Below are 144,179 nucleotides of genomic sequence, written 5' to 3' on the forward strand. Positions count from 1 at the left end.
GCATGACAGAGGTCGATATCACGATTAATCTCCACGATACGATTATCGTGAGTGTTTTTTATCACGATAAACGATAATATCGCGTATGGTCCCATCCCTAAATTTGACACAGTGATCTACCTCCCCCCCCCCCCCCCCATCCATCCATCCATCCATTATGTATGACTGCTAATGGCTGGAGCCTTGCCACATCCACACTTGTATTGATTAGGCCTTTCTTACCTCAAACCCAATCATACTACGGTATACTGGTGTCTGTCTGGAGGATGAGGCTAAAGGCCCATTCCCACTGGGCCAGATAACAGATTAAAAAATCATTTTCTCCAGATATTTTTTCCATTCAAAGTGGATGGTAGATACAGATAAAAAGAATATCTGCCACAGATAAAATAAATATCTGTGGTAGATATTTATTTTCATCTGTGTCTACCTTCCACTTTGAATGGAAAACATATCTGGAGAAAAATATTTTTGTATCTGTTATCTGGCCCAGTGGGAAATTTGGGAATGGGCCTCAACTCTGGCCTTCACTTCACAGCATTGGTGGAAAAATATTACTGTTTTATGTGGAAGGAGGGCATTGGAGCAAACTGGGACTGTTTAAGGCCTTGTTCATCTACTACAGGGTGCAGGCAAATAAAGTTTCCATGTCAATACATCTTCGTCAGCTCATGACCTGACGAAGATTGTATATGGCTTCCTTCAGACAATGCAGTGTTGTGTGTGTGTGTGTGTGTGTGTGTGTGTGTGTGTGTGTGTGTGTGTGTGTGTGCGTGCGTGCGTGCGTGCGTGCGCCTCTATGGGGAAAACACAGAGCCGCCAGATATAAACTCTTTATTTCATCACATCGCTTACATTTTCTTCCAAGCTTGAGAAGTTAACAGATGAGAGACCGGCATAGGACCTTTACTTTATGGATAGAATGTTCACAGAAGGTGAGAAGTGTTCGTGAACGGCGGAGCTTCCCCCCCAGTCGGGCGATTCTGGTTGAGGACAGTGAGGAACCTCATCTCGGAGCTGCATAGCAGAGGAAGAGGTTCTGAAAGGAGCTAGCTTGTCGCTGACGCTGAAATGGAACTATGAAATGCAAATGCAGATAGGGTGAGAAGTTCAGTCACCTGAGAGAGACTTGGAGTAGAACCGCTGCTCCTACACTTAGCTTAGGTGGTTGGGGCATCTAGTACGGATGCCCCCCGAGCGCCTTCCTAGGAAGGTCCTCGATGCGCGTCCCACTGGGAGGAGACCCCGTGGCAGACCAAAGACCAGATGGAGGGATTATATCTCCAAACTGGCTTGGGAACGCCTCGGTATACTCCCTGAGGGAGTGGAGGAAGTTGCTCGGGATAAGGAAATCTGGAGGTCTCAGTTGGAATTGTTACCCCCGCGACCCGACTCCGGATAAACGGTTGAAGATGGATGGATGGATGGAAATACAACTTGATTCAGACACTCAAGATTCTCATGAATAATTATTCGACAGCAACAAGTTAAACATAGAAATAGTGTTTTACATTTTTTATTATTATTGAAGCACAATTGATTACTACTGGATGTGGGATAACGTGGGTACATGGGTAGTGGGTACTGTATATCCATCCCGGGAGCACGGGACCCCCTAAGGGATGGTGGGTGCCAAGGTTCAGGCCTCGTCAGTTTGGCAGTGGTCCAAAAAACGTTAAACAACGATCAATCACATAACACAAAATCCTAACTCGCTTTCATCCACTCAATACGATATCAGTCCAACTTTGTTACATAGAAAACATCGTTTCTAAAATGTTCACGACGCGTTGCATCGCGGCACGCTGCGAGCTTGGAGATCGGATATTTTGTGCTATTCGTCGCACAAAGAATTATAAAGGGCTTTAGGCTTTAGGTTAACTTTTTTCCGACAAGGTTAACTTGTCGGAAAAACAAGTGTGTGTGTGTGTGTGTGTGTGTGTGTGCTTGGTGAGTCTCAGATTTTGTCAGAAGTAAGGGGGGGGAAGAGAGGTCTTCAAACAAAAGAAAAAAACACACACATTTGGTAACGAGTAACCACTGATTTGGACTAATGGGTGGTGAGTTTTGGGGTGGGGGGGGGGGGGGGGGGTGGACCATGGTGGGACCTCCTCCACCATGAGGACAACGTGTGGTGGTCCCTGGAAAGTCTCTGCATGTCTGGGAAGTCACTGCGGCCCCCGTTTCCACCGGGGGGTCGAACCGGTTCCACCTGATGAGCCTTTCCACTGAGAATGAACCGGGTACGTATTTAACAGGTTGGAAGATGCAGGTGCCATTTAAACAATGGCAAAGGCAAGCAAAAAAAATCACCATAAAAAAAAAAAAGAAAGAAAAGAAAAGGGAAACTGTTGTAACTGCCATTGAGCTGTCCCCCCGTTTAATGTGACACATTGACAGGTACAGAAACACACAAAGAGATAGCCCTAAATGGCCATTACAGGTGTGTAACTCTGAGCAAGCAACCAGGGCAGAACTTGGGACTCCTAATAAGCCATAGTGTCGCAGTAAATGAGTATTGTCGTATTGTGTAATATATTCTGAAGAAAACCCAGAGATTTGACATCCAGTAACCTCGCCTCACCAGGCTTTCTGGGAGAAAACCTGGTCTTCGTTTACAAGACAGGTTGTTTGATCCGGTCTAGACCGGATGGTATCCTACGTCATTCTGTAGTCAAAACGGACTACACTTTGGCAGGAAACACCAAACCGTAAACAGTTTCAACCCAGTTAGCGCATGCGCATGTTTCCTGCCAAAGTGTAGTCCTTTGTGACTACAGAATGACGTAGGATGCCATCCCTTCTAGACCGGATCAAAAGTCCGAAATTGGAAGCCAGCCCAGGCTAGCCATCCAGTAATTGGGTCTTATGATCAAGATAAGAACATTTATAAAGGTGTTTAAAAAAAGAAAATCATAAACCTTCCATGGACAAGACCAGTCTTTGCCACGGACACATTAAGTCCATATATGGACATATTGATGACCCCTAACCATTCAGCCACGCCTCCTCTCCCCAGTTACCACGGTTCTGCTTCAAACTGGCGGGAAACGGGGGGGTGGCGGTTCCCGGGAAAAAGCACCTCAAGGTTCCAAAGAATCTAGAAGGGAACCACAGTTCTTTAGGTGGAGAAGGGGCCTCAGTGTGTGTGTGTGTGTGTGTGTGTGTGTGTGTGTGTGTGTGTGTGTGTGTGTGTGTGTGTGGGTGGGTGGAGGGGGTTCTCAGGGTTAACTGGGTCCTCCACCTTCCTCCTCCTGCTTCATCCTCTTCCTCAGCTGCTCAGCGATGTCGGCCAGAGGGTTGGCGGTGGACGCCAGGCTCCTGGCCGCCTCGCCGAAACGGCTGCTCTCCGACTCTCTGGGAAGAAAAACATTAGATAGAGATACTCTAGTATCTATAGACCTATATGTTGTTTTTTGTGACCGTACACACACACGGACACACACGTCATGTGGTCTATGACGTCAAATATCTGTGGTGTCAGTCATCTCCATATGTGGTAAAATATGGCCACGTTTTGGCCACAGAAATCCTTCTCTTCTGGGGGTCCCTGGCACAAAACAGCCAGCCAAATATATACATAATTTGGGGGGTCCTTGGGACCTTCTTCATTATTTATTTATCAAGTTCCACCACGACAGTACAAAGGCAGGGCCCTTGGCCAATGAGGTGCAATTGGGTGTGGAGTGGTGTTAGCTGGAGTATTGGTCGAGCTTCACATGACAGTTAGCACGCTGCAGAATATAGACACGTTGGCAACCACACTTGCAAATGAGGTGCCAATGAGCCAACGGGTAGATCTTTATGCCCATACATGGTGTTACATTACATGCGAGCCCACACTGTTTCATAGGAACAGTATTTCTAGTTATACAAGGTATTTATTTGTAGAATGAGCCTCAGGTCTTAGGCACCAAGGTTGGGGCAAGAGGTAACTGGCAACACTGGCAGGAGAGCCAGTAAGGGCAATGCGCGTGACATTATCATCATACCTGTGAGTCTGTGACATCATCATCATACCAGGAAGTTATGCAGGTATGTCTACTGAGTGATAAAAACTACTTTCTGGCCTTGACAGCCCATACATCCTAACAAAAGAGTCCTGTCTGATTGCATTAAACAACATTAAACTCACTTTGCCACTCGATTTCGATTCACTTTATGCATGCACATACCCTCTTCTATAGTGTATTTATGGCTAAAGTGGGAGAAGAAAAGGGGAAACATAATTGGCTAATCTAAATAAATACAATAAAAAATGCATCAGATTTTACTATGGGATGAGTGTTTCAAAAGATCTGAGCTGGTCCAAATTAATTCTGAAATCTCTATTTCTTGTCGTGAAACAGAAAAAGGCCAAGTGAAGTGAAAATATGGGTTAGTACATATGAATGTGGTGTCTATATTCATAAAGATGCTTTGAAATTGAGGCTGCAGAAAAATGTGATCTAAAGAAGAAAAAATATATATAAATATATTTTTTCCATTTGTCTCCCACATTTAGTCATTATGCCAATTGATTCCTTCCCACACACACATCACCGGCTTCCCTTCCCTTCCCTGAACACGGGCTAATAGCGTTCATACAGTACATAGATGCTCAATAAAGCCATTTGGTGGATTTGTACAACCTCCGCGATGGTGGGCAGCTACTTTACCACTGCTCCACCCGTGATCTAAATAAGGTCGACCGTGACAATCAAATCCTTTCGGAGTCCATTTGTACGCTCCCAGAGTGGAATATTATATTAATATTTATGGTGTGTGTGACGTGGTGAGGATGAAGGAGTAATATCTTACATGAACTTGAATAAAGAGCTGAATATCTTACATGAACTTGAATAAAGAGGAGAATATCTTACACAAACTTGAATAAAGAGGAGAATATCTTACATGAACTTGAATAAAGAGCTGAATATCTTACATGAACTTGAATAAAGAGGAGAATATCTACATGAACTTGAATAAAGAGGAGAATATCTTACACAAACTTGAATAAAGAGGAGAATATCTTACATGAACTTGCGTTTCTGAGGCTGCTTCATCAGGCTGAAGTCTGTGGGCTCTGGCTTCTTCTTCACCGGCCTGGAGGAGATACAGAGAGAGAGTTATATATACCTGTACATGAACATATCGTTGTTGTTGGCTACTAGAAACCTCTTATCTCCATATTCTAACTGTTTGTGTGTTTTCATAAATTAACTCCCTGCCTGATCCTACCAATGAATGCCAAAGGACATTGAGGAACCCAAGTTAAAGGGTTCCATCACATTTGGAACCTTTTCCAGAACCGTGTTTTATCACCCTGTCAGAGCTGGTTCTGTGGACTTCACTTCACGTCTGCTATGCAATTACAACATCAGTGGTTCTCTTTCCAGGCCCTCCAGATGAGCAGTGGTTGCCACAGGGGCTCCCGCTAGGATCAGCAGCGATCGCGCCACGGTGAGACACAAACACACTTGTTCAGTGAGTAAACGCCACAAAGTATTTCACAAAGATGAACACAATCCATCTCTCGCCGCCCGCGTGCGCCGCGGACAACCGAGCACGCCCTCAGGGATTTCACGGGATCGCGCCCTCTCACCTCGCCGCCCCCCAAAACTTCTCTGCGCGGCCAAAATAGCTGCTCGCCTCTCATTGAAAATGAATTAGTAGGAGGCGGTGACCGTGTATCATCTGGAACCCCCTTAACTCTGTCAGAGTGCAACATGTACACTCTCAGCATCATTTACACATAGAATGAGTTTCATTGTCCCACCACTCGAATGTGCGGTGTGGTCTAGCTGCCTTTATTATAACTTCTAAATGCCTCTACTTGTGAGTGTGTGTGTGTGTGTGTGTGTGTGTGTGTGTGTGTGTGTGTGTGTGTGTGTGTGTGTGTGTGTTTGTGTCTCTGTGGGTGTCTGACAAATTAAGAACCATTGTACACCAGACGCAGAACGCCAGTTGAACCCAGAATTTTGTGCAAACAATTCTAGAGTTCAGTCTAGGACGAGTGGATTGTTGTCCTGGGGTTTTAGATTTTAGCAATTATGCAGTTGCCAACGCACCATTTTTTTCTTCAGAAAACTGTTTGGATTTAAGAACAGTGGATTTCAAAGTGGGGTCTGGGGACAATTTTTGAAAATGTTTCGAAACTTTCTCAACATGGAAGCGATTGTTGAAAATGATGAAAAAAGAATTGCCATTCATTAACTCAAATAACTGAAATCAGGCCATTACGTAATAACTGTGAGAGTTCTATATGGGTCCTCACCTATGCTTCACTGTGGGACAGAGACATTTCTGTGGACGGTTTGAAAATGAGCAGCGCACACATCCAGCACGTTAGCTTTACACGAAGAGAAAAGCTGCCGTTTCCATTATAGCATTCCATTAACCCATTTAGAACGGGTACGTGTTATTGCGTTTCATTTTATACTTTAGCTATTAAAAAATAGCAGATATACAAGCTCGCAGCGCGGCACCGAGTGCCGCGCTGCGAGCTTGTAGATCTGCAATTTTTGAAAAATCTTGAAAATTTGAGCAATTCTTTGAATATTTTGACATGATTCTCTATAAGTGTCTTCTGAATCCTTTGAAGGCTTTTTGAGAAAGACATGTTTCTATGTCGGCGGTGCTTAAACCTTTTCATGTGAAGGACCCCCAAAACGATATGTCCCCCCCCCCATCTAAAAATATGGTATCAGGGACAAATATTTGAGTTACAAATGTTCGCTTTAAAAAATATATATATACTGTATATATATTCAAAGATTTGCACAAATCTTCATGATTTTTCAAAAATAGCTATTTTTCAATAGTCAAAGCATTCAATAATTCTAGGCCTAAATGAGTTAAAAAATATATATACTGTGTATTATGTTAGCCTGGGGTCCCTATCGATGATGTCATTGTTAGGCAGATTTCTGAACTGCCCCCCCCCCCCCCCCCCCCCCCCCCCCTCCCCCGCCCCAGAGAAACACTCCCGCCTCATAACGAGCATGAAGACCAATTATAAGCTCAATTATAAGCTCCAATATGTCAGTTATACTGTACACTCACTGTACCATTACATTCAGAGGGCTTAAGTGGTTATACACTTACTGTCAGTAATATTCCCATTGTGTGCGTGTGTGCGTGTGCGGCTGTGCGCGCTGTGCGTGTGTGTTTGTGTGTGCGTGTACAGCCCAGGGACATCAAGGCGTCGTAGCCACGCTTCATTCCGCTGTGACAGTGTGTCCTGTGCTTCTAGCGGCTCTCATAAAGGATTCTACATTACTGCTCTGATGGAAACCAAGGATTCTACATTACTGCTCTGATGGAAACCAAGGATTCTACATTACTGCTCTGATGGAAACCAAGGATTCTACATTACTGCTCTGATGGAAACCAAGGCGTGAAGACGGTGAAAAGTTTGAAATAAAATCATAACATTATTAAATCCACAGCCTGTTTTGTCCATTCATTCAGGCTGATGATTTTCATCGCGCTGAAAAATCTAACCCGGTTCAAACATTTGGCATTTGATTGAATTGTGCCCAAATCTTTAATCGCAATTATTCTTTAACAAATTGGGGTCCGTGGCCTATCAAACTGAGGGTCCAAAAGAAAAAAACAACAACAAACAAACAAAATAAAACAGTTCTGGACCAGCTGAAAACATAACACTTCATATTTCATAAATGGTTTTCTGTTTTGTATGTGTCTATGGAGTTAACATTACTCTAATAGACCCCTAACATTACTCTAATAGACCTCCAGTCAAAAGGCCCAATTGAAATATACAGATGTAATGACACCACCATTTTCCCCATCCAACAACACTGTGAGTGTGGCTAACCCACCATGACAACCAGTTATACTTATTTAACTGGTGGGTGTGGCCACATAAAAAAAAAAAAAAAAAAAAAAAAAACGTTTTTGAAAAAAGTATTTATACACACCTGATGATTATGTAAAAACATCACGGCACAATGTCTTTAAGAAACGGGGCCAGACTTACAGTTTGTTGTTGTGGTTAAAAGAAACAGGGCCAGACTTACAGTTTGTTCTTGCGGTTTAAAAGAAACGGACCAGACTTACAGTTTGTTCTTGCGGTTCTTGCGTCTGGAGGTGGAGGCTGTGGGGGTGGAGGGGGACAGCAGCTGGGACAGCTCCGGCAGGGCCTCGGCCAGGGGCTTCATGTCCCCCACCACAGGCATGGTCCTCCTGCGAGCCTCCGCTACCTGCTCCTCCCTGGCCTGCTTGATGGAGCTGATCTCTGCAGGAGAGGACAGATGGACGGGCAGACAGACAGAGGGACAGGATACCAGTCAGGGAGGGCAGGGTTACCGGCAGCACCGCACCTGTGGAACGGCCTTCCATACCCTGGACAGGCCTGTATTTGTTTGTACTGTTGGCAATATCCTGTAAAAGGACAACTTTGTTTTTTTTACAAGTTATTCATATTTTAGAACAAAGAAAAAAATTGTTAAAATATTTTCATTTACTTCGTTCAATCTTTTTAGCATGTTTAGGGATTTTGATTTCAGCGGGTGTGATAAAAGGCTAAATATGTCTTTTTAGATACAATACGCCAGTTATTTCTTTATTACTATTTAGAGTAACACTACTAGTCCGCATATATATCTGACCATGAAAATGTGCGGCGCATCTCGGCAAAGGGCTTATTGTGTGTAAAAAGACATATTTAGCCACTTGTACGCATGCCCCCAACCACTGAAATCAACATAATTATAATCTCTAAAACGATAGAAAGCAGTAAATGAAAACATTTTAACACTCATCTTTTATTTCCCTTAATTACAATCTAAAATATGAACCCTTCTTGTAAAAAGAAAATATTTATTTTTACATTTGGTGATTAGTGTAGAACTCCAAAAAGGATGGATGGCATTATTTTCTGAAAGTATAATACAATTTTTTTTTTTAAATTATATAAATTGTACTGTAATTATAATTAATATTACAGTACATCACAGTCAAGCCTGAGACATACGTTTGTTGTGTCGCACACGGAAAATAGCTGATCTTATTTATTTATTTACTCTTTTCTTTTATAAATAATATATGGATTTTAATAAATACAAAACTCGTCTGTATCTATACATGTGTGTTCTGCTCCTGTGTATGGGGACGCTAGCGTTCCTATTCTGGGGCGAACAACATCTGGCAAAAATAGAGCAGGCGTACAACCTCTTGTAGATACACTATGTTATTTCCAGTGAAGATATTTTAGTGTAGAGGGAATATCTAATGTTCTACACTTGCTACAAATCGCTATAAAACCTGTACTTCCAGTCATTTTGGGGCAGAAGTTCAAAGATAACATTAAAGGCCCATTCCCACTGGGCCAGATAACAGATAAAAAAAATCTCTTTCTCCAGATATTTTTCCATTCAAAGTGGATGGTAGATACAGATAAAAAAATATCTACCACAGATATTTGCCACAGATACTTTCATCTGTGGCCCCCAAAATGACTTTTTTTTCTATTGATTAGTCACGCCATGGAGACTAGAGTTCAATAATATTTTTTGGTTTTTGTCACATTCCTAAGACAAAAATTTGATTCGAGTAAATTTACCCCCATTGATTCCGGATGGGGACCCGTTTCGAAACGGGTCACCATCCGGAATGAATGGGGGTAAATGTATTGTTATCACATTTTTGTCTTAGGAATGCGACAAAAAACAAAAAATATTATTGAACTCTAGTCTCCATGGCGTGACTAATCAATAGAAAAAAAGTCATTTTGGGGGTGAACTACTCCTTTAAACAAATGTTTAAATGTTTTATTTGTGTACCATTTTACACCGAGGTGCCAACTCTTCCTTAGTGCCCACTCTTTTGTATACTCAGTAAAAAATGTAAAAACATTTTTAACATGGAAACGATTATGACAATTATGCAAAAAATAACTATAATGATTGTGATCAGGTGATTATGTAATAATAATTATGACAGGTCTAGGTAGAACTCAACTTTTCACGTTTAACTCTCAAATACCTGGAACGTGCCCGAGTCGCGTTAGATTTGAACAACTTTAACCATTATTTTATGCTTTAACTTTAGAAAAATAGCAGATCTACAAGCTCGCAGCACGGCACCGACAAGCTCACAGCTTGTAGATCTGCTATTTTTGAAAAATCGTGAAAATGAGTGCAAGTCTTTGAATATCTTTGACCCGATCTTTTCACCCGACTTCTAAATCCTTCCTCTAAATCATGCTGTTCTCAAACCTTTTCATGTCAAGGACCCCCAAAATTACAGGTATTTGGCCGCGGACGCCCCCCCCCCAACCCCCATCTCAAAATATGTTGTTCCCGGGACCACCCAGAAGTAAATATTTAGTTACAAATGTTCGCTTTTAAGTAGATAATATTCAAAGACTTGCAAAAAAAAAAATCATGATTTTTCAAAAATAGCAGATCTACAAGCTCGCAGCGCAGCACTCGGTGCCGCGCTGTGAGCTTGTATATCTGCTATTTTTCAATAGTTAAAGCAGTCAATAATCCTAGGCCCTAAATGGGTTAATGACGGTGACCTTCTGGTTAGCAGACGACCTCTCTAACAACTAAGTTATGTCCACCAATCCCTTTAATCACATTTTAATTAAATGATTAGAACGTGATAAATCCAAAAAAGTGTTCCATGATTGAATGCTTTTGGAATTTAACAGAAAACTACAATTTAATTAAAATAACACAAATGTAAGTATTTTAATTATCCTTCCAACAATGGTGCCAATCAAAAAGAAAGAAAATGTAAATAATTGTTGATCAGGTCCCGATACTTTCTTATTTATTTTATTTAATTGTTGGTCAGGTCCCGATACTTTATTTATTTTATTTTGTTTTATTCATTTTTGCCTATAACGATAGAAAAAGGGAATAGAAAAGGGAATAATATTTGACATCTCTCTCTCTCTCTCTCTCTATATATATATATATATATATATATATATATAGTAATAATTGTGTAGTAATGACATATCCTTATTATTCATGCACCAGTAACGAGCTCGTTGTCCCACATCCACAGCCTCCTCCAGTCCACACCCATTCCTGGAATAATGTTTAATAATCATAATGATAACACCAACCATAAACAGATAAATAAGGAATAATGTTTAATAATCATAATGATAACACCAACCATAAACAGATAAATAAGCCCATCTTCTCCTGGTCCTCCTGCTAATAAAGCTCCAGCGCATGGAGGAGAAGGGGTAGGGTTTCAGACAGAGCCTGCACAGCGCGGACGGCAGGCCATTAGCGCCTAATTATACACGCACACACAGAGGATGCGTTTAGTGTTACCCAGGAATTGATTGGCTCAGCACAGAGATAGAGTTACTGATCACTATTATAGCAGGATGATGGTGGGGGGGGGGGGGGGACTTGTCAGTGTTGCCAGATTTTGTGAGAGTTTGTGGAGTCTGAAGAGGTGATTACGGCGGAAGATTGGAAGTGAGTCCATCCATCTTCAACCGCTTATCCGGAATCGGTTCGCGGGGGTAACAGTTCCAACTGAGACTTCCAGAGTTCCTTATCCTGAGCAACTTCCTCCACTCCCTCAGGGAGTGTACCGAGGCTTTGCCAAGCCAGTGTGGAGATATAGTCCTTCCTTCCATCTGGTCTTTGGTCTGCCACGGGGTCTCCTCCCTGGGACCGCATCGAGGACCTTCCTAGGAAGGCGCTCGGGAGGCATCCGTACTAGATGCCCCAACCACCTAAGCTGACTCCTTTCCAAGTGAAGGAGCAGCGGTTCTCTCTCTCGGGTGACTGAACTTCTCACCCTATCTCTAAGGGAGATACCAGCCACCCCTCTGAGAAAATCTTATTTCGGCCGCTTGTACCCGCGAGTGCCGCAACCTTATACTTTCGGTCATGACCCACACTTCATGACCATAGGTGAGAGTAGGAACGAAGATTGCTCGGAAGTGAGTCTCCAAATCTATACATAGGCCGTCGTGAGCTTAAACCTGTATACTGTTAAAAATAGTCAATCTGCAAGCTCACAACTCAAACAGATCTTGAAATAAAAACGGGGGCTCCCTGGCACACAACCTTTTCAGGTGGGGGTTATAACAAGACATGGCAACACTGGTGGGGGGGGGGGGGGGGGGTGTAACTGCTGAACTTTATTTCATGGCTACAGTCATCCTCTTTGGTGCAGGGCGTGTCCTGCGGCAAAAATATCCACAAGCTGGAAGAGTGTGAGCTTGTGGATGGCATATCGTCTGATAAAAACCTTTCCTTTTACTTATAAACATTGTCCATTTTCACTACCTTTGTGTGACACTCTTGCATAGGACAATAGTTTACAAAATAAAATAAAAACATTTCTGCCTGATAGCTAGGGCTGTCACAATTATTACATGATCGTTTAATCGCAATTATTTGACATAATTCGTCATAATCGCTTACTTTACTTTATTTTCAAACATTTGAAAAAGTACTGGAAATAGACGATCTACTATTTCCACTATGGGCTATTTACACTATCAATGTTCTTAAGTATAAAGTCGTCAAATATGTCACTCATGTCTTTGTATATTTAGGTTATGAGTCATATCTGCCATGTGCAACTTCAAAGCCTACAAGCCAAACAGAAATGTAATTGTGGAAAAGAAAAAAGTAAAATGTAATTAGTCATAATGGTGACAGCCCTACTGACAGCATGGACATCGTGGACAGTATAAAGGGTATAAACCATCATGGACAGGTTGGACACTCACTGTTGAGCCAGCGCTCTCTCCTCTCCTTCATCTTCTCCTTCTTTGACTTGACTTTCTTCTCTTCCACGCCTGAGGAGGAGAAGAGAACACACATTTAATGACAAGTTATTCATACGTTGGAAGGAACACAAGGATGAGAATTAGGGATGTATTTTCACTATAAGACAGAAACAGAAGCAGAGAGTGACCACCACTGAGGTTGAGAATGAGACGCACTTTCTATGAAAATGTGACAAATATAAAAACATAAGAGCAGAATACTTTAAGACATTTGAGCTGTTAATTCCAAACTTCAGTTCTAGATGACAATGACAAACAACACATTCTACTAGGAGAGGAACCTGCAGCACATTTAGCTGCACAATATGTGACTGCATGTCACAAACTGAGGGACACTTAAAGGGGAAGACCACCCATTTTCAATATTGAACTATGTAATTAATGCACCTTAGAGGAGTTGTGGAAATTAAAAAAAAGTTCCCCCTCTTCTGTGTTGCCTAGAACTGGAGGATATATTTTGGGATTTATATTGTAAAGTACAATGTGTGATGTCATCAAGTTGTAATTTGCAATACAAACCCCAAAATCAAACCTCCAGTTCTAGGCAACACAGAAGAGGGGGAACTTTTTTTTTAATTTCCACACAACTCCTCTAAGGTATATTAATGACATAGTTCAATACTGAAAATGGGTGGTCTTCCCCTTTAAGCAAACAATACACTCATGTGACTATCTTGACACACACAGTTAAATTCTGATGACAGTATATTGTATTTTATTTCTTATGTTCGATATTGTTTGTTTTCTTATTGTTTGTTTTGTTATTATTGCACTTGATGCTTTGGTATTATTGTAATTGTTACAGTCATGCCAATAAAGCTATTTTTGAATTGAATTGAATTGAGTGACAGAGAGACAGAGGGGTTGGGGTGTACTGCTGCACATACATGGTATCTGGGGGTCCAGTTATCCATGTTCCACTCCTGTGGGGAAAACATCCTGGGCAGAGACGGAAAAACTATCTTTTTTTCCTCCCCGACTTTTTCTTTTAATGTTATTTTATCAGCGCAGCCACCTTGAGCTGCCCTGTGTTCAGGACAACCTCAGGGACCCAGGGGTGTGTGTGTGTGTGTGTGTGTGTGTGTGTGTGTGTGTAGGTGTGTGCGTGTGTGTGTGTGCTAATATAATGGTGAGAAAGAGAGCTGACAAAAAGCGGTGGAAAAGAAAATTCTGATGGAGTGAAAACAGCCGTGAGAATGAAGTGAGAGAGACAGAGATGAAAGAAAGAAAAATAGAGAGATGTGGAAGAGGTGTGTGTGTGTGTGTGTGTGTGTGTGTGTGTGTGTGTGTGTGTGTGTGTGTGTGTGTGTGTGTGTGTGTGTGTGTGTGTGTGTGTGCCCTACGGATGGAACGATATAAAAATGTCATATCACGATTATTGTGACAAAAGAAATCGCAATTTACGATATTATCGTGGTAATCAAAATCCAATTATCCTGGTACGGAACATTTGCCAAAACATAGCCGATCTACAAGCTCACAACGCGTCGCGAGCTTGTAGATCGGCTATTTTTTTGCTAAGACATTTGATAGAGTGAAAAAAAGACTGTATTAAGTACGTATATTATAAGTACCGTTTACCTATTATAGAGGGTTTAAGTGGTACCAGATATGCAGCTCTGCAAATAAAAGGTGAATTGATCCCAGTGCATGACGGAGGACGTTATCACCATAAATTAAATCTCCACGATACGATTATCATGAGTGGTTTTTATCGCGATGAACGATAATATCACATATCGTCCCATCCCTATAGTGTGTGTGTGTGTGGTGGGTGCTCAGTGCTTCGCAAAGTGGAGTCCGGGGACCCCCAGGGGTCCTTGGGAGGGTTCCTGGGGGTCCCCAGGAGAAGTCTATTCATTTATATACGTTGGCTAGTCAAAAAAAAAAAAAATAGTAGATATACAAGCTCACAGTGAATCACGTTGTGCCGCGCTGTGAGCTTGTAGATCTGCTATTATGTGCAGCCATGGTTCCCATCCTGCAGGGTCAGCGAGCGCTGTGATTGGCCGGTGACGCCACAAGGTCATGAGGTCATAGGACAGACAGATGTTTCCCCGCGCAGACACACGCAGACACACACACACACACACACACACACACACACACACACACACACACACTTCCACCAGCTTAAAAAAACAATATACACACACCGGCATCTAATGAAAATACACCTCGAACACACCCACCCACCAGCTTCTAAAAAAACACACACACACCACACACACACCACACACCACGCACACGCACACACACACACACACACACACACCTCAATGACGTGTGTAAATCTTTTTTTAACCTTTTTTTCATCTCTTTCTGCATTTATTGATAGAATACGGTAGTCTGACAGGAAATGTGATGTGAGGTTGTGATGTTGTGAGCTTGTAGATCTGCTATTTTCACTAGTTGGGAGTGCCGGGGAGACATTACATTTCTATGAGCTTGTAGATCTGCCATTTTGAGAATTTTATTTATTTGGAAAATGTGTGCAAATCTTTGAATATATTTCAAATTGTATTTACATTTTTAAAACAAACATTTTGAACTCAGCTCTTTGCTTCTGGGGGTCCCTGGAACAAAATGACACAGATGCTTTCCCAGTTGTAATGGGCTAATATAAACGTATACGTGAAGGTATGAATTAAGTTATTTATGTATTTATTTACAACATTAATACTATTTTGTCTTGGTTACAAAACGTTTCCTTTTTTTTTGCTGTCATGTAATCCTGCACTCCATTTTATTTTTTCATGATTCCTTATTGATCTGACATGACCTTATTAGTCGTCTGTCCGTCACTCTGAAGGAACGCTGGGACGTGATCGATCTGTGGCGACACGCCGCGCGGATAGAGTTCAAAGGTCACTGCGATGCCGTCACAATAACTGTGACCGCTGTCATTTCATACCGTGGTCCAGGCACATGCACACAATATAGACATCAAAGGGGGCTTGAGCCCCTGCCCTTTTATCCGTCTGTAAAAAGTGCCCTCTCCAGACTATGAATGCAGTTTTTACTACATGGTGAAAGAAATGCAAATGCCCCTCTTTCCATGCCATACCTGAAGGCAGCATTCAAGAGAATTGCCTTGTCTAAACTCTCCTGAATTTGAATGCAGCATCTTATGTTGAAAGAATTGCAATCTAGAAATCCATGCCGGTACGCCACATTTTAGACAAATTGTCTCGTCTTTTATGCAAATACATAAACATTCCGGGGTCCTTGAAATGATTTATTTTTTCTCGCCACCAGCATCGACCGGTGGCGACATGCCGCGCAGATGGAGTTCAAAGGTCAAAGCCAGCACACAGGTCTATTTTACGCTGGGATGAAAAACAGTCTTTTAAGTCCATATTTAAAAAAAAATGTATATAGATATTTTTGATTTACCAGACTGTAAACCACAAACTAGATTTTAATCTGTTAAATTGTTTGTACGGACATACTGTTGTTCCACAAACTGTTGGACATTTTCTACAGTATATGAGTTAAGCAAAAATGGTTGTTGTAAATGTGCTATATACTGTATATAAAGTTTGATTTGATTAAATGAACACCACCCGATGATATATACTGTACCATTGTCCTACATGAGCCTGGTTTCCTGTACATCATAAGCAGGTGTGTTAGTTCTGCCTAATGTAATCAGTTAAATATCTTGCTGTGGAAAGGGGGGTCAGAGTAAGTACAGGTCCTTCAGTCAGAGTAAGTACAGGTCCTAAAGGAACAGTTTTAGGTCATGAGGATGTCATGTTATGGCTAAAGCTAGCACAGTGCTGTAGGCCTGCAGCACAGCGATTCTTTTTTATTATTTTTTTATGACTGTTGTGTTCTGTGTTTTCTGGCATCTTGACCAGGAACATGTTGTTGTAATGTTGTACCACTGGCACTTTGGCTGAAATAAATGTCAGAAAGATTGACTGACTTTATTTGGCTGCATTGATTTGAAGTATTATGATTCAACTTTTAATGTTTTATAATTGTTTATAATTGTTTTAAAATGTTTCAATATAAAAAAGCTGTAATTTTTGGGGGGAAAAAACGCAATAATCATGATTCGAATCGCAAATCGCAGGAAAACGCAATAATCGTGATATAATCGAATCGTCACCCTATGAATCGAAATCGAATCGAATCGGGAGGTAAGTGAATCGTCACAGGCCTAGCTGTGATCCCCAAAATAATCATGTTTTAACTGGGGACTCGGCACCCTGATGAGCACTAAGAGTTGAGGAATTTTGTATAACACGGTTCTATTGTGAAAATAGCAGATCTACATGCTCGTTGCGAGGCGTTGTGAGCATGTAGATCGTCTATTTTCTCAATTTCTGCCTCTAATATTTGACAAATGTTTAATTTGTCATTTCAGATGTATTAACAAAGTCAATAACCAAAGACAATGCATGGCTATTTTTTCCAGGACCTTCCAGGATCCTTGATCAATTCTAAAACTTTTCCAGTACTGGAAAAATATTTTTGTAATTTCAAAATATTTCCAGGAATTTCATGACCGTGGGAACCCTGATCGTCATAATGGTGACGGCCCTCGCTGGGACGGGCGTTATCTGTAGTGGAGGATCGGCCAGGCGGGCATGCATGCCGTAACGCAGCGCAGCGGGCAGAGAAGCCTCTGGGCTTGCATGGCAGCGGGTGTCTTTTATCTTTCATCTCTGCCACCGCAGCGCCACACAACAAATGTGTTAGAGCTGCTGTTTGAGCACAGAGAACAGGAGCTGATAGGCATCTGTAAAACCATGAGGATCACTGCTGACTGACTGACTGAGGAGGAAGAGGGAAACACGATCACCCAGGGGTGGGGTGGGTGGGATGGGTGGGGGTCAGTGGATCTATATGTTGGAGGATGGGGTGGATGGGAGTGGGTGGGGGTGGGTGGGTGGGGGTGGATGTGGGTGGATGGGAGTGTGGAGGCTTGCCTGTCTTTCGCACGTCGCTTCAAGTAGAATCGACCCTTTTGGCATTATTCGGACGAATATTTTCTGTGGCCGAATATTCGGTGCATCCCTGTCTGATCTAGATTGTTTTCACAGAGGCAAGAAGTGCCTCTGTGAGTGTGATGAATATTATTTTCTTCCCATTTTATTCATTTTCCTCTCTCTCGGCTCTCGCCCGTGTTTCATGTGTGCTTTGTGAGTGTTTTGGGTGTGCTGAAGGGACCACTGTTCCTCTGTGAGTGTGGTCATTTCTTTCCATTTCATAAATTTCCTTCTCTCTAGTTTGGAAGAATTCTGAACGGGGAGGCAAGGGTGGAGCAGAGGTCGTTCTACTTGAACCGACGCGTGTTGAGAGGCGGGTGGGGGTGTGGGGAGGTGGGTGGAGGTGGGTGGGGGGGGGGCACTCCCACCGGGAGCATCGTCTTCCCAGCGTTGTGGTGAAATGGAGAGCCGTGATTACAGGACGGACCCCCACCCCTCACCCACCCCTCACCCACCGGACCCCCACCCCTCACCCACTGGACCCCCACCCCGACTATAGCATCCTGTAAGGCTGTTTGAGCCTCTCTGCTTTCACTTGTCTTATCTTTTGGGGGGGGGGGGGGGATTGGTAGTGTGCACTTCTGGAGGGGTGAGATAGTTTGGAGGAGAGAGACACAGAGACAGGGGTCCCTGGACCACACTTTAGAACCATTGCTACTAAGATACTTTTCAGGTGAAGCTCGTTGGCGCTCGTTAATGAATTTTCCTTTTGGTCCTAAAAAACGTAGCTTATCAATGAATCGATTAATCGCTAAGGTGAATAAATCGATAATTTGCATCCCTAGTGCGTGCAAATACATACCACTGCTGTCATCATTCCATTCGGGGGAATTATTATTATTATTATTATATTTTTGTGTTGTCAATGCGACGCAATAACACTTCAAAGCAAAAAGAAAAACCCTTCAAAGCTCTGAGTTATTTCTTTCCTGCGATACAAGAATCTGAGCATGACAGGATTGAATCACAGGAAAACGGTGAGCAAGTCTTTGAATATTTCAAATCCTTCTAAGGTTTTTTGAAAAACATATGTTTCTATGTCAGTGGTGCTCACACTTTTGTCATGTGAAGGACCCCCAAAATGATATGTATTTGGCCACAGACCCCCCATCTCAAAATATTTAGTTCCAGGGACCCCCCAGAAGCAAAATTTGAGTTACAAATGTTCGCTTAAAAAAATACATGTATTCAGAAATTTGCACACATTTCCAAAAAAAAGCAGATCTACAAGCACTCAGTGCCGCGCTGTGAGCTTGTAGATCTGCTATTTTTCAATAGCTAAAGTATAATACAATAAAGGCCCCTCCACCTTGGGCCCTGGTAACTCATTCCCACTTTTCCCCCCCTTGTGACACCCCAGACGGTGAGGGTTGGAGTGGAGCGGAGAGATGAGAACCAAGGCTCACACCAGAGCAGGGCAGCAGCCATCGCTTATTTTCTTTGCCGATTATTCTACAGATTGGTATTATTTTCATATTTGTTTCATTAATCGAATAATCAAGAGATGACATTTTTTTACATCAACAAATGGACTTGGAAAATGTCAGATCTTTTTATAAACTACTGAACTGATTAGTCTGATTAAGAACATAAGTCCTACATGATCATTCACTGTGTCGTGATGCCATGTGCTGACAGCAAGCAGATCTGCAATACTTTTTCTATTGTATATAAAATAAAAAAATAAAATAAAACATTTGTATACAAATAGTACATGTAGGGCTGTCACAATTATTACATAATCGTCTAATTACAATTATTTGACATAATCGCGATTATTTTTCATAAAAAGTTTCCATGTTGAAAATGTGTCATATATATTTTTTTAATAAAACATAGTAGAAATAGCAGATCTACAAGCTCAGTGAGCTTGTAGATCTGCTATTTCCACTATCAATGTTCTTTTTTTAAGTATAAAGTTGTCAAATATGTAAGTAATTTATTTTTTATATTTAGGTTATGTGTCATATCTACCATGTGCAACTTCAAAACCTACAAGCCAAACAGGAATGTAATTGTCAACGACAGAAACACAATTAAATCGTTAATCGCAATTATTTGAGTGACAATTAATCGGCATGTAAAATGTCATAATCGTGACAGCCCTAAGTACATACTTAAATTGAGTATGTTTGTACTGATTGCAATCTATTAGTAGGATTAACTGACACAGCCTTACTGTACATCAGAGGATGTATTTTACCGTGAACTCTTACATCTCTGTTTGCATTCTGACCCTGTAGACATTCAGGCCTATTCTCTCAGAAGAGATTTGGTGCGGAGAGAATAGAGGAGGGGTCCAAGCAAAGACTCCTGGGGGACCCCCATCAAATCGAATGTGAGAGCAGAGTTGCAGGGTCAGTGAAATAAAAGCCAGGCTGGCAGGCCGTCTGTGGGGAGGTGACCCCTGAGGTCAACGCTGACACGTGGGCCGGGGTCCCCAGGGTCTGGTAGTGAAAGAATACTTCATTAGACAAGAGTAGGCAGGGGCGTCACAAGGGGGAGGGGGGGAGTGGGACTGAGTTACTAGGGCCCAAGGAGGTGGAGGGGCCTTCATTATTTTATACTTTAGCTATTGAAAAATAGCAGATATACAAGCTCACAGCGCGGCACCGAGTGCAGTAGATCTGCTATTTTTGAAAAGTCGTGAAACTGTGTGCAAATCTTTGAATATATGTATTTCTTAAGCGAACGTTTGTAACTCAAATTTTGCTTCTGGTGGGTCCCAGGAACTAAATATTTTGAGATGGGGGTCCGTGGCCAAATACATATCATTTTGGGGGTCCTTCGCATGAAAAGGTTTGAGCACCACTGACATAGAAACATAGGTTTTTCAAAAAACCTCAGAAGGATTTGAAATACTTGCACACATTTTCAAGATTTTTCAAAAAATAGCAAATCTACAAGCTTGCAGCGCAGCACCGCAAGCTTGTATGTCTGCTATTTTTCAATAGTTAAAGCACAAAATAATGCATAATAATGTGTTCCCGGTCTAAATGGGTTAAACCCCCTCCTCCCCCTATGAAGAACATTCATGGGGGGCCCGCAGTGAATCCTAACCTTGTACCCAGGGCCCAGAATGTGGTGTGACACCCCTGCTTGTAGTAAATACTTCATTAGACTGCAGAACGGGGCTCTTTTGTCACAAGGCTGTGGGACAGATGTGTGTGACAACGGGCCGTCCCACTGTAGAATACCTAGAGCAGACCCCCCCCAAATGCACTGTAGAATACCTAGAGCAGACCCCCCCAAATGCACTGTAGAATACCTAGAGCAGACCCCCCCAAATGCACTGTAGAATACCTAGAGCAGACCCCCCCCAAATGAACTGGAGACCCCCACCCTGACAAGCACTCGGAATTGTAGGCATTACATTTAATGTGACTATAGGTTCCACAGATAAATATTGTGAAAATAGCAGATCTACATGCTCACAACGCCTCGCACTGCGAGGCGTTGTGAGCATGTAGATCTTCTATTTTCGAAGCAACCAGCGGTGAACAGGCTGCATCCACCCTGTACACACTTATACTGCCTGGTGGTTTGGTTAACGATGAGTGAGGAAAACAAATACATTAAGCTAATCATCTGGGGACCCCTGACCTAGACAGATGCTGCCCACTAAAGAGACAAGACGTTTACCCACCGCGTTTATGGGCAGAGAGGAACTAGGCCTGTCACAATGACTACATCATTATTTCACATAATCACAATCATGTTGTCACAATCGTCATAATCATTTCCACGTTGAAAAATGTATATTTTCAAACATTTTCAAAAATAGTGGTAGATCGGCTATTTCCACTATCAATGTTCTTTTTAAAGTATAAAGTTGTCAAATATGTCAGTAATTTCTTTGTATATCCAGGTTATGTGTCATATCTGCCATGTGCAACTTCAAAGCCTACAAGCCACAACACAAATGTAATTGTCAACGACCAAAAAACACAATTAAATCGCTAATCGCAATTATTTGAGTGACAATTAATCGTCATGTAAAATGTCATAATCGTGACAGCCCTAAGAGCAACACTCCTGCATTACTCAGATCAACATTGGCGGCAGAGCATGTGAGCGGAGCGGGCAGCGGAGCTGGATCCGAGCGGGCGCTCTTTAACGTAGCGAGGAGTGGATTTATAAAAAGCTAGAAGTGAACGGGGAGCGAGGGCCGCGGTATTACATCACTGTTTACGGGCGGTATGGCGGTAACTCCCCAAAAAAGTTGTTAAAAAAATAAAAATAAAATACATTACAAATATAAAACTATAATAATTGCGGTTATGAACTCCACACCGTTACACAACCACGATCTATGACAGTATTCTTGTGATTATTGTTGCACCCGGCCTTTCTTGCCAAAAACACACACAAATACTTTAGTACAATATAATCAAGTAACTTCATTAATGTCCACCACTCTGTGTGTGCGTGTCATTTCACTACTCCTTATAAACCCTTACAGCACAATACATACAGTGATGTGGAAATAGATCACATCTCAGCCACATACTGTACTTCCAGACGGACCATCTCTCTCTCTCACGCGATGCGTGCAAAGAGAGAGAGAGGGGGGGCACAGTCAATGCCCTGGGGAGGGGGAGGGGGGCAATCTTCACTCGCCCTCCTCTCCATCGCTCTCTCTCTCTCTCTCTCTCTCTCTCTCTCTCTCTCCCCCTCTCTCTCTGCATGGAATCAAAAGCTCAGAGGCGGAAGATGGACAAGTGTGTGTGTGTGTGTGTGTGTGTGCGTGTGCGTGTGCGTGTGCGTGTGTGTGTGTGTGTGTGTGTGTGTGTTCAAATCAGTATTAATCAGGATTATTTGCATGGCTCAATTTCGATGCATGAACTTTCTTTTTCTCCTTTTATAGTGAAAATAGTAGATTTACAAGCTCAGCTATTTCCCCACGCCACCGTTGTACAATGAAGTGTAATACAGTTAATCAGGGAAATCAATTTAGTTGATTATTAAAATCGTTGATATAAGAAATAATAAAAGGGACCGTCACCCTTCAAGGCAGTCTGCCAGACATGGCAGCCCAACACGGTAGAGTCACCTTGAGTGGCAGTTGGGGCAAAAGCAACAACATCTATTATTCTGTCCCTGTCGGGGTACAGCTCCAAACGCCGGCTCAAGTGAACTTCGCAACGCACCGCCTCTCGACTCGCTCATGGCTCAAGTTAGCTTGAGACGGCGTGTCTAAAACTATACTTTATCGGCAAAATACAGTATGTCCATCTGCTATTTAAGAGAACCACTGTTCTAGATGTTCTGAAAATGTATCTTGCTTTAAAGCTAAAATCCAAAATCACACAGATGCCTTCCTTGTTTAAATTGGTTACTATTCTATTGTTTAGTCAAATAAAACCTAAATAATAAAACCTATTATTTAGGAGGATAATAAAACGTAAAAAGGAGTGTGGCACTCGGTGCCGCCGCGCTGTGAGCTTGTATATCTGCTATTTTTCAATAGCATTAAATAATTCTAGGTCAAAATGGGTTAAGCGTCCCACAAAGCTTGTCCAGTGTGACCCTGGACAGACAAACTGAGACGAATAACAGTCTAAGTCCATATTTCAAGTTTTTTGATTATATATAATATATATTTTTGATTTACCAGACTGTAAACCACAAACTAGTCATTTAATCTGTTAAATTGTTGATGCAATCACCCGTCATTCATTTTGTTCAATTGTCTGTTTTAATGTTATCTGCTCCCTTTGTCTGCTGAATATTGCTTGTACAGACTTAAGCTGGTTGCACACTGCTGCGTTTTTCGTTGCGAAATGCGTTTTTCAGGGCAAGGAGAGAGAGAGAGATAGAGAGAGCAAGGGACCGAGTGGTGCGCGAAACATGCGGCAGTGTGCAAACGTGACTGACATAACGTGAGGTTGATTTTTTTATTTGCGTGCTCCGAAATTCCCTCCGATATTCGGCCCGAAAAACGCAGCAGTGTGCAACCACCGTTAGACTGTTGTTCCACAAACTGTTGGAGATATACATACTGTTTTTCCACTTTCCATAAGTATTATGTCTTATAATTCCTAGTAGTTATGTAGAAAAAAATCGAATTCAACAAAATGAGGGGTGCGTGCATTAAGAATGTAACAGATTTAAAACTTCTAGTTTGTGGTTTACAGTCTGGTAAATAAAAAAATATATATCTATATTCAAAATGTTAAAATATGGACTAGACTGTTTTTCGTCTCAGGTACTCAATTGACCAATGACAGTCAGGACAGGCACGGGACAAACACACAAAGCCAGATGTAGGAACGGTTAGCACCGCTCAAGAAGTAAATATTTCTCACTGAGATGTAGTGGACTAAAAATATACAACATTGGAAATACTCCAGTTCTTTCCTGTTAGAAACACACACACACACACACACACACACACACACACACACACACACACACACACACACACACACACACACACACACACACACACACACACACACACACACACACACACACACACACACACACACACACACACACACACACTACATGGACTTAGTTACTTTACAGCCCTGCTTGTTTGTGTTACACTGTCTGAACCTTGGTACCTTTATGCACAGGTCAAACACACCATCTAGTGGTGAGAAAGGGTAATTCTGGTAAAGATTGAATATACTTTATTCAAGCAGGGTGGGACTAGGGATTCACACCTTGTGATGGCATACTAGTAGAAATAATTCCTCCCCATATTTGGTGCCAAATCTGGAGGGGATGATATCAGTGTGGTTACCTCTGAATCAGAATCAGAGTCAATCTTTATTGTCCCATCACATTACAAGTGTGTGCCATTCTTAGTTGTGTTAAAAGATAAAGAGTTCTCATAGAGGTGGTGTTGTGAAATAGTTTGACAGGTAAGTGCATGGGCACTGGTCCCTTGAGTATGTTGAAAACCAAGCCCAATGCAAGTCACTTTACTAACTAGCTTCATATTCTTACGAAAACTTTAGCCATAAACAACCCGTCTACTTGTAGATCGGCAATTTCCAGGAAAGAAGTTTGGTGTAAAGGGGAAAAAGAGCAGACCAAGTACAGAGCGAAAGGTCAAGTTAGCTAAGTATTGATGGTTTATGTGGTTAAATGTCTGAAGATACAAGTTAACATGAATCCAACACAACAGTGATGACAGCGCTGTCAAACAAGTCTATGAAGCCATCTATGAAAAGGTTTTTCAAACACCACCACAATTGTATACAATATGTACTAGTGGTGGGGGTCCCTGCTTCATCTCTCTCTCAGCTATAAGGGGTCCTTGGCCTGAAACTCCCTGGATTAGGGTGTTGAGATCAAAACCACCAGAAAGAGCTACAAGCCACTGACTGGCCAACACCTGCTGTCAGCCAGCCAGCAACATTAGCCTGAATTAGGGATGGGACGATACGCGATACTATCGTTTATCGTGATAAAAAACACTCACGATAATCGTATCGTGGACTGGAGATTTAATTTATCGTGATATCGTCCTCCCTCATGCACTGGGATCAATTCACCTTTTATTTGCCGAAAAGGTACTTATAATATACAGTAGGTACTTGATACAGTCTTTTTTTCCAGTCTCCATCATGTGAATCGCAATATACTTTTATTCAGATTCCATGTAAAAAGTTGGGTATGAATTTCTGATCGGACTGAATTCATTCTGAATGAATAAGTGTGGGCTTCGGAGCTGGCCGGGTGTATGGAGAAGCGGAACGATTGGAGACTCCGATGGAAGCTCGTCTGAGGACGACCGAGAGATGTAACTGTTGTTACTTTGACTTACATTTATGTTAGATATGTAAATTCCTTCTCCCTAAGATACAGTCTGTCATGAGAGAATATCTGTTCTATAGCCATTATATAGGACAGATCAAACATAACTTTTATACTTGGCGTTTAACCACACCACTGGTGGGGGGAACGGGTGCATCTCTCCACTCTGACATGTCTCCATTCCGACACTAACCCTATCTCTAACCCTAACCCTGAACCTAACCCCTATGGGAGTGTCGCCACTCCGACAATAAGAAGTCAATTTCGGAGTGGCGACATGTCGGAATGGAGAGAGCCTCCCGGGGGGAACACTAACAAAATCACATTATTGTGAGCTTGTAGATCGTCAATTTCTGGCGACCTGGTTGCGAAACGTCAGGTCGCAAGTTACTATGAAAAGCTCCACCCGCTGTCTGTCCATCTGTCCGTCTATCTGTCACATCATGTCACACTTTTGCAAAACACATTTTTGGACACTGCTCCAACAGATTTTGCCCTAAAATCACACAAAGCGGTACACAGTATCTCTAAAGTCATGTCATCAACATGGATCTGTCCCATTTCCCATATTCCCTCCTGATTGGCTACCATTGCCTTCTAAAGTTTGTGTATGAGACCTGACGGTCGCTTATCTCCCGATTTAGGGAGTCTTACTGGTGTACTACTGTAGGCTGAGAAATAATGCACCAAGTACAGCGCAACTCAGGTCCGGTTTACTAAGTATAAGTGGTTAAATAAGTATGATCAAAGCATCCTGTACCACCCCATGACTGGTGTCACCACGGCACCCTAGGGTGCCACGGAGATAGATAGATACCTTTATTATCCCACCTTGAGAAAGCCTGTGTGTTCTATGTTACCTTTGACAGCAGGCAGTGGTGTGACGACGTCTGCTGGTTCTTCTATGGTCAGCGTCTGGACCAGAGCCTCACGGCTGATCTTTGTTCCAGAGAAGATCCCAGATGGGAAGGAGCTCAGCGTCTGTGGGTTCAAGAGAAGGATGAACAACACATTATAAATGTACCCATACAGTACCTTGTTTCCTTACATGACACCCATCCCATTCCGATACTCATAACTTACATATCGGTCGATACAGAGTAATCGTCTGATTGCGACCGTCAGGTCGCGCTTACTATCAAAACCGCCACCAGCTGTCCGTCAGTCAGTTCTGTCTGTCACACGTCACACTTTTGCCCTGCTCATATCTGCGCCACCGTTGCCCCGATTCAAGCCAAATTTTGCATACACACTCCTTGCCTACCAAACCACAATCAATTCTCACATGACCCTCTTCTAGCACCACCATGAGGCCGATTCTTGCAAAACACATTTTTGGACACTGCTCCTAAAACTTTTGCCCTAGAATAACGCAAATCAGTACACAGTATGTCTAGACTCATCTCATCAACATGGATCTGTCCCATTTAGCGCCACCTTCAGGCCGATTTTTTAAACCACATTTTTGTTTATTTGTTTATTGTTAATGTGCACTGTGCAGCTGCAATATTAGTACAATTATAAATAATAATACACTAAGAGTACCGTATTATATTAGTGCAACATCAACTGTCAAAAAGTCAAAATATGACTGTAAATAAAATATCATCAAGTGATAAATGACATCAACGATAGTGATGCCAGCATCTTAGGCAGTATGCTATCCACAGCTTTTTTCAGCACACATTTTCAAAAATAGAGGTACAAGCTTGCAGCTGTGAGCTTGAAGATCTACAGTAGGTGCTTGACACTAAACTGTCCGCTGCTTTAGAAGAAAGATGACAGCATTAAAGTATGTTTCATATTATACTGTCTGAATTATGATCATACTGTACAGTGGTTCTCATCCTTTTCAGGCTGTGACCCCCAAAATAATGACATTTTAACTGTGGACCCCCCCCACTCTGATGAGCACTAAGAGTTGAGGCATTACATTTTGTATACAGTAACACATTTCTATTGTGAAAATAGCAGATCTATATGCTCACAACAGCGTTGTGAGCATGTAGATCTGCTATTTTCAACCAGTGGTCCTTGAGGGGACCACTGGTTGATCACTGGTGGACCACAGGTGGTCCCCAGCTAAATGATAGAGTTGGTAACCAAATGAACCCTTATAGATCTTTAACTCTGTTTGGTTTCATTTTATGCTCTCGAGAGTTAAATTATTGTTAAACAATTAAAATTACTTAAGTTACAAGAACTCTACACAATTAGAGAATGAAGAAGGGTTGTTATTTCGATTGACCTGTTATCTCTCCTATGGCAACAACATCAATACAGCATGGAATTGTGGACAGAATCTCATCCAACTACAACTAAATAGTTATGGGTCCGATAAGCTACATCTCATCAAATGGTGGTCCGTGGCTCACATGAACAATAAATAAAAATTGACCTTTGATATGAAAAGGGTTGAAAACCACTGGAGTTAGTAGACACAGGTTCATTCTCCTTGATGGCCTCATGTCCTGGGGAGTCCCTCCCTAGGACTGGGGGTCCCCAGCCCCCAGCAGCAGCAAGGGGTCAACTGGACATGCATTAGGGCTACGGACCCCCATTTAATGACATTTATATCTCCGAGACCCCAATTTAGATTGTAAAGTCAATGTTAATTTAACTCAGAGAGTGTACAGGTACTAACTGGTCCTTTTGGTTCTCAGAGTTACAGACCTGTAAGGGTCCATTTGGTTCATAACTATCATTTAGCTGGGGACCCCCTGGGGGAAAAAAAACTCCCTCAAGGACCCCTGGCAGGGAGAACCAATGGATCAGCAGTAGACCACTGACTGTACCTGTTTGTTCTCCTTGATGGCTTCATGGTGGCTGTCCTGGGTGGTGGGGGTCCCTGGGACCCCCCAGACTCCAGCAGGGGGTCCCCAGCCCCCAGCAGCAGGGGGTCCGCCGCCCCCAGCAGCAGCAGGGGGTCCCTGTGTCTCCCAGGCAGCTGGTTTCAGATTCACTGTGAGCTTAACAGCGTCCTGGTGCCTCTTCTGTCGCACGTGCTTTATCTTCCCCACCATGTTTATTATTATTATGATAGATGTGTTATTAATATTATTATTAAGTGTTTAGGTGTTGTGTGTATGTGTGTATGAGCAGTGTGTGTGTGTGTGTGTTTATGTGCAGTGTACGCGGCCATCCGTGCACATCGTGTTGACAACAAGCACAGCAGCAGCACCGCTGGTGTTCGCCCTTAACCGGTCCGTGGGAAACGCAGCGTTCCGCAATAAAGGTTCCGGCCCGTCTTCTGTTCATTTACTCCAGAAAATAATGTGATAATTTGTTTTGCATGAAAAACATTCCTTGGGCTAAAATTGTAAGTGACTAGAGGTTCGCGGGCCTTCGGCCCGCTCACATCTAGTTACAAAAAAAAAAAAAAGTTAAAAAAAAAAAAAAAAAATGGGGGGGAACTATTGTGGCGGAACTATTGTGCCGCAGCGCTAGAGATGCGCGGATAGCGGTTTTAGCCGCGGTGGACCGCGGTGATCCGCGGTGCAGTCGGATTTGGATCAATCAAATATAATTATTAATTAATTTCGGATATCCGCGGATGAAATAATGCAGGAAATAAATTATGGCCTAATATATCTATCAATAAAAAGCGAAATCTAGGTATGCGTGTCTGTGTTAGTGTGTGTTATACTTTGTAAAGTAACCATCATTTTTCATGAGGCAATGTGCAGTCCACGATAAAACTAAACAGCTGTGTCCACTTAAACGGCATCACGGCATGCATCGTCGCACTCATCATTACCTCTTGTTGCGCTGCGCTTAAAAGTGAATCTCTCCATAGTCCATATTGTAAAGTACTGTACAGTAGGTAAGTTAAACTTCCCACTAAGTTGTGTTTGTTCCTCTCGCTTTCGCTCTCTCCCTCGCTCTCTCTTTCTCTTGTGTGTCTGACTCTGTCTGCCTGCATGTCTGGTTGGTCTGCATCGACGCACAGCAACGACTCCAAAAAAAAAAAAAAGAAAGAAAAAAAGACGAACGGAGACATTCCGTAGGCTAGATCAATGCATTTCTGTGATCGCACAACTAAGAAAACTAATAGGGAATAGCCTACCAGAAAATAATATTAGCCTAATAATAAGGGTAATAATAATAATAATACTTTTGAAGTTGCGGATGAGGATGGTGCGGATTTATACATTGGATGATATAATTAATGCGGTTGGATAATGGGCGGATAATGAATTTGCGCGGATGGATTCGGATGACTTCAGAAGCCTATTCGCGCATCACTACGCAGCGCACATCTTTCTTGTGTGGATCAGCTGCCTCTGAGATTGAGTGGGCTGGGCGTGGGCAGCGTGGGCTGGGTGGAGCGTAACCGTGACAACAGCTGCGGCTTGTTGTATGGGCTGGTGTAGGGTTACAGATCCATGGGCTGGGCGGACGTTAAGATCCCCTGGACTGGGGGACGTTATAGCCAATTGGAGTGCTGCATTTGGTCTGTTGGTCCTACCAAACAAAAACCGCTGGCTGCATATAGCCAATTGGAGTGCTGCATTTGGTCTGTTGGTCCTACCAAACAAAAACCGCTGGCTGCAGTTCTTAAATGTAATATAAGATGACTCATCACTAAACCATAGTTTTGTGGGGCTGTTTTTAGACAAAGGAATGTTTTTTCATGCCAAACCAATGCTTGCAATGGATTCAGAATAATTTTGGGGGATATTTCTTTCCTTTAATACAGTTTATAGTATAGATGCCTTAATGGTCCACGTCACATTGATATAAACCAGTATGCGCACGCCGGTCGGCACCAAATGAACCCCACCGTTCATAGGATGCAATGGATGGCACTCGTGTTTAAAAATGTATTCCATCAACATCCATCAATATACCACTGCCATTTATAAACATACCATATTAACTGAGAACCAATGTAAATACTATCAATCACTAACAATCTGTCAATTACACCATAATCATGTATAGGTACAAGCTATTCAAAAGAGACAGTCATTATTTTGAACATGAAACACATGACAAATATTTAGAACGTGTATTCGGCAAACAGCCTAGCATCCACAGACGGACCCCCTAGGTGTCGTGGCCCCCTGTTGAAGACCTCTTGTTTAAGTAAAGTTCAGAGTGTCTGCTAAATGCCTAAATCGAAAATTGCATGTAATTGATAAAGATTGTGCAACATATTCCTCACTGACCTCACATCAATGTATTCCAAACTGGACAGGGCTACGGATAGCCTACTTCTGGCAACTGACATGCAGGTTGCAGGAAAAAAATACACAATGCTGCAACACGTTAAATGAAAAACACGTTTATTTGAAAACAGTGGTGGCAAATGAATAATGGGGCCCTCTAACAATAATATAAAACACAGTCTGTGCTATGATGAGCTTACAGTAAACACATGCTATACACAATGGTAACACACTGTACAAAAATAGACAATGCCTTTTACACAAACAGGGAATATTTACAGGCTATACAAACAAAAAAACATGAAACCAGATTAACCGTTCCGTTCTCTATAGGGCGGAGGAGTGGCGGCCATTTTGTGGTGCCACACATAGAAAACCCATTCATTTTTTCCCAGTGATATTTCAGTAAAAAATATTCATACAAAATGTGTTTAAAGCCTGTAACGAAGCCATCCAGGCCCCCGGTGAATCATGACAATAAAACCTTTGGTTATGAGTCATAACAATATATATATTTTAAATAATATATTATATAATATAATATAATATATTTATATAAATATATTTAACTAATTCACTACCAATGACGAGAGTTGACATGCTGTTTTAAAAAGCCCTCTGCAGTCTGTACCAATGGTGAGATTTGACAGATTGACACTAGATATTCAAATATAGTTTTTACACAGAATCAAATGTTTTATGGTTCTGGTTCATCAGGAGCCTGGATGGTTTGGCACCAGGCATAGAAGAATAAAGTCCTGTTGGACACCTGACCTACAGGGTGTGCAAGCAGGGGCGTCACAAGGGGGGGAGGTGGGACTGAGTCACTAGGGCTCAAGGTGGAGGGGCCTTAATTATTTTATACTTTAGCTATTGAAAAATAGCAGATAGGCCTATATACAAGCTCACAGCGCTACACCGAGTGCTGCGCTGCAAGCTTGTATATCTGCTATTGTTGAAACATCGTGAAAATGTGTACAAATCTTTGAATATAGGCCTATGTATTTTTTAAGCGAACATTTGTAACTCAAATTTTGCCCTGGAACTAAATATTTTGAGATGGGGGTCCGTGGTCCTTCACATGAAAAGGTTTGAACACCACAGAATCATAGGTTTTTCAAAAAACCTTAGAAGGATTTGAAATATTCATTTTTCAGAATCTTTCAAAAATAGCAGATCTACAAGCTCACAGCGTGGCACTCGGTGCCGCGCTGTGAGCTTGTAGATCTGCTATTTTTCAATAGTTTAACCCAGGTCCCAGGATTTGGTGCGACACCCCTGTGTGCAAGGTGTGTCGGGACAGTGAAGCTGACGAATAGAGAAATGGAGTCCTGCACACGGTCTTGACGGTGGATGGCAGTGGCTCAGTGGTGGTCTGGTGGAGTTGCTGAGTTAGAACACGGAGTGTGTGCTTAACAAATTATTGATGGAAATATTTTTGGAAATATCTATGGGAAAAAACGATGGGGTTTCTCTCTGTGGAACAACAACAAAATGGCCACCTCTGCTAAGCCCAGGATTGGGAAACCCAGGTCAGACGCGGGAAATGACACTAAGGGCCCTATTGTCATCCATGCTCAACCCTTAACTCCTAAACTACTTTGCCTTTTTTTTTTACTATTTTGAAAAACATTTTTAAATACTTCAAATAGCTGATCTACATTGACGCCACAGTTCAACCCAGTTAAATCACACATAGGGTCAAACTCGTTCTCCTGCTATATACCACCAAAATGTGGAACGCCTTAAGATTGCCCTGAAAAACCACTTACAGGCGCCAGCCGCTTGTAACTGGTAAAAACAAACCTGCCTTACCCTCCCCTGACCCTTCTTTGTAATTATCTACTGTATATATTTTATTTTATTTTGTTTTTATTTCTGACAATATCTACTGCATAGTACTGTGTTCTATCCGTCTGTCATTCAATGTTATATGAGATACTTTAATGGTTTCCTGTGCAAATAAGCAGAAAAGCTTACTAGGATCTGCTTTTAGTTGACCTTGTACCAGTGAACTGTACTGTCATGAAACTGTACCTTTTCCTATGCAAACTTCTAATAAAGTCTTCAATCAATCAATCAAAGACACGTTGTGAGCTTGTAGCTCAGCTATTTAAACTATTTAAAAATGTTTTTCAAGAAAGACAAAGAAGAAGTTTAGAAGTTTAAAATAGGGCCCTAAAAGCCAAACATCTCTTCCACTAGCCTAAAGGGGCATCTCCCTTTGGCCCGGGCAGATACTGTATTAGGCTTTGAGGCTCTGATGCTCTTTGACCGAACCCATCGGCCACCGCCGGGGAGCACAGTAGCAATGTTAACAACCCGGGGTCCCAACCCGGCAAAGCCAAACATCATATCCACTAGCCTCCTCTCTGCTACACAGTGGTTCTGAACCTGGAGGTCGGACATGATTTGAATTGGAACCGAGTCAAACTATAATGCAATGCCTCAACTCCTACAATTCCAAGTGCTTATCAGGTTGGGGGGGTCCCCAGTTCAAATATGATTATCTTTGGGCGGTCCCCAGTTCACAGTTCAAATATGATTATCTTTGGGGGGTCCCCAGTTCACAGTTCAAATATGATTATCTTTGGGCGGTCCCCAGTTCAAATATGATTATCTTTGGGCGGTCCCCAGTTCAAATATGATTATCTTTGGGCGGTCCCCAGTTCAAATATGATTATCTTTGGGCGGTCCCCAGTTCAAATATGATTATCTTTGGGCGGTCCCCAGTTCAAATATGATTATCTTTGGGGGGTCCCCAGTTCACAGTTCAAATATGATTATCTTTGGGCGGTCCCCAGTTCAAATATGATTATCTTTGGGGGGTCCCCAGTTCACAGTTCAAATATGATTATCTTTGGGCGGTCCCCAGTTCAAATATGATTATCTTTGGGCGGTCCCCAGTTCAAATATGATTATCTTTGGGCGGTCCCCAGTTCAAATATGATTATCTTTGGGGGGTCCCCAGTTCACAGTTCAAATATGATTATCTTTGGGCGGTCCCCAGTTCAAATATGATTATCTTTGGGGGGTCCCCAGTTCACAGTTCAAATATGATTATCTTTGGGGGGTCCCCAGTTCACAGTTCAAATATGATTATCTTTGGGCGGTCCCCAGTTCACAGTTCAAATATGATTATTTCTGGGTGGTCCCCAGTTCAAATATGATAATTTTTTGGGGAGGTCGCGGCCTGAAAAGGTTGAGAACCACTACACTAGCAGATGGGATCTATTCTCAGAGACACTTTGGTCATTACAGTGACAATGACAGCGCATCGTGTAGACCAGTGGTTCTCAACCTTTTCAGGCCGCGATCCCCCCAAAATAATCATAATTATTTTAACTGGGGACCCCCCAAAATAATGTGGGGACCCCGACCCACATGTTGAGAAGCACTGGTGTAGCCAAAGGAACAGTTCTTCTGAACAACAGCTGTCCATCCATAATGTGCTAATATGCTGTGTTTATGTAAAATACTGATAGGATATATAGATCTACATAAATCGGTGGCACATTTTCTTTCTTCTTCTTCTCTTAAATAAATAACACAAACCTTTATACCAGCAGGAGGAGGAAGAACTACAACTTAACATGAGCAGCGAAGTTCAAGTATGTCAAGCAGCACACAGGTTTACAGCATGTACAGTATGTAATATGTATGTAATGCATCACCATATGGCAGGGGTTCTCAAACCTTTTTTGACTCAGGTCACCCCTGTAAATAACCTTTTTCATCCACTGCACACCTGAACTACACTGTACATTTCTTTGAATCTTATGTCTTATTACGCTATGTAAATATGTGAATCTTTGCCAAGTCACGGAGGAATATCCATTTCCGGACAATGAAAATAACTTTAAATAGCGTTTAACGTTTAACTCCATATTCTGGGGTGGGACGTTCACCAAAAAAATTGTATATCTACAAGCTCACAACGTGTCACAACGTGACGCGTTGTGAGCTTGTAGATCGGCTATTTAAGGTGAAGAGAGTTGGAAAGATGGAAAAGGAACTCGTCAAGTGACAAGTACAACGCAACTCAGGTCTGTTTTACTACTAAGCATAGGTGGTTCTAAGTGGTTCAGCTGTAGTGAAATGGATGAATTCCAAATGTTATCAAAGTATTCTGAGGCTCCCTATTGACCTGTGTAATGGCACCCTAGGGTGCCACAGCACCCACTATGAGAAACCCCTGCCATATGGGAACCACTCAGGTTTGCGTACACATTATGGTCGACAAGAAAGGAAAAAAAAAACACTCAAATATTTCTATCACACGTTCTTCTAACTACTCTAACAAACATTTGGCTTTGGATTCTTCTCAGCTCTTCTAAGCAAAGAGTCAATACTATTCTGAGGAAGTGTGTCTGTGATTATACTGTAAGTACAAGCTCTGTTTCCTCATTTTATTCTACATTCTAGGGCTGGGAAATTGACCGAAAATACATCGAAATATTTGGAAGCAATAAGGGACTTAAACTCTCTCATGCAGGTCCAATAATCGAGCTTTCAACACAAAACGATTTTAGTATATTTTCTTTTCATAATCGACAAAATCGATTTGTCTGATTAACCACATAAAGGAGTAGTTCACCCCAAAATTATTTACTTTCTTTTTTTATAATTTTTATCCCACGATTGTGTAACCCATGTTTTCACCCAGTGCCAATTGCCTAACCTGTAATTCTGGTTTCTGAAAACTCCACACAGAAAGGCCCTTTTGCCCCCAGCTCCCACAGCATGCATTTGGATCCCCATCCAGAAACAATGGGGGTACATTTAATGTAATCATTTCTTTGTCTTAGGAATGTGTCAAATACAATATCCATGAATTCAAGTGAGTAATCAATATAAAATAATAATAATAAATAAAACATTTTGGAGTGAACTGCTCCTCAAACCCTGTATAAAAAATAGCAAAAGTAGCCCGAAATACAAGCTCACTATGCATTGTGCGCTTGTCGATCTGCTATTTTAACCTTTTCTTTTTTCTTTTTTTTTATCCTCCATTGAAATAATGGTGATATTGATTTCCAGACGTATCGCCACCAGCCCTAAGTACATTCCATGGAACATCCAAATGGGATGTTAGGAGTTGTGTTGTACTTGGTGTGCAGAAGGGATGGGGGAAGTACTAGTGTTAAGGGTTTAGGATGGGGGAAGTACTAGTGTTAAGGGTTTAGGATGGGGGAAGTACTAGTGTTAAGGGTTTAGGATGGGGGAAGTACTAGTGTTAAGGGTTTAGGATGGGGGAAGTACTAGTGTTTAGGGTTTAGGATGGGGGAAGTACCAGTGTTTAGGGTTTAGGATGGGGGAAGTACCAGTGTTTAGGGTTTAGGATGGGGGAAGTACCAGTGTTTAGGGTTTAGGATGGGGGAAGTACCAGTGTTTAGGGTTTAGGATGGGGGAAGTACTAGTGTTAAGGGTTTAGGATGGGGGAGGTACTAGTGTTAAGGGTTTAGGATGGGGGAGGTACTAGTGTTTAGGGTTTAGGATGGGGGAAGTACCAGTGTTTAGGGGAGGTGCTGGATGAGGCCTGGCTAACTCTGTTGCAGCTCAGTGATCTTAATGTGCACGAATATGGAGGAAGGAGCGATGCTGGTCCCGTCTCTGGAGAGGAGGTGAATGTGACGGTACCCTGGGAACACACAGGGACAAGAGGACACATCGCAGTGTTAACTTTTTCAGCAAATTTTGATTTAGTCTTAGTCTTAGTCTTTTGAATAACACAACACTTAGTCTTAGTCCTGTCTTAGTCTTCTGAAATTGGTTAGTTTAGTCTAGTCTTAGTTGACTAAATATCAAAAAAAAAATAGTCTTATTCTTTTGGGATTAGTCTTTGTCTTTTACGATAAGTATTTTAGGCTAAATATAACCACATAACTCTGAACAAGTCATTGTCTTCTACTGCCTGTTACTTGGTCAAAATAAACCATACATAAAATATGTATATGGCTTTAATCTCATTGCAGTTTCATACCAGTGTTAATGTTTACAGCCATTAGTCTTAGACTTAGATTTAGTCTTAGTCTTTTGAATAACATAAATAATAGTCTTAAGCTGGTTGCACACTGCTGCGTTTTTCGTTGCGAAATGCGTTTTTCAGGGCAAGGAGAGAGAGAGAGCAAGGGACCGAGTGGTGCGCGAAACGGGCGGCAGTGTGCAAATGTGACTGACATAACGTGAGGTTGATTTTTTTATCCACGCGCTCCGAAATTCACTCCGATATTCGGCCCGAAAAACGCAGCAGTGTGCAACCACCTTTAGTCTTCTGAAATTGTCTAGTCTTATCGACAAAATATCTAAATCTTGTAGTCTTTTAGTCTTAGTCATAGCCGACAAAATGAACACTGACACATCGTTAGGGTAATTATAGATACTCTGAGAACACACAGTGACAGAAGGAAATTAGGACCCCCAAATGTACATGTAGGCCTATGTGGTCTTAGAGCCGCATTGTGCCAGAGACCCCCAGAAGGGAAGATTTGAAATTTAAAATGATTCAGAATTTTTCAAAAAAGAAAAAAAAAAAAAAAATAGCAGCAGTGGTGTAAAGTAACAAAGTACATTTACTTAAGTACTCTACTTAAGTACACTTTTGTGGTATTTGTACTCTTTACTTGAGTATTTCCAATTTCCAATTCTTTTACTTCTACTCCACTACATCTCAGATCCAAATATTGTACTTTTACTCCACTACAATTATTTGAAAACTTTAGTTACTAGTTACTTTACAGATATCAATTATAATATGATAAAACATACCGTACATGAATCACTTGTAGCCCAATTTTCAGAAAAGTCTAAACACAATAATTATAATAGATATACAGTATTTTGATAGATATACAGTATAGGACTGTGAATTTATTTCTGACCAGAATCTCAGAGAGGTGATGGGACATAAAGAACCTTAAAGAAATATTGTGAAAGGGTGACATCTATTGGTAGAATGATGCCTATTCTAGTGGAGTTTTAAAGATCTGCAAGATATACACTATATACTCACACACACACAGACAGTTTCATTATCCATATACTGTAGAAGGGCTTGGAAATTAGTTTCAAATACAATTTGTGCACAGAGCATTGGGTGCAACGTGAGCCCTCCTTGAAACTGAACTACTGTGGTTAGCAGTTTGACACTCTGCACTAGGAAAGGGGGATGTGCGTAAAATTTCATCACAAATCCATATAAGCATCATTCTTTTATATTTATATTATTTAAAACCGTGGGTCTTCAACAGGGGCTCCGGCACCCCTAGGGGGTCCCCAGGGTTTCTACAGGGGGTCCGCCAAACATTTGTGTGATAGAGAATCTATTTATTTCTTCTTTTTTATTTACATGAACTACTTGAAACCTTGCATCCCTATTCTGGCAGAAACATTTGCCAAAAATAGCAGTTCTACAAGCTTGCATCTCTGCAGAATGAGAGGTCAAGTTTATTAAATATATTGAGGGTTTAATGGTTAAATGTCTGAGAACACAGAACACTGGTGATAGATCTGTGACTGTCAATCAAGTCCATGAATCTGAATCTGTGAAATCTATTAGAATTCACAAGTTTTATACAATATGTTGTGGGTAGGGGTGTAAAGATATAGTAACTGAATCGAAAAATCGATTTTGATTTGCAATGATCTACTATATCGTTTGCAAAAGCAAAATATCGTACAGTTTTGGCTTTGGATTGTATCGTATCGTTTTAAAATGCGGTAATCAGTATCGAATCGTTTTGCAAACGTTACTCCACAGCGCCCCTACAAATCTTGTCAATAGAATTTTCACCTTCCAAGGAAATATTTTATTTTCTGTCCAAAAAGTGTATTACAGACATGAGGAAAGTAGGTTTTCAACTCCCAAAAGCTGTCATTGTTTCGAGACAAGAGTTGCACAGCGCTTCCTGTGGGCGCAAGTGATATACCGCTATAGAGCATCGCAGCGGGAAGTGTTTTACTGGTGCCACTTAAAAATCGTCATTCATTTTCCCCATAGACTTTTACACAAATATTTATAACAATTATGTTAAGCCTAGAACCAAGCCATCCAGGATGGCAGTGAATCATGACCATAAAACCTGTGTTTCTATGAAAAGAAAAAAAAATTTTTTTTTGAAAATGTAGTATTATCAAATAATTGAATATTAAAATATATTTTCACATAGGATCAAAGGTTTTAAGGTCATGATTCACTGCAATCCTGGATGGCTTGGTTCGAGGCTTAACATAATTGTTATAAATATGTTTGTAAAAGTTTATGGGGAAAATGAATGACGATTTTTAAGTGGCACCAGTAAACAACTTCCGCTGCGATGCTCTAAATCACATATGTCAAACTCAAGGCCCGGGGGCCAAATCAGACCCGTGAATGAATTATCTTTGGCCCGCGGGATGATATTTAATTACTATTAGAACTGGCCCTCTGGCATATTGTACGCACCACCACCACAAGGAAGCGTATCGCCTGTGGTCAACTTTCAGTTACCCCTCTCCCCAAAAATGTTTGAACAAAAGTGAACTCTGAAGAGTTGAGGGGTTTTCAAGCCAGGTGGGAGGCAGAGTAGCCTACACTTTCACGGATGTAAAAGGGCAGGTTCAATACGTGCAATCATTTCAATACGTTTTAAATAAACATATTGAACCAGTCTGGCCCTCGACTTGAAACATTTTTTTTTTAATTTTGGCCCACTGTGTATTTGAGTTTGACATCCCTGCTCTAAATGGACCAGAGGTAACAAAACTGGGAGTCCATGATGTGGACCGTCAACCACAGCTAGCCACCATGTACACACCTGTGCAGAGCTCTGGACTGGTCAGGCTCACCCTTACCTTGCTGGATGCAGCTGAAAGGCAGGGTGTACCAGTGATCTCACCTTGCTGGATGCAGCTGAAAGCAGGGGTGGACTGGCATCTGGCATATACCAGACTATACACAAGTGGGCCTGTGGGCCAGTGGTCTCACCTTGTTGTGTACCAGTGGTCTCACCTTGTTGTGTACCAGTAGTCTCACCTTGTTGTGTACCAGTAGTCTCACCTTGTTGTGTACCAGTAGTCTCACCTTGTTGTGTACCAGTGGTCTCACCTTGTTGGATGCAGCTGAAAGGCAGGGTGTACCAGTGGTCTCACCTTGTTGGATGCAGCTGAAAGGCAGGGTGTACCAGTGGTCTCACCTTGTTGGATGCAGCTGAAAGGCAGAGTGTACCAGTGGTCTCACCTTGTTGGATGCAGCTGAAAGGCAGGGTGTACTGGCCCACAAAGTCGTTCTTGGAGGTCTTGTCGTAGTCCTCCACCACAAAGCGCACCAGGGCCAGCTCTGGGGTGTGGATGGTGAAGCGGAGCGTGTCGTACCACACAGGGTTGAATCCTGGGGGGAACGTCGTATCGGCACTCATGAGACAGGGTCAAGCAGAAATCACTGCTAGGGCCAGATAACAGGCCAGATAACAGATAAAAAAAATCTCTTTCTCCAGATACTTTTCCATTCAAGTGGATGGTACGATACAGATAAAAAGAATATCTGTCACAGATATTCTTTTTATCTGTATGTTGTACTGCTTGTAGATCTGACTATTTTCAACAGTGTTTAGTGTAGAGGGAAAAAGAGCAGACCAAGTACACGTTTTCTAAGTATTGAGGGTTTAAGTGGTTAACTGTTTGAAAATACACATGACACATAACATGTAACATAAATCCAACACAACACTACACAATGATGCTGCTGTCAAACAAGTCTATGAGGCTATCTATGAAATCTATGAAAACGTTTAATCTGAAACACAATGTTTTATACAGATACGTATGTACACCGGTAAATAGTCTGCTTTATCGCTCTCTCATAGGGGGTCCTTGGCCTGAAAAATGTTGAAGACCCCTTTTCTAAAGAACATGTACACATCTGCATACTGTAATATGATGCTACCTTTTTTCTGTTTATTATGTACAGTATTTATCTTGTTTTATTTAACTTGTTTCTATCGCTATCTCTCTTCTGCTCTCACTCTACCTCTATCCTCCCAGCAAGCACAGTCAGGACCTGGACCAATCAGTGACATCTGGATTGGGGCCAGATCAAGTCAAACCATGACTAGTCAGATCTGGCCTAGAATATCACCTGATTTCAACCAACATAAATCCTGCCCATGAAAACTGACGCTGTGGATTAATCAGATTGGATCCGATCGAGGCCAGATAAATATCATAACTAAAGGTAGTCAGATATGTCCCAGAATATAACCTTACATGCTCATATTTCAACTAACATCACAAACAATGACAATAATCCTGTAAAAACTAAAAAGTCCATATGACGTCCTGGTAATGACGTCAAGATCATCCCCATATGGGCTGTGATCTGGCCTGGTTCTGAACGTCACCGGAAGATGTTATCATAACATCATCAGAATAACATTAACTAATGGAGCGGGAAGTGTGTGAGTGTGTGTGTGTGTACGTGGTGCGTGTGTGTGTGTGTGCGTGTGTGCGTGTGTGCGTGTGCGTGTGAGTGTGTGTGTGTGTGTGTGTGTCTCTCAGGTACCGTTGTTCTCCACGTATCTGGTCTCCTGCCTGGCCTGGTCCATGGGGACCCCATGGATCTCCACTCTGACCAGGGGGTCCACGATGGAGTCCTCCTTGATGTTCACCTTGGGAAGCTGCTGCCCACTGATCACCTTGGTTGGAACAACATAAACACACACAGCCCAGAGGAAATCATCTTTATTCAATAGAATCTATTCAATAGATTCAATCAAAGATTGCTGTTTATCTTATGGCTCTTTCAGACCACATGAACTATGAGACCTGTAACACGCCATGATACAAATTTCAGTTTCTGAACATGTACAGTACAGATCTTCTTTTTTGTTGTTGCTTTTTCACTGTGTGACAAGTAGTCCTGTCCGGCAAACCTTTGAGATTACTCTATAAAGAATAAAGTTAGAAAAGTACTATAGTCTGGTTACTAGGGCAACCCCACTTATTAGGGTTTTTTATGACCCTTCAGGTGTTTGGTTCAGTAACATGTCATTAGGTCGAACACCCTTTGGATTGACCACCAAACTCTAACCCAAACCATAATCCTAACCTCAGTAAAACTATGCCTAACCCTAACTATAACCCTAAACCTAACCTCAGTAACCGTGACGGGGGTGATTATCTAACCTGCCGACGCTGTTCGACCCAACGGGAGTTCGACCTATGGGGCAGTCCCCGTTTGGTTCTGGTCCTAATGGAAACATAAATACAAAGATCACAGAGCTTCACGGGTCCCGGATAGTTTCAGGTTACGGAGGGTTCTGGGGTTATCCTTTTAGATGAGAGGTCTTCAACAGGGGGTCCGGGACCCTTAGGGGGTCCTCAGAGTTACTACAGCGGGTCCTCCAAATCTTTGTGTCATTAACCAAATTTTGTTATATTAACCACTTGAACCCTAACGTCCATATTCTGAGAACTCAAGCCGAAAATAGGCGATCTACAAGCTCACAACGCCTCGCGCTGCAAGGAGTTGTGAGCTTGTAGATCGACTATTTTCTGCAAAGAGGTTTGGTGTAGAGGGTAGAAAGAGCAGACTAAGTACAGAGTGAAAGGTCAAGTTTATCAAGTATTGACGGTTCAAGTGGTTAAATATCTGAAAACACAAATTAACATGAATCCAAAATACACTGACGATCGTGCTGTCAAGCAATGAAACTATATGGAATCTATGAACAGGTTGTGGTGGTCCCTGCTTCATCTCTCACTCTCTCTCAACTAAGGGGTCCGTGGCCTGAAAACGTTGAAGACCCCTGTTTTAGAGAGTTTACCTGAATGTCCAGAGTGAGGGGTCGGTATCCGTCGCGGCTCTGTACCACCTCGGGGTCGAACCTCCTCTCGACACCCTGCCTCATGAAGTCAGGCTTCAGGACGTAGCCACACCCCCCGTTCTGACTGAACAGCCCGTCGTTCAGGTCCATGCCTTCACCGGCCGTCTGGAAGTTCAGCGCAACTGAGGGCCACACACACACACACGCACGCACGCACGCACGCGCGCACGCACGCACGCACGCACAGACGCACACACACACACACACACACACACACACGCAGGAAGTCAGTGACGCTTGTTTCTTTCCACTTTGAATTAATTACCTTCTTGTTGATCCACAGTCCACACCAGAATTTGAATGCGCGTTCACACCACCAAAGGAGTATAAGCGGATCATGGTCCTTTTAAATGGACCAAACATTCTTGGTGTGAATGCACCCTTACAGTAAGCAAGAAAGAAATAGTAATCTAGGATCACAAACGTATCATCAGCCTAAACAGTATATTAAAAAAAATGCACACTACAGATCCATCTAAATAAATATGAATACTATGTAAAAAAGCATTGCAGATGCCATAGAACTCCAAATCATAACTGACTGCAGAAACTTCCCCCTGGACTGTATCTAGAACATAGTTTCAAGAAATATATGAAAGTTTTAAGAAAATGTACTTTTACACATTAGGCTATTCTAATTTCCTTTTAGATTGATCTGTATAAAAACTACAGGATGCCAGGTCAACAAATGAACCTGGTATCTGTCTACGTAACAAACATGACCTCTGCTATCAGAGCCATGCCCTCCACCCTGTCAGACCTAGACTGGGATCAATTATTTTTCTGATGCAGTCTAGAGAGAATCAACAGATACAGAGATGCTTCGTGATCCCCGGAATAATCCCCCTCAGAAACCATAGGGCATGGGGTATTAATGTAGGGCCTACCACTACAAACACCTACAGCCCTATAGCAAGTACCTTAGCAGCACATTTCATAACTGATGGACAAGGCATGACAGTTAACATCTAGGAAAACACCAAGGCTCTGTTTAAAATTAAAACAAACTAGACAGGTGTGCTCAGTGCAATGCATATCTCCGCCAGGCCTGGGTGGAACTCCTCTCTTCAGCCTGATCAACCATTGCTGACATCCATTTATACATTTAAATTTGAATAATTCACAAAATATGCACAATATGCCAAATGAATTCATGGTAATACCGTAATACACGCACAAACAGACACACACTAAACACACAGACACACACACACAAACAAACAGACACACACATCCAAGGCAAAAACATACAGTTATTTCCCCCCTGGCCACCGGAGACGGCAAACAAACAATGACTTATCCTTTAAAATCTGATTGATTTTTCTTTTCTTCTCAAGGAGCATGCAATTGTAGAACTGCTATTTTCTGGGTTTTTATTTCTGACTTCACAATCCCAGGTTGTATTTTTCCCTCTACACCAAACATATTTGCCGAAAATAGCCGATCAACAAGCTCACCATGCCTTGTTGTGAGCTTGTAGATTGTCTATTTTTGGCAAAGTTGCTCCCCACAGTCAGAGAATAGGGATGCTAGGGTTCAAGTGGTTAATGTAAAAAAGAACATTTCTAATCACACAAAGATTTGGCGGCCCCCCTGTATTAACCCCTAAAGGTCCCGGACCCCCTGTTGAAGACCCCTGGTCTATGGGGTTCTTCTCGGATGGAGATGCACTCACCGATTTGGCAGCCGGTGTTCCACAGCTCCTGGGGGTTGAAGTTGGAGGAGTCGGTGCGGAAGCCACTGGGGTAAACCCTGGTCAGCTGGCGGCAGTTGTGGAGCACAAACTCTGCCCCTGGAGGACAGAGGAGGCATTACACGCTACACAACCACACACGATATAAACATGTTTTGAATAAAACAGTTTTTTTACCGTACTGTTTGGTGCCATTGTACTGGCAGAAAAAAGGAAACGTCCATAATGTTAACTGTTTGATACTGGCAAAAGGGAGATATTAGCTTCTGGGAAGCCTTCGGCAGATTAGGTCTGACTCTGGGCCTGCTCCGTTGTGATTGGATTTCGCTGCCTCCCGAAGTTGTGGGGCACCAATCAGGGCCCAGTATGCTAATATGGGGCAGGTTTATCAACAGAGGGTTTTTTATCTGTCCCTTTGGAAATGCAGGTTCCACACAGAGATTCCAGATGCAGTCTTTAGTTTGCCAGCAAGGCTGCACGTACATTTTGGGTCTGAGCGGCTGCGATCACATGAGCGATCAAATGGTGGTCACAGAATAAAAAATGGACCTTGACATGAAAAGGGTTGAAAACCGTGTGCACACCATCTGTTCAGAGAGACAGAGTTCTAGAGAGTTTGGTTCTACAAACCCACCAGCCTCTTTGAGTTGTTTGTGGGCCTTGTACTCACCTTGCCTGGCTCCAGCCAATAGACCCGCCCACTCTCTGAGTGGACTGCTTCTCTTGGTCTGGAGTTGGCATATGACACGCCTCTTTCTGTCGGTGTCTTGGCGCACCAAACAATGAAATCAATGCAAGACGGAGGAGGGGTGGGTCTAACTTTTGAAAATCAACAGAAACGAGGGGTGGCTCACCAGAGTTCTTAATTGCTCCCTTTGAACTTCAAAAGGGTTCTGAACTGCAGTCATTGATTGAGCCATACAAGTGTCAATAGCTCGTTAGTGATTCTCTATAATCAATGAAACATCAAAGACAATGACCTGTTTGGTGCCTGTCATAGAGGGGAGGGGGAGGGGGGAATGTTTTGTGTACACAAGTCAAACACAACCCCTCCCACCAGATCTCTTGTGATTTTCAATTTCAAATCCCCTCCCCTTTGAAATCTCTTACAATGCCTGGGGACAATGTCAGACTCAAGCTCCAGCGCATAGTCTGAAATCAGGCTACTCACCAGCCTCTTTGAGCTGCTTGCGGGCCTTGTACTCGGTGAAGGAGCAGACCTCGTAGAACTTGTTGTGGATGCGGGAGTGCTTGAAGCTGCTGAAGTGGACACTCTTGCAGTAGACCACGCAGTCCGACAGCTCCTTGGCCAGGCCCTGCTTGGACTTCTGCTGCAGAGAGAGGGAGACACAGCGGCCATGTCAGAGACCCCAGGCCATTCATTCTACAAAGAACCTCTACATCAGGGGTTGTCAAACTTTTTTTGTAAATTCAAAATGGTTCAAGATTTGTTGTTGTTCAAAAATCACACCCAGTGTGAAGTGAGCGGTGCCATTAATTTATAAACTTCATAAAGGCCCATTCCCACTGGGCCAGATAACAGATAAAAAAATCTCTTTCTCCAGATATTTTTCCATTCAAAGTGGATGGTAGATACAGATAAAAAAAGAACTGTCACAGATAAAAAAATAATAATAATCTGTATCTACCAATCCACTTGAATGGAAAAATATCTGGAGAAAGAGATTTGTTTTATCTGTTATCTGGCCCAGTGGGAATGGGCCTTTAAGCCTCCCGTGAGACTTGGCCAGTGTGACCCTGGGCGTACAAACAGACAGATGTGAGCCAATCAGGTGCTCTGAGTCTTGGGACAAACATCAGACAAAGCCAGATGTAGGAGCGATTAGCACCGCTCCAAAATAGCAGATAATACAAGCTTGTTACTTTTGAATAGCCAACACTAAAACCTAGAATGACACAGATGCTTTTCAGGTTTTAATGGGTTTTAATAGACCACAATGTAAACAAGCCCTTGGACTTTTGGCGTTTTTAACTCAATGTTAACTCAAAAATACAATGGATCAATCAAGATGTTTATCCAGCCGAGTGAAAGGGGCTGTGGGGGGCCTTTGAGATCTAGAAAGAAAGTGCTGGTGAGAGATTACAGATCAGTGTTCAAAAGAACTAGGTGTACAAGACAAAGAAGTACACAGTCTGCTGAAGGTAACTGGATAAATGTGGGCACCAAAGTAGAGTGGGCACCTCGTGCTATATTGGACATAAAGTATATATCATTAGAACATGCTTAAACATTCAACAATTCAATTTTAATAATTTTCTACAATTGCTACAAATTGCTACCAACCCTGTATTGGGACATACTGTACACAAGAAATTGAAGGATCAAATTAGCTCTGATAATGACATACTGTACCCTGCATATTCACATCATGTTTACTTTACATTACTTAAGTTAAGAGTTAAGATCTGTTTATTTGACAGGGACCGTGCTCATTAATGGACATGTCAGTTTTCACTTCAATGTAAATGAGCCAGAGTTAGCCCGCCGTGGGCTAATTTTCATCTGTAGTCCCTGGACCCCCATTGGTGGTGATCAACCCCCCCAATCCAACCCTTGATGCTGAGTGCCAAGCAGGGAGGCATCGGGTCCCATTTTTATAGTCTTTGGTATGACCCGGCCGGGGAATTGAACCCCCAACCTCCCAGTCTCAGGGCGGACACTCTAACCACAAGGCCACTGAGCTGGTCAGACAGACAGACAGACAGACAGACAGACAGACAGACAGACAGACAGGATCCCCATTGGTGGTGATCAACCCCCCCAATCCAACCCTTGATGCTGAGTGCCAAGCAGGGAGGCATTGGGTCCCATTTTTATAGTCTTTGGTATGACCCGGCCGGGGAATTGAACCCCCGACCTCCCAGTCTCAGGGCGGACACTCTAACCACAAGGCCACTGAGCTGGTGAGTGATGAATAACTCACCAGCTGGTGAGAGCTGGTGAGTTATTCATCAAAGTAAGTACATTACTTCTAAATGTTTAGTTTTATTGATTTATTGATTTATTTATTGACAAAATAGGCAATTCTACATTGAGGAAATGTGAATTCTGTGAAATGTGAACACTAGGGGGTGGCAATAATTGCCATGGGGTTGAGTCTGCAGTTCTAATTGCAATGGGAAGTTCAGAACGTCTATTATTCATCATAGACAGACGGATGACAGACGGTTTCCTACATGAACTAAGAATGACGTAAATATTGTGGCTCAACTGGGATGTCCCTTGTGTTTATATAATGTGTTCTCCAGACTGGCCTGGGAACGCCTCGGTATACTCCCAGAGGGAGTGGAGGAAGTTGCGCAGGATAAGGAAATCTGGAAGTCTCAGTTGGAACTGTTACCCCCGCGACCCGATTCCGGATAAGCGGTTGAAGATGGATGGATGGATGGATATAATGCCCATCGAACATAAAGCTGGAGCTCAAACATAGACCTAAACACCAGCTTGTCTGAAAGAGCTCCCAGAGACAGAGATAAAGATCTTGTCAAAACAAAGCCATTGGCAGCTGCTGCTGTCCACAGACTAGTGGATTACACTGTGGACAGGGCTGTGTTGTCCTCCTGGACACAGCAGTGTCCACAGAACTGCTGTGTCCTCCTAGCCACAACCTCATGGTCAGCAGACTATCTTCTGATGAAGAGATAGTAAACAACTTTAAATATCTAGGCACTATAATTGACAGCAACCTTAACTTCAGTGACAACACTGACTATATTTTCAAATCCTGTAACCAACGTCTCCACCTTTTACGCAAGCTCAACTCCTTCAGGGTGAGCAAGCACATTATGGAAACGGTTTATAAGAACCTCATAGAGGGAATCTTACCCTTCAACATGGCAATGTGGTACGGTAATCTGAACATACAATGTAGAGGCAAGCTGCAGAGAATAGTAAATCTGGCATCAAAAATCATAGGGAAAAAACAATGGGACTGAGCTACTAGGGCCCAAGGTGGAGGGGCTTTCATTATTTTATACTTCAGCTATTGAAAAATAGCAGATATACAAGCTCACAGCGTGGCACTCTTCTGCTATTTTTGAAAAGTCATGAAAATATGTGCAAATAATCTTTGAATAAACAGGTATTTTTTTTTTTAATACTATTTTTATTTGAGTTTTGGGCATACCAAGGAATAATTTCACAGTTATAAACAACAGAATATAAAAAAGGCAGCGATATGGTACAATGAGTAATATAAGTAGTAATATTAAATAATAATATAAGTACAAATATAACATGAAAGAAAAACAGAAACAAACAAACAGTGACAAACAACATAGCAAACGACAAAACAAAAAACAGAACAGTAAATAAGACACTCTTACTCTCAGTCCTCCAACACGGATCGTGCCCTTTCTGTTATTCCCTCTGTTTCTTTAATCGATAGTGGTCTTAGGCGTGTTATACACGCCACGGATGTATTTCACTTATAAAATGAAACAAAGGGATATGGAATAATAAAACAATAAAAAAAAATGGAAATACTCTAGTCCTTTTTGTCTTTCTCATTCTTCTCCATCCTTTCCACATAGATTTTGATTATTATTATTTTCAATGATTATTATGTTGGGGGGGTCAGCTTACTTTTATTAAAGTGGCTGATGAAAGGTTGCCAAATCTTATAGAATTTGTCTTCACTCCCTCTCAATTCGAACTTTATTTTTTCTAATTGCAGATAATGCATAACATCTTTCATAAGAGCAGTATGTGTCGGTACATACACTTGTTTCCAATTTAACAGTATCAGCCTGCGAGCCAATATATAAACAGGTATTTTTAAGCAAACATTTGTAACTCAAATATTTGCTTCTGGGTAGGGGTCCCTGGAACTAAATATTTTGAGATGGGAAACATAGGTTTTTCAAAAAACCTTATAAGGATTTTAAATATTCAAAGACATCTTCGCGATTTTTCAAAAACAGCAGATCTACAAGCTCACAGCGCGGCACCGAGTGCCGCGCTGTGAGCTTGTATATCTGCTATTTTTCAATAGTTAAAGCATAAAATAATACGTTCCTAGTCTAAATGGGTTAAACCCCCCTACCCCTATGAAGAACATTCATGGGAGGCCCGCAGACAGTGAATCCTTGTACCCATGCAGGGTCCAGGATTTGGTGCGACGACACCCCAGGGTGTCACCAAAGACGACACCCCAGGGTGTCACCAAAGGTGACGGTGTGCTGCTCAGAGGTGTTCAGAGTAGGGATAACCAGATAAAAGATTTATTGAGTACCCGCTATCAATAAGCTTTTAGCTTATCAAGCTTGTTATCGAGCATAGCGGCCCATGATGTCATGTTTAAACAAACAAAAGACAAGAGGCTATCAATAAAGTATTACAGTACTATTCATAATATAAAGCCATTTAACACTTATTGCACACTAATGAATCGTTAGTTGTTTTAATGATATTTGTTACTTTTGTCAATTATCATCTTCATAGATGGTGGTCAGCAATGGGCAAATACAAAAATATATCAGTTATGTTCTGAATTTGTTATCTCATATCTTTCCACAAAACATTAGAAAACGCTCAATAGTGGGTTCGATAAAAGCCCGGCTCAATAAGCAGGACCGATAAGCTGCTCATTATCAATAAAAAATAACGAGCTCCATCTAGTTCAGAGGCTCCGGACAAAACACAGACACCGAAAGGCTTTTCCATGCTCCCCCCCGCCCCCCCCCCCCCCCCTCCTCCCTCCCAGACACAGCCAAAGTCACATAAACCTGTGACAAGGTCACAGCCGAGCTCACGTCACATCTGAACACCTGATGCCTGCCGGCGGGCCGTCCTGTCGGCCTCAACCTGACCGTGTTGACATGCAGCCGTGTGGCGTTTCACGCTCCTCTCGGGTGCCTCTGAATAAACATGCCTCAACACGCCGGCATGTCGCTGCTGATGACGTAGCGTCGCTACAGCCACTACACTCTACATTCTACATACTAGCACAGTGTTTTCCACCTCTTTACACGTCAACGTCCGTTATCTATAGGGATGCAGCCCTAAACAAGGGTAGCTCGATAACCAGATAACACATTTATTGAGTACCCGGTATCAATAAGCTTTGGGCTTATCAAGCTTGTTATTGAGCATAGCGGCCCATGATGTCATGTTTGAACTATCAAGACAAGAGGCCATCAAGAAATTATTACAGTACTATTCATAATATAAAGCCATTTAACACTTATTGCACGCTAATGAATGATTCTTTTAATGATATTTAATGACATTTGTTACTTTTGTCAGTTGTCATCTTCATAGATGGTGGTCAGCCACAAACTCACAGTCACATGATGACTGTGTCACGATGACTGTGTCACACAGTCACAGTCATCGGCTCCTCTCTTTATTAAATATTCAATATTGCCTATAGACAAAGTAAACGTTTTACAAACCTGCTTATTTATGTTTAAATTTAAAAAATACAAACAAGACATTCCCCTTTCTTTTCATAATTTTTTTCAGGTTACTTCTGACATTCACTCTTACCTTACAAGGAATAGAGATGATTTTGAACGACCTCTTTGTCGTACCACGAAACATCAATTATTTATTACATTTAGAGGCCCTCAATTGTGGAGCTCTCTAGATACATCACTTAAGTCATCATTATCTTTGTCAATATTTAAGAAACGTATGAAACAATATCTTATTTCTTTACTGTAATTCCATATGATTTCATCTACTGATGTGTTGTATTACCAAATGTGTTTTTTTGTTTTTGTCTTTTTGTTTTTTGTGGAGTTTCTGTGTTTTTACTTCTTTATTGCACAGCTGCTCTGACATAACTTGTATATTCAATTGTATTTGTTCCTAGTGAACTTGTATTTGTTAAATGAATGACCTTTTTCATTAAGGAAAGGATTCTAAATAAGCCTTTTGGCTTCTTCCTCTCCTTGCACAGTATTTTGTATACTCAATATGAATTGTTCTATATTTTTTTATAATGTGCTAATAAACTAAACTAAACTAAACAACAACTGGCAAATAAAAAAATATACCATTTCTGTTCAGAATTTGTCATCTCATATCTTTCCATGAAATATTAGAAAACGCTCCATAGTGGGCTGGATAAAAGCCTGGCTCAATAAGGTGCTCATTATCAATAAAAATCCCTAGTTATCTATTCGCCATTTGAGCCACGGATGTCCATTTGATTAGACGTAGCCTCTCAGTCCCAAAACTGTGAATATTATGTCATCTTTGCATAATGTTGTCCACAATTCCATGCTGTATTGATGTCGGTACCATAGGATAGATGACATGCCAATAATATGAAGTAACAATTCTTCTACATTTTGTAATTGTGTCAGACTTCTTGTAAATTAAATAATGCAGGTGTTTAATAACAATTTAACTCTTAAGAGCATAACATTAAACCAAATGGACCCATAAGGGTCCATTTGGTTTCATTTTAAACTCTCAAACGTTAATGATCTATAAGGGTCCATTTGCTTACCAACTCTCCATCATTTAGCTGGGGGACCACTGATTGAGAACCACTGTTAAGGTAGATTTATAACACTAGAGTTAGAAGGATTTATAACACTAGAGTTAGAAGGATTTATAACACTAGAGTTAGAAGGATGATGAAGCCTTGAATTCATGGAAATTGTTTTGTTTTTGGCACATTCCTTATGACAATAATTTGATGACCGGCGGAGTTTCTGGTTTAGCAACTCAAAGAGTCTCCTGCTGAGTCTACTATACTGACTGATGACCCGGACAATAGGAGATTAGGAATGCAGCAATTAGGAATGCGATGAAAACTAAATAAATTCGACTACATTGATAGAGTGAGAAATATGTATTTATCACTCTTGTATAGATATTATTCCATTTGTATGTGCTCGTCCATATTAGGTAGCCAACATGTCTATGGAGTATACGTTTGGTTAAAATGTCTGCCTCTGAGGCTGTTATCACCATTGTTTTGGTAGAATCTCTCACAGAAAGCCAGGGGTGTGTAATTGATGGAACATAAGTAGTTTTCTGAGGTAAACTGCTCTTTTAAGGCTACTGGGGAATGTAAGTGCATTCCTAGAAACAAGGACCATATGTCAACAGGATGTCACTTTAGATTTGTCGCAACATACTACATTTCATTGGATCAAAGTAACATGGGTAGTTTCGATGGAGGTATAAGTGCTGCAATCTGTGAACGTCAGATTTTAAACCATTCTAAGATATCAGACGACGCGTCGTCGTCGACGATAAGGGATTCTCAATTCCCATTTCCAGCTTTACTAAACAGATATTACGCTTACTTCCATTCAGTGTGCAGCTTCTGTCTTATTTACCTTTATAAGGTGTTAAATACAACACAGATAAAGCCAGGTCCCACACTGACTGCACTCCTTGTTGAAGAACTATGCTTCATTCTGGGACTTGGCTTAAGACGGTTAAAAGGCTAGTGCTTTTTTTTTTTTTTACATTATCGTAATGTGTCATTGCCAATCGTTGACTCAAAAGACAAACATCAGACGGCACATTCACACTGCTACCGTATGGAAGTATCATAATAGCGAATATGCAGTATTTCTAGTTTAATGCAGCACATGACGGATTACATATAAACGCTCTGTTACGTTTCGCATCATATGCATCACATCCTCTGCTCTAAAGGGCAACACAAAACGGAAAGAAAGGGCGACACATTTGATGATCGGAAGCTTCTCAGATTCACAGGGTCGAGCCAAACAACAACGCGGAAAACGTTTTTGGTCCGTCCTAACGGGCCCGTCTCGGGACTTTGAGTTTGAACACCTGTTTGGTAGCCAGCCATCCAAAGCGTCCGGCTGGTAATCGAGTGCTCACCTTTTGGCCTCAGTGGAAAAGGCCTGGCATGAGGCTCTCTCTCTCTCTCTCTCTCTCTGTGTCTCTCTCTCAGTGGCGTCAGTTCAGCAAAAGCTAGGGTATGGCAAAGATGGTAGTCCTCATGGAAAAGAGGCATTACATTTTGTATAACACGGTTCTATTGTGAAAATAGCAGATCTACATGCTCGCAACGCCTCGCGCTGCGAGGCGTTGTGAGCATGTAGATCGGCTATTTTCACAATGTCTAAAAAAAAAACGAGTTTTGTCAGTTTTTTTACACAGGTTTCTACGTTTTCTTGGGCTGGATATGGCAGCCTGGAATTGTTGTTCAAGTGCAGCTAAACTTGGCATGTTATTAAACGTGCCACATGAATTGCACCTGTGCAGCTGACCTACAGGGAACCTGGGAATTTACCATTTTGTCAAGATGGGGAGAATAAAAGTGTGGAGAATATAATTATTAGACCATTTTGTAAAATTTGCATTTGTAATTGTATTTTACTGTAATTTAACAACATAATAACCAGCGCAGATAGACAAAGAGACATTCATGGATTTATATTTAAAAGTAGCTTTTATTTCCCCCCCCTGGACCCAGGGTATGGCAGCTGCATACCCCTGCCATACCCAATTGACGCCCCTGCTCCCTCTGTCTCTCTCTGTCTCTCTCTCTCCTCATGAAACATACATGGAGGTGGTGATAGAACGCCAGCGAGCAGACATGGGGATGTCAGATGACCTTATCTGCTTACCGCGCCACATGGCATGTGCACACATAGACATCAGAGGGGGCTTGAGCCCCTGCCCTTTTATCCGTCTGTAAAAAAAGTGCCCTTTCCAGACGATAAATGCAGTTTTTACTACGGTGAAAGAAATGCAGATGCCCTCTTTCCATTGCCATACCCTGAAGGCAGCATTCAAGAGAATTGCCTTGTCCAAACTCTCCTGAAATTGAATGCAGCATCTTATGTCATGGAAGAATTACCCTCTCTGTGTAGAAATCCATGCTGTTACGCTACGGCTACATCTCCAGTATTCACTTGATTATGCTTTAGTTCAGTGTTGTTTCACACACCGAAAATAGACCTCCAAGCTCACAACGCGTCGCAGCGTGGCACGTTGTGAGCTTGGAGGTCTGCTATTTTTCGGTGCATCCACCAAAAGGCCCTTTTGGAAATTCCAGCCCCTGCCTCTCTAACATTCTCTGCACGTCCCTGCCGCGCCATACGATAGACACACACACACAGAGAGACAGAAACAGAACGAGAGATGGAGAGAACAACTGACTGGCATGGCATGGATGGCAAAGATGGTAATAGAGAGGCTTACAGACAGACAGACAGACAGACGGACAGACGGAGAGCGATCGTCCTTTTTTCCCCTCTTCTGCGTGTCGTCCTGTGTTTCTCTCTGCCACATGAGAGGCCCAGCGGGTGCAGCAGGGTTAGGGGAGGGCCGCGGGCACAGCCAGGACTCCTGGAACGTGACACCCGATCTGAACGGCGCTAATGGCGGGCAAGAATCAGCTCATTTGCTAAACGCTGAAGTGCCACTTACTGCTCAGCCATCAAAAGCATGAGCTCAGCTCTACTTTAATGACCCCCGCAGAGGGGGGTGGGGGGTGGAGCTATACTGTTGCAGCTATACGTTGTTAATTGCGACAGTCAGGTCGCAGTTACTATCAAAACCTCAACCGGCTGTATGTTTGTCTGTCTGTCAGTCACGCCACACGTCACACTTTTGCCCTACTCATATCTCTGCCACCGTTGCCCCTATCCATGCCAAACTTTGCACACACACTCCTTGGCTGCCAAACCACACCCTCCACCCCTCATTAATCACATGGCCCTCTTCTAGCACCACCATGAGGCTGATTCTTGCAAAACACATTTTTGGACACTGCTACTACAGATTTTGCCCTAAAATCACGCAGAGCGGTACACAGTATCTCTACAGCAGCGCTACTCAACCCGCGGACCGCGGGCCGCATGCAGCCCTTTCCGCATGTCTGTGCGGCCCGTCATGATCATACCATTAAAAATATATATTTTTCTAAGGCTGTCAAAGTCCTTTTAACGCCGTCATTTATTTCAACGCGGTGATATTTGAGCCTCGGTGCACCCCGTAGGTTAGGGATACGACGAGTCAGGAAGAGAATGCAGTCACTGCAGTGTTGTGCACAGAGCACAAGATGCGGAGCTTGTACAACGAGACAGAGACAAATCTGCAGAGATTTTGCAGCAGACAACCACAGTCGGGCTAACTGGAGACTGGTCTGGACGCATGACGGCTGTGTGATATCGCGACCATCATGTTTCAGGCTAATGAAGAAGTAGCCGTTGTCTGTGCTTGTCTCTGTCTCCGCCACTCCGCCGTCATTGAAAAGTAAAGTCAGCAGCGACAGTGCACGCATTCCAACAGATCACAGCAGCCAGGAACTATATGCTTATTATACCACAAATCTCCTCCAACGAGCAGTTGTGTTTAACAAAGCTCAAAGCATCAAACTGTTTTACAAGTACTGTGCAACTGAGGCTGAGTTGAACTGTACTTGAGTTATTTTTTCCATACCAACAACTCTCTTCACCAAAAATAGCCGATCTAAAAGCTCACAACGCATCTTGTGGTGAGCTTGTATATCGGCTATTTTTGGTGAATGTCCCCCAAGATTAGGGATGCTGGGGTGATTGAATAATAAGTATAAACGTCTATTTATTTTAAATCCGTCCTAATGAAAAATGAAAGGGAGCCTTGCACACTCAAAAGTGTGCAAAATCATGTTCTTTATTTATTTATGCCAAAAAACAATTGCTGTCATGAAACGTGACAACCTTAAACGCAAGGAAAGTGACCGAGTCACAGAAGCATCATTCATAGTAGTAGTAAGCCTAATTTGATAAAATGTGATCATTTCATCATTCTATCCATGACAATCTTTTGGTTCAATGAGGTTTGGCCTGGCTTATATAGATTGGAAATGTGGCTGTTTTCTGTATGTTTCCTTAATTATTAGACTTGTCATGAAGTGTTACAAAATCATTGTAGGCCTAAATGTCCAAAATGGGACCGTACTTTTTAGCTTGCGGCCCTTTGACTTTTTTTATTTTGCTGAGTGGCCCCTGAGCCATCTAAAGTTGAGTAGCCCTGCTCTACAGTCATGTCATCAACATGGATCTGTCCCATTTCCCATATTACCTCTTGATGGGGTGGCCGTAGCTGAGTGGTCAGGGAGCCTGCCTGGGGAGCCAGAGCTCCTGGTTGTCGCAGGTACGATTCCCGGTCAGGCAGCAATGCGTCAATGTGTCCCTGAGCAAGACCTTAACCCCCAATTGCTCCCCGAGCGCCGTATATGGCTGCTCACTGCTCCTAGTTGTTATAGGATGGGTAAAATGCAGAGAATAAATTTCACCTATGTGCAAATGTACTGTGACAAACAAGTCCCCAAGGCGTGGGGCCATATTCTTGATTGGCTACCATTGCCTTCTAAAGTCCCGATTAGGGAGATTAGGGGTACCTCTCAAGGGAGATTAGGGGTACCTCTCAAGGGAGATTAGGGGTACCTCTCAAGCTCGGAACGCCAAGGTGTCGTTTTAGTTGTTGCCATGTATCGCTGTTGTCGGGCAGCAATGCCTCTAATCTCCATATTCAAGCTTTCTGTGTTTTCAAACTTTTTTGACTCACCCTGTTAATATAACTTTCTCCTCCACGGCACCACTGAATTACACTGTTATTTCTTAGCAGAATGTAATGCCTCAACTCTTAGTGCTCATCAGGGTGGGGGGGTCCCCAGTTAAAATATGATTATGTTGGGGTTCGCAGCCTGAAAAGGTTGAGGACTACTGCTCTCTAGACTCACCAGTCGGTGCAGTGAGGTGGGGTCCCGGGGCTTGCGGTGGACGCTCCCCCGCTGGACGCTGTCGTCGTCGGTGTCGGGACCCTCGTCGTCGTCGCTGAGCTCGGTGCTCAGAGAGTCGTCCACCGTCCAGTCGATCAGGCTCTCCTCCAGACCACCCAGCTTCTTCCCCTTCAGCAGGATCTTCCCCTTCAGCTCCTGCAGGGGGCGATAGAGAGAGGGGTTTAAAGCCCCCCTCAAACAAATTACTAACTTCCCGTACTTGTACTGTATGTCCACCCACTGTCCATCCAGCTTGGCTATGGGACAGTGACCATTATGATACCATAATAGGCTTTGGGGCACAAGTGCTAATAAACAGCGCACATTTGGGAACATTGAATATGGTCAATGTCCATGTGCAGTTTCAGATCAATTGGTCAACCCACCGAGGATAAAATGGATGAAGACGGACGGACCGGACCAATAGTGTTGTTAGTGTGGTTGACCAACAGGGCAACACATCATAGTCCTGGGGAAAATGTATTTATTACTAGGGTAACTTTAGTGATATGGAATCAATAGGGAATCAATGGGAGTGGGAATCAATAGGGAATCAATGGGAGTGGGAATCAATAGGGAATCAATGGGAGTGGGAATCAATGGGAGTGGGAATCAATAGGGAATCAATGTGAGTGGGAATCAAAGGGGAATCAATGGGAGTGGGAATCAATAGGGAATCAATGGGAGTGGGAATCAGTAGGGAATCAATGGGAGTGGGAATCAATAGGGAATCAATGGGAGTGGGAATCAATAGGGAATCAATGGGAGTGGGAATCAATAGGGAATCAATGGGAGTGGGAATCAATAGGGAATCAATGGGAGTGGGAATCAATAGGGAATCAAAGGGGAATCAATGGGAGTGGGAATCAGTAGGGAATCAATGGGAGTGGGAATCAATAGGGAATCAATGGGAGTGGGAATCAAAGGGGAATCAATGGGAGTGGGAATCAAAGGGGAATCAATGGGAGTGGGAATCAAAGGGGAATCAATGGGAGTGGGAATCAATAGGGGATCAATGGGAGTGGGAATCAAAGGGGAATCAATGGGAGTGGGAATCAAAGGGAATCAATGGGAGTGGGAATCAATGGGAGTGGGAATCAATAGGGAATCAATGGGAGTGGGAATCAATAGGGAATCAATGGGAGTGGGAATCAATAGGGAATCAATGGGAGTGGGAATCAATAGGGAATCAATGGGAGTGGGAATCAATAGGGAATCAATGGGAGTGGGAATAATAGGGAATCAATTGGTGGAGCTTCACATGACAGTCAGCTTACTGTAGAATATAGTCAGCAACCACACTCGCAATTTTACATTGCATCTTTCTATTTCATGTTATAGTATATGACAAATGATGAAATATATCTTGCTGCGTGTACAGACAGGGATTTTATGTAGCATGTCTTAATTGCATCTGGTGTCCTTGTTTTAGGAAAAAAAATGTTTTTCTTTTTAAATGTGTTGAAGATAGGCTATAGATGTTCTTATTCTTTCACCATTTATACAACATTGATTAAACTCTGCACCACATTGTGCTTTAGCTGTCTCTGTGTCTTCTAAACTGCTCCGTAACCCTTCACTCCTGTAGCTCCTAGCGTAACTTCAATATCATTAGATCTACAGTATGTGAATAAACTTGATCTCCTCTTTACATACAGCACGCCTGTCTGTCATATTCTCTGGGCGCGGCAGCAGTGGAACAATATTGTGCTTGTTTAATAATTCAGGGATGGCAGTGCTGCGTGAACACACGGATCATATGACTCAGGGTCTCTCTCTCTCTGTCTCTGGCAGGCCGTGGGGAGAAAGTGAAGGTATCCTCCGGGCTCTGCTCTGCCATGCCCCCCCTCCTCCCCCCTCCCCTCCAACACCCCAGGGACCTGGCGGAAGATAGGAGACGTCCATCATGCTTGGTTGAACGGGGTCCCTCCCATGCATCATTCATTCATTCATTCATTCAGCTCCGCACAGTCCCTGGGTGTTTTTAAATCCTTATTGAAAACCCATCTCTTTTCCTTGGCTTTTAATACTGTTTAAACATGTATGCCATGTACACTTTGTTTTCCAGTTCACCTTGATATGTTGCTTTGCTTTGTTTTCTTTTGCCTTGTTGTTTTTTTAATCTGTTTATTATTTTATCTTTGTTCTTGTTCAGCACTTTGGTTTCGATTTTGGTCGTTTTAAAATGTGCTATATAAATAAAGCTTGATTTGATATAAATAAAGCTTGATTTGATTCATTCATTCATTCATTCATTTATTCATTCATTGTGGGCCGTCTGTCTTTTTGCAACCTTAACTTTCTTGACGACCTCTTCTTTGTGTAAAGCTAGCTCTCTGGTTACCTATACCAGTGGTTCTCAACCTGTGGGTCGAGACCCCCCCTCAAATTATTTCTATATGGTCTATATTTCTATGTCAGTGGTGATCAAAGCGTTTCATGTGAAGGACCCCCAGAATGATATGTATTTGGCCACGGATCCCAATCTCAAAATATTTAGTTCCAGGGACCCCCCCAGAGGCAAAATTTGAGTTACATCAACAAGCTCTGAGCTTGTATATCTGCTATATTTTTCAATAGCTAAAGTATAAAATAATGAAGGCCCCTCCACCTTGGGCCCTGGTAACTCAGTCCCACTCCCCCGGACGCCCCACATCCATCCATCCAGACAGCCTCTCTCACCTCAGGCGAGGGCAGGCCGATGGGGGGCTTCCCGTCCAGGGTGCTCCGGAGCAGCTTGTCTCCCAGGATGGTGGTGAGGTGTCTGGCCATGACCCTCTGCTGCTCCACCCCGCAGTGGTTCTCCATGGACAGGATGACCGGGTACTCTGACACCTGACACACACAGGAGGACAGTGCACACATCACACATCAAAGTGCACACATCAGACACCTGTAAAAAAGTGTCCTCTCCAGACCATGAATGCAGTTTTTACTATAGAGACACACGGGTGCCTACAAATTCACGCCCACAATTGAGACAGAGGCCCCACTTCGGGTCAGGAAGAACGGTGCACTGCAGCTGCCAATGCAATCCCAATGAGAGGCATCGTGAAATAACATAATTTCAGTGGTTGACTACTGAGGCCGTAGTGATTTCTTTTGTGTTCTAATAATAAAGTGTCCCATGAGTTTAATTTGGCCTTTTTAAAGTGGCATATCTGTCATATTGATACACTAACAACAATATACTTGAATATACTTCATCAGTTAGTCAAAAGTGCTAGCATTGGAAATCTTAAAGGGGAAGACCACCCATTTTCAGTATTGAACTATGTAATTAATATACCTTAGAGGAGTTGTGTGGAAATAAATAAAAAAGTTCCCCCTCTTCTGTGTTGCCTAGAACTGGAGGATTGATTTTGGGGTTTGTATTGCAAATTACAACTTGATGACATCACACATTGTACTTTACAATACAAACCCCAAAATCAATCCTCCAGTTCTAGGCAACACAGAAGAGGGGGAACTTTTTTTTATTTCCACACAACTCCTCTAAGGTATATTAATGACATAGTTAAATATTGAAAATGGGTGGTCTTCCCCTTTAAGTTTAAGTGGTCGCATGGTACACATATCGTGGACGTATTTTTCCATACCCAGATAAGCTTGTCTCTGGTGTATAATTAGGCTATTTATGTTTAGAAAATTATCGCATCTCGCTTCCAAAAGGAGTCGAAGTAGTTGTAGTTGAAAAAGTCGGGATCTTCAAAGTCGGCGCTCATAAACTCACAGCAGTAAAGACAGTGATGTCACTCTCTACCGTATCCCCTCTTTTCTGTTAACATTATGGGTAACCCATTCAAGTGACAAATTAAATGTGACACACTTGATGTATTTAGAAAACAAGAAGATATGTTGACAAAGCCGGTCCATACATCTGGAAACATATTTTTATTTAAATCAATATTGTCTTCAGTTTGTGTAGGATTATTTTAACTCACTTAGCGCCGAGCGAGCCAGATTTCAATATGAATCTGCGCTTATAACGCCAGGAAATAGCTATATTGAATCCCCAAAATCACATTACATAACCAGGTACACGTGCCTGTGAATGCCACAAGATGACCACTAGAGTGAGCCATAGCCCATAGACTTTCCATGGTCCCATGTTAAGTCAGAATAAAAAACGAGGTTCAGGACATAACAGGATGGTACAATGACATGCTCTCCATTGATATTCAATGGACAGGCCGCGGGCCGCCATTTGAGCTCAATACTGCTCAATTCGTGCTTGATCGTCTCAAACCACCATTGGTATGGGCATCGGAACGTATATAGATGCCACACAGAAAGTTTCCGAATCAAAATCCGACCTAGTGAAGCTACGTGAGGGTCGGATGGTTTGCATTGAGCCTAGCGGCTAACAGAGGCCTACGTAAACAGGAAGCTATGGCTTAAAGGTGACGTCATAATCGTATCCTTTTTTTTCACGGTTTTCATCTGTATGCTAGTCGAAGGTAAGCTAACCGTTCCGCTCCGTCTATCAACCCAAATTAAAAGCTTAAACAATGCTTTTATATAAAAGTCGCTCCGAGTCGCTCGGCACTAAACGCCATCATTAGTTAGTCGCCCCGAAAGTCGCTCGGCGCTAAGTGAGTTTTAGGCTAACCACAGTTGAATTGCAATGACTTTCTATGGGCTGGCTTGCAGTACACCGTTCTCCCTTACCCGAAGTGGGGCCGCTGTCTCAATTGTGGGCGTGAATTTGTAGGAGCCCGTGTCTCTATAGGGTGTGCCAAATGTAGTTCTAAGAGCGGCCATTTCTTGGGTAAACACAGCCTTACACAGGTGTTCTGATTAGACTATAGCATTAGTTCTATGCAATCAAACAATTGAAACACCTGTGTTTTGACCCAAGAAATGGCCGCTTAGGACTACAATGACGTAGCCGCTGGCACACACTATAGCGAAAGAAATGCAAATGCCCTCTTTCCATGCCATACCTGAAGGCAGCATTCAAGAGAATTCATTGCCTTGTCCAAACTCTCCTGAACTTGAATGCAGCGTCTTAGTTGAAATAATTGCCCTCTCTGTGTAGAAATCCATGCCGTTACACCACATCTCCATGTATTGCCTTTTTTATGCTTAGTTTAGTGTGGTATCAAGTACCGAAAATAGCCGACCTCCAAGCTATTGCTATTTTCAATATTTTCACCAAAAGGCCCTTTTAGAAATGTCAGCCCCTGCCTCACTAACATGCTGTGCATGCCCCTGTCCTGACACACATGGGAGGACAGGCTGTTGGTGAAGGGGAGGCAGCGCAGGGTAACCCAACACTGGAGCTGCTACCATCACAGCCCGAGGAGCAGGGGAAACCAACACTAGAGCAGCTACGATCACAGCCTGAGGAGCAGGGGAAAGCCAACACCGTCCCCAATGCTCCGCATCCCTGGGTTCCACTCGGCCGTGGAAGAAGTATGCTCCGCTCCTGGCTCTTTGTACTTGAGTAAAAGTAACAACGCGGCACGTTTTTACAGATGCGATTAAAGGACTCCTACCGACTCCTACAGACTCCTACTGACTCCTACTGACTCTGTTTTCTCACACCATGTAGGCCTTCCCACAGAATGTCCGGGTACGAAGATGTCACGGCTAGTTCCACGCCAGCCAGCCAGCCAGCCAGCCTGACTGACTGACTGACTGACAGACAGACAGACAGACAGACAGACAGACAGACAGACAGGACGAAGGGGGTTTCGTGAGGCCACAGACACGTCGTGCGAACACGGCGGTGAGCCCTGACATGCCCGTTGGAGCTGGCAGACGCTCCGTTTGGCACGGAGCTCTGGGAAGGATCCATGGTGAGGGCACTCAGCGGGGCCACGCTTTCAGATGGATGTCAAAGCGGGTAACCACTCTGTTAGCCCGCCCGGCCATTCGGCAATTAATATTTGCTGTCCGTTCGCCTGGAGTTTTCGTCATTTTGCACTAAAATATTTAGTTATTGGGAAAAGCGGGACAACTCCCGAACGGCCGGTTAATTCCCGGCCGGTCCAGGCTGGCCATTAGGAAAAAAATCAAAATAAAATGTCGGCCTTCGTTCCATTTTGGGGGCTGGGCGGCCAACAAAGTAAATCGTCACTGTTGGGCAGAAACCTTGTATTTCCAAGTTTCAAATTTGTAATTTTTTTCGCAAAGCAAAGCCCTGCTTCATCATACAAGGCCGTCGCACAAAAGTAGTGAAAACAGCCGATCTACAAGCGTGTGCTTGTAGATCGGCTGTTTTCACTAGTTTAAATCGTTTTTAAAATGATAAATACAAAACAAACGGTTTTGGACATACAAGGTTTCCACCCGACAATGACGAAATATAACTCATGTACAGTAATTGGCCCACTGGCTTGTCACTTGTCATGATCTGAAATGGCAAATCTTTGAGTAGCAGCAGCGCTATAGAGAGAGATCTCTCTCTATAGCGCTGCAATGAGGGCCTCTCCAACTCTTTTTCCTGGGCTGAATCAGGGGCCCAGCACATCCCTGATAATAAATCAATCAATCAATCAATCGATCAATCAATCAATCAATCAATCAATCAATCAATCAATCACTACGGTACCTTGAAGGCGTAGTTCCCCAGGGCGGTGACCACATCCTTGAAGAGGATCTTGGAGGTGAAGGTGTGTCCGTGGTAAACGATGGGCTCTCCGTTGGGCCCGTCCCAGCAGTCCACCTCCACACAGCGGCAGCCTCGCTTCAGGGCCCTGTGGGACGCCACAACGGGACGGACGGACGGACACAAACGTCAGTGGTGGAGACAAGTACTCAAATGTTTTACTTAACTCTCAAATACCATGGAATGCGCCCGAGTCGTGTTATATTTTAACCACTTTAACCATTATTTTATGCTTTAACTTTAGAAAAATAGCAGATATACAAGCTCACAGCGCGGCACCGAGTGCCGCGCTGCGAGCTTGTAGATCTGCTATTTTTGAAAAATCGTGAAAATGAGTGCAAGTCTTTGAATATCTTTGACCCGATCTTTGATCCGACTTCTAAATCCTTCCTCTAAATCAGTGGTTCTCAAACTTTTTCATGTCAAGGACCCCCAAAATTAGGACCCCCATTCAAAATATGTTGTTCCAGGGACCCCCCAGAAGCAAATATTTGAGTTACAAATGTTCGCTTTTAAATAGATATATTCAAAGACTTGCAAATATTTGGTTTAAAAAACAATACTAATATGAAATTTTCCTTAACACATCATCATCCTAATTTGACTTTGTCTCAATTCCAAACAATCCATAGATGTATATGGTCAAATAAACAGTGCACTTAGAGATGAAGCATCTGGCAAGAGAAAGTGCTGTCCTGTCCAGAAACGATTTTCTGTAAAAACAGTCAAAACGCCCATAGCTCTTTCAATGTTTAATGTGATATAGCAAAGCACAAATGCAAAAACATTTACCATATGGATCATATGAATTGCTTGGAATTGAGACAAAGTCAATGTATGATGAGGATTTTTTTTAAGTTACAATTTATATTAGTATTGTTTTTTAAACCAAATATCTCCCGGGTCAAAATGACCCACAAACCGAATTAAGGTGAAGTGAATTCGAACCGAACTTAAGGGTTAAATAGCCCGGTATATTGATCAGCGGACTGCCACGTCGGTGTGTGGCGTACAGTATGGGTCTTGCGTAATCGTGTAGTAATAAGCATCCGCATGCGTCCACATATCACAGTGTGAAACCTCTTGAGTATATCTGCCTGAACCAACCTCGCAGGCTACTTATCATTTCTGTAATAACAATCAAAATTGACAAGGTAACTAGTATAGTTTCCAAATATTTTTTTGAGTAAAAGTACAATATTTGCCTCTGAGATGTAGTGGAGTAGAAGTAAAAGTACTGATAATTGGAAATACTCCAGTAAAGGAGAGTACCTCACAACTGTCTGTACTTAAAGGAGTAGTTCACCACTTTTCAACCTGTCTTCATATAATAGGTCCTCACTAATGTTCATGATAAAATATCACAATTTTTTCTACTCAGTCCAAGTCTCCTAGGAGAGCTGTGGGAAGTTCAGAATCCATCGTCTTGTGACATCATCATTTTCCCCAAAAGAAATTAATCAATATTTTTGAAAAAAATATATATTTAGATTTTTATTATCGCGAGAACAATGGCTTCCACTTTAAAATTGCAACTTTTCAGGAATAGAAAGCCTGCAGTTTCTATAAAACTGGATTGGCAATCGATGATGTCACAAGACGATGGGTTTCTGACCTGCCCACAGCCCTCCTCTGAGGAAAAAAAGAAGAAGCTATTTTTGAGTGAGGACCAATTATATGAACATAGGTTGAAAAGTGGTGGAGTGCCCCTTTAAGTACTGTACCAAAGTAAATGTACTTAATTACTTTCCAGCCCTGCACATGGTGTTCACTCACTTCTGGACAGGTCTTATGGGATTAACACAGGATTTACTCTTCATTACGTTAAAGGGTGGCAGCAGTAAAGTGATATTGTTTTTGTTAAAGTAACTATTAAATACCTCCATATTTCTGATGGTAATGATTGTTGGAGGCATGCATATGCACACATAGACATCAAAGGGGGCTTGAACCCCTGCCCTTTTATCCGTCTGTCAAAAGTGCCTTCTCCAGACCATGAATGTAGTTTTTACTACATGGTGAAAGAAATGCAAATGCCCCCTCTTTCCATGCCATACCTGAAGGCAGCATTCAACAGAATTGCCTTGTCCAAACTCTGCTGAACTTGAATGCAGCATCTTGAAAGAATTGCCCTCTCTGTGCAGAAATCCATGCCGTTACGCCACATCTCCAGAATTGACTTGATTATGCTTAGTTTAGTGTGGAATCAAGCACCGGAAATAGCCAACGTCCAAGCTCAAAACGCATCACAGCGCGACGCGTTGCGAGCTTGGAGGTCGGCTATTTTCGAAATCTTCACCAAAACGCCCGTTTAGAGATTTCAGCCCCTGCCTCTCTAACATTCTCTGCACGTCCCTGGTTGGAAGTGATGACAAGCTGTCAAAATATTGGAACTAGAACACTATAAAATGGAAGCTGATGATGGCTTTGCTCTCTCCTGATTAGAGAGAGAGGGAGACCAACGTTACTGAACAAACACGCAATAGCAACGATTACCATCGGACTATAGAACTTTCACTTTACTTTAAGCCAGGGCTCTTCAATGTTTTCAGGCAAAGGACCCCCTTTAGGAACTACAGTAGACTGCACTTAAACCTCTCCAACTGATCCAAAATGCCGCAGCACGTCTTCAACCAGCCTAAGTTCTCACATGTCTCCCCCCTTCTCCGCTCCCCCACTGGCTCCCGGTTGCGGCCCGCACTGAATACAAAACACTGATGCTGACCTTAAAAGCAGCCAAAGGTATGGCTCCTCCATACCTCCAAAACCTGATCAACCCCTACACCCCCACCCGTTCACTTAGATCAGCCAACACAGGGATGCTGACAGAACCCTCGCTAAAAACCCCAGGACAACGATCCAGTTTATTCCCCCAAACTGTGGAATAAACTTCCTGTCGCACTTAGAACAACGGACTCACTCGCTAGCTTTCGCCGTGGACTGACGACTCACCTTTTCAGACTCCACCTAAACCCATAGCACTACTGAAACACTCAATGACCATACATGAAGCTAGTTAGCATTTTTTTTATTTTTTTTTTAGAATCCTTTTTTTCTTTTCTTTACTGATTATATTGTTTTTTAGATTGATATTCATAAGCATTTGTTATATTGTCGTTGATGTTCTGACATGTTATCTTGTTTATTATAGTGAAATGGCCCGCGGGCCGCCTATTGGGGAACCCTGGCCTAAAGTGTAAACTGTAACCTACTTGATGTACCCCTCCACACTGCTGTGCCCCCTCAGCTGGTCCTCCATCAGGTAGGGATAGGGTTTAGGGTTTAGGAACTACAGTAGACCTACTTGATGTACCCCTCCACACTGCTGTGCCCCCTCAGCTGGTCCTCCATCAGGTAGGGATAGGGTTTAGGGTTTAGGAACTACAGTAGACCTACTTGATGTACCCCTCCACACTGCTGTGCCCCCTCAGCTGGTCCTCCATCAGGTAGGGATAGGGTTTAGGCTTAGGGTTTAGGAACTACAGTAGACCTACTTGATGTATCCCTCCACACTGCTGTGCCCTCTCAGCTGGTCCTCCATCAGGTAGGGATAGGGTTTAGGGTTTAGGAACTACAGTAGACATACTTGATGTAGGGTTTAGGGTTTAGGAACTACAGTAGACCTACTTGATGTATCCCTCCACACTGCTGTGCCCCCTCAGCTGGTCCTCCATCAGGTAGGTGTTGTGTGAGGAGGAGATGAAGTAGTCGCAGAGCGGCCTCGTCATGTCCTGGAAGACGCCGCTCCGCCGCCGGTCGAACACCGAGCCGTCCGCCGAGCCGAGGTACATCAGGAAGCCGTCGAACGTCATGGCGCTCAGGAGCTTGGCTGGACGGGGGGGGGAGAGCAGGGTTGTTTTAGACAGCACATTTTGGTTTAGTTTAAGTCATAGTCTTTTGAATAAAATGTCATATTGTTTTAGTCATAGTCTTTTGAATAAAATGTCATATTGTTTTAGTCATAGTCTTTTGAATAAAATGTCATTTAGTTTTAGTCATAGTCTTTTGAATAGAATGTCATTTAGTTTTAGTCATAGTCTTTTGAATAGAATGTCATTTAGTTTTAGTCATAGTCTTTTGAATAAAATGTCATTTAGTTTTAGTCATAGTCTTTTGAATAAAATGTAATTTGGTTTTAGTCATAGTCTTTTGAATAAAATGTCATTTAGTTTTAGTCATAATTTAGTCAACTAAAAAGATTTATCCGGGGCGCCTGATGGAGGGGAAAGGAACTGGTTGGAATAACGTGTTCCTTCCACACACTACGTCCATCCCGGGGAAAATCCCCCCTGTCAGGGAAAAGAAACAACTTGGACTCCTCATGCATTGAAGGAAGCATGAGGTCAGTCCGTTGTCTCCCCAGGCGCGGCAGAGGGAGAGCAGAGCCCAGGATTACATAGGCAATTGGCACTGGGTGAAAAATGGTTTGCAAAATTGTGGGATAAAAATTATAATAAAAAAAAAACTAAAAAGATTTATCTACAGTTGATTACGTCGATTAAAATGTATTTTTGGCAGTGCCTTGATGGCATCATAGTGACTGATTTTACACTTGCGTCGCGCTGCGACGCGTTGTGAGCTTGTAGATCGGCTATTTTCAGCACACAACACCTGAGAGCAACCAAACATAAAATGACTTTCTCCTCCACTAGTCCCTCCCTAACATTTTAGTTTATTTTGTTGACGAAATTGTCAATATATTTAGTCTTGGTTATAGTCATCACAGCTTAGTTTTTATTTTGTTTTCGTCAGTGAAAAAAACGCAGCCGACAACATTTTTCGTCATAGCTTTAGTCGACAAAATCAACACTGCGAGAGATGACTGGTTTAAACAACATTAAGAAGCAAGCTCAAATAAGCAACAACACTTTAGAAACAAGCCCAAAAAACCCTGCAACCACCAATGTTTACAAGCGACTTTAGATTAAAAATAAATAAAAATACGCTCAAAAGTTGCGTATAATACGTGGACATGGCAACACTGCCCCTCCACCTGTGTGGGCTGTGAGGGTATCATACTGTAACCGAGCCCCCAAATAACTGTCAAAATACTACGATTTTATTGATAATATGACATTAAAATAAAATAAAATAAACATCGAATTTATTTTTCTTTAAAACTGGAGGTCTTTTCTTTTGATAAATGTTTGCCAGCACGAATGCTTTCGCCATTTCCAAGTGCAGGTCCTGAACCAGTGAGGGATGAGAACCACTGACGTAGAACAGTGGTACCCAACCTCCCTCACATGATTTAAGACCATTTTAATGTAAACAAGAAAAATCACACCCAATGTGAAGTGAGCGGTGGTCATGCTTGCATAACGTCTTCAGACTAGGATTTGAGTCTAGGATGTACAGGCTATGCTACACACACACGTATTGCTATGGCAAAACGCTGGGGAAAAAGGCTACAGACATACGACATATGACATCACTACACAAACATGATGCTACGTACACACATTTTGCTATGGCAAAACACTGAGGAAAAAGGCTACAGACACACGCACAGCCACTCTATGGAGCAGTTTACCACCGCTCAAAAAGAAAAGGAAGAAAGAAAGAAAAGGAAGAAAGAAAGAAAGAAAGAAAGAAAGAAAGAAAGAAAGAAAGAAAGAAAGAAAGGAAAAAGACCATTACTACATCAAAAGTGACCCACAAACTATCCTATTAAAAACTGGTCAAACAGAGGTATAGAATAAGGAGAGTCTGAAGATTACGGCGGAGGATTGGTGGTGAGTCTGTGGTTGTAACTGCAATGCAACTGTTCATTCCACAGTTCTGGAGCAGTTTGGGGGGAAAACCCCTATAGATTAGGAGGAGGATAAGAAAGATGAATGAAGTGGGTCCGGGTAGGGCAGAGGTCTTGAACGTTTTCAGGCCAAGGACCCCTTAGTTGGGAGAGAGATGAAGCAAGGACCCCCACTACCTTTTCATATATTCCATAATAGTTTCATTGTTTGGCAGCACAATCATCAGTGTATTTTGCATTCATGTCAATTTGTGTTTTCAGATATTTAACCACTTGAACTGTCAATACTTCACCTTTCACTCTGTACTTAGTCTGCTCTTTTTCCCCTCTACACCAAACCTCTTTGCCGACAATAGCCGATCTACAAGCTCGTTGTGAGCTTGTAGATCAGCTATTTTTGGCTTAAGTTCTCAGAATATGGACGCTAGGGTTCAAGTGGTTAATATAAACAAGGAGGAAAAAGGTTTATGACACAAAGATTTGGAGGACCCCCTGTAGTAACTCTGAGGACCCCCTGTTGAAGACCCCTGGGGTAGGGGGTTGGGTGGAACCCCTTACTCGTCCTCGATGTGCTCGGAGATGCCGGCGGCGACCAGTGCGTCGCGGTACCGAGACAGCACGCTGTGGATGCTCTTCACGAAGCCCTTGGACAGCGGGAAGAGGGGGAACCCGGCGTCTGGGTAGCCGCTGCGCTCGGGGAGGACACTCTGGTGAGACCCCAGACTCCTCCGCTTCTCGGCGGACTCGTGGAGCTCCAACCAGACCTCGAGGCGGCGAGCGAAGCGCCAGCCGCTCGCCAAGAAGTGCTCCCGGATCTCCCGGCCGAAGACCTGCACGGGGGAGTGCAGGAGCCGGGTCATGGACTGGACCATCTTGATCAGGGCCATCTCGTTGTAGCAGCGGCTGTTCTCCTGGCCCTCCTGCAGGCCGCGGTTGCTGTCGAAGCCCGGCTCGTTGTAGTAGGGCTCGCTGACCAGGATCAGGCCCTGGATGGAGACCAGAACCTGCATGAGGTTGGACCTGCTGGTCCATCTCTCGGTACCCTTGCCCGTCCAGGTGCCCAGCAGGCTGACGCAGACCTTGCCGTCGTCGTAGAGGTTGGGGTTGAGGGCGCCGCTGCACTGGGACAGGTAGTGGAACCTGGGCGGCTCGGCGGGGTAGGCCTGGTCCAGCTGGATGTCGAACAGGAACAGGCCGTCCTCGTAGGGCGTGCGGCTGGGACCTTTGATCAGCGCCGAGAACATGTCCATGCGGTCCTCGAAGGTCTTCACCACGATGCCGTCGGGCAGAGAGCCGGCCAGCATGGCCGTCTCCTTCCTCACGGTGCCGAAGAACTTCTTGGGCTCCGCAGGCTGGAACTCGGTCTTCTTAAAGGTGTGCGTGTCCGGTGCCCGCTCTAGCACAGAGAAGGCCTCGCCTTTTGCACCGGCGTTGACTCCTGGTTCCGCCCCGCTCTGCTGGCACATCGGCACCGGCGTTTCACCGGGCCACCGGGGACCACCGATCGGTGTCTGGGGTTCGGGCTGGGGTTGATCCTCCCCGGCTCTCTCAGCGGTCTCCATCCTCTCCTCTGAGGAGGCCACACAGTCCAGTGTCTTCCTAAGGTTCTCCCGGAGTTCCACGTCGTCCACGGGGAACTTCTCCTCTGTCGTTTTATCTGGCACGGCGGGCACCACCACGTCGGCGGCGGTCGCGGGTTCAATGGGGGCAGGTGAGGTTGCCAGTCCGCCGGAAAACAGTTCCTCCATCGTTGTCATTATCCACTCCTCGGCGAACGGGCTGCTGCAGGTCTCCTCAGTGGAGTCTGAGTCCGTGGAGTCTGACTCTACAGAGTCATAGTCAGACTCCACCAGGTCAGACTCTACGCTGTCCAGGTGCTGCAGGTGCTGCGGGAGGACGAGGGAGGTGGAGCCGTCGACCCACATCACCTCCACTTTGCTGCTCACGTCCACCCTGGTCACCTGACCCACCGAGGTCTCGTTGGCGTCGCTCGGTCCGCTCTCAGAGTTCCATATTCTGACGACGATGTCGTTGGTGCGGAAGTGTAAGTCCGGGTGCTCCGCGATGTCGTAAACGCTCACGTCCTCCTCCTCCTCCTCCTCGCCGATTGACTCCAAACCGTCACTGGAGGAGTTGAGTTTGAGCCACCTGACGGAGCAGGTCCTGCCTTTGTGATCGCCGGACTGGATCACCCCGTACACCGCCGGGTCTCGGGAGGCGTGAGGTCGCTTGTCGACGACAAAGTTCCCCGGGAAGAAGTCGTGGCTGTCGTGTCGCAGGACGGGGACGAGGTTGTTGGATCGGACGGCCTTCTCCACCCGACCGTCCTTCCACGCCACGTCCGCCGATGTCTTAGTGGACACCACATGCACCGTCACCCTGTCTCCAGGCCTGAACTCACGGAACAGTTTGGTCCCCTTCTTCTCGTGCTTCCTCTTCAGGCTACGGATGGACAGAGGGCTGCTCCTCTTGCGGTCGCTTGCCGGAACGCCGCTCTCAGAGGAGGCTGTGGAGCCGGAATTCTGGGAATCGTGAAGGGTGGATTCCACTGGACCGTCGGTATTGTTGTCGTTGGGATCCTCCATCGGTGCCGATTCAAAGGCCGCCTCTAGTTCCTCTGCAGGGAGCTGCTTGTCACCATGTGCGTCAGCGTTCTCCGTCGTCTTTTCCCCCGAATCCTCCTTGAACGTCGTCCTCTTCGTCTTCTTGGCCACTGGGTCTTCGGGCAACACAGGAGCACCGTCGGGTCCTCGGCAGGGGATGCGCGCGGCGTCTCCCTTGGCGGGGAACACGTAGAGCGCCCTCTGTCCCAGCTGCCTCCTCTGGGCGTGGTTGTAGAACCCCAGCCGCCTCACCCTGCCGATGCTCTCCTGCGTTAGGGTGGAGGGAGGAGGCTCCACGCTGGCGTCCGAACCTCCGGGGGAGAAGCTCTTGGTGATCCACGTCACCTTCAGCTCCACCGGCCTGACCTCCTCCACCACCGCCCTCAACTTGCACTTCTTGCCGAGGACGGGCTTGACCCCCGACAGCCACTGCGCCGCGGAGAAGGCCTTGGCGGGTCCCACCAGGACCTGACCCGGGTAGAAGTCCACCTCCTCGAAGAGCGCGCCCCCCGAGTCGCCCGAGGCGCGGGGATAGACGTCGTGCAGCGACGCGTCGGCGTCCTCCACGCTCATGGAGCACCTGGCTCCGTTGGACATCTTGAGGACGACGTGATTGGTCAGGTCGTACACCGAGCCCAGCCAGGAGTCGCAGGCCACGTAGTCGCCGTACTTGAAGGCGCACACGTGCTGGAGGTCTTTGCTGCCCACCGGGCGGAGCACACAGTCGGTGCCCATGAGTTTCACCGCGTACTCCACGTCGGTGTTGGTCACGACGCCGACGGAATTCATCCGTCGCACGACTTCGCCAACGCCTACAGGTCGGTCCTCGAGGTTCAGCTTGGTCTCTTTGACGACGTCTTGTTTTGCTCTGTCGGGGTACCACTGGACGCGCACAAAGCCCTTACCGAGGGGTCGGCTCTTGAGGCCGTAGTTGTGATACGGAGGAGAGTCGCCGCGGTTGCCACCCCCTCCATCTCCCCCTCCATCTCCCCCTCCACCATCTCCCTTTCCTTCTACTCCTCCTTCTCCCTTGCCGTGGTCGAGCTCCGAGTCGGAAAAAAGGTCGTCGTCCGAAAGGCAGAAATAGTCTTCGTCGCCGTGGACCATTCGCACGACGCCCAACCGGACGGACCCGTGGTGCCGCCCAGAGACCAGGTCGTTGTTGAAAAGCAGCCGCTGAGAGGGACCGCCTGCCGGCGGGGAGAGCGCCGCGGGCCGAGGTTTGGATCCCGCGAGAGTCGCCGCCACCGCCGAGGTGGAGTGGGCTGCTGCTCCTGCCGTGATATGGGCTTCTACGGGCTCCGCCATGCTTATCGCTGCGTCTGTCGTCCGGAAAGCGGAGCTGTTATTGTTAGTAACAGCCCAGTGTCCGATCAAACTGCTGGGATGCTGGTCTGGAGCCACGTGTATCTCAATATTTGGACAAGTCCGACGTTGTCGACATGACGTCAGTGCTTGGAAGGCCAGTCTCGGGTCGTATGGGGCTATATTTGGGTGAAACCTTTTTCCTCGATTATTACGATTAATGAACAAAAGAATCTACAAGCTGAGCTTGTAGAACAGCTATTTTCACTATTTCTGCACGCCACTATTGCACAACTATAGTATAGTATGAAGTATAATTTACTATATAACGCAGGGCTTTGGTTTGACTTGATTTGAAATGTATATTCGAATAACAATATGACAAATGAAAAATACAATAATTGTTTTGGTGATCATTAGAATGTCCAGAACATGTAATTATTGTGAAAGATGTCCCCCAAATGTAAATTAGATTTATGATTTATGATTTATGGCTATAAAACCTTACAAAAATATAATAAGAAACTTTACAAAAATTTTTTGCAAGTAGAAATTAATCCGGGGCTTACAGGGCTAGTTACAATCTAAAATATGAACCCTTGAAAACCAAAGTCGTCCTTTTGTAATAGCGTCTCACCGGTGTCTGAAGGCTCGTAGAGCTGGATGAGCGTCTTGGCGTAGTGCTGGACGTCGGCCCCTCCCCCCTCCAGCTGCTCTCCGCTCAGGAAGTCCTCCAGGTCTCGGTGGCTGAGCTTCTGTCCGTCTCCAGAGTAGTCCTGGAAGACCCGCAGAGCGTCCTCGCGCTGCGTCAGCATCTTGTAGAACAGCACAAACTCATCGTCCTCCAGCGTCCCCGACTGGGACTTGTCTGCCATCTGGTGGGGGGACGGGGGGACAACCGAGGGGACAAGGGTTACAGACAAGTTATTATCTGTCATCTACGCCAGTGGTCAGGGACGTGCTGGCCATTGGGAAAAGCGGGTCAACTCCCGAACGGCCGGTTCATTCCTGGCCGGTCCAGGGCGGCTATTAGGAAAAAAATAAAAATAAAATGTCGGCCTTCGTACAATTTTGGGGGCTGTGCGGCCAGCAAAGTAAATCGTCACTGTCGGGCAGAAACCTTGTATTTCCAAGTTTCAAATGTGTAGATTTTTTCGCAAAGCAAAGCCCTGCTTCATCATACAAGGCCGTCGCACAAAAGTAGTGAAAACAGCAGATCTACAAGCACACAACGCCTCGCGGTGCGAGGCGTTGTGTGCTTGTAGATCAGCTGTTTTCACTAGTTTAAATACATTTTTAAATGATGCATTTTTAAATGATGAATACAAAACAAACGGTTTTGGACATACAAGGTTTCCACCCAACAACGACGAAATATAACTCATGTAATTGACCCACTGGCTTGTCACTTGTCATGATCTGAAATGGCAAATCTTTGAGTAGCAGCAGCGCTATAGAGAGGGATCTCTCTCTATAGCGCGCAATGAGGGCCTCTCCAACTCTTTTTCCCGGGCTGAATCAGGGGCCCAGCACGTCCCTGCCAATGGTTCACAAACCTTTTTAGCTTGCGACCCAAAAGAGAAATTTGATGTGTCCCCGCGACCCAAACTATAGTGAAAACAGCAGATCTACACGTTGTTTCATCAACACCTTTATTTATACTAGAAGTACAGTGCTTCCCTTTAGCTGTTCATTTTCTGTTTAGATGTTAGTGCTCGCATAGCAGGAGTGCAGGGGGCTAAGCTAGCGAAACTGTTCATATCTACTGTAGAGTCATACTTGGATTATTTGAGATGACATTTACGTGAACGGATCGCGCACGCGAAATGCACGGGGATAAGATGCGTTGGCCGAAACCGCCACTCTAAGCCAATGCAAATGGAGGAATTTCGGGGGGGACTGTGGTGAGTATACAACGGGGATCGCGTGATGGTAATGGGGGATGAAGACCATGTGATATTGCGGTGAAGGTCTTTTAAAATGAATGCGGTTCAGATCATAATATAATAATAGAAATTTCACGGCTAATCTACCAACAATCATTCTATTTCGGCTAGCAAAGTGTTAAAGGTACGGTGGTAAGGATCAATCCTTTGAACCTGCCAAGAGATGGCAGGGAGGACAGTTTTAAGGATTTTTGAAGTAAGTTCCAGGTTGTTGGGCCACTGATGGAGAAAGCTGCCTCACCCAGTTCACAGTTTCACTACTTATGAAACATTTGTGTTCAAATTCATGACATTTCTTAAAATTTTCTTTGATTTCTTCATGAAATTACTGAGAAAAAAAAAGTTAGTTTTTTAATTCATGAAATGTGTTTTGTGTGTGCTTTGTGCGCTGAAGCAATCATTGCGCCTCTGTGAGCATGGTGTTATTTTCTGCTATAGGGACTCACGGTGAACAGGCGGTGCGCGTGGTGCTCGTTCATGTCCACGTTCATCATCTTCAGCAGGTCCCGCACCTCTTTGAAGTTCATCCTGCCGTCGTTGTTCTTGTCCGCCTTCTTGAACCAGTCCCCAATCCACCTGGGATACGTCACTTAAGGACGGATCCATTGACACGTTGATACAGTTCACACCACCAGCAAAAGGATAAAAAATAAATAAAAAAATAAAAAACGCAAGAAAGCAAAATTGTTTGTTGCGGTCCGGGGCCAAATATGTATTCATTCCGGTGTGCTTTACATGATGTTCAACTTTGAGATACAAGATACACTACACCACTAAGATACGCATACATGTACCTGTCAAAATACTTTAAAAACATTAAGGATGTCCACAATTGCAACACCAGAGGCAGCGCCACAGATCACGTTCAACCCAAACTCAACTCAAACTCGTTCTTCTGCTATACAACCACAATCTGGAACGCCTTACCGAAGGCCTTAAAGGAGTGTAAATCCCCAGCATCCTTTAAAATCGCCCTGAAAAACCACTTACGGGCGGCAGCCGCTCGTAACTGGTAAAAACAAACCTAGCCCAGCCTTACTCTCCCCGACCCGTCTTTGCATATATCTACTGTATATATTTTTTGCACTGTTATTTATGTATTAATTATTTTTTTCTGACAATATCTACTGCATAGTTCTGTGTTCTATCCGTCTGTCTTTCAATGTTATATGAGATACTTCAATGGTTTCCTGTGCAAATAAGCAGAAACGCTTACTAGGATCTCCTTTTAGTTGACCTTGTACCAGTGAACTGTACAGTCATGAAACTGTACCTTTTCCTATGCAAACTGACAATAAAGTCTTCAATCAATCAATGAGTCTCGCGGGTGTGTGTGTGTATGTGTGTGTGTATGTGTGTGTGTGTGTGTGTGTGTGTGTGTGTGTGTGTGTGCGTCAGGGACGTGCTGGCCATTGGGAAAAGCGGGCCAACTCCCAAACGGCCGGTAAAAATAAAATGTCGGCCTTCGTTCCATTTCGGGGGCTGGGCGGCCAAGAAAGTAAATCGTCAATGTCGGGCAGAAACCTTGTATTTCCAAGTTTAAAATGTGCAAATCTTTTCGCAAAGCAAAGCCCTGCTTCATCATACAAGGCCGTCGCACAAAAGTAGTGAAAACAGCAGATCTACAAGCACACAACGCCTCGCGGTGCGAGGCGTTGTGTGCTTGTAGATCAGCTGTTTTCACTAGTTTAATTCATTTTTTAAATGATAAATACAAAACTAACGGTTTTGGACATACAGGGTTTCCACCCGACAACGACGAAATATAACTCATGTAATTGGCCCACTGGCTTGTCACTTGTCACGATCTGAAACGGCAAATCTTTTTGCAGTAGCAGCAGCGCTATAGAGAGAGATCTCTCTCTCTCTATAGCGCTGCAATGAGGGCCTCTCCAACTCTTTTTCCCGGGCTGAATCAGGGGCCCAGCACGTCCCTGGTGCGCGTGCTTGCGTCTGTGTGTGTAAAAGGATACTGGTCCAGTTTCTCCCACTCGTCCATGTTCTCCAGGTTGTAGATGAGCTTCCTCATGCCCTGGATCCAGGACTGGGCCTCCTCGGGAGACTCAGCCACCAGGTCCAGGTTCCCGCGGCGGCCGCGGAACACCAGCGTGAAGCAGCGCGACGCCGGGAACTCATCAGCGATGCTCAGCAGCACCTCTGATTGGTGGCCCTCGCGTACCGCCTCCACCTCGCTGACCGAGACTGGACACGCACGCACGCACACACACACACACACACACACACACACACACACACACACACACACACACACACACACACACACACACACACACACTAACATTTCATTTTTTGCACATTTACTGCACCCGTAGGTCGCAGTTTACTATCAGAATCGTCACAGCTTGTAAGTAGACGTCCGTCCGTCCGTCCGTCCGTCCGTCCGGATGTGTACACTTTTTTACGGTCTATGGGTTTGTTGCTCTGACATCATGCTCTGGCTTCACTGTGATGTCACACTAACAGAATCCCTTTTATGCCCATAGATGGAGTTCCCTGATGTCATCAATATTAAAGGACAACTTTAGTTTTTTACAACAAGGTTTCATATTTTAGATTTTAATTAAAGTATATATAAAAGATGAGTGTTAAATTGATTTAATTTACTTCTTTCTATTGTTTTAGAGATTCTTATTTCAGTGGTTGGGGGCATGCGTACAAGTGGCTAAATATGTCATTTTACACAGAATAAGCCCATTCCCAAGATACAATGCAACCTTTCATGGTTGGATGTGACTTATGGGGGCTAGAAGTGTTACTGTAATTAGCAATAAAGAAACTGCTGTCTTATTGTGTCTAAAAAAAACATATTTAGCCACTTGTACGCATGCCCCCATGCGTACGCATGCCCCACATTTTAGCACGGTAAACGCGATAAAACAATAGAACGAAGCTAATGGAAACATTTTCACACTCACTTTTTCTTTTCTCTAATTACAATCTAAAATATGAACCCTTGTTGTAAAAAAAACAAAGTTGTCCTTTAAGCACAATATCTAACAGGACTTCAAATGGGGATGCCCATATATGGAGGCCACATGGGCCACATATCACACTAACAGAATCCATATATGGCCAAGACAGATGGCCAAGACAGCCCATATCTGTGTGGCTGGTTCTACAGACAGTCTCCATGTATGGGTATAAAAGCGTATGATGTCAGATGTCATAGACGTCATAGGACTTTCACTCAGCGAATAACTGAGTAAGCATGTTTGGGCTTTCACAGCATATCTCCATATACAGTACATGGATCTCCATATGTACCAGGGGTCTCCATATATGGGTAACTGGTCCGATAAACATCACTGGCCAGATGGCCAAGACAAGGCGCAACCTCGCATGTTGTCTTACTAGTAAAATAGAAACTATGTCGTCTTACAGACACTAGACACTAGATATACTGTTCTAGATAAACTAGAAATACTGTTCCTACGAAACAGTGTGGGCTCGCATGGAACACCATGTATGGGCATAAAGACCTATCCAACGGGCACTCCAACATGGAACACCATGTATGGGCATAAAGACCTATCCAACGGGCACTCCAACATGGAACACCATGTATGGGCATAAAGACCTATCCAACGGGCACTCCAACATGGAACACCATGTATGGGCATAAAGACCTGCCCAACGGGCACTCCAACAATACTTCTGAGACTCCTACATTCACACGAACAAGGCTTTCAGCCCACAAATATTTACTATATAAAGATTTGGGAGAACATACTACAAAAAGTTTTATGTGGGTGTCCGGTGTTGTAGTAATTTATATCAGGTCGCACTTGTTGGAGACGTGGCGTAACGGCATGGATTTCTACACAGAGAGGGCGATTCTTTCAACATAAGATGCTGCATTCAAGTTCAGGAGCGTTTGGACAAGGCAATTCTCTTGAATGCTGCCTTCGGTATGGCATGGAAAGAGGGCGTTTGCATGTCTGGAGAAGACACTTTGCCTGATGTGGAGTGGGCGTAGGATTCAAACCCCTATGCTTACATGTAGAGTGAGTGTTGCGTTCAGTGCTTACATGTAGAGTGAGTGTTGCATTCAGTGCTTACATGTAGAGTGAGTGTTGCGTTCAGTGCTTACATGTAGAGTGAGTGTTGCATTCACACTACAGTGCTTACATGTAGAGTGAGTGTTGCATTCACACTACAGTGCTTACATGTAGAGTGAGTGTTGCATTCAGTGCTTACATGTAGAGTGAGTGTTGCATTCAGTGCTTACATGTAGAGTGAGTGTTGCGTTCAGTGCTTACATGTAGAGTGAGTGTTGCATTCAGTGCTTACATGTAGAGTGAGTGTTGCGTTCAGTGCTTACATGTAGAGTGAGTGTTGCATTCAGTGCTTACATGTAGAGTGAGTGTTGCATTCAGTGCTTACATGTAGAGTGAGTGTTGCATTCAGTGCTTACATGTAGAGTGAGTGTTGCATTCAGTGCTTACATGTAGAGTGAGTGTTGCATTCAGTGCTTACATGTAGAGTGAGTGTTGCATTCAGTGCTTACATGTAGAGTGAGTGTTGCATTCACACCACAGTGCTTACATGTAGAGTGAGTGTTGCATTCAGTGCTTACATGTAGAGTGAGTGTTGCATTCAGTGCTTACATGTAGAGTGAGTGTTGCATTCAGTGCTTACATGTAGAGTGAGTGTTGCGTTCAGTGCTTACATGTAGAGTGAGTGTTGCATTCAGTGCTTACATGTAGAGTGAGTGTTGTATTCAGTGCTTACATGTAGAGTGAGTGTTGCATTCAGTGCTTACATGTAGAGTGAGTGTTGCATTCAGTGCTTACATGTAGAGTGAGTGTTGCATTCACACTACAGTGCTTACATGTAGAGTGAGTGTTGTATTCAGTGCTTACATGTAGAGTGAGTGTTGTATTCAGTGCTTACATGTAGAGTGTGTGTTGCATTCAGTGCTTACATGTAGAGTGAGTGTTGCATTCACACTACAGTGCTTACATGTAGAGTGAGTGTTGTATTCAGTGCTTACATGTAGAGTGTGTGTTGCATTCAGTGCTTACATGTAGAGTGAGTGTTGCGTTCAGTGCTTACATGTAGAGTGAGTGTTGCATTCAGTGCTTACATGTAGAGTGTGTGTTGCATTCAGTGCTTACATGTAGAGTGAGTGTTGCATTCAGTGCTTACATGTAGAGTGAGTGTTGCATTCAGTGCTTACATGTAGAGTGAGTGTTGCGTTCAGTGCTTACATGTAGAGTGAGTGTTGCATTCAGTGCTTACATGTAGAGTGAGTGTTGCATTCAGTGCTTACATGTAGAGTGAGTGTTGCATTCAGTGCTTACATGTAGAGTGAGTGTTGCATTCAGTGCTTACATGTAGAGTGTGTGTTGCATTCACACCACAGTGCTTACATGTAGAGTGAGTGTTGCATTCACACTACAGTGCTTACATGTAGAGTGAGTGTTGCATTCACACTACAGTGCTTACATGTAGAGTGTGTGTTGCATTCACACTACAGTGCTTACATGTAGAGTGAGTGTTGCATTCAGTGCTTACATGTAGAGTGAGTGTTGCGTTCAGTGCTTACATGTAGAGTGAGTGTTGCATTCAGTGCTTACATGTAGAGTGAGTGTTGCATTCAGTGCTTACATGTAGAGTGAGTGTTGCATTCAGTGCTTACATGTAGAGTGAGTGTTGCATTCAGTGCTTACATGTAGAGTGAGTGTTGCATTCAGTGCTTACATGTAGAGTGAGTGTTGCATTCAGTGCTTACATGTAGAGTGAGTGTTGCGTTCAGTGCTTACATGTAGAGTGAGTGTTGCATTCAGTGCTTACATGTAGAGTGAGTGTTGCGTTCAGTGCTTACATGTAGAGTGAGTGTTGCATTCAGTGCTTACATGTAGAGTGAGTGTTGCATTCAGTGCTTACATGTAGAGTGAGTGTTGCGTTCAGTGCTTACATGTAGAGTGAGTGTTGCATTCAGTGCTTACATGTAGAGTGAGTGTTGCATTCAGTGCTTACATGTAGAGTGAGTGTTGCATTCAGTGCTTACATGTAGAGTGTGTGTTGCGTTCAGTGCTTACATGTAGAGTGTGTGTTGCGTTCAGTGCTTACATGTAGAGTGAGTGTTGCGTTCAGTGCTTACATGTAGAGTGAGTGTTGCATTCAGTGCTTACATGTAGAGTGAGTGTTGCATTCAGTGCTTACATGTAGAGTGTGTGTTGCGTTCAGTGCTTACATGTAGAGTGTGTGTTGCGTTCAGTGCTTACATGTAGAGTGAGTGTTGCGTTCAGTGCTTACATGTAGAGTGAGTGTTGCATTCAGTGCTTACATGTAGAGTGAGTGTTGCATTCAGTGCTTACATGTAGAGTGAGTGTTGCATTCAGTGCTTACATGTAGAGTGAGTGTTGCGTTCAGTGCTTACATGTAGAGTGAGTGTTGCATTCAGTGCTTACATGTAGAGTGAGTGTTGCGTTCAGTGCTTACATGTAGAGTGAGTGTTGCATTCAGTGCTTACATGTAGAGTGAGTGTTGCGTTCAGTGCTTACATGTAGAGTGAGTGTTGCGTTCAGTGCTTACATGTAGAGTGTGTGTTGCATTCAGTGCTTACATGTAGAGTGAGTGTTGCATTCAGTGCTTACATGTGGAGTGAGTGTTGCATTCAGTGCTTACATGTAGAGTGAGTGTTGCATTCAGTGCTTACATGTAGAGTGAGTGTTGCGTTCAGTGCTTACATGTAGAGTGAGTGTTGCATTCAGTGCTTACATGTGGAGTGAGTGTTGCATTCAGTGCTTACATGTGGAGTGAGTGTTGCATTCAGTGCTTACATGTAGAGTGAGTGTTGCATTCAGTGCTTACATGTAGAGTGAGTGTTGCGTTCAGTGCTTACATGTAGAGTGTGTGTTGCATTCAGTGCTTACATGTAGAGTGAGTGTTGCATTCAGTGCTTACATGTGGAGTGAGTGTTGCATTCAGTGCTTACATGTAGAGTGAGTGTTGCATTCAGTGCTTACATGTAGAGTGAGTGTTGCGTTCAGTGCTTACATGTAGAGTGAGTGTTGCATTCAGTGCTTACATGTGGAGTGAGTGTTGCATTCAGTGCTTACATGTGGAGTGAGTGTTGCATTCAGTGCTTACATGTAGAGTGAGTGTTGCATTCAGTGCTTACATGTAGAGTGAGTGTTGCATTCAGTGCTTACATGTAGCGTGAGTGTTGCATTCAGTGCTTACATGTAGAGTGAGTGTTGCGTTCAGTGCTTACATGTAGAGTGAGTGTTGCATTCAGTGCTTACATGTGGAGTGAGTGTTGCATTCAGTGCTTACATGTGGAGTGAGTGTTGCATTCAGTGCTTACATGTAGAGTGAGTGTTGCATTCAGTGCTTACATGTAGAGTGAGTGTTGCATTCAGTGCTTACATGTAGAGTGAGTGTTGCATTCAGTGCTTACATGTAGAGTGAGTGTTGCGTTCAGTGCTTACATGTAGAGTGAGTGTTGCATTCAGTGCTTACATGTAGAGTGAGTGTTGCATTCAGTGCTTACATGTAGAGCGAGTGTTGCATTCAGTGCTTACATGTAGAGTGAGTGTTGTATTCAGTGCTTACATGTAGAGTGAGTGTTGCATTCAGTGCTTACATGTAGAGTGAGTGTTGCGTTCAGTGCTTACATGTAGAGTGAGTGTTGCATTCAGTGCTTACATGTAGAGTGAGTGTTGCGTTCAGTGCTTACATGTAGAGTGAGTGTTGCGTTCAGTGCTTACATGTAGAGTGAGTGTTGCGTTCAGTGCTTACATGTAGAGTGAGTGTTGCGTTCAGTGCTTACATGTAGAGTGAGTGTTGCATTCAGTGCTTACATGTAGAGTGAGAGTTGCGTTCAGTGCTTACATGTAGAGTGAGTGTTGCATTCAGTGCTTACATGTAGAGTGAGTGTTGCGTTCAGTGCTTACATGTAGAGTGAGTGTTGCGTTCAGTGCTTACATGTAGAGTGAGTGTTGCGTTCAGTGCTTACATGTAGAGTGAGTGTTGCGTTCAGTGCTTACATGTAGAGTGAGTGTTGCGTTCAGTGCTTACATGTAGAGTGAGTGTTGCATTCAGTGCTTACATGTAGAGTGAGTGTTGCGTTCAGTGCTTACATGTAGAGTGAGTGTTGCGTTCAGTGCTTACATGTAGAGTGAGTGTTGCGTTCAGTGCTTACATGTAGAGTGAGTGTTGCGTTCAGTGCTTACATGTAGAGTGAGTGTTGCGTTCAGTGCTTACATGTAGAGTGAGTGTTGCGTTCAGTGCTTACATGTAGAGTGAGTGTTGCATTCAGTGCTTACATGTAGAGTGAGTGTTGCATTCAGTGCTTACATGTAGAGTGAGTGTTGCGTTCAGTGCTTACATGTAGAGTGAGTGTTGCATTCAGTGCTTACATGTAGAGTGAGTGTTGCATTCAGTGCTTACATGTAGAGTGAGTGTTGCGTTCAGTGCTTACATGTAGAGTGAGTGTTGCATTCAGTGCTTACATGTAGAGTGAGTGTTGCGTTCAGTGCTTACATGTAGAGTGAGTGTTGCATTCAGTGCTTACATGTAGAGTGAGTGTTGCATTCAGTGCTTACATGTAGAGTGAGTGTTGCGTTCAGTGCTTACATGTAGAGTGAGTGTTGCATTCAGTGCTTACATGTAGAGTGAGTGTTGCATTCAGTGCTTACATGTAGAGTGAGTGTTGCATTCAGTGCTTACATGTAGAGTGTGTGTTGCGTTCAGTGCTTACATGTAGAGTGTGTGTTGCGTTCAGTGCTTACATGTAGAGTGAGTGTTGCGTTCAGTGCTTACATGTAGAGTGAGTGTTGCGTTCAGTGCTTACATGTAGAGTGAGTGTTGCGTTCAGTGCTTACATGTAGAGTGTGTGTTGCGTTCAGTGCTTACATGTAGAGTGTGTGTTGCGTTCAGTGCTTACATGTAGAGTGAGTGTTGCGTTCAGTGCTTACATGTAGAGTGAGTGTTGCATTCAGTGCTTACATGTAGAGTGAGTGTTGCATTCAGTGCTTACATGTAGAGTGAGTGTTGCATTCAGTGCTTACATGTAGAGTGAGTGTTGCGTTCAGTGCTTACATGTAGAGTGAGTGTTGCGTTCAGTGCTTACATGTAGAGTGAGTGTTGCGTTCAGTGCTTACATGTAGAGTGAGTGTTGCGTTCAGTGCTTACATGTAGAGTGTGTGTTGCATTCAGTGCTTACATGTAGAGTGAGTGTTGCATTCAGTGCTTACATGTGGAGTGAGTGTTGCATTCAGTGCTTACATGTAGAGTGAGTGTTGCATTCAGTGCTTACATGTAGAGTGAGTGTTGCGTTCAGTGCTTACATGTAGAGTGAGTGTTGCATTCAGTGCTTACATGTGGAGTGAGTGTTGCATTCAGTGCTTACATGTGGAGTGAGTGTTGCGTTCAGTGCTTACATGTAGAGTGAGTGTTGCATTCAGTGCTTACATGTAGAGTGAGTGTTGCGTTCAGTGCTTACATGTAGAGTGTGTGTTGCATTCAGTGCTTACATGTAGAGTGAGTGTTGCATTCAGTGCTTACATGTGGAGTGAGTGTTGCGTTCAGTGCTTACATGTAGAGTGAGTGTTGCATTCAGTGCTTACATGTAGAGTGAGTGTTGCGTTCAGTGCTTACATGTAGAGTGAGTGTTGCATTCAGTGCTTACATGTGGAGTGAGTGTTGCATTCAGTGCTTACATGTGGAGTGAGTGTTGCATTCAGTGCTTACATGTAGAGTGAGTGTTGCATTCAGTGCTTACATGTAGAGTGAGTGTTGCATTCAGTGCTTACATGTAGCGTGAGTGTTGCATTCAGTGCTTACATGTAGAGTGAGTGTTGCGTTCAGTGCTTACATGTAGAGTGAGTGTTGCATTCAGTGCTTACATGTGGAGTGAGTGTTGCATTCAGTGCTTACATGTGGAGTGAGTGTTGCATTCAGTGCTTACATGTAGAGTGAGTGTTGCATTCAGTGCTTACATGTAGAGTGAGTGTTGCGTTCAGTGCTTACATGTAGAGTGAGTGTTGCATTCAGTGCTTACATGTAGAGTGAGTGTTGCGTTCAGTGCTTACATGTAGAGTGAGTGTTGCATTCAGTGCTTACATGTAGAGTGAGTGTTGCATTCAGTGCTTACATGTAGAGCGAGTGTTGCATTCAGTGCTTACATGTAGAGTGAGTGTTGTATTCAGTGCTTACATGTAGAGTGAGTGTTGCATTCAGTGCTTACATGTAGAGTGAGTGTTGCGTTCAGTGCTTACATGTAGAGTGAGTGTTGCGTTCAGTGCTTACATGTAGAGTGAGTGTTGCGTTCAGTGCTTACATGTAGAGTGAGTGTTGCGTTCAGTGCTTACATGTAGAGTGAGTGTTGCATTCAGTGCTTACATGTAGAGTGAGAGTTGCGTTCAGTGCTTACATGTAGAGTGAGTGTTGCATTCAGTGCTTACATGTAGAGTGAGTGTTGCGTTCAGTGCTTACATGTAGAGTGAGTGTTGCGTTCAGTGCTTACATGTAGAGTGAGTGTTGCGTTCAGTGCTTACATGTAGAGTGAGTGTTGCGTTCAGTGCTTACATGTAGAGTGAGTGTTGCGTTCAGTGCTTACATGTAGAGTGAGTGTTGCATTCAGTGCTTACATGTAGAGTGAGTGTTGCGTTCAGTGCTTACATGTAGAGTGAGTGTTGCGTTCAGTGCTTACATGTAGAGTGAGTGTTGCGTTCAGTGCTTACATGTAGAGTGAGTGTTGCGTTCAGTGCTTACATGTAGAGTGAGTGTTGCGTTCAGTGCTTACATGTAGAGTGAGTGTTGCGTTCAGTGCTTACATGTAGAGTGAGTGTTGCATTCAGTGCTTACATGTAGAGTGAGTGTTGCATTCAGTGCTTACATGTAGAGTGAGTGTTGCGTTCAGTGCTTACATGTAGAGTGAGTGTTGCATTCAGTGCTTACATGTAGAGTGAGTGTTGCATTCAGTGCTTACATGTAGAGTGAGTGTTGCATTCAGTGCTTACATGTAGAGTGAGTGTTGCATTCAGTGCTTACATGTGGAGTGAGAGTTGCATTCAGTGCTTACATGTAGAGTGAGTGTTGCGTTCAGTGCTTACATGTAGAGTGAGTGTTGCGTTCAGTGCTTACATGTAGAGTGAGTGTTGCGTTCAGTGCTTACATGTAGAGTGAGTGTTGCGTTCAGTGCTTACATGTAGAGTGAGTGTTGCATTCAGTGCTTACATGTAGAGTGAGAGTTGCGTTCAGTGCTTACATGTAGAGTGAGTGTTGCATTCAGTGCTTACATGTAGAGTGAGTGTTGCGTTCAGTGCTTACATGTAGAGTGAGTGTTGCGTTCAGTGCTTACATGTAGAGTGAGTGTTGCGTTCAGTGCTTACATGTAGAGTGAGTGTTGCGTTCAGTGCTTACATGTAGAGTGAGTGTTGCATTCAGTGCTTACATGTAGAGTGAGTGTTGCATTCAGTGCTTACATGTAGAGTGAGTGTTGCGTTCAGTGCTTACATGTAGAGTGAGTGTTGCGTTCAGTGCTTACATGTAGAGTGAGTGTTGCGTTCAGTGCTTACATGTAGAGTGAGTGTTGCGTTCAGTGCTTACATGTAGAGTGAGTGTTGCGTTCAGTGCTTACATGTAGAGTGAGTGTTGCATTCAGTGCTTACATGTAGAGTGAGTGTTGCGTTCAGTGCTTACATGTAGAGTGAGTGTTGCGTTCAGTGCTTACATGTAGAGTGAGTGTTGCATTCAGTGCTTACATGTAGAGTGAGTGTTGCATTCAGTGCTTACATGTAGAGTGAGTGTTGCATTCAGTGCTTACATGTAGAGTGAGTGTTGCATTCAGTGCTTACATGTAGAGTGAGTGTTGCATTCAGTGCTTACATGTAGAGTGAGTGTTGCATTCAGTGCTTACATGTAGAGTGAGTGTTGCATTCAGTGCTTACATGTAGAGTGAGTGTTGCGTTCAGTGCTTACATGTAGAGTGAGTGTTGCATTCAGTGCTTACATGTAGAGTGAGTGTTGCGTTCAGTGCTTACATGTAGAGTGAGTGTTGCATTCAGTGCTTACATGTAGAGTGAGTGTTGCGTTCAGTGCTTACATGTAGAGTGAGTGTTGCGTTCAGTGCTTACATGTAGAGTGAGTGTTGCATTCAGTGCTTACATGTAGAGTGAGTGTTGCGTTCAGTGCTTACATGTAGAGTGAGTGTTGTATTCAGTGCTTACATGTAGAGTGAGTGTTGCGTTCAGTGCTTACATGTAGAGTGAGTGTTGCATTCAGTGCTTACATGTAGAGTGAGTGTTGCATTCAGTGCTTACATGTAGAGTGAGTGTTGCGTTCAGTGCTTACATGTAGAGTGAGTGTTGCGTTCAGTGCTTACATGTAGAGTGAGTGTTGCATTCAGTGCTTACATGTAGAGTGAGTGTTGCGTTCAGTGCTTACATGTAGAGTGAGTGTTGCATTCAGTGCTTACATGTAGAGTGAGTGTTGCGTTCAGTGCTTACATGTAGAGTGAGTGTTGCATTCAGTGCTTACATGTAGAGTGAGTGTTGCGTTCAGTGCTTACATGTAGAGTGAGTGTTGTATTCAGTGCTTACATGTAGAGTGAGTGTTGCGTTCAGTGCTTACATGTAGAGTGAGTGTTGCGTTCAGTGCTTACATGTAGAGTGAGTGTTGCATTCAGTGCTTACATGTAGAGTGAGTGTTGCATTCAGTGCTTACATGTAGAGTGAGTGTTGCATTCAGTGCTTACATGTAGAGTGAGTGTTGCGTTCAGTGCTTACATGTAGAGTGAGTGTTGCGTTCAGTGCTTACATGTAGAGTGAGTGTTGCGTTCAGTGCTTACATGTAGAGTGAGTGTTGCGTTCAGTGCTTACATGTAGAGTGAGTGTTGCATTCAGTGCTTACATGTAGAGTGAGTGTTGCATTCAGTGCTTACATGTAGAGTGAGTGTTGCGTTCAGTGCTTACATGTAGAGTGAGTGTTGCGTTCAGTGCTTACATGTAGAGTGAGTGTTGCGTTCAGTGCTTACATGTAGAGTGAGTGTTGCGTTCAGTGCTTACATGTAGAGTGAGTGTTGCGTTCAGTGCTTACATGTAGAGTGAGTGTTGCATTCAGTGCTTACATGTAGAGTGAGTGTTGCGTTCAGTGCTTACATGTAGAGTGAGTGTTGCGTTCAGTGCTTACATGTAGAGTGAGTGTTGCATTCAGTGCTTACATGTAGAGTGAGTGTTGCATTCAGTGCTTACATGTAGAGTGAGTGTTGCATTCAGTGCTTACATGTAGAGTGAGTGTTGCATTCAGTGCTTACATGTAGAGTGAGTGTTGCATTCAGTGCTTACATGTAGAGTGAGTGTTGCATTCAGTGCTTACATGTAGAGTGAGTGTTGCATTCAGTGCTTACATGTAGAGTGAGTGTTGCGTTCAGTGCTTACATGTAGAGTGAGTGTTGCATTCAGTGCTTACATGTAGAGTGAGTGTTGCGTTCAGTGCTTACATGTAGAGTGAGTGTTGCATTCAGTGCTTACATGTAGAGTGAGTGTTGCGTTCAGTGCTTACATGTAGAGTGAGTGTTGCGTTCAGTGCTTACATGTAGAGTGAGTGTTGCATTCAGTGCTTACATGTAGAGTGAGTGTTGCGTTCAGTGCTTACATGTAGAGTGAGTGTTGTATTCAGTGCTTACATGTAGAGTGAGTGTTGCGTTCAGTGCTTACATGTAGAGTGAGTGTTGCATTCAGTGCTTACATGTAGAGTGAGTGTTGCATTCAGTGCTTACATGTAGAGTGAGTGTTGCGTTCAGTGCTTACATGTAGAGTGAGTGTTGCGTTCAGTGCTTACATGTAGAGTGAGTGTTGCATTCAGTGCTTACATGTAGAGTGAGTGTTGCGTTCAGTGCTTACATGTAGAGTGAGTGTTGCATTCAGTGCTTACATGTAGAGTGAGTGTTGCGTTCAGTGCTTACATGTAGAGTGAGTGTTGCATTCAGTGCTTACATGTAGAGTGAGTGTTGCGTTCAGTGCTTACATGTAGAGTGAGTGTTGTATTCAGTGCTTACATGTAGAGTGAGTGTTGCGTTCAGTGCTTACATGTAGAGTGAGTGTTGCGTTCAGTGCTTACATGTAGAGTGAGTGTTGCATTCAGTGCTTACATGTAGAGTGAGTGTTGCATTCAGTGCTTACATGTAGAGTGAGTGTTGCATTCAGTGCTTACATGTAGAGTGAGTGTTGCGTTCAGTGCTTACATGTAGAGTGAGTGTTGCGTTCAGTGCTTACATGTAGAGTGAGTGTTGCATTCAGTGCTTACATGTAGAGTGAGTGTTGCATTCAGTGCTTACATGTAGAGTGAGTGTTGCGTTCAGTGCTTACATGTAGAGTGAGTGTTGCATTCAGTGCTTACATGTAGAGTGAGTGTTGCATTCAGTGCTTACATGTAGAGTGAGTGTTGCATTCAGTGCTTACATGTAGAGTGAGTGTTGCATTCAGTGCTTACATGTAGAGTGAGTGTTGCATTCAGTGCTTACATGTAGAGTGAGTGTTGCGTTCAGTGCTTACATGTAGAGTGAGTGTTGCGTTCAGTGCTTACATGTAGAGTGAGTGTTGCATTCAGTGCTTACATGTAGAGTGAGTGTTGCATTCAGTGCTTACATGTAGAGTGAGTGTTGCGTTCAGTGCTTACATGTAGAGTGAGTGTTGCGTTCAGTGCTTACATGTAGAGTGAGTGTTGCGTTCAGTGCTTACATGTAGAGTGAGTGTTGCGTTCAGTGCTTACATGTAGAGTGAGTGTTGCGTTCAGTGCTTACATGTAGAGTGAGTGTTGCGTTCAGTGCTTACATGTAGAGTGAGTGTTGCGTTCAGTGCTTACATGTAGAGTGAGTGTTGCATTCAGTGCTTACATGTAGAGTGAGTGTTGCATTCAGTGCTTACATGTAGAGTGAGTGTTGCGTTCAGTGCTTACATGTAGAGTGAGTGTTGCGTTCAGTGCTTACATGTAGAGTGAGTGTTGCGTTCAGTGCTTACATGTAGAGTGAGTGTTGCGTTCAGTGCTTACATGTAGAGTGAGTGTTGCGTTCAGTGCTTACATGTAGAGTGAGTGTTGCATTCAGTGCTTACATGTAGAGTGAGTGTTGCATTCAGTGCTTACATGTAGAGTGAGTGTTGCGTTCAGTGCTTACATGTAGAGTGAGTGTTGCATTCAGTGCTTACATGTAGAGTGAGTGTTGCGTTCAGTGCTTACATGTAGAGTGAGTGTTGCGTTCAGTGCTTACATGTAGAGTGAGTGTTGCGTTCAGTGCTTACATGTAGAGTGAGTGTTGCGTTCAGTGCTTACATGTAGAGTGAGTGTTGCGTTCAGTGCTTACATGTAGAGTGAGTGTTGCGTTCAGTGCTTACATGTAGAGTGAGTGTTGCATTCAGTGCTTACATGTAGAGTGAGTGTTGCATTCAGTGCTTACATGTAGAGTGAGTGTTGCGTTCAGTGCTTACATGTAGAGTGAGTGTTGCGTTCAGTGCTTACATGTAGAGTGAGTGTTGCGTTCAGTGCTTACATGTAGAGTGAGTGTTGCGTTCAGTGCTTACATGTAGAGTGAGTGTTGCGTTCAGTGCTTACATGTAGAGTGAGTGTTGCATTCAGTGCTTACATGTAGAGTGAGTGTTGCATTCAGTGCTTACATGTAGAGTGAGTGTTGCGTTCAGTGCTTACATGTAGAGTGAGTGTTGCATTCAGTGCTTACATGTAGAGTGAGTGTTGCGTTCAGTGCTTACATGTAGAGTGTGTGTTGCGTTCAGTGCTTACATGTAGAGTGAGTGTTGCGTTCAGTGCTTACATGTAGAGTGAGTGTTGCGTTCAGTGCTTACATGTAGAGTGAGTGTTGCATTCAGTGCTTACATGTAGAGTGAGTGTTGCGTTCAGTGCTTACATGTAGAGTGAGTGTTGCGTTCAGTGCTTACATGTAGAGTGAGTGTTGCGTTCAGTGCTTACATGTAGAGTGAGTGTTGCATTCAGTGCTTACATGTAGAGTGAGTGTTGCGTTCAGTGCTTACATGTAGAGTGAGTGTTGCATTCAGTGCTTACATGTAGAGTGAGTGTTGCGTTCAGTGCTTACATGTAGAGTGAGTGTTGCATTCAGTGCTTACATGTAGAGTGAGTGTTGCGTTCAGTGCTTACATGTAGAGTGAGTGTTGCATTCAGTGCTTACATGTAGAGTGAGTGTTGCATTCAGTGCTTACATGTAGAGTGAGTGTTGCGTTCAGTGCTTACATGTAGAGTGAGTGTTGCGTTCAGTGCTTACATGTAGAGTGAGTGTTGCGTTCAGTGCTTACATGTAGAGTGAGTGTTGCGTTCAGTGCTTACATGTAGAGTGAGTGTTGCGTTCAGTGCTTACATGTAGAGTGAGTGTTGCATTCAGTGCTTACATGTAGAGTGAGTGTTGCATTCAGTGCTTACATGTAGAGTGAGTGTTGCGTTCAGTGCTTACATGTAGAGTGAGTGTTGCATTCAGTGCTTACATGTAGAGTGAGTGTTGCGTTCAGTGCTTACATGTAGAGTGTGTGTTGCGTTCAGTGCTTACATGTAGAGTGAGTGTTGCGTTCAGTGCTTACATGTAGAGTGAGTGTTGCGTTCAGTGCTTACATGTAGAGTGAGTGTTGCATTCAGTGCTTACATGTAGAGTGAGTGTTGCGTTCAGTGCTTACATGTAGAGTGAGTGTTGCGTTCAGTGCTTACATGTAGAGTGAGTGTTGCGTTCAGTGCTTACATGTAGAGTGAGTGTTGCATTCAGTGCTTACATGTAGAGTGAGTGTTGCGTTCAGTGCTTACATGTAGAGTGAGTGTTGCATTCAGTGCTTACATGTAGAGTGAGTGTTGCGTTCAGTGCTTACATGTAGAGTGAGTGTTGCGTTCAGTGCTTACATGTAGAGTGAGTGTTGCATTCAGTGCTTACATGTAGAGTGAGAGTTACCAGTCTTCTTGGACTTGTACCAGATGGTCATGCAGTCGTCCTGCAGTCTGAAGTATCGTTGCTTCTTCCAGCTGCGAGACTTCACCTTCCTCATCACCGTCCCCACCAGCATGGACTGCAGGTTGTCATCACCCTGGATACCTGGGGACACACAGAGACATATAGAGACATATCACTGTCCTCTACATCACCCTGGATACCTGAGGACACACAGAGACATATAGAGACATATCACTGTCCTCTACATCACCCTGGATACCTGAGGACACACAGAGACATATAGAGACATATCACTGTCCTCTACATCACCCTGGATACCTGGGGAGACAGACACAGAGACATATAGAGACATATCACTGTCCTCTACATCACCCTGGATACCTGGAGACAGACACAGAGACATATAGAGACATATCATTGTCATCTCCCTGGATACCTGAGGAGACACAGATACATATAGAGACATATCATTGTCCTCTACATCACCCTGGATACCTGAGGAGACACAGAGACATATAGAGACATATCACTGTCCTCTACCTGGATACCTGGGGACACACAGAGACATATAGAGACATATCACTGTCCTCTACATCTACCTGGATACCTGAGGACACACAGAGACATATAGAGACATATCACTGTCATCACCCTGGATACCTGGGAGAAGATATCAAATGGAACACAACCACCATAGAGACTACTAATCATTGTGCAAATGTGCATATCCCTGCACTGTCTGCATATAACCTTGATACATGAAAACTGGTTCACTCCTTTCACTTATTTTTGTTTTGAATGTATTGTACTATATTGACACAACACTGTTACTGTACAAACACTCTATAGCTAGGGTCTTCCACAGGGGGTCCGGGACCCCTAGGCGGTCTTCAGAGTTACTACAAGGGGTCCTCCAAATCTTCCAATCATTTTATATTAACAACTTGAACCCTAGTGTCCATATCCTGAGAACTGTAACCAAAAATAGCAGATCTACAAGCTCACAACGCCTCGCAGCACGAGGCGTTGAATGGAAGTTCAATGGAAGCTCGTCTGAGGACGACTGAGAGAGAGAAGTGGTTAAATATCTGAAAATACAAATTGACATGAATCCAAAATACACTGATGATTGTGCTGTCAAACGATGAAACTATATGGAATCTATGAACAGGTTGTGGGGGTCCCTGCTTCATTTCTCTCTCAACTAAGGTGTCCTTGGCCTGAAAACGTTGAAGACCCCTGCTCTATAGCAATGATTACTATCAGAATACTAGTCTCTAGCCCTCTGGCACCTGGCATTTTGTTTTAAAATAAAAAAGATGGCCATGGGTGTTATGGCAGAGTCCAGAGGATGGTAACCTTTTAACAAAAGCAAGATCACGTACAGCATATCCCTCCCTTTACCTTAACATAATCCTAACTCTATCCTATAATTCTAATGGCCAGCCATAACCCTGTAACCCTCAACTTTCTATACCCTGATACAGAGGAAACTGCAAAGCACACAAAAAGCCAGCAAATACGTGTACTCATACACACACGCACGCACGCACGCACGCACGCACGCACGCACGCACGCACGCACGCACGCACGCACGCACGCACGCACGCACGCACGCACACACACACACACACACACACACACACACACACACACACACACACACACACACACACACACACACACACACACACACACACACACACACACACACACACACACACACACACACACACACACACACACACGCCCACTGCATGTTTAGACTAGGAAACAGCTTAGCCTACTTCAACACAGATCAAGCCAGCCATTAGCAGGCAGAGGGCGGGGGTGAATTGGTTATTTTTAAGAGCAACTGCCCTAAATGTGACTTTGAATGAGCCAGAGCACTGCACGGTTCTTTTTACACCACCTCAGAAAAGTACCGCCACAATAACTGATGTTAAAATACAGGTGCGTAGATCTATGCCATCCTATTCATCTACAGTTAACACAGTTATTCCTTCAATTCATGGAGATTTTGTAGTTGTTGTTGCATTCTTAATCCAATAATTTGATGACCGGGTCATCGGCCAGATTTAAGGCCAATACTACGTCTGTGAACTTCCCGTGCAAACTGCGCGAGGATGTTCATTTCAGCACGGCTGAAGAGCCTATTTCAACCTATTGCTGGGTCAGAAGAGCCTATTTCAACCTATTGCTGGGTCAGAAGAGCCTATTTCAGAAGAGCCTATTTCAACCTATTGCTGGGTCAGAAGAGCCTATTTCAACCTATTGCTGGGTCAGAAGAGCCTATTTCAGAAGAGCCTATTTCAACCTATTGCTGGGTCAGAAGAGCCTATTTCAACCTATTGCTGGGTCAGAAGAGCCTATTTCAACCTATTGCTGGGTCAGAAGAACTACCTGGGGTTCCACTCAGGGACGTGCAGAGAATGTTAGAGAGGCAGGAGGTGAAATTAATAAAAGGGCCTTTAGGGGAAAATATCGAAAATAGACCTCCAAGCTCACAACGCTGCGACGCGTTGGAGGTGAATACTGGAGATGTGGCGTACAGCATGTATTTCTACACAGAGAGGGCAATTCATTCAACATAAGATGCTGCAATCAAGTTCAGGAGAGTTTGGAAAAGAGGGCATTTGCATTTCTTTCACCATGGTAAAAACTGCATTCATGGTCTGGAGGGGGCATTTTTTACAGAGGGATAAAAGGGCAGGGGCTCAAGCCCCCTTATGTGTATGTAACGGAGGTGATCCGAACCTCCCGCGTGAAAGTCCAATATCTCAACCATTACTCCAAAGGGACATCCCTATGGAATGAGAGCAGATAGACTTTTGAGGCTTCAGGCTGGGGCTGCGACTCATCACACTGTACGGCGGTCTACGACCCACCACATGTGCACGTGCCTGGTTCAACTTACAGTATGTCTTCTTACTTAAATTATTATTTGGGAGACTCCTCTGAGCACCACCAGATGGGGGCTCAGGTACCACCAGTGGTCCATGGACCACAGGTTGAGAACCACTGTGCTAGAGCAACTAACAGACGCTGAGCAACACTTACGCAGGCCACTCCCCGTGGACGCCATTTGTAGTTCTGTCACTCCTCTGCCATCTGCAGAAAACACAGAAACAGAACCGTACATGAAACACAGAAAACACAGAAACAGAACCATACATGAAACACAGAAAACACAGAAACAGAACCGTACATAAAAAAAGAAACAGAACACAACAGAATTTAAAAGAAATCGACACAATTAAGCCCCTTTTTTCTCGACTGCAGCTTTAGCACCACACTACACCACACCACACCACACCGCACCACATACTAATATCTACATTTTCCATTACACAAAAGTAGCCCTATCGGTAAGAAACAAATTGACCCTTTTAACTGTGATTATAATACAATAAAAATTTGTATTACAACTATCCTAAATTATAATACACTATAATAGATTATAACAGTGATTATAACACAATAATCTATTATCATGTATTACAACTATATCCTGGTGGTCTAAATGAAAAGTCAGTGAGTGATCAGTCATTATGAAGTGTTTAGCCCTATTTGGCCTAGCTCAGACCTACTCTAGATTGGATACTTTTTAGTACCACATTTAGTACCACTTTCACACCACTCTGTGAAACCCAGGTCCTTGTAGTGGAAAACCTGGTACAAGTGGGTGGTGTGGTGTGGAGTGGTGTGGAGTTGGACCAGTGGAAAAGGGGCTTAAGAGAAATGTAGAACAATTGTTATTTTGGTCAACATTTGCCTGTTATCTCTCCTATGGTACCAACATCACATACAACATGTTATCTCTCCTATGGTACCAACATCACATACAGCCTGTTATCTCTCCTATGGTACCAGCATCACATACAGCCTGTTATCTCTCCTATGGTACCAGCATCACATACAGCCTGTTATCTCTCCTATGGTACCAACATCACATACAGCCTGTTATCTCTCCTATGGTACCAACATCACATACAGCCTGTTATCTCTCCTATGGTACCAACATCACATACAGCCTGTTATCTCTCCTATGGTACCAGCATCACATACAGCCTGTTATCTCTCCTATGGTACCAGCATCACATACAGCCTGTTATCTCTCCTATGGTACCAGCATCACATACAGCCTGTTATCTCTCCTATGGTACCAGCATCACATACAGCCTGTTATCTCTCCTATGGTACCAACATCACATACAGCCTGTTATCTCTCCTATGGTACCAACATCACATACAGCCTGTTATCTCTCCTATGGTACCAACATCACATACAGCCTGTTATCTCTCCTATGGTACCAACATCACATACAGCCTGTTATCTCTCCTATGGTACCAGCATCACATACAGCCTGTTATCTCTCCTATGGTACCAACATCACATACAGCCTGTTATCTCTCCTATGGTACCAACATCACATACAGCCTGTTATCTCTCCTATGGTACCAGCATCACATACAGCCTGTTATCTCTCCTATGGTACCAGCATCACATACAGCCTGTTATCTCTCCTATGGTACCAACATCACATACAGCCTGTTATCTCTCCTATGGTACCAGCATCACATACAGCCTGTTATCTCTCCTATGGTACCAGCATCACATACAGCCTGTTATCTCTCCTATGGTACCAACATCACATACAGCCTGTTATCTCTCCTATGGTACCAGCATCACATACAGCCTGTTATCTCTCCTATGGTACCAACATCACATACAGCCTGTTATCTCTCCTATGGTACCAGCATCACATACAGCCTGTTATCTCTCCTATGGTACTAGCATCACATACAGCCTGTTATCTCTCCTATGGTACCAACATCACATACAGCCTGTTATCTCTCCTATGGTACCAACATCACATACAGCCTGTTATCTCTCCTATGGTACCAACATCACATACAGCATGGAATTGTTATCCAAAGATATCAAAATATTGTAAGTCTTGGGTCTGAGAGGTAATGTAATCAAATGGTGGTCCGTGGCTCACATGCTGAATAAATAATGGACCTTGTGAAAAGGGTTGAGAAAATACCACCCTGGCACACTGGTTCTCAACATGTGGGTTGAGACCATTACTGCACCAACATTAAATATAAAAACTGGACACACTTTGGCCAAATTGCCAAACAATAAAAAGAGGCAAACATTTTGAAAAGCTTGGCAAGCTTGTAGATTGGCTATTTTCACAATATTCATCTGTGGAATCATACTAAATGTAATGCCTACAATTCCAAGTGCTTATCAGGTGTGACAGTCGGTTGGTACAACTGCTACTGTTCCCAACACATCACACAGGGTGGGGGGTTCCTAGCATGGGATCATCTGATCCGGTCGGGACTTTGGCCGGAACTACCAAGCCGGAATCAGTTAAAACGTTTAACCCCAAACAATTCTCAGCGCTCAAGGACATACTTTTAGGGCCTACCCAATAAAACCCTTGATGCGGTGTAGTTTTGCTTATTTTTTAAAGGGTTTGTTTTGTATATCCATCTTCTAGTCCAACTCGCAGCAACTTGCAAGACTCGAGCATTTAAATAGGGATTGGGGGAAACAGTCAGGGGGGACCAAAACAAAGCAAGGCCTGTTGCTGGTTTAGGCCACGCCTAGACCGGATCACACCGTTTAAAACGAATACCAGGCTTTCCTCTGAGGTGGAATGTCTGGTGACGTGATGTTAGGGGGTCCCCCCCCCCACACACACACACACACACACACACACACACACACACACACACACACACACACACACACACACACACACACACACACACACACACACACACACACACACACACACACACACACAAATCACTCACGGAACCTTTAAGTTTCATGTTCTCGTTTCACCAAGATGACATGCAAAACCCTCCCTGCATCAGATATGAGATGTGCAGCCTGTTTGCATATCATCTCTGTCGGGTTGAAGCCTTCTATGTCCAAAACCTTTCAGCATCACTGTCCAGGATTCAAATTCAAAAACAGCAAAAGTATAATCTACAAGCTCCCTATAATTTCGGCAAAGAGATTTGGTGTGCAGGGAAAAAAAGAGTGAAGCAAGTAGGCTACAGAGGCAATGTTTACTACGGGTGCGTTTGAAAATGCACACTCAGCGCACTGGTGTGTGCCATCTTGTCGTTTGTTTATTCGGTGCACTATGTGGTGTCTGAAAATCCACATCTAACATAGAATATATAATGTGTAAATAAACAAACAAACAAACATGAATTTACACAACAGTGACGATAGAGCTGTCAAACAAGTCTATTAAGCTATCTATGAAATCTATGGAAAAGTTTAATCTGCAACAATTGTATCCTATACGTAGCGCTAGGGGTCCTTGGCCTGGAAAACCTTGAGGACCCCTGTTTTAAAGGAGTGGTTCATGGAGATTTCTTTGTTTCTGTCAGATTACTGTAAGCCAATAATTTGACGAATGGCAGAGTCTGTGGTATTCAAAGAGCAGTCGAAGACTCAGCCACCCGGGCATCAAATTATTATCTCAGGAATGCGATATAAACTAAATAACTCTCCATTAATTCAAGGCTTCATGGGCTGTGGAATTGATTGGGACCGTCAGGTTGCAGTTACTATCAAAACCTCCACCAGCTGTCCGTCCGTCACGTCACGTCATGTCATGTCACACTTGTGGCCCTACTCTCCTCTCTGGCACCGTTGCCCCTATCAGCGGGACTGATATGCTGCAACTTCGAGAGGACAGTATACCACCATCGCCGAGCCTGCTGAGCTGTGTCCCCAGGGAGCTGCTGCGGCAACCCGTACGGGCCAGGAGAAGAGGCAGGAAAGGCGGCGTTAGACAGCGGGTCCGGAATGCGGCTAAGCTACCGCTACCATCCATACTGTTGTGCAACGCACGATCGCTGAGGAAAAAGATGGGCGAACTACGGACACAAACTAAGGTCAGCTTTGAGTACCGTGAGTCGGAGTTGTTGGTTTTCACCGAGACATGGTTCAATGAGGAAGTGCCGGATAGTTTGGTAGAAATAGAGGGATTTACGCTAATCCGCTCTGATAGAAGGGCTAGCTCCAATAAGCTATCAGCTGGAGGGCTCTGTGTTTACATCAGAGATAACTGGTGCAACAACGTTGCGGTCAGAGACAAGATATGCAATCCCGATCTCGAACTGCTATGCATCACGCTACGACCATACTACCTGCCAAGGGAGTTTTCTAACATCTTTGTATGTGTTGTATATGTTCCACCAGATGCAAATGCCACCAGAGCAGCGACTAGGATCGCGGACTGTGTGCATCGGCACCTACAGGACAAGCCAGACGCGACCATGCTGGTTTTGGGCGACCTGAATCACTGTAACCTGGAGACATTTCTGCCAGGATTCCAGCAGTATGTTAAATGCAACACAAGAAAGGAGAAAATCCTGGATAAGTGTTACGGGAACATTAAGGGGGCATATATAGCTAGGGCCAGACCCCCACTAGGCAACTCTGAGGATGAAAAGGTAAAAATGTCCGACCATAACGCTGTACACCTTCTGCCGACATACAGGTCTATATATAAATCTAGTAAGCCGGTGAAAAAGACTGTACATGTGTGGTCTAGGGACACAACTGAGACACTGAAAGGATGCTTCCTGTGTACGGACTGGGACACCTTCTTTGAGGAGGCTAATATTGACACAGCTACTGAAGCTGTTACCGCGTACATTTCTTTCTGTGTTGACATGATAGTGCCACAGAAAACTGTGACAAAGTTTCCAAATAATAAACCGTACCTCACAAATGAAATCAAGGAGTGTATACGGAGGAAAAAAGTGGCCTTCAGTTCAGGAGACACGGCTGCATTGAAGGCTGCACAGAAAGAACTGAATATACAAATGAAAGAATCCAGAAGGAAATATAAGGAACGAGCAGAACAGGACTTGGCCAACTCGAACACAAAAAGACTCTGGGACTCCATCAGGGAGATGACAAACATGAAATCAGAGAGAAAGCCTATTGCTGCTCTAGATGAGAGTGCCAGGGCAAATGAACTTAATAACTTCTTTATGCGTTTCGAATGTGATACTTCTACGGGATGTGATCAAGTCATTAATGAACTGAATTGTGATGTTAATAATGACAGACTGGTTATAGAGCTGGACACAGTGTGTAAAGTGTTTAAAACCATACAGACAAATAAAGCTACAGGACCAGACGGCATGCATGCCTCTCTGTTAAAAACATGTGCTGAGGAACTAGCCCCAGCGTGGCATAGGCTTTTCCAGCTCTCTTTAGACTCGCATACAGTACCAGAGCTCTGGAAAAGGTCAGTAATAGTCCCTATCCCTAAAAAAGCATGTCCGGTCGAGGATAACGATTATAGGCCTGTAGCTATAACATCAAATGTAGTGAAATCACTGGAGAGGATTCTGACGGAGGAACTCCGAAAGGAGGTAGGACCTCGATTAGACCAGTATCAATTTGCTTATGCAAAGAAACGCAGTACATGCGATGCAATCTCTACAGTAGCACATCTCACTCTGAAACACCTAGAGGGTAAGGTAGCATACGCTAGACTATTATTTATAGATTTTTCTTCTGCATTTAATACGATTCATCCAGATATTCTGCTGCGTAAGTTAGCACAGCTGAATGTAAACCCCTTTATTATAAAATGGTATTTCTCCTTCCTCTCCAGGAGACCACAGAGGGTGAGATTTAACTCGGTGCTCTCCGAGGAGACATATGGGAGTACAGGGGTGCCCCAAGGAACAGTTAGTTCCTCCTTTCTTTTTACTTTGTACACAGATGATTGTGTCAGTTCTCATCCTGATCAATTCTTTATTAAATTTTCAGATGACACTGTGATACTCAGCCTGCTCAATAGTGATTCTAACATCCTCAGCCATACATCTGGAGTAGACAGATTCATAGAGTGGTGTGATCAACATCATCTGAAAATAAATGTAAATAAGACAGAGGAGGTCATAGTAGACCCCAGGTCCATAGGAGACCACAGCATGATTAGTGTTCATGACCATAACATCAAGCAGGTCGCCTCCTATAAGTACCTAGGAGTGCAGATTGATCAGGATCTGAGTTGGCACTTGCATGTTACAACCTTATGCTCTAAGATACACCAGCGTCTACACTTTCTTCGAAGACTAAGGCTTTTTGGAGTCAGTGTAAATATTATGTTGACCTTCTATAGGGCTAGTATTGAATCCATCCTGAGATATGGTATGTCTAGCTGGTTTGGTAACTTGACTGTTGCATACAAGTCTCAAATAGCTAGACTGGCAAATATGGCAGGGAAGATCATGGGTATGGCCACCCCCCCGATCACCCCTCAAGCCATCTTTGAGCAAGCAGTAGTAAGACAAGCTCGGAACATTTTGTCCGACCCCTTGCATGTTCTGAAACCAGAGTACGATCTAATGCCATCGGGCAGGAGATTTAGGACCCCAACATGCTACTATAATAGATATAAGCACTCGTTTGTTCCTCTGTCAATCAAAATGCTAAATGATAGACACATAACTAATTGAGGACAGGCTCTATGGGTTGTATGTGTATTTTTTTTGGCTGTCTTTTTTTTTAGTTTCTTTTTTGTTTTTGTTTTTTTCTGTTAAGTGTTTATATGTATGCAGCTGTGACTCTGTCTCCAAGACAAATTTCTCCCCTGGGAGACAAATAAAACTGAACCTTGAACCTTGAACCTTGAACCTATCCATGACAAACTTTGCAAAGTTGGCTGGCAAACCACAACCTCCAACCCAATTTCTGTCATGCCCCTCTTCTAGCGCCACCATGAGGTTGCTTTTAGCAGACAATATGCATGCGACCTGGCGGTAGAAAATAAATAAGTGAACTACTCCTTTACATGATAAATACCAGTAAGACGCCTAAGGAAGAAAAGTGACCTCGCGCACAGGATGGAATTCATTTGCAAGTGTGATTCGAGTTGCAGTTGGTTGTTTACGTTGGTCTGGTTAAACTGACAAAATATTTCCATATATTAGCATTCCCAGATATGGGCTTAATACTGATGGGCATAAAGGGATTCTATTGGTGTAATTGCCCTAACAGGGCATCATCTGGGAATCAGATGTAGAGGTCAGCTTCAGTAAAAGTTATGTTCAATCTGTCATCAACAAAACAAGATGTTCTCTCAAGTCTTCCTTGTGACAGGATGTATGTTTGGGTGAAATATTTACATATTTACGTAGGCCTACCGTAATGTGACATAAATGTACGTTTGCCTTAAAGGTGTATTCAGTGATAATGAAATTGGCCGAGGGTCATCTTGTCCCTTACTGGCCTTACAGCGTGGAAAAATGTTTAGTTTTTTATAGATTTTTTACAACATTATAATGTTCTCTTTTGATCATTAGACCCAATCACTGAATATCGGTAGGCCTACGTCTCCAGCTTCAGGATATGTATGATACTGATTTACTACGAGATTGTGGCATTTTATAAGTTCAGTAGTTTACAATCTAGGCATTTAGCAGATTCAGAGCGACTGTGGTTCTCAAAACTTTTATTTTGATCATAACTAAACATCATAACACAACTACGGCCACACTCTACCCTGATTGGTCGAGGACTGGCTGGCCACCTCTGAAAACCGAATCTAGCTATGCTCGCAACACGGGCCATGGTGGAAGTCCTTATATGGTCAGCACACATTCTAGTGAGGAGAACGAATGGAAAATGTACCAATTATATTTTTATTTGAATGAAATATAATCACTTAATATAACAATGAATTTCAGGGGTGCCGTGGATGAAAACGTTATTTACAGCGGTGCCCTGACTCCAAAACATTTTGAGAACCACTTCTGTAGACATGTAGCATCAGCAAACTCTTTGTTCATCTCTCATCCTGTGTTCTGCAGTCTGGTTGGCTGAAACCCAGAGCCAATCAGCACGGGACCCGGTTTAACCTTGCTGCTGGGATTCTTTCATACTTGCACTTTTTTGTTTTTCCTCCCCCCCGCCCTGTCCTGTCCTGTCTCCTGTACTTCCTGGTCTAGCGGCGTGTCCTACTTTCACAGTTTCACAGTTTTACAGCCTCTAAGCCTGGCTAAGCTTCCCAAAGCTCTGTCGCGCTTCACCGCCCCTCTCACCTATATGACCCCGGAGCCAGTGGTGGAAAAAAAGTACTTTTTTTACCCAAGTAAAAGCATCAATACCACAAGCTGTTAGAAACACTCAAAGTCCTGGGTAAAAACGTTGCTTGAGTAAAAGTACTAAAGTAAAGTATTGGTGTCAAATTGAACTTAACGGACTGAAAGTAGTGTGTAGCCTACTCATCAAGTTTTCAAATGTATGACAACTTTTTGAAAATACACATTGTGAGCTTGTAAATCGTCTATTTTTAAAAGGTCGAAATGCACGCAGGGTTGGGTTGAAGTAGCTAATGTATGTTTTGTAATGGGAGTCATTTCTCCATGGAGAATGACATTGGGTCATCTTAGAACACCTAACTAGACGCCTCGCGCCAAAAAAAGGGTGAGGTCGCGCCAATTCTTGGCCATCTGGACCCGTAACTGGACCAGTTACCCATATATGGAGATCCATGTACTGTATATAGTAAATCCCTTTTATGCCCATAAATGGATATCCCTGTCTGAACCAGCCGCACAGATATGGGCTGTCTTCCTCCATATATGGGCATTCCCATATAAGTCCTGTTACATATGGGCTTAATATTGATGACATCAGGGATCTCCATATATGGGCATAAAGGTGATCCTGTTAGAGTGGTTCCCATGACATCACAATATACAATACATTTTATGCCCATACATGGAGACCCCTATCTGAACCAGCCACACATGTATGGGCCATGTCTTGGCCATCTGGCCAGTGATATACATGTATATCGATGACATCAGGGATCTTCATATATGGGCATAAAAGGGATTCTGGGGAATACCCATATATGGACTTTTACATAGGTGATGTCACCTGTGATGTAACAGTGATGTGTCAAGGGAACCAACCCATCATAGACCATAAAAATGTGTACATACACGGCTTCACGTCTACACGCGGACAAGCTGTGACATTTCTCATGGTAAACTGTGACCTTCGGTCGCAATAAAAGTCGTGGTCCAAAAACAAACAGTCTCTGCGGTGAGGTGGTTCTGTATCATTTACGATAGTCAGTCACTCATATTTGAGTCTGTTTCTGGTGAGATGTTAACTACTTTAGCGGCGGTAACATTAGCGTTTTCTCCCCATCAGCTGATGCTTCATATGCATGTGAGTCAAACCACCAGGAAATATTTGTTTATTCTATTGGAACAGTTCTTATTTGACCCGATGTGAAGTCTGTGGGAATGAGGGGGAAAAACCTGAACCCGGGTAGGATGTGTAAATCAGGGGTCTTCAACGTTTTCAGGCCAAGGACCCCTTAGCTGAGAGAGAGATGAAGCAGGGACCCCCACAACCTGTTCATAGATTCCATTATAGTTTCCCTATAGTATCTTTTGACAGCACGATCATCAGTGTATTTTGGATTCATGTCAATTTGTGTTTTCAGATATTTAACCACTTGAACGTCGATACTTATAAAACTTGACCTTTCACTCTGTACTTAGTCTGCTCTTTTTCCCCTCTACACAGCGCGAGGTGTTGTGAGCTTGTAGATCTGCTAGTTTTGGCTAAGGTTCTTCCAATATATACGCTAGGGTTCAATTGGTTAATATAAAAAAGGAGAAAAAAAAAAGAGGTTTCTATCACACAATGATTTGGAGGACCCCCTGTAGTATCCCTGACGACCCCCTAGGGGTCCCGGACCTCCTGTTGAACACCCCTGGTGTAAATGATGTCAGACTTGGTTGCTCTATAATGTAATAATGTTAGTGGGGTATGATGTGTCAAAGACAAAGTACACGTGTACGTCTGTGAAATGCAGCCTGTATTTCACTCTTCCAAACTATTAGGAGCAGTGGGGGAAGTGCAATTATCCACTTAAACCCAATATACTTAGCAAACTAATACTTAGTTAACCAATACTTAGTAAACTAATACTATAGTTTACCTAATACCTAGTTTAACTCATACTGTACTTAATTTGCCGTGGTTGGCAGCGTAATTGGTCCGCTCTTTTTTACCCCAAATCTCTTAGCTGAAAATAGCCGATCGACAAGCTCAAAGCGCGTCGAAATGTGATGCGTTGTGAGCTTGTAGATCTGCTGTGAATGTGTCCCCCCCCCAGAACAGTGGTTGATACAGCGCATGGGGGGCAGGGGTTATAAGTGTCTTGCTCATGGACACTTTGACACAACCGGGAGTCGAACTAGCAACCTTCTGATTCCCAGCCGGTATGTCTCTAATCTCTACCCACTCAGCTACAACAGCCCCTCTGAAGGGTCACCCGCAGATCATGTGTGTCCGTCATGCCTCATGTCACACTCCATATATGGCCAAGATCCCTGATGTCTTCAATATTAAGCCCATATCTGGGAATGTCCATAGGCTATATGGACATATTGTGTCAGTCTCATGATAACAGTGTGGTTGTCGCGAGTCACACTTGCATATAAATTCTGTCCATGTCCCTTTTATGCCATCAGTTGATTCTTCATATCTATATGAGTCAACGCACCGGGATCATTTGTTTATGTTTGGAACACAGTCCTTATGACGCGATATTAAACACGTCTATGGGAATTAAAAATGGGGGGAAAACCTGACCCAGATAGGATGTGTAAATGACGTCAGACTAACAGATGTGCCGTTTCAAGTGCTCTTTTCCGTAAAATGTCCCGCAAATGCATTTCTTTCCCACAGACAGGTCTCTTTCCCTGTTTTGCCTTTCAAATGGAGTTTCTTTTCATGGAGAATGGAGCGTATTTTTGCAGAAACCCACAAATGTCAAGAAACCACTCCATTCCCTTTGAAAAGCAGGATCCACCTTCAGGTAGAATTAAACTTCCAAGTCAGAGAAGGTCATTAAAATAGCAAAAACAGTCTGTAACAACAACAACAACAACAACAACAGTAAACTGACAGGCGCTCATACTGTAACATTCTGTAACAGCGCGGCACCAAGGGCCACGCTGCGAGCTTGTAGATCTGCTGTTTTTGAAAAATCTATAAAATGTGTGCAAGTCTTTGAATATATTGACCCGCTTCTATGTATGTCTTCTAAATCCTTCTTCTAAAATCAGAGGTTCTCAAACGTTGTCTTGTCAAGGACCCTATAGAATATACAGTATCTGGCCCCCGACCCCCATCTCAAAATATTATGTAGGGCAGGCCTATCAGGGACTCCTCCAGAAGCAATGGTTTGAGATACAAATGTTTGCTTTGAAAAATATCTATTCGAAGATTCGCAAACATTTTGACAATTTAAAAAAGAAACAGCACTTGGTGCCACGCTGTGAGCTTGTAGATCAACTATTTTTCAATAGCTAAAATGTGAAATAATTCCAGATCTTAATTTAACTGACAGGCACTCTATTACAGTCTGTAACAACAGCAAACTGACAAACAAAAAACATACAGCATGGTCAGTGTCGGGCGGAAAGGAAACCTTATATGTTTGTTTACATTTCAGGAAATGAGAGAAAAGATCCTATGTATGGATCCAGTTATTATTTAGCTCTTTAGCTCTTGAAATTAGAGACAACCAAAACACGTAGCCTACTGTGTGTACTGTATGTAATGTACCCTTCCTTGCCATGACTGAGGAGTGTACAGAAACACACACACACGGCACCATCTTAAAAGTTGATCAAACCGTGTCCTTAGAACACGACCAACAGTAACAACATTATAAGCCAACTGTCCTGTTAGTTAACAATGTCAATGACAAAGCATTCAGTCTCGCAACTGGTAAAAACAAACCTAGCCCAGCCCAGACCTCCCAGACCTACCCCCCCCCCCCCCCCCCTGCCCCTTCTTTGAATATACTTTCTGTTTGTATAAACGTACTGTTTTTTTGTTCTTATTTTTTTTACTGACTATATCTACTGCATAGTACTGTGTTCTATTCGTCTGTCATTCAGTGTTACATGAGATACTTTAATGGTTTCCTGTCTTTTCTAGGATCTCCTTTTAGTAGACCTTGTACCAGTGAACTGTATACCGTCATGAAACTGTACCTTTTCCTATGCAAACTTCTAATAAAGTCTTCAATCAATCAATCAATCAAAAGTCTAGTGTTCCCCCTTTGTTTGCTTTTGTAAATTCTATTCTACAATACCCTTGAAATTAGAGTGGACCAAACTAAAGCTCCTTTCCCAGTGGGCAGGACAACTATGAAGATAACTATAACTATATCTTTCACCACTGTATTTTTGTATTTATATTTATAGTTAGTGTGAACACTGCCATCCACTTGGCTTAGAAGAACGATTTTAAAACTATATTATTTATAGTTTATTATTAAAATAGTTTTCTACTTTGAACTGAACAGAGCTGCCTTGGATCCTCTCTTAGTTCCCCACCTCACCCCTGCACAGTTTCTGATACCATGGAATGGAACTAGAATAGTTTTTCATACACCCTCTCCAAAGAGCACCTGTCTACAGTTTATTGTTTTATTCACGGATCCACGCAGCGCTTCTTCTATCTTATCTATATATTATTTATAGTTACAGTGCTCAGTGTTAATGGCTCTTAGGTTTTAGGTTCAGGTTAGTTTATTTTGGTACCATTTCAGACAATTGATACAATGCATACAGTGGTTATTAAGCACATTCAAAACAGTCCAAAAAGGTCCAAAAAGTTATAGGCGGAAGCCGTAGCTTATATTGCCTACCCCATTTAAATGTCAAATGTTAATGTTATTTGAATTTACAAAACTGAAAAACAGAAACAAAAACTTTTAGTAATTCCATTTGATTTCTTAGTCCAAAGCAACTGAAAAAAGGGTCAGAAAAGCCGGTTAGAAGAATCTCTCTCTCTCTCTCTCTCTTGTCAGTCTTGTGTTCTCTCTCACCTGTTGGAGGACCATCCTGGGCTGGGGTTGTTTGGCTGGTGCAGGAGGAGCTACAGAGCTCTACAGAGAGAGTATGGACCCAGCTGCCGGCCACAGCAGAGAGCCCTGTCCGTCCCTACTGTCTGTCTGTCCCTCTGCGTCCCTCTCCTCCACTCTGTCACCCTGCACTGGGCAGGGATGAGGACAGCTGACCTGCAGGCAACGACAACACGGCGTCACTCTGATGTCTGTCAGTCTGTCTGTCCCTCCTCCCCTCCCATTCCCTCCCTCCCTGCCTCCCAGTGGTGATGTAAAGTAACTTAAGTACATTTACTTGAGTACTGTAATCTTTTTGAGCGGTGCAAACCGCTCCTATACGTGGCTGTGTGTGTGTCCGTAGCCTTTTTCCTCAGCGTTTTGCCATAGCAAAATGTGTGTGTGTAGCACACCCTGTACATCCTAGACTTAAATCCTAGCCTGAAGATGTTATGCAAGCACGACCACCGCTCACTTCACATTGGGTGTGATTTTTTCTTTTTTTTTGTACAACTTTGAGGTATTTGTACTTTACTGGAGTTTTTCCAATTTCCAACACTTTTTTACTTCTACTCCACTATACATCTCTGATCCAAATATTGTGCTTCTTACTCCACTACATTTATTCGAAAACTTTAGTTACAATACTTACTTTGTAGGTTTGGATTATTATTATTATTAAAAGACATACACTAACCACTTCAACACTATAGACATTTCGGCCATTTGATAATAGCCGATCTACAAGCTCTGCTATTATCAAATGATTTTCTTATACGTTTGAAAACTTCAAACAAGACATTATGCATAACAATTATTCAATACTTTTGGTACTTTGAGTACATTTGGATGCCAATACTTTTGTACTTTTACTCAAGTAGCCTATCCAGACTTGTACTTGTAACAGAGTGTTTCTACACTGCAGTATCGTTAAGTAACAAATGTGAGCACTTTTTCCACCACTTCTCCATCCCATCACTAGCCTATCCTCTGTCACTGGAGGGGACACTTATACCTCTCTCTCTCTCTCTCTCTCTCTCTCTCTCTCTCTCTCTCTCTCTCTCTCTCTCTCTCTCTCTCTCTGTCTCTCTTGTTTTTCTGTCCTGTCACTGGTAACCTCGTCTGACAGGGAGAGGTCGGTCAGTCGATGACACGCTCTGTCATCACGTAAAGGCTGCTTTGAATCAGTGGTGGAAGAACTAAGAACTACTCCACCACGAAGTACTCCGGGGCTTATGTAAACCGTGTGGCCTACATCTGGCCTAGATATGACCTACATCTGGCCTAGATATTGCCTACATCTGGCCTAGATATGGCCTACATCTGGCCTAGATATGACCTACATCTGGCCTAGATATTGCCTACATCTGGCCTAGATATGGCCTACATCTGGCCTAGATATGGCCTACATCTGGCCTAGATATGACCTACATCTGGCCTAGATATTGCCTACATCTGGCCTAGATATGGCCTACATCTGGCCTAGATATGGCCTACATCTGGCCTAGATATGGCCTACATCTGGCCTACATCATTGTTGTTCCGGATGGGGAATCAAAGGGGGTACATTTACTATGATCAACTTTTTGTCTTAGGAATGCGACAAATGTAAAAAATAGCATTGAACTCAAGTCAACCACTATCGTCCATGAATCGTATCGTCAACCATGTATGGTGATGCGTATGGTATGGTCACACCCCTAGTACTTACACCAGGGTGATTGTTTGTACACTATAAAAGAACACTCAGATGGAACAAGTGAGTCGGCCTCCGCCCCGCGGGGACAAATCCCCTGCTGAAATGAAAGCCAGGTGACACGGTCATCATTAGACAGGCACCTAAAAGGCACCCATCGGACTCATTAAACTTTCAGCGCGGCTGCCATCCGCCTCTCGGCCCCGCTAGCTGGAACCAAAGCGCTGTTGTGAAACCCCCCCCCTCCCTCCCTGCCGCCTGAGTGACCATTTTTTTCTTAACCCTCTAAGGCCCACTGTTGTAATATTACGTTTGTATTTTATCCAAAAAAAGGTTTAAATCATTTTATTTTAGCTCCCCCTACCACCTAAACATCACCATTGCCTTTGGCTACAATATTTGCATATAAATACCCCCCACAGGGGCTGACATTCACACCCGCCACACCCGCTGACATTCCAGAGTTTTGACGAACAACATCTCACTTTTTCATGGAAGCTATTCCTCACAAAAACATAAGTAAAATGCCTGTACTATTTTTTTTGGTGACCATTAGAATGTCTAGAGGCCCGGGTTGCTTTCGGGCAGCGCCGCGGACCCGCCGCGGATCGCTTGAAGGAAGACGGCCCCGTGTTGGGTTACTAACCCTGGCTCGTGAAACTTTACACCGGGACACTTTACTTCTCCCAGAGGTCGGGGAGTAAACAGAGTACATTTACTCTGTCCTGAATGAACGTCCCCTCACTAATGGCCATTGACTGGTCTATTTATTTAATTTCCCCGATACTTTCTACTTCTACTCCACTAAACCTCCAAGGCAAATAGACAACGTTCACTTGTCAACAAATAGACATGGTTCAGACGTCAACAAATAGACAAAGTTCAGAGCTCAACCTTAGGGAAAAATCACACCCAATGTGAAGTGAGTGGTGGTCGTGCTTGCATAACGTCTTCCGACTAGGATATAAGTCTAGGATGTATAGGCTACAGACACACACACACATTGCTATGGCAAAACACTGAGGAGTACAGGCTACAGACACACACACAGCCACTCTATGGAGCGGTTTACCACCGCTCAAAAATAGAACAGTAAAGCCCTCATCAGAGTCTGCGGTGAAGAGCCTATCACCACACATTTTAGGTGATCAGCTATCCACCTAAAGTGAGAAAACAAGTGGAGGCCATCATAGTCAGTCACGGTGAAGTCCTATCACTGTGACTGACTGGTCTAGATCGACCAATCAGTGAACGGGGTGATGGGCCGATCTGTCGGCCCATCTCTCTGTTTTATCCCAGTAAAAACAGAGAGATGTGTCAGGGTTCGCGGTAGATAGCTCTTCACCACGAGTAATGACGTTATGTTGTAGTTTTATAACTTAAAAAGACTACACCTCGGTGGAAAGCTTATCACCGCAGTGCCTACTATGATAGGGGCATAAGAGTAAAAAAAAAAAAAATACAGTCATGCAACATTAAACTGAAGTGTTCAAAATATCACTGTAAATTAAATGACAATTTACAATTTACTATCTAAGCATTTAGCAGACGCTCTTAATCCAGAGCGATTTACAATAAGCAAGGTAAATACATCAGTAGATCAACATCAATACATCAAATGGAAGAGAAATAGTAGGCAATCTAAGAAAACAATTAGACCGAGCACCTATTCAGTAAAAACCTCAACAAATTATAACATAAAAGAAGAAGAACATTTTGATCAATTACTTCATGGTCATTGAGGGTGGGTGAGTGCTACGGTAAGTGCTATGGGCTATATAGGTGGAGTCTGAATGGGTGAGTCTTCAGACCACGGCAGAAGCTAGGGAGTGAGTCTGTAATGACGTGGCATGGCTTCGGCGTAGACTGCCACAATCGCCGATACCGATGTCAGCATTTTGGGCAGCAGTATGTGACTCCCAGTTGTTTTAAGGATTGATTTTAAAATGATTGTATGTGTTAACAAAGCTCTCAATGGTCTAGCACCTTCGTACCTCTATGACTGCCTGCATAGATACGTTCCAAACGGCCCCCTCAGGTCTTCTAGTGCAGACCTGCTCCATGTGCCTACAATGACATATACAAAAATACAGTGAAGCAGCATTCTGCTTCTACGGACGACAGCTTGGAATAAACTCCCGCTACACCTAAGACAGGAAGGCTTTAAAGCACAGCTCAAGACCTATTTCTTCACTCTTGCTTTTAGCTGATTTTTAAATCCCTGTGCTGTTATTCATGTCCGTACTGGTTTGAAAATATTTTGTTTATGTTTAAGGGTAGAGTCCTTATTGAAGTTTTAAACGTGTTCAATACTGTTTTATTGTTAATCATATCATGTGTAGCCTACTTTTTCTGTTAAGCACTTGTGCTTCATTTCTGCCCTGTAGAGCATTTTGAGCTGCATTTCATGTCATGAAAGGTACAAATAAAGCGTATTATTATTATTATTATAATGATCGTCATCTTTTCCCATACAGGTGTGTGTAACTCTAACATGCATGCAGTGCCCCCCCCCCCCCCCCCCCGCCACTCATGTGCTCCAGTGTGTGTGTGTGTGTGTGTGTGTGTGTGTGTGTGTGTGTGTGTGTGTGTGTATGTGTGTGTGTATGTGTGCGTGTGCGTGTTCGTGCGTGCGTGCGTGCGTGCGTGCGTGCGTGCGGGCGGGCGCTCTCAAGTGCGCCGTTTCTGAACGGTCATTTTCCTCTATTGTCGTTCAACTTTGCTCTGCGCTCACGTTACCAACACATCAATAATCCAGGCTGGCTGCAGCTCACATTCACTGCTCCAGTTACACCGGGCCCAGCCAGAACACAAGGGCGCGCGCGTGTTTGCGTGCGTGCGTGTGTGTATGTGGTGGGAGGAGAGAGGGGGGCTATACCACACAAACCAATCAACATCATTTACAGCAAGGGTCTTCAACAGGGGGTCCAGGACCCCCTAAGGGGGACTGGCCATAAGTCCGAAGGTTCATTAGTCCGAATTTAGTTAGGGTTACTGAGGTTAGGATTAGGATTAGAGTTAGGCATAGTATTCTTAACAAATTCGGACTAATGAACCTTCAGACTAATGAACCTTCTGACCAATTCCCTAAAAGGGAGAGGGGGGGGTCCTCAGAATCACAAATCTTTGTGAGGTTGGAACCTTTTTTTTTTGCGAACAGGAGCTAAGCTCCAACAGCTGGCTTTGTCCAGTCAAAAACTGATGTGAAAAACGTTAGAAAATGTCTGCGGCTTAAATAAACTGAAGCGTGGCCTACCGTACATCTTGTCTGGATATGGCCTACATCTGGCCTACATCTGGTCTAGATGTGGCCTACATCCTGGCACAAACGGCTCAAAGTCTGTCGTACGCCCAGGGTCCCATTGGCCAAGCTTCACAGGACTTGTAGATCTGCTGTTTTCAGTAAAGAGGGTTGGTGTAGGAGGGGAAAACAGAGTAGATCAAGCTTTGAGGGTTTAACATGGATCCAGTACAGCATTACTGTCTAATATAATATTCAATCAATCAATCAATCAAATGATCTGGAACACTTTGACATCACACTCTGAAATCACTGTCATGCCAGGGGAACCAAATCCCTTGTATGCCCATATATGGAGATCCCTGATGTTGTTACAATAAATAAATCAACATACTGTAAGTGTACACAGCAGGGTACATTTCGAAAGTTAAAATACATCTACTTTTAAGACCAAATTGGTCAACTATTAGGTAAGAAAGTGGCAAACCTTGTGAAAATAGCCGATCTGCAAGCTTACAAAATGTGGGCTTGTAATTTGGCTGTTTTCACAATGTTTATCTGTGGATTGTGTGGGACATAAGGCCCATTCCCACTGGGCCAGATAACAGATAAAAAAATCTCTTTCTCCAGATATTTTTCCATTCAAAGTGGATGGTAGATACAGATAAAAAAAAATATTTGCCACAGATAAAAGTATCTGTGGCAAATATCTGTGGTAGATATTTTATTTATCTGTATCTACCATCCACTTTGAATGGAAAAATATCTGGAGATAGAGATTTTTTTATCTGGTATCTGGCCCAGCTTGGGAATGGGCCTTTAGTCAAACTAAATGTAATGCCTATACAATTCCAAGCGCTTGTCAGGGCGGGGGCCTGGACAGACAGACAGACAGACAGACAGACAGACAGACAGACAGACAGACAGACAGACAGACAGACCACTCGTTTGAAACTAGCTCATGTTTCCTAATAATATTAGGAATTGCCAATTGGACTGTCTCATATTATGAGACAGTCCAATTGGCAAAAGTATCACAATCATAATAGTGTGTAGTATTTCTTGTGTGTGAGTAATAAAACCACTCTCTACTCCTCTCACTCACTCTGCCTCCTACTATTACTGCATCTCCTCTCCTTTATCATTCTATGATGCTTCAGACATAAGACCACTGTCTGATACAGTGGTTCTCATCCTTTTCAGGCTGCGACCCCCAAAATAATCATGTTGTATGGGGACGCCCCACCAAAATAATCATATTGTATGGGGACACCCCACCAAAATAATCATATTTTAACTGACGAGCACTAAGATTTGAGGCATTACATTTTGACAACATTTTCTATTTGTTGGCCATTTTGACAAAATCTTGACAAAATGTAATGCCTCAACTATACAAAATGATTTTGTGCAACACGGTTCTATTGTGAAAATAGCAGATCTACACATGCTCACAACAAGGCGTTGCGAGGCATTGTGAGCATGTAGATCTGTTATTTTCACAATTTCTGCCTCTAATATTTGACAATTTGGCCAATGTTTAATTTGTCATTTTAGAGGTATTAAAAAAAAGTCCTTAAATTGTTAGATTTAAGGATTTTAGAAATGTGCAGATACCCTCTATACACTTAAACTTTATGATGGTTTGTTTACTGTTGAGTGAGAACAGTTAATCATCTGGGGGACCCCACAAAATAATATGCACAGGTTGAGAACCACTGGACTCTAAATTCATGGCAATGACTCGGTTATTCCACACGGTGGCACTGTTGTACCTCAAAATCACATCATGACCAAACACAAGCGTATTCAATACATCCATTTAGGTTGCTATCTATCTATGTATGTTGATAGGATAATATATATGCTAGAAAAAATAAATTACTCTTAAAGAGTTGCTAATATATTACCATGTTGTAAATCCAGTGTTTCTGCATTTTCGTGGTAACATGGATGGACAAGAATCACAAGAGCGTGGCCAGTTAAATAGCAGTTAAATAATCTTATCTAATGTTTTATATATTAATTGACAACTAAGCTACCACATATATTATAACTAGGCGTAAATATCTCTTATTCGTCCTCTAAAGTCCAACAAAACCTTCTGGGAGAGGTGCAGTCGCGTGGTGGCACCGGCTTAATATTGCTGGTGATGTTACACCGAGATCGGTGACCTATCAATTTGAGCTACTTAGTCGCATATACAATGGATGCATTTCACCGCAAAAAACTAAAAACAAAACGCAACATCTCGTCTCGGACTTCTATGGGGAAAGCACACAACACACAACACACAACAACACAGTATACATATATTTTCGTATGTGTGGATTGGACTGTGGAAAGGTTGCTTTATATTGCAACACACAGCGACATCTGGAGTCACACATTTTGACAGGACACAGGTTGCGACGCGTGCGCTGTGTTTTGTTTCTCTGCACACACAGCAAATAAACCTCATTAAAATGTACCAGGCATCAGCCGCTGCTGTTCACATTGTAAGTATAGCCTATGATATGTTCTGTATTATCACTATGTAATATATAATATGTCATTTAATTATGTAATGTGATACATGTTGCCTATTATGCTATCTACATGCATTTATAGGGGAATGATGATAATGTTTGATTATTTGCATTAAACTGTCAACAGGTCAACGATCAACTGTTTTGATCATAACAATATTTAATAAGCCTATTTTTTATCTATTTCATTGCAATAGAGGACCATAATATGATGACAGTGTTTGATAATTTGCAGTAAACAAGTCAAACTAGCTTAATCATAGGAATATTTTTCAGAGGCAGGACCTACAAGAAACACATGTGGTCTAGACATAGGGATCTTCAAGGTCTTTCAAAGGACCCCTTAGCTGAGAGAGAGATGAAGCAGGGACACCCCCCCCCCCCCTTCATTGATAGCTGTGTTGTGTAAATTAATGTTTTTTGTTCATTTCAGACATTTTGTTCATTTCAGACATTTAACCACTTAAATCAATACTTGATTTGCTCCTCACCCCTACACCAAACCTATTAGCCGAAAATAGACGATCTACAAGCTGACTGTCAGCTTGTAGATCTGCTATTTTGGTCTAATGTTCCCCTCTGGAACATTGAGATGCTAGGGTTCAAGTGGATAATGTAAAAATAAAAATACAAATAAATAAAATGCTATCACACAAAGATTTGGCTGACCCCAGTAACTCCGTGGACCCCCCCCCCCCACCCCGGGGTCACGGTCCCCAGACCCCCTGCTGAAGACCCCTGGTCACCAATGACGATACAGGTGGACTGGACACTTGAGAGAAGTGGTCCTGATGTTGATGTTTTTAGGGGGGAGGAGAGTACTGGGCAGCAGCCTATCTTGTACTACAGGCTCATGCTCCTGTTCCAGGCCCTGGTGGAGAACAATGGAGTGCATTGTTACAGCAGAGCAGCAGAGCAGAGGCATGCTGTCTTGCAGGGACGTGCTGGCCATTGGGAAAAGCGGGACAACTCCCGAACGGCCGGTTCATTCCCGGCCGGTCCAGGCCGGCCATTAGGAAAAAAATAAAAATTAAATGTTGGCCTTCGTTCCATTTTGGGGGCTGGGCGGCTGTTACGAACCATGACAGGTCTAGGGGCATAGCCCGTAACGAAGGAGTTGACAGGACATCAATTTATCAAAAGACTACTATATTTATTTACAATTAGTCCTATTAAAAGCATAATGGTCCTGCCATTGGCAAACAGTTCAAGATGTTTCACATGAGTAACAGTAATACATGACATTAGATAGTCAATATTATATCATTACATCTTAGGGTTTAGACATACAGGCAAAACTAAAGATAACACACAAGATAGGCCATTACCAAAGAACAGAAGCATAACTCAAATCAAACATCCCTTTCCGAAGGGGAGTTAACTGAACACAATACAAAAGAGTCGGTGGGGAGAGGAAGACAGGGTAACCGTCCCTGTGTGCAGTAGCACCATGCTTCCTCCCCAGAGCCCAAGCAAACACTGAAGCTTTTATAGTGCTGCTCTCAATCAGGCAATCAGTGTCGGTGGGCGTTGCCAGGATCCGTGGGTGGATCACCAACCAGGCAGGGGCCCCTCCCAGGCCAGATCTCCACGCCCCCGTCTCCATGACAACCTCCACCGACTGATCTAGAACCAAAAGCAAACACATGTCAGACTCGGAGTACTCATAGGACTACTAATAGTACTATAACTAACTAAGCCCAGCGGGCGTAACACCTCCCCCCCTAAAAGAGAGTTTCTCCCCCAAGAAACTCTCCATAAAGGAGTTTAACAAAAAGGAAACCATACACATGACTGACCCTATAAAAGGGCATCTGCTGAGACACTTCTCAACACATACTGAACTGTGTTCTATGTACCCAACACCTTGTAATACATTAGAACTACATAACCATTAACCTGTAAAGCTAGAGTTAAAGAGTAAACAAAAACAAAGAGAACTTCCATTCTCATGGCACTGTAGTTGACTGGGCTGTCAATCCCACTGGAGCAGCCATGGACTGGGTGGTCGCTGCACAGTCCTTCTCCCACCTGCAGCCGCACGGCACTGGACCTCTCACTGGCGTCGACCTCGGACGTCTGAAGTCTGGCGCTGCTCCGACTGGCGTACTGCAAGGGACTCTCATAGACATGACTCTCATGACTACTGGCAAGAAATCAGCCCACTCCCATTACTTCAAATACAATGTAAAGATGTCTCCCACCATCTCAAGCTTACAATAACTCTGAATGTGCTCACCCCATGTCACCACTTCCAAAATAGGTTCCAAACATAACGCCACACCGAATGTCACAAAAATAGTCACATTATCCGCAAAACACACCCGTCTACAAAATACCTCTCTAATACGTACTTTACCTCCATGTTGCCACGCCACACCTGCGCCAGTCCCAGCAACCTTGTTAACCAGGAGTAATCTAAGAGACTGGAACACAGGGTGGCCTACAATGGAGAGAAAAACAGGACATGTTAGGGCAAAAAGCAAAACAGGTCATGGAACCATCTCAGGTCCCCAAACTAAGTGCTGTAACACATCTCTAATCTCAAATTTGAAAAAGACGTAAAAAAGGTCAATTGGACTTTACACCTTCCCGACCGGCGTCACATAAATAAAACCTCTGACGTGCACAACCACCACTTTTGGGGGAGCAAAGCGGCGGCACCAAAAAAAATGCACGTTTGACACTGGACATGAGCACATTTTACAATACAGGTCACTAATTTCTATCTACCACAGATAGACACTCACAGCCATGCAGGCTGATCTACTCACGGCCACACAGGCTGATCTCTCACGGCCATAAAGACCGATCTACTCACGGCCATAAAGACTGATCTCTCACAGCCATAAAGACTGATCTAGGCCTACTCAGACCCACAAACTTTGACCAGAAACCTGAGGCCAGGGACACTCCCTACTCACAGCCTTTCTGCCAAGTACATAACATGAAAACTCTTTTCATGATTACTCACGGTCTAAAACTCAGGTGACGTGCAGGTTATTCTCAATTTTGGCCAAAAACTAAACCTGCACACTAACCCTACCGACCGCTACATACAAACACAGCACCCGCTTCGACTGGTATCTTCGCATTCAACCGGACTTTATCACCCTTTTTCAGACGTTTGAACGCAGATAGTATCCACAGTGTATCCACGGAGGAGTATCTACTTTGAAGTACGCATGCGCCGATATCTCTCGCCTTGAATATTAGTCCCCTCAGGGGAATCGAACCCAAACCGTGGGTTTGTTGCATCCGTGCTCTACTGACTGAGCTAATGAACGGATGAAATGACTCCTTTTTTGTGCATTTATCTATGACGTGGATAGTGGGGTAGATGTTGATAGTGAGGGACTGAATATTTACTATTCTGTCCATAACGGCACATAACTCGGTAACGCGGCTGAGTGGGATTGGGCGCCGTTCGCACCGTTCGTCGCGGCAACTCGGCTCGCTAGCGCTCGCCTCGGTGGCGACTCACGGGGCTCATCGGCGCCCAATACCGCGCCGCTCCGTCAGGGTCAGTGGCGTGGAGCGTTACACTGGGGAACAGAGCACACTTGGCATCTGGTTCGAGGCTGGGAGTCACCTCAGGTTTTATTTTTGCGCTCCTCTGAGGTTGACCACTAGATGTCGTCATTTTACTACTAATATCTCTGCCTTGGTGAGATACTTCTCTGCATTGGTGAGATACTAGTATGCTGTATCTATGGATACCTCTGCATTGAAGAGTCTGAAAGCACGTGAATATTTCGCATTAAGTGCGTTGATATCATTAGAAGCAGGTGAACACAGGCACTGACTGTCAAAAGACCAATGACCTGCATTTCACCCGAGTTGAACAGTTAGAAGCTAAAGTCCTATGGACACAAAAAGTAACCTAGAAAACCCAGTTCTCTTCTCATTTAAAGACAGCCATCCTCACAGGACACCATGCTTTAAAATCCCATTACCATAGAATTAACCCCACCCGTTTTACCAACAAACACACTTGTTGAAAAAAAAAAAACTGCAAATCCCACATTTGGTGAGTGCTGTTTTTAGCCACCCGAAATTTCAGGCACTATGCCTCTGACCAATCATATGCCCCCAAAATACTAGTTTTAAAAACACAAAGTAACACATGCTCTGGTCAATAAACAACTAGCAACCACTTTTTGCAATTTATCAGTTACACATTACTTTAAGCCACCTAATAGCAATGGCAACACGCTCAGCAGCGTTAAAGTAAGACTTTGTCTTACCTCGTTTGAGTGGTGCATCCATGCGATGTTCTCATTCAGGGTTGTATGCGTCTCTGTGCCAACAATGTTAGCAGGCCTGCTGGGGGGGAATGTACTGAGCCTGCAACCAAAACTCCTCACATGAGCACGCCTCTCTGAGACGGGCCAGAACTACAGCCACCCATAGTCCCCCCAGCTTCGGTCTCACCCACTGGTGTACCGACTCCAGGTGCACCTATTGCATACACACACATTAAGCATACCCCTTTGTTCTACTGTGTAGCTACACATGCTACAAGCCACCATTCACTGCCACTCTATCACACTGAGCAATGCCAAATCAGCTCAATTCTTTACTGCAAACTTACCACTGTTACTAGCCATTATCAACACAGAGCAGAATTACACAACGGGCAAAAAAAAACGGTGTGGCACACGAAAAACACTCACCTGATGTATCCCACAAAAAGAAACACCGCCGACTCAACACAAACAAGCAAAAGAAATGCTTCACAAAACTAGCCTATACTACTTATTGGCGCGAGCCCCCATCAATACTGAAAATTATATTATTCCCGAGCACAGCCATAAAGTATGGCACCGGACGAGATCCCATTTGTTACGAACCATGACAGGTCTAGGGGCATAGCCCGTAACGAAGGAGTTGACAGGACATCAATTTATCAAAAGACTACTATATTTATTTACAATTAGTCCTATTAAAAGCATAATGGTCCTGCCATTGGCAAACAGTTCAAGATGTTTCACATGAGTAACAGTAATACATGACATTAGATAGTCAATATTATATCATTACATCTTAGGGTTTAGACATAAAGGCAAAACTAAAGATACCACACAAAATAGGCCATTACCAAAGAACAGAAGCATAACTCAAATCAAACATCCCTTTCCGAAGGGGAGTTAACTGAACACAATACAAAAGAGTCGGTGGGGAGAGGAAGACAGGGTAACCGTCCCTGTGTGCAGTAGCACCATGCTTCCTCCCCAGAGCCCAAGCAAACACTGAAGCTTTTATAGTGCTGCTCTCAATCAGGCAATCAGTGTCGGTGGGCGTTGCCAGGATCCGTGGGTGGATCACCAACCAGGCAGGGGCCCCTCCCAGGCCAGATCTCCACGCCCCCGTCTCCATGACAACCTCCACCGACTGATCTAGAACCAAAAGCAAACACATGTCAGACTCGGAGTACTCATAGGACTACTAATAGTACTATAACTAACTAAGCCCAGCGGGCGTAACAGCGGCCAACAAAGTAAATCGTCAATGTCGGGCAGAAATCTCGCATCTCCAAGTTTCAAATTTATAATTTTTTTCGCAAAGCAAAGCCCTGTTTCATCATACAAGGCCGTCGCACAAAAGTAGTGAAAACAGCAGATCTACAAGCACACAACGCCTCAAATCATTTTTAAAATGATAAATACAAAACAAACGGTTTTGGACATACAAGGTTTCCACCCGACAACGACGAAATATAACTCATGTAATTGGCCCACTGGCTTGTCACTTGTCATGATCTGAAATGGCAAATCTTTGAGTAGCAGCAGCAGCGCTATAGAGAGAGATCTCTCAGGGTTCGCACAATGAGGGCCTAACAACTCTTTTTCCCGGGCTGAATCAGGGGCCCAGCACGTCCCTGGTGTCTTGGTTGTCCTAAAACAAGAGCCCGGGTCAAGAGCAGCCTGTGTTAGTATAAGCTGCTCATGTTGAAGAATGATAGAACCTGATAGGCCTACAAGACAGACAGACAGACAGACAGACAGACAGACAGACAGACAGACAGACAGACAGAAAGGTGCGATTACAATTACCACAATTTACAATTTAGGCATTTAGCAGACGTTCTTAATCCAGAGCGATTTATTGTATACAATAAGCAAGGACAGCACATCAAATACATCAATACCAATACAGCAAATGCTTAGAAATATTCATCTAAAAATGTAGGTGAACTATAACCTATTCAAAAAAATCAATAAAATCAAAAACTTGAATAATACATCAAAGTTACCACGCACGTGATGTTGTCTATGTGTGTCAATGTGCCATAGTGAGGTTAACAGACTTGAAATCAGACTGTCCCAAACAGACTGTCCCAAATGTTTCGGCGCCTGGTAACCCTTTTAGTCATAGATAGATAGTCTAGGTATAGTCTACTTAATGAAATAAATAACCGTAACGCTTAAAGATGGAGTTCACCCCCAAAATAACTTTTTTTCTATTGATTAGTCACGCCATGGAGACTAGAGTTCAATAATATTTTTAGTTTTTTGTCGCATTCCTAAGACAAAAATGTGATAACAATAAATGTACCCCCATTTGTTCCGGATGGGCACCCGTTTCGAAGCGGTTCCCCATCCGGAATCAATGGGGATAAATTTACTCGAATCAAATTTTGGTCTTAGGAATGTGACAAAAAACTAAAAATATTATTGAACTCTACTCTCCATGGCGTGACTAATCAATATAAAAAAAGTTATTTTGGGGGTGAACTACTCCTTTAAGACAAACACACATACAGATTTGCTTGGGGCCCACTTCATAGTAGTGCCCAGTTCTCTTGTATTCCTATAATGATAATGGTGTGGTGTGGTGTGTACATATAAGATGACAGCTTTGTGTGAAGATTAGTGATACACCAATATAAGATGACAGCATGGTGTAGTGCAGGGGTGGGCAACTTTGATGATGGAAAGGGCCACTATATTTTCACATTCACTCCAGAGGGCCACAATGCATATACAGTCAAAAATAGCAGATCTACAAGCTCAAAACGTGTCGCACTGCAAACACGTTTTGAGCTTGTAGATCTGCTATTTTTTGCAATTTCTTAAATTGGAATCCAGAATAATTTTTAGCTATCTTTTAATTGAATCCTGAAAATTATTATTATTATTATTTTTTAATTTCAAATGCATTTATATGTTCTTATGTTAACTTTGTGAACTTTGTAAAAACAAATATATTGGACATTCTAAAGATGTCATTAAAGTTATACCATGTAACTTTTTTTATAAAACAAATCTTAAAATTGTCCTAACTGTTAAATCGCTAAAGTTTTAGAACCCCCACTCTGTTATTTTCAGCTTCTGAAGCCTTCTCTTTATATGTTTTCTATGAGTTGTGAAGGGGGGAGAATTTCCCGGCAAAATGATGTCATCTCCCACATGATACACTACCGGCCAATCACAGCGCCGATCATACACCACCGGCCAATCACAGCGAGTCTTGCTGTCTCTAAAGGAAGTAGCTTCCCTCAGCAACTGTGTTTACATTGGTGAAGGAATCTTGCTTGCTACTCCCTCAATCCTGGTCTAAAAATGATGGGAGACGGCTCTACGGAATCGTATCGGCGAGGCGGAGGTGCTCGCGACGGCCGCGGGGGTCCGTGCGGCGACTCCGGCCGAAAAAAGCAATACCGCTACTGACCACTAGTTGAGCAGCTTCCACAGTACAGCTTTAAGCTACTAATATTGACTGAAGTATGTCATGTTTGCATGGTTGGAAATGGAATTGTAACAGCTTGAAATCAATACTATATCAGTATTCCGATATTAACCTGCGGGGTGCATTAAGTGAAGGCGGGGGCCTCATGTGGCCCCCGGGCCGCCAGTTGCCCATGTATGGTGTAGTGTGAAGGGCAGTGGTACTAGTAGTGACACAACAATACCTTTAAGATGACAGTGTAGTGTGAGTGTGAAGGGCAGTGGTACTAGTAGTGACTAGGGCTGCAAGCGAACCTTCGGGGATTCGAACGTTCGTTCGTTACATTGGCAATCGAAGTTCGAAATTAATGGGTTCAGGTTTTTTTCTTTTTTTTTCTTCTTTTTTTTTTAGACGAAAAATAATTATCAGAATGTGATAGGCCTATTCAGAATATCACAGTAGTAGAGATAACCAAATACGAAATAAGTTAGGCCTACCGGTAAACACTAACAGTTAATGGTGACCGTTAAAGTAGTTATAAAATGCACCAGAACAGCTTGGAGCGATCAAGGACCGTCCTCCGCTCCAATTCCGCTCCTGTTTGGGGCCGCGAACCATTACAGCGCCTCGCTGACACACGCTTGTTGACAGACAGTAAAGTGAGAGGCAGGACTCTGAGCTGGGCAGAGAGAGACTTGTGTGTGCTGAACAGCGAACACCCATCCACGCACCCAAAGATTAAACAGCCTTTCTCCTAAGCATGAGCAAAGATGGATTTCATTGCAACCACCTATAGGATCTATAATGCGATTTCTGGGGTTGTTACATCGAGACCAGTTCAGCCCGAACGCGACGCGCTCCGACGCATTCACCAAGTCTAATCATCATCCGTGCGACTCCGCTATACATTGAGCCTGTTCGTCAACAAACTGTGCAACATTTTCTCCGATTGGGTTGGATTTTCCAAGTGTTAGCCTACGTGTTAATGCGGCCACGCATCCACGCGTTTTCAATGGTTAAAACAGCGCATTTAAAACATTTCCTACACTGTTTTAGCTGGTTAAAGGTACAGTACGTTCGATGGTTCGGTGAACCGAACGAACCATCGAACGTTCGATGGTCCGTTCGGAAAATCCCCCCGAAGTTCGAATCCCTAAAACAGGGCTAGATTACAGCCCTAGTAGTGACACAACAATACCTTTAAGATGACAGTGTAGTGTGAGTGTGAAGGGCAGTGGAACTAGTAGTGACACAACAATACCTTTAAGATGACAGTGTAGTGTGAGTGTGAAGGGCAGTGGTACTAGTAGTGACACAACAATACATTTAAGATGGCAGTGTAGTGTGAGTGTGAACTGTGAAGGGCTGTGGTACTAGTAGTGACTATAGTGACACAACAAGGGGACATTGTACACAGATGACAAGTTATTCATGCTGCGCCTCGGTTTGTTTCTCATCCAATAACTCTCTGTGTGTCTGTCTGTATGTCTCTCTCCATCTCTCCCCATTTCTCTTTCTCTCTCTTTCTCTCTCTCTCTCTCTCTCTCTCTCTCTCTCTCTCTCTCTCTCTCTCCAGACCATGCTTCCATGGGTGTTGGCGTACGCTGCTGGTGCTCGTTTTGGTATGTCTAGGCTGTAAGTAATGTGTGTGTGTTGCGTACATTAGATAACTAGTGCTTTTAAACCTGTGATCATCATGCAGGGACAGTTCAATAAAACAACAACAAAAAACTATTTTATAGGCCTGTCTGACAAAGAGTTTTGGTCTAGAGGGGAAAAAGAGCAGACCAAGTACAGAGTAAAAGGTCAAGATTATTAGGTAATGACGCTCGAGTGGTTAAATATCTGAAAACACAAATGTACATGAATCCAAAATACACTGATGATTGTGCTGTTAAACAATGAAACTATATGGAATCTATGAACAGGTTGTGGGGGTCCCTGCTTCATCTCTCTCTCAACTAAGGCCTGGAAACAGTGAAGACCCCTGATCTAAAATATGAACAAAAGTTGTTCTTTAAAACGTATGCCCCCCATGTGCCTCCACAGATTGCAGCGAGACCCTGAGCTACGGTGACAAGGCCATCTTCAGGATGGCCAAGCAGCCCGCCGGCCCCTTGATGTTCTACGCTGCCACCAACCCCGCCCGGGGGGCGGAGCTTAGCATGCCCGCCCGCAGCGGGTCCCCGCCGGGCGGGGGCTGGTGGGTGGAGGAGGGCTGGGGCCCCGGGGCAAGCCCCGGGGCAAGCACCGCGGCGAGCACCGCGGCGGGCAGCGGGGCGGGCAGCGCGGCGGGCAGCGGGGCGGGCAGCGGGGCGGGCAGCGCGGCGGGCATCAAGCTGGTCAGCGTCTGGGACGTGCAGAAGGCCAGGGTCACCCAGAGGGACCAGGGCATCTACTCTGTCCGGCAGAGAGATGGAACACAGATCTACAAGACACACCTCTGTGTGCAAGGTAAGGGATCTACAGATCCACACAAGCCAGTGACGTTCAGAGAGGGCAAATCTCGCTTTTTCTAACGCACATCATTTCGACAACAGAGCGTCGGCAGGTATCGCTACTCACCTCACGGAGGTTAGGGTTAGGTTTGGTTGTCGAAAAGATGACTTGTAGAAATAGCGACACGCTCCCGTGCAGAGAATGTTAGAGAGGCCTTTTGGTGAAAATATCATAAATAGCCGACCTCCAAGCTGCGACGCGTTGTGAGCTTGGAGGTCGGCTATTTTCGGTCCTTGATACCACACAAAGCACTGAAATAAACAAGTCAATACTGGAGTCGCAACGGCATGGATTTGAGGATTTCTACACAGAGAGGGCAATTCATTCAACATAATATGCTGTGTTCAAGTTCAGGAGAGTTTAGACAAGGCAATTCTCTTGAATGCTGCTTTCAGGGTATGGCATGGAAAGAGGGGCATTTGCATTTCTTTCACCATAGTAAAAACTGCATTCATGGTCTGGAGAGGGCACTTTTTTACAGACGGATAAAAGGGCAGGGGCTCAAGCCCCCTTTGATGTCTGTTTGTGCAGGTTCAAGTGGTTTGTGTGCAAGGTAGTGAGGACTGAGTGGACTGAGTCTAGGGCTACTAGAGGTTCTGTGTACAAGGTAATGAAAGGACTGAGTCTAGGGCTACTAGAGGTTCTGTGTACAAGGTAATGAAAGGACTGAGTCTAGGGCTACTAGAGGTTCTGTGTACAAGGTAATGAAAGGACTGAGTCTAGGGCTACTAGAGGTTCTGTGTACAAGGTAATGAAAGGACTGAGTCTAGGGCTACTAGAGGTTCTGTGTACAAGGTAATGAAAGGACTGAGTCTAGGGCTACTAGAGGTTCTGTGTACAAGGTAATGAAAGGACTGAGTCTAGGGCTACTAGAGGTTCTGTGTACAAGGTAATGAAAGGACTGAGTCTAGGGCTACTAGAGGTTCTGTGTACAAGGTAATGAAAGGACTGAGTCTAGGGCTTGTTCATGGAACGGTAGCTTCACATTGCAGCGCACCGTTCTTGAGGATGCATCAAGCGGACTTGAGACTTGAGGTGGTCTCGAGGCTGCCGTTTCTGAGGAAAAAACGCAGGCGCACACTGTCAAAACATCTGCCAAGTAGTCTCGAGAACGCACCGGACTGCAGTGTGAATCCACCCTTAGCCTTGCGTAGCCAGATGAATGTGCCGTTGCCCTAGGCAGATTAGGTCTGGCCCCGCTCAGTTATTCAAATATTTCACGTCGTGAGGAACCAACCAGGGACCCAGTAGCGCTACTCTGAGGACAGATTCACACTGCGGTCTCGGGTGCGCTCTCCAGGCTGCTTGGCAGATGTTTTGTAGGCCTGTCACGATTTACTAAACCCACGATTCGATTCGAATCACGATTCAAGGTTGACGATTCACGATGTCACGATTTTTTCACGATTTTTTCAACAAATTTAGTTTCCAGAGAATTCCAGAGAATTTTTTTTTCCAGAGAAATTACCCACAAAAATCCACAATTCTTACAATTCCAGTATTTTTTTTGCTTTTAAGAATACTGTTTTCTCTTATGCTCTTTTCAATACAGTAGAACTATCAAATGACAAAAAACAACAATAACATTTCAGTTCACTTGTCTTCTCTTACAAGGAATCCTGTATGTTTTAGATGTTCTCTTATCCTCTATACAGTAGCAAATAGCAAATGACAGATAGTGTAAACTTATCAATTCTTAAATGTCAAATCCTGTTCTTTTTTTAAACAACACTCTTTTCAACACACTTTTTTCAATACTGTATCAAAGAATGCATTTTTTTGTGGTACATATCAAGCCAACTGTACTGTAAGCCAGGCACAAACTAAGGCATAATAACAACTCTTACCCTCTTTTCAAAATCAATAATTCATCAAAGTCAAGACCTAGTGTCTCATTGTGGATAGACTGTTCAAAGTCCCTGACTTTCTAACACACCATTCCACCAGCTTATATATTGAATGTGTCAATTCTTGTTTACCATTCCACCGGCTTATATATTGACTGTGTCAATTCTTGTTTTCACTAGAAACGTTGTTTCCACATTGTAACCAGTGGCAGAGACATGCATCTGTACGTAGCATTGTTGTTGTTAGCCCTTAGCACTGATTAGTGCTATGCTCTGTAGCAGCAAAGTAATGACACAGCACTCAACTAACTGCTCTCTTTGTCAATCGAAATCGCAGAGCTCTTCTCTGCAGCCCAATGGAGGCACGCTGGCAGCTGTGAGTGGGTGAGCCTTCCTACTGTAGCTGCCGCTGCCTGTGTCTGCCTGACGTTAGACGTTGAACACGCAGAAGCAGAGACGTTGAAGACAGAATGGAGATTAAGTCGAGGGCGACCTCTGGTGGTCGAATCGCGATTCGTTTTTTTAAAAATCGATTTTCACCGTCCCCCAATAAAATCGATTTAAATCGATTTTTTCATAAATCGTGACAGGCCTAATGTTTTGATAGTGTGAAGCCTGCATACTGTCCTCCTAAACGGATCAACGAACCAACCCTGTTTGATGCGTCCTCGAGAACGGTGCGCTGCAAAGTGAAGCTATCGTTCCATAAACCAAGGAAGTGGTGTCGCTTCTGCTGGGATGAAAATAACAAGGATTGTTCCGTGACGTCACTATTAAGATACCAAGGATGTACGACCTTACTGTTATACAATGATTACAGACAGCGTTACATTGTGGTGTTTCAAAGACAGTCAGCACACACTGCTTTGGTTGTGTATTGTTATTCTGTTATTATACAACTCAAGATAACGTCAGGAACACTGTAAAACTTTATTATTCACTCTAAACTCAGACAAGTGAGTCTTCTTCTGTGAATCTTTTTGTAACCACCCCAGCCTGTTTGAATCTTTTTCTAACCGCCCCTTGGGAAAAAAAATAACATAACACTGAGAAGAACCGGACAGGCTCTGCGAGGCTACTCGCATCCAGGCCGCTACCAGGTTCTAAACAAATCTACTTCTACTAATCTACTGAATGTTGATATATATATTGTGGTGGAATTCCGATCAATCAAAAATCATGAGAAAATGAGGAGACAAGACAATTATGTTAGGTGGTGGTGTGGTCAGGTTTATATAACATGATATCATGGACAGAAGTACAATTAAACACTCTGGGCAGTGGTAAAAGAGTTCTGCCAAGAAGAATGGTCAGACTCTAGAGTTATACTGTGGCTTCAAGGCCTCTGGAACGAGCTGTACCATAACAAGATAGGCTTTACCAAAACAACAGTTACTGAGGCCTACTGAAGACCTAACTATCAAGTATTAGTATCATCATACAGACCTAGATATTAATATAATCAATGAACACATGATCTACTCTATAACGTCATACATAATCAATCATGATAAACTCTAATCTACTGCATATATACTATACTGTACAGCTTTAAAGAGGTGGTGCCATGATTCCCCCCCCTATAAAACATGATTATCAGGTATTATTATTATACTAGGAGGAAGATGTTTTCCAAAAAAGTATACAGAAAGAGTTAGATTTGGGTTTTTATGTGGACACACCCCCAGTTCATTAACTCTTTGAGTGCCAATCCCGAACTAGTTCGGCTTTATTAGCGTATCGTAGAGTGCCGATCCCGAACAAGTTCGGCTTTAAAAAAAAAAAAAAAAAAATTGAATTTTTTTTTTTTGAATTTATTTTTTATTTTTTTTTGGACCCCATCAAATCTGGTGAACATGATTTCAATCGCGATTTTGCATGTTCCACCCCCATACAACCCCATCTAACATACAGGGCAGCCATTTTTGTTTACATTACATGTACGGAACGGATTTCCAATCGGATTTTTTTGTTTGAAAGCTGTGAACAAACTGCACAAATCCACTGCATTGGATTTTTTAGAGCTCATTCTTCTCTGTTTTTTTCCCATGCATGAGGTGTGCAAGGTTTAATCATGGCTAAGTTGACGAAAATAAGGCTTCTAAAATGCTTGGTAGCCAATAGCTAACTTCAAGCTAACTTCATCCTCTTCCTGTACATGCACAAAGGAAAGTGTTCAGGCAAGTCATGGCTCCAGGGCTTGGGCATGCATTACCAGCATATCTCTATTATTCTCTGGTCACTGGGCGCCCTCTAGTGGTGATAGGCTGGCACTCAATGAGTTAAGTATGCATGGATGGCATGGTGGGTGGTGACCCAGCTGATATAGCCACACCTCACAGTGTTGGGTGAATGGTAAATAGGGGAGGAGTTGATTATGTGATGTCATCTTGTCTGTTTTTTAACTGACACTTTTCACCACAAGGTGGCAGCCTCCAAGAGAAAACAAACAAATACTAAGAGAATAATCATTTCTAAAAAAAAAACACATAAGGGGGTCTAATGAAGTACTTTCAACCTCCTAGACACATGAAAAACAGAAAAAGTACAAAACTATGGCACCACCTCTTTAAATCTAAAGTGCCACAGATAGTTTTTCCCAGGTTTTAATGGGTTCATTATTGTTGTGGTCAAGGGAAGGAGGAGTCCCGGACGGTGAATGTCAGCCAGGATGTGGTGATAACCTTCAAGCACGCCGTGGATGACTTCCTCCTCACCTTCCTGCCCAGGGAGCAGCCGCACAGCAGCGCTGGAAAGTAACTAAGTACATTTACTCAAGTACTTGAGATGTGTTTTACTTTACTTGAGTATTATCAATGTTCTGTACTCCTACTTCTACTCCACTACATCTCAGAGGCAAATATTGTACTATTATTCCGCTACAGTCATTTGGAAACTTTAGTTACTAGTTACTTTGTAGATTTAGATTATTATTAGGCCAAGGGCGGCACGGTGGCGCAGTGGTTAGCGCTTCCCCTCACAGCTAGAAGGTCCTGGGTTCGATTCCCGCCGGGGGATGCTGTGGGCGCTGGGGGCGTGTTCCTCCCTCTGTGTCATCAGCGCCCACACCCTAGGTGGGGTTGGCGATAGGGCCTTTCTGTGTGGAGTTTGCATGTTCTCCCCGTATCTCCTAGGGTAGATGCCCTCACAAAAACATGCAGTAGTCCTGGTTTCTATACTACCTCCCCCTAGCCAGCCAGGTGCTCCCCAATTCCCCTGGCGCGGCAGAGGGAGAGCGGAAACCAGGACTACAGGTTAGGTAGTTGGCACTGGGTGAGAAAATGGGTTTCAAAAAACCATGGGATAAAAATATTAAAAAGAGATTATAATTAGGCCTATTACAAAACATACATTACTAACTTTAGCCCTATACATTTTGGCTTTTTGAAAATAGGCTTGTAGATCCGCTATTTTCAAAAGATTATTGAACATTTCATACATTTGAAAATGGGACGTTCTGCATACTTTTACTTGTAACAATAGCACTAAGAGTTACTTGAGTAACCTTTTTTTCCCCACCACTGCGGGACAGGGTGGTGGAGCTGGTGAGGGAGGGCCGCTGGGTGTCGGGGGCCCGCGAGGGCAGCGTGGGCCCCACGGGGGAGGGGCTGACCCTCAGGAGCGTGCGGGAGGCCGACTCGGGGACCTACCAGGCCTCGGACCGCGAGGGCAACCGCTTCCACACCCTGGAGCTGACCGTCTACAGCCCGCTGGGTGAGAGAGAGAGAGAGAGAGAGAGAGAGAGAGAGAGAGAGAGAGAGAGAGAGAGAGAGAGAGGAGACTCTGTTAACTTATCTACTGACAGAGATATTACATCTTAACACATGGGATACCATTATTTTGGTAAATATTTGGCTATAGAGTGCCGCCATTCACTTGCGCTTTATTTTGAAGAGCCCCGGAAGCCACAATCGTGTCCACGTTGTGTTGGTCTCGTAATTGCGGTCAGTATATTTAGTTTCACACGGAAATTAAAAATCCTAACCGTAGCCAATAGTCGCGGACCAGTGTCACTGTGGAAAAAAAGTGTTTCTCTGCATTCGAAGTGTTTGTGGAAGTAGATTCAGAGTTTGCATCAGCAATGAATAGGAGCCAAGGTAACGAAGGTAACCAAGGTAACCAAGGTAACACGTCCCTGGACGTGATAACGGGGCCTTGGCGCCGCAACGAGGTCATTCTTATCACGTTCCTGGACGTATTTAGCAGCGGAAGTGTTAAGCTGACCTCCAATCCCGACTAAATTCGGGTTTCCAAATCCAACTTTACTGACAAACCCGACTTAAGTCGGGATATAGCGTTTCTATTGTAAATCGTATAGCGTGCGGTCTGCGGCACATAAAATAATGGTTAAGGTGATTCCAGGTAGTGTCGTAATGGGTTAATCCAAAGGATCCTCAACCCCTTGTACCATTCAGTAAAGTGTTTTAATTTAAACCATAGTACTATTCAGTAAAGTGTCCATTAAAGTGTTTTAACCTGCGCTGTTCTCTCCACTCAGATTCCCTCTCGTCACTGTTCTTTGGGAAGCGTGTTTTTGCCGTGTCCTCGGCCATACTGCTGGTGTGCTGTCTGCGCAAGTGCTGCTGTACCTGCAACCAGCACAAGAGGCCCCCAGAACCACTTCCTGTTTACAAACACAGCGGAGAGGAGGTAGGTATACTTTTATTTTTATGACAAACGTCAACAGCATGATTGTGGTGTTTTCCTTTGAGGTCAAGGTATAGATTAATCTCTCGAGAACAGATGTACAGAGAGGGTGCTGTTTTTCCCTTTTCTTTGACGATGGCTAGCCAGATTGGGTATAGATACGAGTCAAATATGACTTGAAAGTTGCTCGGTCAAATTTGTAGGCCTACTTGACTTTAAGTAGTGGACGGCATGCTTTCACAAATACTTAAAGGACGACTTCACCACCTTTCAACCTATCTTCATATAATAGACCCTATTCACGGCCCGCCCACGCACGCACACTCGGCAACTCAGCAACTTCCTGGTGCTGACGTCAGCTTTGAAGGGTAAAATAACACAGAAATTGCTGGACTTAAAGCCAACAAATCCTTATTTCGAACGGTAAAGTAAATTATAACGCTTTGTGCCTTTTACTATCTTGTGTTCTTGATCATGCAAGCCGTATTTTATACTTTACTATTCGGAAATTGCATTACATTTGCGATTTCTGTGTTAACTCTATAGGCTTTTAGCAGGGGAAACCCTTCAACCGTGACGTCAGCACCAGGAAGTTGCGTAACGTGAATTCGGTCAATTTGTCCTCACTAATGTTCAGAAACACGTCTACCAGTGACATCATCAATGGGGAATCCAAGCTAAAAATAGAGCATCCCAGCATTTGCATCCCATTTGATGTCAACCTCAACATGGCACAAAAACTAAACTGGTCGACGTGGCTTCTGGTCCAGGCACGTGCACACATAGACATCAAAGGAGGCTTAAGCCCCTGCCCTTTTATCCTGTAAAAAGTGCCCTCGCCCCAGACCATGAATGCTGGTTTTACTATGTGAAAAGAAATGCAAATGCCCTCTTTCCATGCCATACCTGAAGGCAGCATTCTAGAGAATTGCCTTGTCCAAACTCTCCTGAACTTGCATGCAGCATCTTATGTTGAAAGAATTACCCTCACCGAAAACAGCTGACCTCCAAGCTCACAACGCGTCGCACTGCGACGCGTTGTGAGCTTGGAGGTCGGCTATTTTCGATATTTTCACCAAAAGGCCCTTTTAGAGATTTCAGCCCCTGCCTCTCTAACATTCTCTGCATGTCCCTGTTCTTGTCTGCTATGTAAAAACTAAACTGCTCAACGTGGGTTCTTGGTCTGCAATAGGAATCGAACCAACGGCCTCCTGTCACCTCAGACCACACCCAGTACGGTGTCAGTCCACCGGTAAGAGCTTCTCTTTCACTACAACCATCTGATCATCGTTAAACAGAGGCTCACGCTCCAAAGTTCCCACCGCTTGCATTAACCCAAACCCTTCAACTTAATAAGTTAAGTTACGGTGTTTCTAATGTCCTGTTCCACTCCAGCACTGATTTACACTGCAGCCAAATCCAGCCTGAATCAGATCTGTGTCACATCCAGATTGGAATCTGATTGGTTTAAATGGTCACATGACAATATGAAACCAATCAGATTCCAATCTAATTGTGACACAGATCTGATTCAGGCTGGATTTGGCTGCGGTGTAAATCAGGCCTTAGAAATACGTGTAAACCTTGTTATAAATAACAATAAACCTTGTTATAAGTTGTCATACATGATTATAAGAGCTATGATGCCTTATGAACAGATTATAATGCATTATAGATGTGATATCTAATCCTTGTTGTTACAGGTTACTATACATGTCTGGCCTCCTTCAGACGATGAAACGACCTCGTCTTACCCTGAGGTGTGTTTGCATGTACCACATATACTGTACACTAACCATAAGAATTTATCTTTTTTTAAGATTTGACATTCTGCAGTAGGTCTACCCCAGAGCCATCTATCATAGAGTTACGCCACCTCCGTTCACTGTCTCTCCATCAGTCCAGGTCTTCTAATGGTGAACGGTGACAAAGGGCTGAACCGGAGGTTCACCGAATGCACATGAGCCACGTGACTGGCACTATTTTCAACTCTGGCTTTGGCCTACCCAAACCAACCATCTTATTGTTGGTGTCGGGTGGAAACCTTGTATGTCTACAAACTTTAACATTCAAAAAGAAAAAAAAGAACAAAACAAAAAAAAAAAAAATCCAAACTTTTCATTGGTTTAAATTCTATAAACCCCACAGACAAAATTAACTACTTTGACTGAATTCACTTGAAAAAAAAGAAGAAAAAATACAAAATGGTAGCGAAAATAGCAGATCTAGACACACAGCCTCAGCAGTACAGTTGGTACAGACTCATTGCTGGGACTAGGAGATCAGAGGCACATACTATATATAGCCCCATACAGTAGCTGCACTGCCATGCACTGGCTGCCATTCACCTTTAGAATTGATCTTAGGATTTTAGTGTTAACTTTTAAAGCTCCTAACAGCCTGGAGGAGCTGGTGTAGACATCTAGCTGAGCTGCTGGATCGCTGCATGTGCCTGTCCGTCACCTCAGGTCCGATGATTCAGCGATACTAGTCGTTCCTAAGTCTGGACTCTAGACGGGTGACCAAGGGTGACCGGGCCTTTGCCATCAGGGCCCCTTTTTTATATATAAAAATCACACCTAGTGTGAAGTGAGCGGTGCTATTTTTTAGATAATTTCGATAAGTGTCTCGCAAAGCTTGGCCAGTGTGACCCTGGGAGTACAACACACTTTGTGCCAAGATGTAGGCCAGATGTAGACCAGATGTGGGCCAGATGTGGGCTATTTGTAGGCCAGATGTAGACCAGCTGTAGGCTATTTGTAGGCCACGCTTCAGAGCCCGGACAAAGCCAGATGTTGGAGCGTTCAAAAAAGCCCTTTTAACCCCCTAACGGCAGAAATGTATGCATCTGTTGTTATTGTGTGTTGCTGTCTTCATATCCTCCCCCAATCCCCCAATCGTTTGTGATTCATGATTTAGTTTTAATTTGATTTGATGTTGTTTAGCACTGTGTAACTTGGTGCTCTATAAGTTAATTATTATGATCATATTGCACTGAGGTGATGTACTGTATCGTTGCTCCACACAGAACAGCCCAGCTGCTCCTGTAGAGAACAATGGCTTCACTCCGCCCAGTGTGACTGTTGGTGCTCCACTGTTCACACAGGTCTGTGTCCTGTCTTAAACCTTCACACAGTCAGTGTTTACATCACATACTGTACAATCTTGTTTATTTATGAAGCACATCTACAGTAAAAAAATAAAACTCACACTACCCCATCCCACAAGCACGCTCGTACACACGCACGCACACTTCAGGCACACTCATACGGGAGCTTATCTGTGATTTATGTTCCCCGGGGTTCTATGTTCCCAGCTTACCTAACTCTAAGGTAAGTGGGGTGTTGTCCAGTCCAATACCGCTGCATGTGTTTCTGTGCTTGTTGTTTTATCACTCGTACCAAACCCCTCTGTGTGTCTCATTGTCTCTGTGTCCAGGGACCAGCTGTGGAGGACGACGGGCCTCGCTACCCCACGCCTACAGGCCCCGCCCCCACCTTCCAATTGGAGGACGTCCTCAGCTCAGACACGCCCAGCTACGACACGTACACCTCAGACAAACTCAACTTCCTGTGAGGAGGCAAGAAGGCTCAAAGAAGGAGAAGACACCCACCCGGAAGTTGGCACACCACGGTTCATGCGCCATGACACTTTGGGTGGCGGAAGTGGCACCGATAATGTTATTCACCGAACCTCCGGTGCCACTTCCGCCACCCAAAGTGTCATGGTGGATGGCCATGGAGCCTAAAATGACGTTGGTGTCCATTCCTTCTTTGATCTTCCTTGTGAGGAAGGGGCTCGGGAGGGAGGAGGCCGTGATTGTTTCTGTTATTTCGATTGTTTCTGTTATTCGTTTCCTTCATTTCTATTAGGAGGCAAACAAAGTGTTTGTTTTCTGTTTGTTTTTTCTACTTTGAAATCGCAGTACCAAAGTCATTAACTAGCCATGATAAGAGCGACGCTCCTGTTTGTTTACATGAGAGCCAAACTGTTACAGTGATAAATGTGCCTATGAAAATAATACATAACCTAACAGCATCACTTCCCACATGAGTTTGGGAACAATGCAGTCTCTGTGATGCTGATAAATGCTCTGACTAACACACTGGTTCCCAAACAGGGTCGCAGACCATTTATAATTGGTCGCAAGTAAATATCTCATGTTTCCTACCTTAATAAAAGATTACAACTTTTCATTGATTATAAATGTTTTACCTGGTTGAACATTGGACACATTGTTACATAATAAGAAAGAGGCAAACCTTTTGAAAATAGCTGATCTACAATCTTGTAGATCGGCTATGTTCACAATATTTATCTGGGGGACAGAGTCAAACTAAATGTAATGCCTCAACTCCTGCATTCAGTGCTTGTCAGGGTAGGGTGGGGGTGGGGGGGGGTCCAGTTTAAATATGATTATTCTTTTTCTTTTCTTTTTTTTTTGGGGGGGGGGGGGGGTTGAAAAGGTTGAGCACCACTTACTTACTGTAACACTAACACTACTGCCTTAATTAATGGGAATTCACAACGTTATATGAATTACTAACTATTACTAAGTACACTGTGTTTGTTGTCACTGTAATTAACAACCGCTTAGAAACTAACTTGTGCTCATTGTGTTTAAATGCATTTAACGTGGAGGTTCATCAAGCAGCAGGTTTTCTTGTTTTTATCGTTTACCTGTGTGAAGATGTTGATTGCTGATTTATACTAAAATTGCGTGACGCCACACACCGAAATTTTTAGCAATGGGTCGCTTATCGCTTTCCCGAGGTGGCACAGGGACATGTCGTGAGCTTGTAGATCGGCCATTTTTTTCAAATAGCCATGATTAAAGTGGTCAAATTGATTTTTACGATATTTATTCATTTTGTCGGGGGGCCTCCTCAAGGGCCCCTGGAAAGGACCCAATAAACTAGAGGCTGTCTGGTATCTGGACAAATTTAGGAAAGACAAAAAAAAATGTTTTCTGGAGTGTCTTCTGAATTCCGATGCCAATACCAGTATCGGGAAAAGCCGCCGAACATACTGAGTGTGATGAGTGTGCCAGTCTACGCAGATTCCATACCTTGTAATTTATCACGTGAAGACATTTTGTTTACAGTCACATTTTGAATGCTTCAGTTGATGTTTTATACTTTTACTGTACTATTGACATATTGATGTTTTACTAACTTTACTAGCACTTTAACTCATTAATGGGATTGTGTATATCTGTTCCTAGGTCAGTGGTTCTCCAAATGTTTTAATTTCAAGGACATCAGCCTCAACTCTGAGAGTGTGCAAACTGCAAATGGAACCGTGGGGGTCAATTTGTTTCCATTTGCGCTCTCTCTCACAGTACAAAGGGTCCATTTTGGTCCTAGATGTTACTTTATTTTGTTACATTACACACTAGTATCTGACCAATATGCAAGTTACTGTATGGAAATCTGTTTCCGGAAGAAACCATTATGGTGATTGTGTGGCGTTTAAAAAAAGAATACAGCTTTGAGATATCTTTCCCAGAATGCCTCAGTCAGTTCATATACAGTATGGTATATCGCTGATGTCGGGTAAAACCCTCTTATCTCCTCTAAATACATGTATTTATTATTCATCTGCCTGTTGTGTCTGCGTGTAACAAGCAAACAGCAACCGTTTTCATTTTTGCGTGAATGTGACCTTTGCACTTTAATTCTAAATGTTCAGCGGGATGTATGAGAACATGTATAGACTGACTATGTGGTCAATAAAGGGATTCATAGGCACTGTTCATAGTTGTTTGATGTTGTTTTTTAGGTTTATTTATAATAATAATAATGTATCTGGAACAGAGTCAAACTAATTGTAATGCCTACAATTCCAGCATTGATATGACTCTTCTCGTCTGTGCCTATTTTAAAGGTTAAGAATGCAACACATACACACACACGCACGCACGCGCGCACACACACACACACACACACACACACACACACACACACACACACACACACACACACACACACACCTGCAAACTCTTGCCCACATGTAGCAGCCCCGCCCCCACCTCTAGAGCTCAGTGCTGCACGCAGCTCAAAGATCACACTTCCTCTTTCCTTCTCTAGCATGATTTGACTTTTATTTATTATTTTTCAGAAGAGACAGAAAAAAACAATTATGTTAAACACTGCACTAGTTAGTTTGAACCAGGACTACAATGATTAGCACCAGGTTTTAAAGGATGCTAACTTAACACTGCACTAGTTAGTTTGAACCAGGACTATAATGATTATCAACAGGTTTCAGGGTAATGGGGGTCCATGTCATAGCATAGAAGGTCAAACAGATGGACAGGACTAAATGACTGCAACCATTATGATGTGAAAGCAGAGAAAGGAGAAGATGAGGAGGATTAAAAATAAAATGCAGAACAGAGAGGAAGAACAGGAAGTACAGAGACGGCTGTAGCAACACAGAGTTCAGAAACAACTCAACAGGAAGAGGCACCGTTTCATAAAAACATAGAGGCTGGCAAAAACGTGTCCTCTTCAGCCTGATTGTCAAAATCAAACCCAAGTTTGAAGTGAGCGGTGGTGTGTGTGTGTGTGTGTGTGTGTGTGTGTGTGTGTGTGTGTGTGTGTGTGTGTGTGTGTGTACTGTGTGTGTGTGTGTGTGTACTGTGTGTGTGGCCGTGTGTGTAGCAGTTCATTTCAGGGTTGCGTGTGCATGTGTGTGTGCACGTATGCGTATTCGTGGGTGCGTGTTGCGATACATTGTGAGCTTGTAGATTGGCTGTTTTCAAACATTTTGTACTTTTACTTTTGGTGCTTTAACTACATGTTGATGCCAACACTTTTTACTTTTACTCAAGTACCTTCTGAATTCTGGACTTTTACTTGTAACAGAGTATGTTTGCAATGCAGTAATGATACTTTTACTTAATTAAAACATTTAAGTACATTTTCCACCACTGGATGCAGAAAGAAACCAAGCCTCGATACTGTAAAGTGTCGATCTAAAATCTGATATAATCTGCAAAACATTCATAGAAATATGAATTTTAAATTTAAATTGCCATGTCATGGAACCTCAAATGATGCCCCTGTGACAGGAATTAGAGAGAGTTGTGGCAGAAATAACAACAGAATCTTGTGTCAGACCAAGGAATGGAGAGGAGAGGGAAAGGCCAGAGGTGTGGATTGAGTTACCAGAGCCCAATGGGGGTGGTCCTCAAAAAGTTTGGATTGAAAACTTTTTTGTTGGATCTTTCTCCGTCTAATGGTCATAACTGAATAAAGATTAGATTAATACAATCGATAAAGACAGTAAACTTAGTTACTATCAAAAATAAATACATAAACACTTTTTGTGGCTCCTCTCACCCCAAAAGGCCAAAATGGTTTAGCCTGCCCTGCACTTGGGATGAGTTAGATTCACTTTGCAGTTTGCACTTCTGGTCCAGAGTGGAAAGGGAAACGGTTGGTGTGAGTGCATGTATGTGTGTGTGGAAACTAGCAGATGCAGTAGGCGGGCTCTAGACAGGATATGAACACTGAACAGCAAATGGAAACCAGGCTTTTCACAGGCTCTGAGTTGCAGGAAGCCAGATGACATCTCAATGCTTAAACGAGTTGCAGCTGATGATAGAGTGGAGTGACAGCTGATGCTGTAGCACTAAAATAAAATAATTAAAGGTAAGAGAAAGAAAACACTCAACTTGAACTTCTTACTCATTTTGTTTCAAAAGAAAGCAGAGCAGTGAGCATAACTAAAGCCATCTATAAGCTCACAACATGCCACGCACAGACCTGAGGCATTGTGAGCTTGCAGGTTTGTATTTTTCTGTACTTTCCACTGTCGTACAGCAGAGCATAGATTAGGCATAACACAGACTGAGATTAAAAATGGTTTAAAATAATATCATGGAACATTAGCTGATGTTCTGCACCAGTAATGGGGATCCTAAGAAACCCAATCATCAGTAGAAGGAAGACAACAAATTAAACCTCACTTTATTTGTCCCACCTTTACAGTTACAGACAGTACAGAGTAAGTGAAATAAATATATTTTGTACTCGCTACCAACAATTCCCCTACAGATTCATGTGCACAGTTGTTGGATTATTTATTTGCAAAGCATTTTTAAAAGTAGTGCGGTGATGAAGTGGTAAAGTCTACGTTTTGAACAGGGACGTGCAGAGAATGTTAGAGAGGCAGGGGCTGACATGAAAATATGGATGGGGGCCCCTCACTGGTAGCTGAGCCAATAGGATACAACCGCAGTAACAACACACAGTAGTGTGAGGGGAGGAATTAAATGTCATAATGACTGAATTGGGAAGAAAAAAAAACGAATATCTGAAAACACGTGAATCCAAAATACACTGATGATTGTGCTGTCAAACAATGAAATGAAAACTATGGAATCTTTGACAAGGTTGTGGGGGTCCCTGCTTCATCTCTCTCTCTCAACTAAGGGGTTCTTGGCCTGAAAATGTTAAAGGCCGCTGCTTTAGCATAGAGGTTTTAAAGACTTGTAGAAAGGTTTTAATAGGTCAAATAAATCCTCCATTAACATAGAGGTTTTAAAGTTTTGTAGAAAGGTTTTAATAGGTCAAATAAATCTTCCTTTAGCATAGAGTTTTTAAAGTCTTGTATAAAGCAGGGCAGTGTGGTCAGAGACTCAGAGCAGCAGACAAGCTACTTCCTCTTACTTCTAGAGAACAGGAAGTGCAGTGTGCACTAAGAGGAAGTGAAGGAGGGGGATAACCACAGTGTTCTCTATAGCTGAGTAAGTCATTTAAGGACAGTTATGTTTTCACTCTTTAGGCCATGTACAAGCTCCTTCATATAGTTGAAGGGAGGTGATATACTGTAACACATTGACGTTATTCAGAACTTCTGATGGCCGGTCTCAGAACTCCTGCACTTCAGGAGTGGACTGGGCATCTGGTCCGACTATAGAGGGTATGCACATGCATAAAGTGAATGGCAAATCGAGTGGCAAAGTGAGTTTAACGCTGTTTAATTTTGTTTAATGCAATTAAATAGGACTTTTCTGTTTGGATGTATGGGCTGACAAGGCCAGAACGTAGTATTTTGCCACTCAGAAGGTGTTCCCGCATAAAATTGCGCCTGTTTTAGGATAGTTACAGTAACGGGCCCACAGAGAAGAGAGACATCACTGGATTGGCCCACTTTAACCATCATCTGAATCAATGCATGGCTACTGTGGCCCAGGAGTCCCACTCATACATAATGACAGCTGATACAACAGCCCACAACACATCGCTGCCTCGACACGCTGTGGGCTTGTAGATCTTCTATGTTCTGCATTTTGCATTGAAGAAACGGTGTGACAACGGGGTGGCATTTCATTAATTTAATAGCAAAATGGCCGTCATGAAATATGGTCTATTGGCCTTTAAGACTGGAAGCCACTCATGATGACAAAAACCTGAAAGTCAATGGAAAACCTGATAAACTTGAGAGTTAATTGATGTGACAGTCAATGGTATAGAGTAGACATTGTTATTTTAAGTGTGAATTAACCATGTATGTGACAGTCAATGGTATAGAGTAGACATTGTTATTTTAAGTGTGAATTAACCATGTATGTGACAGTCAATGGTATAGAGTAGACATTGTTATTTTAAGTGTGAATTAACCATGTATGTGACAGTCAATGGTATAGAGTAGACATTGTTATTTTAAGTGTGAATTAACCATGTATGTGACAGTCAATGGTATAGAGTAGACATTGTTATTTTAAGTGTGAATTAACCATGTATGTGACAGTCAATGGTATAGAGTAGACATTGTTATTTTAAGTGTGAATTAACCATGTATGTGACAGTCAATGGTATAGAGTAGACATTGTTATTTTAAGTGTGAATTAACCATGTATGTGACAGTCAATGGTATAGAGTAGACATTGTTATTTTAAGTGTGAATTAACCATGTATGTGACAGTCAATGGTATAGAGTAGACATTGTTATTTTAAGTGTGAATTAACCATGTATGTGACAGTCAATGGTATAGAGTAGACATTGTTATTTTAAGTGTGAATTAACCATGTATGTGACAGTCAATGGTATAGAGTAGACATTGTTGTTTTAAGTGTGAATTAACCATGTATGTGACAGTCAATGGTATAGAGTAGACATTGTTGTTTTAAGTGTGAATTAACCATGTATGTGACAGTCAATGGTATAGAGTAGATATTGTTGTTTTAAGTGTGAATTAATGTATGTGTGACTGTTAGCTCGGCTGTTTACTGATCCTGTTTGTTACCCAGCAGGTCACAGCTCTCTCTTTGTTAAGCGTATGGCTTTCTTTGACTGCTGTCTGTGTATTCCTGTAGGCGGGGATTCCACCACTGACAATCAATCAGTAATCACTGACCAGTTAATTACTGACCAGTCCCAGCTGGCTAAAAGCAAATTGTGAGGTGAATGGTGTGGAGCACACGCACGCACGCACGCACGCACACACACACACACACACACACACACACACACACACACACACACACACACACACACACACACACACACACTAGTGTCAGCCTACAGTATTAGTGAGGTGAATGGTGTAGAACTGAAATCTGACTTCAATTCAAGTTGCTGAATTGGTGAGTGAAACATGAGGTTGAAATGTTTAGTTTTTTACATGTAATGTAAAATGTTTACTGTAATGTTTAGTTGTTGAGTGACAGCAGCAGTCCTCCTATAGGCCGTTAGCGGTTGGTTGGATCCGGGCCAGGCTGTGTCCGTTTCAAATGATGCCTGCATGGCTCCATTGGGCTCTGACGCACCGCACCACCTTCCCCTTGGAGTCTAAAAAGACACTTTTTTCGGATCCATGGCTTTTGTCTTCCTTATTTGTCTTCTCTGGAGTTGGTCCGACGCTCCCCGGCCCGCCTTTGGCAGAACAAAAATGCAACTTTTGGCGGCTGACTGTGGACGGTGTGCCAAAACCACCGCCCCCAGTATTTTCAATGAACCTGCCCACACCGGCGGCAGCAGACGTCAGACGTGTGCAGGAGCGCACTCACGCCTCACTTGCTGCTCTGATACACCACTGTTCTATTTCCAGGCGTTGATGTGCAGCCTGTACGCAGCCCACAGTGTGTTCCCCTAAATAGAACAGTGGTGTATCGGAGTGGCGGGCGAGGAGTGAACGCACGCTGTGCTGTATAGAGCAGAAACACTCAGTCAGTACACATCCATATTCTGATGTAAACCAAACACTTAAATATACATTTTAATAATAATAATAATAATAACCAGTAAGATGCCCTAAGGGGTGAGAAGCGGACGTGGGTCCATACTCCATACAGTATATACAGTATGTAAAAGGCCACTAATTTACTCACTCACTCCACATTGTGTATCTGCATGCACTCTCATTAGTATTTAGAAAATGAAAACAGGTCATGTAAACTTGCATGTTTGGGATTGGAACAGCTGAAATCAATAATTGCGACCGTCAGGTCGCAGTTACTATCAAAACCTCCACAAACTGTGAGTTTGTCCGTCAGTCAGTCCGTCCGTCCGTCCGTCCGTCCGTCAGTCAGTCTGTCTGTCACACGTCACTTGTCACACTTTTGCCCTGCTCATATCTCCGCAACCGTTGCCCCGATCCATGCCAGATTTTGCACACACACTCCTTGCCTGCCAAACTACAACCTCCAAGGACCCCCGGAGCTCCAGGGACCCCCAGGTCCCTGGGGGACCCCCAGATGTAAAAAATGACCAAATGTGCAAAAATGACCAAATGACCACCCCAACGGGGCTGCTCACGGGGAATTCCCGGGGACCACTGACTCCTGGTGCTCCAGAACGGATGCAAAAGTGGTGGCGCCCCCAGTGGAGGACCCCCTGCCACTGCAGCGCACATAAAATGCTGTAACTCGGGCTAGGAGCGACCGGGAGAGCCGGGGCCGGTACCTATTCGTCCGC

The 144,179-nt window shown here is 43.4% G+C and overlaps 3 protein-coding genes across 3 annotated transcripts; all 3 read right to left on the minus strand.

The window, feature by feature from the left end:
• Positions 1-1,560: 1,560 nt before the first annotated feature.
• On the minus strand, positions 1,561-28,706 carry slx9 (SLX9 ribosome biogenesis factor). Its single transcript, XM_080720908.1, has 6 exons — positions 28,350-28,706; positions 26,415-26,535; positions 12,725-12,793; positions 8,065-8,242; positions 5,017-5,085; positions 1,561-3,357 (listed from the first exon to the last, which is right to left on the minus strand). The coding sequence occupies exons 1-6, from the start codon at positions 28,575-28,577 to the stop codon at positions 3,228-3,230; spliced, it is 795 nt and encodes a 264-aa protein (XP_080577034.1). The 5' UTR covers positions 28,578-28,706; the 3' UTR covers positions 1,561-3,227.
• Positions 28,707-36,268: 7,562 nt separating this feature from the next.
• Positions 36,269-95,275, minus strand: LOC308279901 (1-phosphatidylinositol 4,5-bisphosphate phosphodiesterase delta-4-like; the record flags this gene model as incomplete). Its single annotated transcript, XM_080720121.1, has 15 exons — positions 95,230-95,275; positions 92,151-92,309; positions 77,209-77,437; positions 75,682-75,811; positions 73,927-74,164; positions 67,257-67,458; positions 63,573-63,717; positions 59,696-59,848; positions 56,999-57,169; positions 45,451-45,607; positions 44,262-44,378; positions 42,527-42,708; positions 41,263-41,395; positions 39,943-40,092; positions 36,269-36,366 (listed from the first exon to the last, which is right to left on the minus strand). Exons 1-15 carry the CDS (start codon positions 95,252-95,254, stop codon positions 36,269-36,271), a joined length of 2,289 nt encoding a protein of 762 aa, XP_080576247.1. The 5' UTR covers positions 95,255-95,275.
• On the minus strand, positions 69,936-73,292 carry LOC308309330 ((E3-independent) E2 ubiquitin-conjugating enzyme-like; the record flags this gene model as incomplete). Its single annotated transcript, XM_080754881.1, has 1 exon — positions 69,936-73,292. The coding sequence occupies one exon, from the start codon at positions 73,290-73,292 to the stop codon at positions 69,936-69,938; it is 3,357 nt and encodes a 1,118-aa protein (XP_080611007.1).
• Positions 95,276-144,179: the final 48,904 nt, after the last annotated feature.

The sequence above is a fragment of the Nannobrachium achirus genome (genome assembly GCF_963921795.1).
Source record: "Nannobrachium achirus genome assembly, chromosome: 24".
Classification (NCBI taxonomy): Eukaryota; Metazoa; Chordata; class Actinopteri; order Myctophiformes; family Myctophidae; genus Nannobrachium; species Nannobrachium achirus.

Coding starts and splice junctions, on each gene's coding strand:
- slx9 (XM_080720908.1), bottom strand. CDS start 28,577: ATGGTGGGGAAGATAAAGCACGTGCGACAGAAGAGGCACCAGGACGCT. Junction 26,536..28,349: donor CCATCAAGGAGAACAAACAG/GTACAGTCAGTG, acceptor TTGAACCCACAG/ACGCTGAGCTCCTTCCCATC. Junction 12,794..26,414: donor ACCACTGCCTGCTGTCAAAG/GTAACATAGAAC, acceptor TCTCCTCCTCAG/GCGTGGAAGAGAAGAAAGTC.